Raw genomic sequence first — 144179 nt, 5'->3', positions numbered from 1 at the left:
TATGAACTAACGAAGTATGTAGTTAAAAATGTGAAAAATAGGTTTTTCACACTTAGTGTAAAAATAAGATTTTGGAACATAAGGTAAAAAGTAAAATTTTGCTTATTTCAAGATATAAATTGGTAAGTCTTGAAATCATATTTTCACTAAAATTACCCCTTTGAGTTTAAGTGAATTATTTTTATTAAAGAGTTTTTATTCTTTCTAAAAATAAGAGATTTAATTTATTAATAGTTAATAAATTAAAAGAGAGTTTAAAACCCTATATTTTGATAAAATAATTAAATGAATTATTTTTCTAGTAAGTAAAAATTGATTAATTTCATTTGGAAAATTAATTAGTCAAGATGAGAAATTTATAACGGTTTTCCTAATTAAGACAAATTAGGCAATTTTCTTAAAACGGTTTTTAGATATTAAAACCTTAAGAAAAATAAAAGGAAAATTTAAAGAGTTTATTTTCTTTAAAAATAATTAAGGAATTTATTTGTATTTTCTGGATATAATACCGGCTAAAATCTTACATATTTTAACCGACTAGTCAAAAGTGCGGGTTAATAGCGATACCTTGAAAGAATAAGATTTTTAGCAAGTTGTGGGGAAATACCATTGTGATACCCGAGCCTAGGTATCGAGACCTTAGGATAGGTCTCCCCGAGACTTAGGGTTTAGTCTCGAATATTTTGTATGACTTTCCTTAATAGGTTTAAAACCAAATAAGAATTATAAATCCTTACAAATGACTTTTATTAAAATGACCAAACTGCCCAAAATAATAATAATGAATTATGAGTGCCATAATTAATCTGAGTATATTGTATGGATAACTACAGTATTGGCTAAGCGTAACTGGACTGAACGTTGGAGGGTGAAAACTTGCTGAGCGCTAAGGACTCCAAGTAAGTCAACTTATATTGTATGGCTGCAACATGAAATGATTATTGTCTTGTATGTTAGTATAGGGATACATGCACATATATAGGCTATCATAGAAAGTTGCTTAGAGACGTTAGTCTAGTGAGTGCTGATTTAGAAAATATGAACAGTAGAAGTCCGTCATATCCTAGACGGTTGATCCCCATCACACTGCTTGATTTTATTTATGTCCGGTTCATTACCGCGACGGGTGGCCATGAGATGAGGATAAGCTGGTTAAACCTAAGGGCGCCAAGATAAATGGGACCTAGGGGCCCTCATGCTTACTTAATCATTGGACGGTTAGAATCCGAGCAAGTGCTCTGATAAGTTATTCCCGGATAGCAGCCGTGAATATTGGCCATTCAGTGAGAGTGCCTAGAGATACTAGGGGTTGCCAAGATTGAGTGAGGCTGAACACCCTAGGGGCAACTGCTCACCAGCACCACTGATTAACATAGAAGTCTCCGTAAAACCGTGTAAATTGGATTACACTCTTGAATAAGTAGCGATGCCCTAGGTAACACGATAGTTACCGTTGATGAGAATATTTATTGGCTAGATCTTAGTGTGGAGACTCGGTTCTCTTTTACAGATTAGCAATTATGTTGGAGGGCGCGTTACGCCTGAATTGTTGGAAATTTTCGAGCGTTGGTCTCGAATTATATGGTGATATAATATATCTGCTTGCTCTGGGATTTTCTGAGTGTAGGGATATAATTGTTGATAAGATATAGTTGTGATATAATATATCTGCTTGCTCTGGGATTTTCTGAGTGCAGGGATATAATTGTTGATAAGAATTAGCTGTGATATAATATATCTGCTTATTCTGGGATTTTTCTGAGTGCAGGATTTTTATCTAGTTATGAATTAATTTATCAATGGTTATTAGGCATGACCATAAGTTTGCCCGAATGCTTTAGCGTTCTTGAAATTGATTGTGTAGGGTCCCGGATGGGTCCGGAACCCTAATTCTCTATATGCTTGTTTGAAAGTTGATCTTACTAAGCGTTTTCGCTTACCTAGTTGTTTCATGTTGTAAGTAAGAGCAAAGGCAAGGCAGAGCAGTGAGCGCTGGAGTCTTCCTTGCAAATATACATGTGGACCGACCTTTTGGGAAGCCTTTTTATTTTTGGAAATGTTGTGTAATTTTCCTAAACTAGGCTCACTCTAATCTTTATAAAACATGTTTGTAACTAAATGTTAAGTATGGCCATACGACTTTTTTTAAAAGTTTTTTTTTCTATGGGTTTTTGAGACATTTTGTTAAATGAAAACATTTATATTTCCGCATTATTGAGTCTTGAAAATCCGGGACGTTACAGTAAATGCCAAACAACTTTGCCATACGAGAAAAATATCAAAGCTGCTAAGCAACAATTGTCATCACAAAAGCATAAAAAAGTAAACTACTGGCAGGTATAAAGTTTTACTGGTCTGGTAGGAAGTTCACTGGTCAGGCACACTTGTCCCTGGCTGGTCAACTCCATCGTCAACATCTGGGACCTCCTCTGGTCGGAATGATAAAGCAAGAGAGGAAGGCACAGTTCCAGCTGGAAGAGATGCCTCCTCAGCGACCTTGGCTTCACTTTTGGCAAGCTCTTCGGCCTTTGCCTCTTCAGATTGAAAGTCAAGGCTGAGAGGCTTGTTTAGCTTCCATATCTGATAGAGTAGTTGAAGCAGATCTCTTCATAACGAGCCAGATGAGCTTCCTTGTCTTGTTTCAACTTTTCATTCTCTTGAGTCTTTTTCTCCAGTTGGTCGGTCAATGTCTTGTTGGCCTGAATCTGCTTGCTATTTTCATCAGCCATCTCCTTCAAAGATCTATCTCGGTCGGCAACTATTTTCTCTGCCTGCTCGGACTTTTCTTGGAGATCATTTTCTGATTTAGCTAGGCTTTCAATCTTTGCCTGGGCTTCCACCAATTGATCATTCAAGACCTTGACCAGCTCCTTATATTCAACTGCTAGAACATGACTAATAATGATGAGTCCTTGAAATAAATAACAGAAAATTACTTAGAATAAGATCATATGATAAGATACTTACACTCGTTACTTTTGCGAGGCCTTTGTGGAGGACAACTTCAACGCTCTGCTGGGGTAGAGTCTCAAAGGTCTGAGTTTTCTTTTCATGGTAAAGAGTCTGGTCTAATAACTCTTTTCCATACTCATCAGCAACACGAAGAGGCTCACTTAAGACAGTTGGTCAGGTTGTTTTCTTTAGGAAAGAAGGTGGAATATACGAAGGAGTCAAGCATGGGACAGTAGCCAGCTGGTCGGATGGTCTCCCCTGTTCAGGCGGGACAGTCCTTCCAACCTTGCTTGGAGGATTCACGCTGCTACCTTCATCAGTTTTCCTCTTCTAGGGCAGAGGGAGTGTTGAATTGCTTGAACATGTCTGGATCTGCAAAAAAGTAAAGCAAAAACCCAGTCAGTGAAAATGAGAAATAGGTAAACGAAAAAGTGCTATTGTGACCACATGACTTTACAAAATCCTATCTCAATCATTCTCAAAGTTATCTAGAACAAGATAAACTATGGTTATTGTTAGTATAAAAACCTAAGTTTAGAATTTCATCAAAAATGTCATCCTCGTCCTCCGACGACGAGTTGTCTTCTCTAAGGATTTCAATGATTTTTCCTTTCTCACGCCTGGTAGGGAAGCCAGGTCAACGAGGGTCCTCAAGAAGAGGTTCTCTAATGATAAGATCACTCGATTGGTGTGGCTGGGGAGATGGTTCAGGAGAAAACTAGTCAGTTACTACTTCGGTATCTGTATTTGACTGGTCAATCGTGTTTGCTTCATCAGTATTACTGCCCACAACAATGTCTTGGTTGCTCTATAACAACCATGCCAATCGAAGGTTATCCAAGTTGACCACCTGCTCAACATCCTTCTCCTCAATTGGCATGTTATCGAGAAGCTTTGCCTAGTCATGCATCTCCTCGGTCGGGAGAGGTCGGTAAAAAGGTCTTGCATGCATAAAATCCAAGTTGTTGGCTTTAATATCTGAAGTAAGAAAGTATTCTATATAATACTTTCCAGGATTCGATTTATGGGCAATGCCATGAAGGTACTTAATCCCTGGTTGCCTGTGAAAGAGGTGGAAACAACTTGTGTTCATGGGGAGTAGTGTACCTAAAATCAAACAAGTAGTGTACCTCATGGGGAGTAGGTGGATTCCAGCTCTGGAAGTGATAAGGAATGTACAAAGCAGACAAGGCTCGTATCCCATTTGGAGCTATCTGGAATGGAGAAACATTAAAGTAATCTGCCACTGACCAAAAGAAATAATGCAAAGGGATAGTGGCCCCTGCATAGATGTGATATCTAGAACTGGCGCAATAGGCTCCCTCAGGATTATTGGCTCTTTGGTAAGGGTGCGGGCATATCACACCCACTACTTCAAGGCCCAAAGTCTAAGTGTACCTATCGAGAATTTTGGAGTTCAGCATGGAAGCTTTAGCTTCAAACCAAGACGGCAGACGATCTTCCTCTTTCCTTGGTTTGAGTACAATAGTTCTTTGGATCTCTGTTGCAAAAGTCTGGGCAGCCTTTGTCTTGGGTTTGCTAACTTCTCAGACTTGGCGGGGAGGCCTTGAAGAGGCTTCAGTCTCAGCTTCTTTTGATAAATGTTCTCCCACAAAAGGTTCTCATTCCACTACCTTTTGTGTCGCTCTATGAGCTACTTGGGGATCTTGTTCCTGAGGAAGTCGATTGGACTTTTTCACCCTCATTGGTTGGTGCTGACGCTATTGCCTAAGGAACTGCTCTTCATGAAGGAAATATAGAGACGACCGGGGAAGGATTTTCTTGAGATGACAAAGATGGTACTCGAGAGTACGTTTGCTAGGAGATCTGGATGAAGAATCGCTGCTCTGATGAGTGTCACTTGACTCGGGAGATGAAGAATCGAAGTCTATTTGGTTGTCACCTCCCATGTAGTCGAAACGATTCATTTGCAAAAAATATGGGGAGGTGAGTAAACCAAACAGAAAATGAATGCAAAGTGAAAACATTTTACTGCCTAGATAAAAAAAAACATATCTGAGCAATGATTACAATTTTGAGCAGTTCACAAGAAAAAAAAAATTGGTATCACATGACACATTTCAAGATGCCATGTATTCGGGTGCATAAGGCCTAGCCGATCGGGTGTCCTGTTTTTGTGCTCGGGTACCCAAGAACGTGCACAAACCTGAGCGGCTAAGTGTGTGACTCGAACAACAATGTGTGACCCAAGCGGCTAAGTGAGTTTCAAGCAGCCAAGGCGAACCTGACTGGTATTGAACAAATCTGAGCGGCACATTATCAATCCAAGCATGCAGTACGGCAAACCCAATCGCTGCCAACGTGAATAAGGGATACTCAAAGGTATCCGAGGAGTTCTGTTGTAAAAAAAAAATCATTGCTCGAAAAGAGCATAAATGGATTTTCCTATTCGTGGGGCATACAAATAAGATCAATAAGGGAATTTCAAGGGTTTAAAAAAAATTTCATGGAAGCTTCAAAGTTCTTCAACAACCCATGAACCCGAAAGTGTAAAGGAAGATGGGAAATCAATTTTTCTTCAAACTTTCATGAAATTTGAGGCAAAATTGGCTAACCTAACCTAAAGCCTAAAATACATCAAAACAGCCATAAAAGCACTATTCCTACACATATTCATCACCAAAATTCCAAAGGATGCACAAAAAGAGGGTTTCGGGCTCTATGCATTCTAACAAAGCGTTGTGCAGAATTTTAAAGCTAAAAAAATGCTTGAAAGTGAAGCTAAGGAAGAAGGAACTTACCCAAAAAGATGGAAGAACTCTTGATTTGTTGGAGGATGCTTCCAATTGTCTTAACGAAAATGGGGCACTTCCTAAGTGGGAGAAGAATCGTCAAAGAGAGAAAATGAAACTTGTGTTCGAGAATAACATGAGAAAAAGAGAGAAATCTTGAGGCCTATTTATAAGCCCAAAGTGGGAACTCTCTATTACCCCAAAAAAATTTCAGTATTTTCTCTCTCCCATTATCCCACGATTTGGGAAATGGATAACTTCCATTTTTATGGCCTGGAAAAATTCAATCGTGGGTTTATTTGAAAAGGTTGGAGAATACAGAAGGTCATTTTTTGGAATTTGGGATACAGTAAATACTAAGGTAAATGGTGAACAGCCACGTGGAGGCATCTGCTAGGATATTCACTAAATCTCTGGTCGGTTATTCAAAAAATTTGGACGCGCCTGGTCAGACTATTATTATTCGTGAAAGTTATTAACCAGACGTACGTTTTTGGATGACCTGAGTAACTACCAGCTAGAGAAAAAGTTTATCATATGAGTAAATCATATAATAAACTTGGAGGGCAAATGTTATCCCCAAAATTTCAATTCGTTGACGTGGCAATCAAAAGTGACAGGTGACCATGCATGACTATCAAGTGGCGCATTAATGGTCAATACATGTGTCAACCAAGGGAAGTGCAAAGGTTAGAAAATGACCTACAGAGTCGTCACATCACTGGTCGGGAAGAACATTGACCGCAAGGATGGTTTGATCTGGTCAGGCAAAAAAAGTATGAATTTACCTGTTTAGGAAGTGATATACCCAACCAGGTATGACAAGCAAAGAGACATACCCAACCAGCTATGTCACGGAAATGACGTAGCCAGCCAGCTACGTCAAGAAGGAGACATACCCGACCAGCTACGTCAAAAAGGAGACATAGCCGGCCAGCTACATCAAGAAGAAGACCTAGTCGACCAGCTATGTCAGATTAAGGAGTGTAGCCCACCGAATATGTCAGAATCTCAGGAGTTAACTGTTGAGGTTTTATGCCCTAATTAAAACCCAATTTCTTTGTAATCTTATTTATTATCAATAAAATAATATAAATCATTTTTTGACTTGGTCAATCACTTTTCTCACATATTTTATTTTCATGATTATTTGTTTAATATAAACTTTTATTAAATCCTGAGCATATAGCTAATCGTATTTATAGTGACATAATCACAATGGAATATAAATATGATTATATGTTCAAATATAAGTTAGTCCTAAGACTAATCAGTGCACAAGATTTACACTGACATGCCAATCTACAATATGATCTACTTACACATTGCAGTGTTATGTTCTTTCTAGAACATTAGCAAAGTAGATAAGAGCAGATGTCTTTGTTATATCGGACTGGACCGATATTGACAATATATAGGATAAGTAAACATACCGTTATTATCTATTCTAGTCATATCATATAGTTGACCATAGGTCAATTCAATCTCAATTCTGAGTGGTTAGTATTCTAACTGATTGTATTATTTGAGTTCTTTGACTTGTTCGTTGCTAGCTTACCCTACGGACTAGCCCATACTTACATCTTGGGAACTCGATAGTATAATTGAGTGGGAGTGTTAATCATAGATATGACCATCTATATATTCTGATGAAGAAGTGAAGCGATGGTTTCCTTTTAGTTTGGTTCAAGGTGCTAAATGATAGAGATCTCATTTCAGTAATTAATATTAGTTTACTGAAATATCATTAACAAGGAACTAAGTGTTTTAAGGATAAAATACAATGAGGGGTAAAACGGTATTTACTCCCATCTCATTATAGACCATCTATAGAGGATTGAGTGACAATTATGGTAGTAACAATGGATAATTAATAACATATCTATATTGTTTATAGAGCATTCTATGAATTCAAGAGTGCAATTCCGAGTCTTTAGTGGAGTCACGAGGAATTAATAAGTTAGTAAATTTATTTGTTAGATTTATGATAACTTATTGGAGCTTGATTTCATAGGCCCATGGTCCCCATTGTACATTGGATAAAATCATATAGATAGTCTCAATTAATTGATTTAATTATCAATTAGACTTATCAAAGTTGATCAGGTTAATTTTGGATAGTTTCACAGAGTTATACAATTTTGAGAAGAAAAGAAAAATTATGGCTGATTTATTAATGAAGATAAATTAGTATCTAAATTAATAAATAAATTTAAATCAAGGTTCAAATTATAAATAATTAATTTGATAAAGGATTTGAATAATTTTTTAATTAATTAAATCAATAGAAAATAATACATGCCTTTATTTTAAGTCCAGTGGGCTTATAATTAAATGGGAAATATCACGGGCCTAAAGCCCATGATAATTTTGACCTAGGGCTGATTATTGGCTATTATTTTATCGATTTTTTAATTAAATAAGTGACCTAATTGAGTGTATGAAAGGAATGCTAAGAGAGAGTTGAAAACACAAGTTGAATCACAAGTTTCTAAGAGGTTTTAGATTCTCTCTATTGCATAAGTCTTTTTTTAAGACTCATTGTTCTTTTCTCTTCTTCTCTCTGTGTCTATCTCATGTGTTGAGAATTGCCCACCCTAGTCTAGGTGATTCTAATGATACTTTGGAAGATTGTGAAGAAAATTGAAGAACAGTTTAGTTTCTTGGTAATACTCTGCGACATAAATGATACAATGGTTAGAGAAACTGAAGGAATGACTCAATTATTTTGTTGCTAAATAATGTAAGTGTTCTTATAATTATCTCTGTATGAATTCAATTTTAGAAATATGTTTTAGGTTTTCTTATATTAATTCGTTTAATATAAGGTCTACATGAAAATAAAAAAGATCATGTATAAGTTTTCCCAACAACTGGCCTCAGAGCCATTAGTAATCTTTATTTTCATGCATGAACATGTTAAAAATTGAATTATTTGATATGTTTGAGTAATGGGATGGATTTCATGATTCTATGAAGCATATTGAATTCTATGTGATTATTAGCAATTTTTAAGTTATTTTGTTGTGTTTTCTATGACATTAATTTTTATATATTTTTATTTTGTGTAAAACATGGTAAAAATTAATTAGAAAATGGTTTTGATTTGAAAAATTGTACAAAAAAAATTTCGAAACTTTTTACTCTGGCTGCGAGTTGCACTCGCGCATGCGCGCACATCCCCTCCCTACGTCCGCACTAGTGCGCGTATCACCTTGCCACCACGCGCACACCCTTCGGCCAAGCACCTCTGCCCGCGCACATCCCTTGGCGCAGCAACCCTACGCATACGCATACCATCTGCAGCCACGGTGAACAGTCCCTGTTACGGGTATTGTTCATCACAATTTTTTTATATATAAAAAAATATGAAATTGATTATTTATAGCAAAGCCAAACATATCAGATTTATTTTATCATTTAATTTTTTTTTTTAAATAATATATTTTTGATGTTTGAGATTTGAGATTTAAATAATTAGATATTTTTACAAAGATTCAAATTTAAATTTAAAAATAGACTAACAACTTAATTTTAAATCTTTTAATAAATTAAAATATTAGAATTAAGATATCAGATATTTAAGATATTTTCTTTTAAATACTTGTTATTTTTATTAAATCTTTATCTGAAAATATAAATATTTGTTTATTCTATAGTTTTTAATATTTAAATTATTTTAAATTTGTTAGTTAGATATTTGAATTTGTTTAATTGTTTTGAAATATTTTAGGGTTTTTATAACTATTAATATATATTTTTTTAATGGTTAAAATATTAGCTTATAGTTGTAATAACACAATATATTTTTTGAAAAATAGTTAAGATATTAATTTTAAAATTTAAAATTGGTTAGATTTTTTAAAATATCACTTTTTTCAAACAAATTATCAAAATATTTTTTTAATAGGATTTAAATTAACTTTGGTTAATTGTTGATAAATCATATTTAAATTAAATTAATATTTTTCAAATTAACCTAAACCATGTTGATTGTTGATAAATGAAATTAAAATTAACTATTGTTAATTTTTGATAAATTTCATTTAAATTGATTTTTTTTTTTTTTGTAAAAATTTAATTAATTCGAATTTTTGATCAATTCTAGATAATTAATTGTGATATTTTTGCAAATGAAATAAATTGTGGTATTTTTGCATAAATTCATAAACTTGCTCATATAGTAACATGATTAGGCTCATCCAATTATAACATGCTTGTTTGCACTATATGTGGTATTTTTTCAATTGGGCTTAGATGCATATAGTGGTCCATATGTTTGCTAGATATATGGATTTTACCAAATAAAATATTCATAAAATGATAGGTTTTATTTGGGTCCATTAGAAAATGTAAAGTTTAAATTCCTCTCTTGTGAGTGATTCTACTTGTGAAGACTCATTTACTTTGCATGACTATAGTGGGCATAATCAATTAATAAAAATTAATAAAACGAAGGTTTAAATTCCTGTCTTTTGGACCTTGTATGGAAGTATGTGGGCCTTTGTAGTGTGAACAACATATTGGACCCAGCCCTTCTCCATACAAGCCCAATTCTTAAGGTTTATTTGCCTAAGTTGAACTTAATTGTATAGGTTCATTATAATAGGTAAACCTAAATATTGATTAGCAACAAATTAATTCTAAATTAATTGAATTTGTTTCAATGTGACACTTTAGAATTAATAGGAAATTATAGGACTTTGGTTTTAAAAATTTAATCTTACAATTTTTCGAATAACCATAGTCATTAATTTTCGAAAATAAATAATAAAAAATGCTATTTTTAATTTTATAATGAGCTTATTTTAATAATTATATTTGATCTCCACCGTTGGTTTAACAAAGTCAATAGCTTAATGGGGCCTCGAGACGCTTTGATTTGTCCCCTTACGGAAGGTGTTCATTAGTTATTTCGACAAGGTTAGATTTCGAAAGACAGATAATTATAGGTCAAATTCTACTAGACTCACCCATACGGTGACTACTAGGACTAAATTTATTATTATCGAAACCATAGGTCTAGCTCATAAAATAAGAGATTTTGTTTTCTTATTTTGATCAAATAGTAGGTTGTTTATAATGGTGTTCTTTATTAAATAAGTTTACAACATTACTTAACTAGTGATATTTTTTACTCTCACCAACCAGGACATGGATATCATAGATTAGTTAAAAACATAAAAAAATAAAGATATGATTATTTTGGTATTTTTTTCTCTTATCTTACATATTTTTGGCATATGTTGTGATATTTCTTTAAATTAGAGTGAATAGAAGTTTTATTGAGAAAAAGTGATTGATCTCTATTTTGTTGATAATTTGTAGTATAATTATGGTTGTGTCTACTCCCATCCTTTGTAAACTTTCCATGGAGAAACTCACTGGAGAAAACTTCCTTAAATGGAAGCAAAACATCAACATTCTGTTGATTGGTGACAACTCCAAGTTCGTCATGACTGAGGAATCCCCGGAAAGCTGAAGGAGCTACCAAGTCTGTGAGGGATAAGAATGAGCATTGGCAGGCGGCTAACAACAAGGCGCGGTACTACATGTTGACTAGAATGGTTGACACTCTCAAGACAAAGAAGGAGAATGTCGAGACGGCCTACGAAATCATGGAGCAGCTCCAAGACATATTTGGTGCCAGGTCAGCGCAGACTCATTTTGAGGCCACTAAGAAATACGTCAATGCTCAGAAGGCACCATCTCAACATGTTCGTGATCACCTAGTCAAGATGACAAACTACTTTCAGGAAGATGAACTTCATGGAGCAACAATAGATCAGGAAACTCAAGTCGGCTTAATCCTCAACAATCTCTCTCCAGCTTTCCTATCGTTCACCACCAACTATGTGTTGAATAAACTCAACTATGGTCTGACACAGCTCATGAACGAGTTTCAGACTTTTGAGTCTATCATGGGTGGACCAAGTAAGGGAGGAGAAAACAAGACAACTACTACTACTGCTACTGATCCAGCTAAGGCTGAAGTGTTGGATTAGCTTATACAGGATCTTTATTTATTTTCATGTATATCTAATATTAAACAAATTAATACGAGATAGCCTAAAACATGTTTCTAAAATTGAATTCAAAGAGAAACAAATAATATAATACTTACAGTATACGCAGCGGAATTAAGAGTCCTTCCTTCAGTTTCTCTAACTCTTGTATCCTTTCTGTCGCAGAGTATTATCAAGAAACTGAACCGATCTTCTATTTTCTTCATAATCTTCCAATGTATCCTTAGAACCACCTAGACTAGTGTGGGAAATTCTCAACACATGAGATAGATATACAGAGAAGAAGAGAAAATAACAAAGTAGCTTAGAAAAGGACTTGTGTTTAGAGAGAATATAAAACTATCAGAAAATCTGACTTGTGACTTATCAAACTTCTTGTTTTGACTTCTCTCTAAGCACTCATTTTATAGACTCAATTAGGCCATTTAATTTAATTAAAAAATCAATAAAATAATAGCCATTTTGAAGCCCTAGGTCGAAATTATCATGGGCTATAGTCCCGTGAAATTTCCCATTTGATTATAAGCCCATTGGACTTAAAATCAAGGCCTGTATTATTTTCTATTGATTTAATTAATTAAATAATTATTTAAATCCTTTATCAAATTAATTATTTATAATTTGAACCTTGATTTAAATTTATTTATTAATTTAGATACCAATTTATCTTAATCAATAAATCTGCCATAAATTCTCTTTTCTTCTCAAAATTACACAACTCTGTGAAACTATCCAAAATTAACCTGGTCAACTTTAATAATTCTAATTGATGATTAAATCAATTAATTGAGACTGTCTAGATGATTTTATCCAAGGTACAATGGGGACCATGGGCCTATGAAATCAAGCTCCAATAAGTTATCATAAATCTAACAAATAAATTTACTAACTTATTAATTCCTCGTAACTCCACTATAGACTCGGAATTGCACTCTTGAATTCATAGAACGCTCTATAACAAATATAGATACGCTATTAGTTATCCATTGTTACAACCATAATTGTCACTCAATCCTCTATAGACGGTCTACAATGAGATAGGACTAAAATACCGTTTTACCCCTCATTGTATTTTATCCTTAAAACACTTAGTTCCTTGTAAATGATATTTCAGTAAACTAATTTAATTACTGAAATGAGATCTCTATCATTTAACACCTTGAACCAAACTAAAAGGAAACCATCGTTTCACTTCTTCATCAGAAGCTATAGATGTTCATATCTATGATTAACACTCCCACTCAATTATACTACCGAGTTCCCAAGATGTAAGTATGGGCTAGTCCGTAGGGTAAGCTGGTAACGAACAAGTCAAAGAACTCAAATAATACAATCAGTTAGAATACTAACCACTCAGAATTGAGATTGAATTGACCTATGGTCAACTATATGATATGACTAGAATAGATAATAACTGTATGTTTACTTATCTTATCAACTGTCAATATCGGTCCTGTCCGATGTAACAAATACATCCGATCTTATCTACTTTGCTAATGTTCTGGAAAGAACATAACACTGTAATGTGTAAGTAGATCATATCGTAGATTGGCAAATCAGTGTAAATCCGGTGCACTGACTAATCTTAGGACTAACTTATTTTGAACATATAATCATATTTATATTCCACTGTGATTACGTCACTATAAATAAGATTAGCTATATGCTCGGGATTTAATAGAAGTTTATATTAAACAAATAATCATGAAAATAAAACATGTGAGCAAAGTGATTGACCAAGTCAAAAAATGATTTCTATTCTTTTATTGATAATAAAATGAGATTACAAATAATTTGGGTTTTAATTAGGGCATAAAACCCCAACAAACTCCCACTTGCACTAATTGAAACTAATGCCTTAATTCTACTAATCCCATTTCCTCGATATGCTTATCAAATGTAGCTTCTGGTAGTGTCTTTGTAAATGGATCCGCAAGATTGTCTTCAGTTGCAATCTTCATAACCTTCACATCTCCCCTGACCACATATTCTCGAATAATGTGATACTTCCTTTCTATATGCTTACTCCTCTTGTGACTTCGAGGTTCTTTCGAGTTGGCTATCGCTCCTGTATTGTCACAAAACAACACAAGCGGTTTATCCATTTCTGGAATAACACCAATATCCGAATAGAACTACTTTAGTCAGACTATTTCCTTAGCTGCTTCTGACGCGGCTATGTACTCAGCCTCCATGGTGGAATCTGAGATTGCAGACTGCTTTACGCTTCTCCAAATCACAGCTCCACCCCCAAGAGTAAACACCATTCCAGAAGTAGACTTTCTGTCATCGACATCAGTCTAAAAATCTGAATCAGTGTAGCCTACAGGGTTCAAAACACCACCCTTGTAGACTAACATATAATCCATAGTCCGTCTCAAATACTTCAGGATATGCTTAACTGCGATCCAATGTTCCAGTCCTGGGTTTGACTGATACCTGCTCACTACTCCCACTGCATAGCAGATGTCTGGTCTAGTACACAACATGGCATACATCAGACTTCCAACTGCAGATGCGTAAGGAACTTTTCTCATTGCATCTTCCTCTTCAGGAGTCTGGGGAGACTACTTCTTTGAAAGATGAATTCCATGGCGGGACAGTAGACGTCCTTTCTTTGAATTTGTCATTGAGAAACGTTCAAGCACTTTATCAATGTAAGTTGCTTAAGATAGAGCTAAAAGTTTGTTCTTTCTATCCCTGATGATCTGGATACCTAGAACATAACTTGCTTCACCCAAATCCTTCATCTGGAAATGAGTGCTTAGCCAAGTCTTCACATCTGATAATTTCTTAACATTGTTTCCAATGAGTAAGATATCATCTACATAAAGAACCAGGAATACCACTATTTGGTTTGCCTTCAGTTGGTAAACACAGGGCTCATCAATATTTTGTTCAAAGCCATAGGTTTTGATTATTTCATCAAACCTAAGATTCCAGGAACGAGAAGCTTGCTTAAGTCCATAGATAGACCTATTTAACTTACAAACTTTTCCTTCTTGTCCAGATACTTTAAATGACTTCGTCAAGCTTTCCATTAAGAAAATCTGTCTTGATGTCCATTTGCCAGATCTCATAGTCGAGAGCAGCTGCTATGGATAGGAGGATGCGAATGGATTTGAGCATGACTACCGGACTAAAACTTTCCTCATAGTCCACGCCTTCTCTTTGGGTATAACCCTTTGCCACTAATCGAGCTTTATAAGTCTCGATATTTCCATCAACACCTCGTTTCTTCTTGTAGATCCACTTGCACCCAATGGCCCTAAAGTCACTAGGTGCTTCCACAAGATCCCGTACGGAATTTGAGTACATGGACTCCATTTCTTGTTTCATGGCTTCGAGCCATAGTTCCTTTTCAGGGCTTGCCATTGCCTGTTTGAAAGACAACAGATCATCATCACTAGTGTCACCAACAACCATATTGGTTTCACCATCCAAACCATAGCGAACTGGGTTCCTAGAAACCCTCCCACTACGACAAGGCTTCGTGACTGTTTGCTCAGGAACAGTGGTACTTTCTTCATTTAAATCGACTTGCGTTGGTTGTACATGAAGAAAGGGAATTTCATCATCAACTTGCGTTGATGACTATGGAACATTGGTTGGAGTCAATTCTTTAACCATCTCCTCTAAAACTACTTTGCTGTGAGGTTTAAAGTTTTGGACATAGTCATTTTCCAGAAAAGTAGCATTTGTAGAAGTAAACACTTTCTTTTCTGAATGACTATAGAAAAGGCCACCCCGAGTACCTTTAGGATAGCCAACAAACATGCAAACTTCAGTTCGCGGTTCTAGCTTTCCCTCCTTTTTCCTCAGGATGTGAGCGGAACACCCCCAGATTCTATAATGGCGTAAACTAGGTTCACGACCATTCCAGCGTTCTAAAGGTGTTTTGGGGATTGATTTTGATGGCACGACATTGAGAATGTCATTTGCGGTTTCAATTGCATGTCCCCAGAACGAAGTTGGTAGAGTTGAGTAACTAAGCATGCATCTAACCATTTCCAATAAAGTTCTGTTTCGGCGTTCCGCTACACCATTTTGTTGCGGAGTACCTGGGGCAATAAGTTGTGATAAAATCCCAAGTTCAGTTAAATGATCTTGGAACTGCATATCCAAATATTCTCTACCCCTATCAGATCGCAAGATCTTTAACTTTTTACCTGATTGGTTCTGAGCCATTGCTAGGAATTCCTGAAACTTTGAAAATGTTTTTGATTTCCTATGCATTAGGTAAAGACATGAGTATCTAGAGTAATCGTCAATGAAAGTGACGAAATACTCAAAACCATCCCTGGCTTGTACATTCAAAGGTCCACAAACATCTGAATGCACAAGACCAAGTGGTTCTTTGGCCCTATCACCCTTTGCAGAGAATGGACGCTTGGTCAGTTTGCCTTCTAGACAAGATTCACAGACAGGTAATTCACCTAAGGTGAGTTCCCTCAAAGGTCCGTCCTTTGTAAGTCTTTGAATCCTATCATAGCCAATGTGACCTAGTCTCAAGTGCCATAAATACGTCATATTTTTGTTATCGGTCTTTTGACGTTTATTGGTCCTAGGTTTAGCTACTTTGAATAAATCATTGTTTAGAGCGAGGGGTTCGTTAGGTCGCAGAATATAAAGTCCGTTTTCCAAACATGCAATACACAATTGTGATCCATTGAAAGAAATAGATATATTAAAACTTGTACAAGTCATAACAAATCGTTCTAATTGCAACATGGAAACTGAAATTAAATTTCTACTAAAATCCAGAATAAAAATTACATCTTTTAAAATTAAGTATTTATTTCCGAACTTCAGATGAGCTATTCCTCGAGCTTGGACCTTAACGAACGCTCCATTCCCAACTCTAAGCTTTAAGCCGCCTTCGTTCACTTCCTCCCACTATTCAAGAAGCTGTAAAGAGTTACAAACATGGTTAGTAGTTCCATAATCATTAATCCAAACGGATTTATCTCACTTCTCAGATTTTGACTTAAAAACATATGTATTTGACTATAGATGGCCAATCAATAATCAATCTATAAAAACAGGCTATATGGAATTGAAGAAGATTGAAGAAGAAGAAAATTGAAATTGCATTAGTTCATAACAGAGATTCAAGTGATTCAATTAAACATCCTAAACAGAAAATTAGTTCATAATCATAATGCTAATCACAACAAAAATTAAAGATAACATCAGGAAGAAGAAGAAAAACATGTAAAAATACTCTAGGTCTTCAGCCTTCAAAACCAGCATTCATCCACAATCCGTACGTCCCTCTTCTCTCCTCTTTTTCGCCATATTAAAACCTAGGAATCAAATTTTAAGAGAGGTGGGCCGCGGCTCTACATACACTATGCCGCGGCCCGTGTCAAAAATTCTGGGCAATTTGGTCTCTTCATGTCGCGGCCCTGATCAGCCATGCCGCGGCCCGTGTTGCCGAATTCTGGGTTGATGCCCATCTATGCCGCGACCCTCTCTAGCCATGCCGCAGCCCGAGGATTTCCTTCAAAACATTGGTTCTGTTTCCCACCTAGCAGCGGCTCTACTTTGCTCATGCCGTGGCTCTTAAGGGATTTCTCAATTTTTCAAGTTTTCAACCCAAAAATTCACCAACACTTCCAAATTATGTTGAGAACCATTCTTTCTCGAAATATGATGAAAAACTTGGTTATTTCTTCCCTTTCTTTGACAATTTCTTCCAAGTGCTCAATTCTTCCTGATATTCACAAAGACAGACAAACAAAGCATAAACCCGCACTAAATGAAAGAAAAACAAAATAAAAGACTACTAAAAACATCACCTAAACATGACAAAAACTAGACTCAACAAACTCCCCCAAACTTAACCTTTACTCGCCCTCGAGTAAAGACCAAGTTAAACTAACAAAAAGAAACAAACACAAAACGAACAAGCTAAACCATCATTACCATCTACACTGCTTTGCCAAAACTCATGAAATCTCAATTGCAATATTAATAACCAGAATTTCAGCTCAATTGCCTTAAAGTCCAATTTGTAAAGTTCAATTAGGGAAATCAATAATATATCACGAAAATGACTACAACACTTGGACTTTATCATATGTGCTCAACTCATTCCAGACAATTCCACAAATCAATTTTTCAATATGCTTGCATTACTTGACCTTCTCCACTAATGTCAATAACACGTGTTTTGAAATCAAAGGGGCTTTCACAGGTTATAACGTTAGGCTTAGGCAAGGGTAGACGAAATTGTCATTTAGGCTCAATCATTACCATAAGCATAAAAACCTTTAAACCAGCCAAATTTCTCTACACCACACCAAAAATCACCCTTTTATAGACTTAGAGAGATATATTACAACACTTTCATCATTTTCTTCTTTTCTTTTGATATCATTTTTTTTTTCTTTCAAATCACACCCCCCCCCCCCCCCCCCCAAACTTCATATTTTCTATATAAATAAAATTAAGGAGTGTGACAAATTGATTTGTTTTTTTTTTCATAATCTAAAATCTTCTCTCTCTCTTCTTTTTGTACAATCATACTACATTCAAATCATACCAATACCTCACTATTTTTCATTCTTCTTTCCCACAAATTATATGCTTATGATAACAAAGTTAAAGGAAAAAAAAATAATGAAGTTAGGAAATTTAGGCTCAAATAGTATAATCAAGAACAAAAACCAAGTTTAAGGCTCAAAAAGGGTAACTAAGGATAATTAAATCAAGGTTGGCTTGAAAGGCACAATCGATCCAATAAAATTGCCTAAATCACTTTTCTAAACACATGTCATCAAAGATTTCGCCTCAAAGGCCAAATAATGCAAGTTCTATCAAATTCAAATTGTCATTCCACCAACCCTAGTCAAACACATATAATAAAATCCAAAATGTTGCATTTTCAAAACATATTAAAAATTTCCCACAAAACTTTTAAATTAAACTCTAAAACAATTGAACCAAGCACACAGTTGAATTCAATTTCCTTTTCACGAGCAAAGACAAAGCAACAACAGACACGAATGATGGTTTAACAGTTACACTAAACAACACAGAAAATAACACAACAGACTAAAAACTAAACAAAATAAGCTCCCCCCCCCCCCCCCCCCCAAACTTAAGATGCACATTGTCCTCAATGTGATAAAGAAAAGAACAAGGGAAGAGAACTTACCTGACGCCACATCAGTATGGCAGAGGAGGTGGTGGAGGCGGCCACTGGTATGGAGAGTACTGTGGCGGAGGAGTGAAGTAATTCTCATCAGCAGAGCTCATAGTCCACCTCGTTACTAAAGCATTCAACTCCTCAATGTGAACCCGCCCATACTCATTTTGTTGCACCATGAAGTCATTATAATGCTGATTTTGCGCATGATGCGATTGGATTAAGTATTGATTTTGCCCATACTCATTTTGTTGCACCAACAAGCAGCGCTCTCTATCAACAGAAGACATATGAGAAGTCGGCAATAAACGTGAACTTACAAAATAAACCCATGCCTTCGTAATTGGATTGAGCTACCACCTGTACATGTCCTTGGGCTTTCCATTATGATAGTTGAACCGTGCACCTTCCACACTCAGAACTGCAGCCACAGCGTCATAGTCTGGCTCATCAAAATGGGCCAACTGCCAATGTTCGTCCTCTTGTGCAGATAATGAAGGGAGACCCAGTAATTGGTTAAATGAATAAGATGTCGTAGGCACCAATTTACCCCTGACAAAATTTTTCTATTCTGCATCAAGATATGGGAAGTTGGCAAAAAATTCATACATCTGAGAGTAGTTGGCTGGTCCCACATAGGTAGAGTCGCAAAAGAAACCCTAATTACGTCGCAATATTTCAGCTCTGATGATATCATAGGCAGGGTTTTTTACCACAATTTCCTCATGAAGCTCAAATCCCCTTTCCCTTACCACATATTTCTTATGAATCTTTTTAAACAAGTCAGCTGCTTCCTTATTGACAAATAATTGCGTGTCATAATCAGCCAGGGGAGGTGGTGTTGGTGGTGGTTGAGTGCGAGATGAGGAGGCTTTCTTTGAGGAGGTACCTCTCGGAGGATTTCTCTTAGGACCCATTGTGTTTTTCAAAACAAGAACAAGCTAAACCCCCAAATTGGTTTTCAAGAACTTGAGTACAACTTCCCCTTCGTTTCACTCCCCCAAAACTTTCTGATTAACAAAATCAACAGCCCAACAACTAATTCCCAGAAAAACAATTGACAAACCCCTTAAATGTCTCACAAGAAAAGCATAGGACAATCCACAATACCACAATGTAATCTATTCTCTAATCAAAAGCACTAGAATAGATATGAGACACTTACTTGAATGGCACAAAACTTCTTCTTTTTGTCTCTTTGGCTGATGGAAGTCTCAAGAATTGAGAGAGAAAAGGAGGATTGAGTAGGAGGGAAAATTCTGAAAGTGAAAGTGACTGAGAATGTGGCCAATTTAGGGCTTTTTACCCTAAATTTCGGACTCGGGCCGCGGCATTACTTTGACCATGCCGCGGCCCGCATCAAATTTCCAGCCTAGAATGCCGCGGCATCATGGTACCTATGCCGCGGCCCACCTCTATTTTCTGGGGAAAACTGGGTTGCAATGCCGCGGCCCTCCTCATCCATGCCGCGGCCCGCCCCTAGACTTCAAAATTCGTGGGCCTCTGGAACCCCCAATGCCGCGGCATCATATGGCTATGCCGCGGCCCTTAAGGATTTTCCATTTTTTTTTATTTTTTAAATTTTTTTTGATTTTTCACGTTCTTCACAATTCTAAAAGTCTAAAAATAAACCAAATATCCATTGTTTACAAATACAAAAGTAAAATAAATAACAAGTAAAACATAGGGTGCCTCCTACAAGCGCTGTCGTTAACGTCATTTAGCCGGACGCTGAACCCCTCTTCAGAGAGGCTTCAGAAGGAGGATAGACTTCGCTTGATCAAAACTACCACCCAAGTAGGGCTTCAATCTCTGACCATTGACTTTAAAGGAATCACCTGAGTTGCCCCGAACTTCTACAGAACCATATGGAAAAACTTGAACAACAGTGAATGGCCCTGACCATCTTGACTTCAATTTGCCAGGAAACAATCGCAGTCTTGAATTAAAAAGAAGTACCTGCTGCCCTGGTTGGAACTCTTTCCTGATTAAGTTCTTGTCATGCCAAGCCTTTGTTCTCTCTTTATAAATCTTGGCGTTCTCATAAGCCTCATTTCTGAACTCGTCAAGTTCATTCAGTTGCAACAGCCTTCGTTCACTAGCGGCACTCCAATCAAAATTCAACTTTTTCATAGCCCAGAATGCCCTATGTTCCAATTCAACTGGTAGATGACATGCTTTACCAAACACCAACCTGTAAGGAGACATGCCTATTGGTGTTTTGAATGCAGTTCTGTAAGCCCAAAACGCATCATCTAACTTTTTCGACCAATTTTTCCTCGAACTGTCAACGGTCTTCTCAAGGATGCTTTTGATTTCTCTGTTTGAAACTTCAGCTTGCCCATTTGATTGAGGATGGTAAGGCAAAGCTTTTCGATGATATAATCCATAACGAGCCAGCAATGCATCAAGTTTTTTATTCACAAAGTGTTTCCCTTCATCGCTAATCAGAGCTCGGGGAGTGCCAAATCTAGTAAAAATATGTTTATGCAGAAAATTAAGCACAGTTTTACCGTCATTGGTTCTAGTTGCTGCAGCCTCCACCCATTTGGATACATAATCTACTGCCAATAGAATATATTCATTGTTGTAAGATGGGGGAAAAGGCCCCATGAAATCGATGCCCCATACATCAAACAGTTCCACTTCAAGAATCCCCTGTAAAGGCATTTCATTTCTCCTCGAAATATTACCAATTCGCTGACATCTATCACAAGCCTTGACAAAAACATTGGCATCCTTGAATAATGAAGGCCAATAGAAACCACTTTGTAATACCTTGGCCGCCGTTCTTGATGCTCCAAAGTGCCCTCCGCATTGTTGAGTATGACAGTGATTAAGAATGGACTGCATCTCTTCTTCAGGAACACACCTTCTGATAATCTGATCAACACAGTGTCTATAGAGAATAGGTTCCTCCCAATAGTAGTGTTTCACCTCAGAAAAGAATTTCTTTAATTGCTGGTTTGACATTTCAGGAGGCACAATCTTGGCAACCAAGAAGTTCACTATGTCAGCAAACCAAGGGACAACTAAAGTCTCACTTACCCCAAACAACTGCTCATCAGGAAAGTGATCATTGATTTGCACTGCTTTCTTATTTTCAGTCTCCTCCACCTCAAGTCTAGAGAGATGATCAGCGACCACATTCTCGCTGCCCTTCTTGTCACGAATCTCCATGTCAAATTCTTGAAGCAAAATAATCCATCTAATATGGCGGGGCTTGGCATCTTTCTTTGACATCAAGTATTTAATGGCAGAGTGATCAGTGTAGACAATCACTTTGTTACCAATCAGATACGGTCTAAATTTATCACAAGCAAACACAATAGCTAGCAACTCTTTTTCTGTAGTAGCATAATTCAGCTGAGCATCATTTAGAGTCTGACTAGCATAATAAATAGACCTGAATACCTTGTCAATCCGTGGTCCTAAAAATGCCCCCACTGCGTAGTCACTTGCATCACACATCAACTCAAAAGGTAATTCCCAATTCGGAGCTATCACAATTGGAGCAGAAATAAGCTTTTCTTTCAAGAAATTGAAAGCCCTCAAACATTCATCATTAAAATCAAAGACAACTCCGTTCATAAGCAGATTTGAGAGGGGCTTGGACACTTTAGAGAAATCTTTTATGAATCTTCAATAGAACCCAGCGTGACCAAGAAAACTTCTAACACCTTTGACTGAAACTGGTGGAGGCAGCTTTTCAATGGTAGAAATTTTTTCTCTATCTACCTCAATTCCCTCACTCGAAATTTTATGGCCAAGAACAATCCCCTCTTTCACCATAAAATGGCATTTCTCCCAATTCAGCACCAGATTTGCCTTCTCACAACGACGCAGCACGTTCTCCAAGTTACCCAAACAGAGGTCAAATGATGAGCCAAAAACAGAAAAATCATCCATGAATATCTCAATACACCGGTCTACCATGTCTGAAAATATGGCCATCATGCACCGTTGAAATGTTGCAGGGGCATTGCATAGTCCAAATGGCATTCTCCTGAAAGCAAATGTGCCATAAGGACATGTAAAGGTTGTTTTCTCTTGATCCTCTGGTGCAATAGCGATCTGATGATACCCAGAATACCCATCCAAGAAACAGTAGTAGCTATGGCCTGCCAATCTGTCAAGCATCTGATCAAGGAAAGGCAAAGGAAAATGATCCTTATAGAGCTTGCGGTAATCTATACAAATCCGCCACCCCGTTACAGTTCTTGTTGGAATGAGTTCATTGTTCTCATTTTTCACAACAGTCATTCCACCCTTTTTAGGTACCACTTGCACAGGGCACACCCATGCGCTATCAGAAATTGGGTAGATCACCCCAACATCCAACCATTTAAGAATTTGCTCCAATGCTACTTCCTTCATGGCTGGATTGAGTCTTCTCTAGGCCTCTATGGATGGCTTGCTATTCTCCTCCAATAATATTTTATGCATCACTGTGGATGGGCTTATTCCTCAAATATCTGCCAAGGTCCACCCAATGGCCAATTTATGCTCCCTTAGAACCCTCAATAGTTTCTCCAATTCTATCTTTGACAGGTCAGTTGACACAATGACAGGTAAAGTTTCATTCTCTCCCAAATAAGCATATCGCAAGTGATCTGGGAGGACCTTTAATTCCAACTACGGTGGCTGCTGAATGGATGTTAGCGGTTTATCAGTCGCATCTGCTACTTCTTGAAACTTCTTCCAATATGGCAAGAAAGAGTTGATGCAATTTACACAATCTCTGATCTCAGCATCATCATCATCATCATCGACCTCATCACCCAATAATACTGCCTCTAAGTCATCACTGCTCATCCTTCTCTTGGAAACTGCCTTCTCTATCACATCCACACTAAAGCAACTGTCACTAGCCATCGGATACTTCATAGACTTGAAGACATTAAAGACCACCTCATCTCCTTGAACTCTAAGCTTAAGCTCTCCTTTGTGAACATCAATAAGAGCTTGGCCTGTGGCTAGAAATGGCCTACCGAGAATAATTGGTACATCTATATCCTCCTCCATGTCCAAAACGATAAAGTCAGCTGGAAATATGAACTTATCCACCTTCACAAGAACATCCTCAATAATACCTCGTGGATGTGTCAACGATTGGTCTGCGAGCTGTAAAGTGACAGTTGTTGGTTTTGCCTCCCCCAAACCAAGTCTTCTAAACACAGATAAGGGCATCAGGTTGATACTCGCCCCCAGATCACATAAAGCATGTTTGCATTTAAATTTTCCAATGGTGCACGGTATGGTGAAGCTCCCCGGATCTCTCAGCTTTTGGGGTAGCTTTCTCTGTAATATCGCATTGCACTCTTCAGTGAGTGCTACAGTCTCATAGTCCTCCATCCTCCTTTTCTTTGACAGAATCTCCTTCATGAATTTAACATAGCTGGGCATCTGCTCCAAGGCCTCAGCAAAAGGAATGTTTATGTGCAGCTTTTTAAACACCTCTAGAGTAATTGCTTGAACTTGCTCCTTGGGGTTGACTTCAGTATTACTGGGCAAATTTCCCTGCAGTCTGTTATTGAGCATACTGGCCAACTGCCCAACTTGTGTCTCAAGGTTTCGAATAAAGGATCTGGTCTCAGTCATAAATTGAGTCTGAGTATTAGTGAGGGTCAACAAGGCTGCTTGCAGTTCATTAGGCCTTTCAGGTTGAGCTTGATTCATTGATTGTTGCGACCTAGGCTGTTGTTATGATGAAGCTTGATACATGGGTGGCTGAGGCATGTTATTCTGAAATTGACCCTGAAACTGAGGTTGTTGGCCTTGATTATTCTTCCAAGAAAAATTGGGATGATTTTGCCACCCAGGATTGTAAGTATTGGAGAATGGATTATTGAGTGGCCTTTGAAAGTTTCCCATCGCTTGAATTTGAGCATGATCCATAGGAGTGTTATTATTCATACTGATAGGACACTGATTGACAGAATGAGCACCACCACACATTTCACACCTCACTGCCATCTGAACCGCATTAGCAGATACACTGCTCTGTTGTAACTGCTTTGTCAGAGAGGCTACTTGCGCTGTTTGAGCAGTGATTGCATCCAGCTCATGCACCCCAGCTACCTTTCTGACTCCTGATGATCTTTCCTCAGACCACTGATGATTATTTGTGGCCATGTCCTCCAGCAGCTCATAAGCACCAGTTGCACTCTTACTCATAAACGTACCACCAGCTGCAGCATCAATAATGGTTCTGGTTGTAGGACATAAACCATTGTAGAAATTCTGTACTAGCATCCACTGTTCAATGCCATGATGAGGACATCTTCTCAGGAGTTCCTTAAACCGTTCCCAAGCTTCATACAAAGACTCTCCATCATTCTGGCAAAAATTTTTGATCTCTCCCCTCAATTTAGCAGCTTTGGACAGGGGAAAGAATTTAGACAAAAATTTCTGAGCTAGATCTTGCCAGGTGACAATAGAATTTGGTTGCAGCGAGTTTAGCCAACTTTTGGCTCTGTCCCTTAGAGAAAATGGGAAAAGCCTCAGCTTAATTGCATCGTCACTCACCCCATTATATCTGAAGGTTCCACACAACTCCAGAAAATTAGAAAAATGGGTGTGAGGATCTTCAAAAGGCAACCCATTAAATTGCACAGAGGATTGCACCATTTGTAGAACAGCTGGCGGGCGTATACTATTTTGTACTCCCGTCAGAGTGGGCAGTACATAATCTCTCAGGCTCCTCTCAGCATTGTTCTAAGCCTGACCCCCTTGTTCAACACCAGGAATTAGAACATTCCTGCCATCCCCTTCATTCTGTGCCATCTTCACAGATTTTTGGACCTCCCTCTTGTTCTTTCTGATTTTCTTGCAAGACTTTTCAATCTCAGGATTCAGAGGAACAAGTGTGTCTTTTCCTCTTCTGCCACGCATATACCAAAATTCACCTGAGATAGACAAATTAAGCAACTAAACAGATTAGAAACAAGAGAAATTAAAATCAAATTAGATTAAAAATTAATTAGACTGATATTGATAATTATTTTCAATCCCCGGCAATGGCGCCAAAAACTTGTTGTGATATTTTTGCTATGCAAGTGCACACAGTCGCAATTCGTAATAAAATGGTAAAACCAAGTATCGTCCTCAAGGACTAATTTATCAATTACCCGTCAATTAATTTCTTGTTCTATTTGATGAATTGAAATTCTTGATTTTTGTAAACACAGCAAAAGAAACTATAAAGTGCAGAAACAATAATTGAAAATTAAATGGAATAACAACTAATAGTAAAAATTTTAATTTAATCACTGAAGAAACAATTAGGATATTTAATCTCATCAACTATCCTCCCTATTATTCCATAATGCAAAGTGTGAATTCTTCTTATTTTTACCTAATTCAATTAACAAGTTGACACAGCAACCTATAATCATACTATGAATTATAAACTCAACCTAGGTGACAATTTCCTATATTTCTATGGTAAATTGAACCACACAGGTAGCATTAATCTCGACAACTTAATAAACAGTTACACAATTAATTCAGATACTTTCGTTCTAAATTAGAATTATGTCCAATATAACCACAACAGATTTAAATCTCACTTCTCAGATTTTGACTTAAAAACATATGTATTTGACTATAGATGGCCAATCAATAATCAATCTATAAAAACAGGTTATATGGAATTGAAGAAGAAGAAAATTGAAATTGCATTAGTTCATAACAGGGATTCAAGTGATTCAATTAAACATCCTAAACAGAAAATTAGTTCATAATCATAATGCTAATCACAACAAAAATTAAAGATAACATCAGGAAGAAGAAGAAAAACATGTAAAAATACTCTAGGTCTTCAGCCTTCAAAACCAGCATTCATCCACAATCCGTACGTCCCTCTTCTCTCCTCTTTTTTTCCATATTAAAACCTAGGAATCACATTTTAAGAGAGGCAGGCCGTGGCTCTACATACACTATGCCGCGGCCCGTGTCAAAAATTCTGGGCAATTTGGTCTCTTCATGCCGCGGCCCTGATCAGCCATGCCGCGGCCCGTGTTGCCGAATTCTGGGTTGATGCCCATCTATGTCGCGACCCTCTCTAGCCATGCCGCGGCCCGAGGATTTCCTTCAAAACATTGGTTCTGTTTCCCACCTAGCCGCGGCTCTACTTTGCTCATGCCGTGGCTCTTAAGGGATTTCTCAATTTTTCAAGTTTTCAACCCAAAAATTCACCAACACTTCCAAATTATGTTGAGAACCATTCTTTCTCGAAATATGATGAAAAACTTGGTTATTTCTTCCCTTTCTTTGACATTTTCTCCGAAGTGCTCAATTCTTCCTGATATTCACAAAGACAGACAAACAAAGCATAAAACCGCACTAAATGAAAGAAAAACAAAATAAAAGACTACTAAAAACATCACCTAAACATGAAAAAAACTAGACTCAACAGAGTTCATCAACCTGACTCAGAACCGATTGACAGTGACAGAGTATGCTTTGAAATTTGATCGATTAGTGAAGTTTGCGCCAAATTTAGTGCTGACAGATGCGGCAAGGAGAGACAGGTTTGTGCGAGGATTGAACGTTATGATCGCCCGTGATGTGAATATTACTTTGGATCTAGAGACCACTACTTATGCTTAGGTAGTGGACAAGGCCCTTACAGCTGAGAGGGTCGAAGATCAGATATGGAGGGAGAGCGTTGTTAGGCGCAATGCCAGGAGGATAGTGCCTCCTTTTATTGGATCCAGTCAGGGTGGTAGCTCTAGTGAGTAGAAGAGGAAGGCCCCAGATTCCTTTGCTCCTCCTAGTTCAGATAGGAGGGCACGGGGTATTTCTACTGGTCGTCAGGGTGGAAGTGACTACTGGAGGAGTTTCCCAGTGTGTCCGTGGTGCAGACATCGACATCAGGGTGAGTGCAGGATCAGAGCCTGCTTTGTCTGTGGGATTGCCCTCAAGTCAAGAAATAGGAGTTGAAGCAGAGTGACAGACCTGCTACTGTCAGGGTATTTGCTTTGACTCAGACTGAGGCGGAGGCTAGTCCCTCAGTTGTGACAGGTTAGATCTCTAGTGCTAGTTCTTTGTACACTGCATTGTTTGATTCGGGGGCTACCCATTCATTTGTATATGCTAGAGTGATAAACCAGCTTTGTAGACCTAGTGGTGTGTATGCTCGGGGATTTCAGACTTTGTTGCCAACAGGAGAACTGGTAGTCTCTAGGAAATGGATTAGAGCATTGTCAGTAGAGATAGATGGTAGGGAATTGTCTATTGATTTGATTGAGTTAGAGATGGATAACTTTGATATGATTCTAGGGATGGATTGGTTTATCGAAGTATGGGGCAACGATTGACTGCAAGCGCAGAGTGGTGACTTTTGAACTGGAAGAGGAGGTACCCTTTGTGTTTGTGGGGATAGTTAGTAGACCGCGAGTACCAATGATTTAAGCATTGAAGGCTATAGACCTTATGCAGGAAGGTTGCATGGGATTTCTTGCGAGCTTTGTAGATACCTCTAGGGTGGTGTCGGTTGGACCGAGTGAGACTAGATTGGTGTGTGAGTTTCCAGATTTGTTTCCGGTAGATTTTCCAGAGTTGCCACCACAGCGGGAGATTGACTTTGTTATAGAGTTGGTACCAGGAGCGGAGCCAGTATCTAGGACACCTTACAGAATGGCTCCAGTGAAGTTAAAGGAGTTGAAGATTTAGTTGCAAGAGTTACTTGATTTGGGGTTCATCAGACCAATTTCTCGCCATTGGGTGCTCCAGTGTTGTTTGTAAAGAAGAAATATGGATCTCTTAGGATGTGTATTGATTACAGGGAGTTGAATAAGTTAACCATTAAGAACAAGTATCCATTGCCTAGGATCGATGATTTATTTGATCAGTTACAGGGAAGAACAGTGTTTTCCAAGACAGATCTCCGATCAGGTTACCATAAATTAAGGATTAAAGAGGAGGACATACCAAAGACTGCTTTCCGAACGAGGTATGGAAACTATGAATTCCTGGTTATGTCCTTTGGATTAACCAATGCCCCATCAGCCTTTATGAAAATGGTGAATAGGGTTTTCAAGGATTATTTGGATAAGTTTGTGATTGTGTTCATCGAAGACATCTTGGTGTATTCTCAGTCAGAGACAGAGCACGAGCAACATCTGCGGTTGGTTGTACATCGGTTGAGGGAGCATAAGTTATATGCTAATTTCAGTAAGTGTGAGTTTTGGCTACCACAAGTTACATTTCTGGGCAATATTGTCAGTAAGGAGGGGATTCTGGTTGACCCAAGTAAGATTGAGGCAGTCAGAGATTGGCCTAGATCGAGCAATGTTCCTGAAGTGAGAAGTTATTTGGGTTTAGCAGGGTATTATCGGCGGTTCGTTGAGGGGTTCTCCAGAATAGCTACGCCATTGATAGAACTGACAAAGAAAAAGACAAGGTATGTCTAGATGGACAGATGTGAGAACAGTTTCAAGGAGTTGAAGCGGCGACTTATCACCGCGCCAATGCTAAGTTTGCCGATGGATAATGAAAAGTTTCTAGTTTATTGTGATGCATCCAGATAGGGTTTGGGGTGCGTGTTGATGCAAGTTGGTAAGGTGATAGCCTATGCATCGAGACAGTTAAAGGAGTATGAGAAGAGATATCCCACGCATGATTTGGAGTTGGCAGCGGTGGTGTTTGCACTTAAGATTTGGAGACATTATCTCTATGGTGAGAAGTGCGAGATATACACTGATCATAAGAGCCTGAAGTATTTCTTTACCCAGAAGGACCTGAATATGCGCCAGAGGTGGTGGCTGGAGTTGGATAAGGATTACAATTGTGATATCCTATACCATCCTGGGAAGGCTAATGTGGTGGCTGATGCATTGAGTCGGAAAGGCCCATGACAGTTGTTTAGTTCGAGACAGATATCTGATAAGCTAGCTGAGGAGATGACCAGAGCAGGTATAGAGTTGGTGGTTGGTCAGTTGGCCAACATCACTCTTCATTCTACACTCCTTGAGAAGATCAAAAAGGTGCAGAGGAGAGATTCTCAGTTGAGAGGTCACAGAGAGAATGTCTTAGTCGGAGCGACTAAGGACTTTTCTATTTCAGAGATGGAATTACTGAAGTATAAGGGTCGGATCTGCGTTCCGATGGATTTTGATATCCGGCGGGAGATCTTAGATGAATCGCATACCACACCCTATTCTTTGCACCTGGTTACAACAAAGATGTACCAGGATTTGAGAGTTTTGTATTGGTGTTCAGGCATGAAGAGGGATGTGGTGGATTATGTGGCCAAGTGCTTAACTTGTCAGTAGGTCAAGGCTGAGCATCAGAGGCCAGCGGGGTTGCTGCAGCCTTTGGGGATTCCAGAATGGAAGTGGGAAGATATCACCATGGACTTCGTGGTTGGTTTGCCGAGGACCATGGGACAGCATGAATCGATGTGGGTGATTGTGGATAGGTATACTAAGTATGCCCACTTTTTTCCTGTTAGGACGACTTATACTGTGGAGCAGTATGCTGAGTTATATGTGAAGGAGATTGTCCAACTTCATGGGGCTCCGAGGTCGATTGTATCCGACAGGGACCCCACCTTCACTTCCAAGTTTTGGGAGAGTCTGCAGAAGGCTATGGGCACGTAGTTACGGTTTAGTACCGCTTATCATCCTCAGACAGATGGATAGTTTGAGAGGACGATTCAGATATTGGAGGACATGCTACGAGCCTATGTGCTAGATTTTGGGGGATCATGGAGTAAGTATCTCCCTTTGATCGAGTTCTCGTACAACAACATTTATCAGGCGACCATTGGAGTGGCTCCGTATGAGATGCTTTATGGAAGGAAGTGTAGATCACCTATCCATTGGGATGAGACAGGTGAGAGGAGATATTTGCGTCCAGAGATGGTTCATAGGACCAATGAGGTGATTGAGAAGATTAGAGCGTGAATGCTCGCCTCCCAGAGTCGTCAGAAGAGTTATTCAGACATGAAACGCTGGAGCGTGGAATTTCAGGTTGGTGATCATGTGTTTCTTAGGGTTTCACCTTTGAGGGGAGTGAAATGGTTTGGTGTTTGGGGCAAGCTGAGCCCTAGGTTTGTTGGCCCCTTTGAGGTTCTGGAACGGGTTGAAGAGGTAGCTTACAGACTAGCGATGCCTCCAGCTTTATCAGGGGTTCATGATGTTTTTCATGTATCCATGCTCCGAAAGTATGTGTCAGATTCGACGCACGTTCTAAGTTATGAGAATCTGGAGCTAGATCAGGATTTTTCCTATGAGGAGAAGCCGGTTCAGATTCTTGACCGGAAGGATAAAGTCTTGTGGAGCAAGACCATCACCTTGGTGAAGGTGCTGTGGAGGAACAACAAAGTTGGGGAGGCGGTGTGGGAACTTGAATCAGAGATGAGGGAGCGGTATCCCGAATTGTTCAGGGAATTTCGAGGAAGAAATTTCTATAAGGAGGGGATAGTTGTAACGACCCAAATTTTCTAATAGGGCTTAGGGCCTTGATTAGCATGCCTGGAGGGCAATAAATGATTTAATATGCTAATATGTGAATTTATGTGAATATGTGATAGAGATGCATGTTTAGTTGAATTAAATATGCATGTGGGCCCCGTTTGGATATTAGGGGTATGTATGTGATTTTAGCCCGTTGAGGGTATAAATGTGATAAATGCGATATGTATGTGATTTATATGTGCAACACGATCCGAGACAGTCCTGGGGAGCGTTTAGCCAGAAAGTCACAACGGGGTTGAGAATCCGACTCTGGGCGAGTCGAGGGGTATTTTGGGTATTTGATGTATTATGGGGTTATCAAGTTATGAAAATAAATATTTGGGGATATATTTGAGGTTAGAATGTCTAGGAGGGAATGTTGCAATATTTTTGCTATGCAAGTGCACACAGTCGCAAACTCGTAATAAAATGGTAAAACCAAGTATCGTCCTCAAGGACTGATTTATCAATTACCAGTCAATATATTTCTTGTTCTATTTGATGAATTGAAATTCTTGATTTTTGTAAATACACCAAAAGAAACTATAAATTGCAGAAACAATAATTAAAAATTAAATGGAATAACAACTAATAGAAAAACTTTTAATTTAATCACTGAGAAACAATTAGGATATTCAATCTCATCAACTATCCTCCCTATTATTCTCTAATGCAAAGTGTGAATTCTTCTTCTTTTGACCTAATTAAATTAACAAGTTGATACAGCAGCCTATAATCATACTATGAATTATAAACTCAACCTAGGTGACAATTTCCTATATTTATATGGTAAATTGAACCACACAGGTAGCATTAATCTCAACAACTTAATAACAGTTATACAATTAATTCAGATACTTTCATTCTAAATTAGAATTATGTCTAATATAACCACAGCAGAATTAAATCTCACTTCTCAGATTTTGACTTAAAAACATATGTAAATGACTAAAGATGGCCAACCAATAATCAATCTATAAGAACAGGTTATATGGAATTGAAGAAGATTGAAGAAGAAGAATATTAAAATTACATTAGTTCATAATAGAGATTCAAGTGATTCAATTAAACATCCTAAACAGAAAATTAGTTCATAGCCATAGTGCCAATCATAACAGAAATTAAGAATAACATCAGGAAGAAGAAAAACATGTAAAAATACTCTAAGCTTGAGTCTTCAAAACCAGCCCTTTTCTCCTTCGTCCGTACGTCCTCATTTGCTTCTCCTTTTCGCCATATTAAAACCTAGGATTTCAAATTTTAAAGAGGCGGGCCGCGGCTCTACATACACTATGTCATGGCCCGTGTCCAAATTCCTGGGCGAAAAGCCTTTCCATGCCGCGGCCCTCTGAAGCCATGCCGCTGCCCGCATTGACGAGTTCTGGGCAAAATGCCCATCTATGCCGCGGCTCTCTATAGCCATGCCGCGGCCCGAGGACTTCCTTAAAAAACAATGCTTCTGTTTCCCCCCTAGCCACGGCTCCACTTTGCTAATGTCGTGGCTCTTAAGGGATTTCTCAATTCTTCAAGTTTTCATCCCAAAATTTCACCAACACTTCCAAATTGTGTTGAGAACCATTCTTTATCAAAATATGATGAAAAACTTGGTTATTTCTTCCCTTTCTTTGGCATTTTCTTCCACGTGCTCAATTCTTCCTGATATTCACAAAGACAAACAAACAAAGCATAAACCCGCACTAAATGAAAGAAAAACGAAATAAAAGACTACTAAAAACATCACCAAAACATAACAAAAACTAGACTCAACAGGGAATATTCGGGAAATTTACCTTTTTGCCCTTGGGGACGTTTTGGTACCCCGAGCCTTGAGGTAACCTTTAAGCTTAAGTTAAATAAAACAAAACCTAGGAAGTCTTTAGAAAAATTCAGAAACCAACTCTTTCTTTCCCTCTCTCTTGAAGTTGTCTTCTCTTCTTTCTCTCCATTTGAAGCTTTGGAGAATTCTTGGTGAAATCAAGCTAAGGATTAAGTAGTGAAGCTAGGAAATCTTTGGAGCTAGAAGCTTGAGGCTTAAGGACCGAATTCAGAGACTAAGTTCAACAAGGGTAAGCTTTAAATTACAAGGATTTAGCTTGAAGTTTTCGTTGGTTTTTAGAATATGCATGTAGTTGGGTGAAGGATTGATTTTGGGTTGAATAAATAGCATTTTCGCCCCCCGAACTATGACCACTGTATGATTGTGCCCCTCAAATGATTTACGATGTTAAAAATTCCCCCCGAACTATGCACGTTACTGAAATATGGGACTTCTGTTAGATTTCATCCTAGGTGGCTAACAGATTGATGATGTAGCATTTTGTCTCTTGATGTGGCAGTGCCATGTGTAGAATAATTAGAAATTTTTCCCCCCGAACTTTGACCACTACCAAATTGTGCCCTTTTTATTAAGACTAATTTTTTTAAAAAAAATTGATAATTAAATCCTTAAAAATTAAAAAAAATCATTTTGAAAGATTAAGAAAATAATCAATACTAAAAGTTTCAAATTAATTAAATAAAATTCAAATACTCAGAAAATAAAAATCTAATTAATAGCAAATAATTTTTTTTTTACTTTTTCTTTTCTTTTACAATATATATGTTAATATAAAAATTAAAAAATAAATCATAAAACAAAGTTTTTTCCCCTTTGTCCTCCTCTTAAATAAAAATTTGTATTTATTTATTTAAGTCTTTTGTCCACCTCTTTAATTAAAAGTTTTTTCTTTGTTTTAGTATTTATTTTAAATGTTCATTCTAAAATATTTTTAATTAATATTTTTTAAGAAAAAGTAAAAAAGAATTATTTGTTGACAATTAAAAAAATTTATTTATTAAGGATTTAATTATTATTTTTATGAAAAAACATATATATATTTTTTTATAAAAGGGGTATAATTTGGTAATGGGCAAAGTTCGGGGGGCAAAATTGATAATTATTCTACACATGGTACTGCCACATCAACAGATAATATGCTATGTCATCAATCTGTTAGCTACATAGGACGAAATCTAACAGACGTCCCATATTTTAGTAACGTGCATAGTTCGGGGGGAATTTTTAACATCGCGAATTATTCAGAGGGCACGTTCATACAATGGTCATAGTTCAGGGGCAAAAATGCTATTTATTCTTTTGGGTTTGATGAGGTTTTTGGCTTAAGTTCTTGTTAGTTTTTGCTGCTGAAATTGCTTTAAGATTTATGTGATTAATGTTTGGATTGTTAGGTTAATTTTTATGGATGATTGGCTAGGTTTTAGAAGAGAAAATGGAGGATTTTTCTGGGATCGAAGGGTCGGCCTGCGACATTGTTCTTTCTGAGCCGCGGCCCTCCGAAGGATTTGGGTGGCCTGGAAGAAGGGCGGGCCACAGCATGCCCTAGCTAGGGCCGCGGCGCGCTTGCCCTATTTTGGGTGTGCTCTCGGGTTTGGGGGCGGGTCGTGGCATGGCCTCATAGGGTCATGGCTCTAAGTGCCATTTTATGCTTTTAAGTGTGTTTAGGCTTGGAAACTCAAAGGTTAAGGCTCGGGATGGATTTTATCACCCAGATTGATAGAATTCAAGGTCCTGGATATTAGAGTTATGGCTCAAAGTTATGTAATGGATTAGAAATTGATGGATAAATATTTTTAATGCGTTGTGACTAGGGTTTCGGCGAGGCTCAAGTTAGTGGACTGTGCTCGGGATATCGGTGCTCGAAAACCTCGGGACACAGGTAAGAAAACCCCTATTCCCATAGAGCTTATATGCAAGGCTGAGCCCAATATGTTTGAATTGCAGGGCGTAGCCCTTTGATTGAATTTGTTAATGTTCAGTATATGTTTTATTGTGCTATGAATGCAATTATGTAAATGTTCGGCAAGAGCCGGGAACGACAGAGGCCAAGGTCAGTAGGGGTCGGGAACGGCGTTAGGCACGTTGAGTGCAAGGGCCAAGTGTGGCAAGGGGATGGGAGTAGCGTTGAGCACGTGAAGTGCGAGTTGCTAGGGCGAGACCCTATAGGATACCTGGGATATCCTCACGATGTGGACCGCAAACCCAGAGCCAGGTAAAGCGCCTGGGACGGCATGGCCGTATGTGTTTAGCCTATTGATGGCCTGTTTATATGCTAAGTGTTTGTTATGCATATGTTTTCTGCTTGTGAGGGTTTTCTTGCTGGGTTTCGACTCACGGGTTCTCTGTGGTGCAGGTAAGGGCAAGGGAAAAATCGGCCAACCATGAGTACAGAGAGCGTGATGCGGCGCGTACATGTTTGGCCAGCGAGTGGACTTTGGGAGATGGTTGTAAGTGGACTTTGGGAGATGGTTGTACTGAAACTTAGATTTTGTCGTCTAGTCGACTTGGTTTGTACTTATATGTTGTAAATGTTTCTAAACAATATTTTGGAATCCCAAGTGTCAAATACTTTATGATTTTCAGTAAATGGAATTATTTTCAAAGTTTATAACTTTGTTTATGACTTAATTACATTTTTGACTTTAAACCTCATTTAGCGAGTTGAATGCACATTTTTAAACTCACTTAGTAACGACTCTAAGGAAGTAGGGCGTTACACTTGCCCTCAAAGAAAGTGTGGCATCTCTTTTAATCCCATGCTGCATACGTGACCCATAAAAGACTTTGCAGGAAATGTCTTGGTAAACAGTTCTACCAGGTTCTGTTCCTATGCTATCTTCACAACAATCACATCACCTCGGTGCACAGTCTCTCTAACCAGATGGTATTTCCCTTCTATATGCTTTCCTCTATTGTGGCTTCTAGGTTCTTTGGTGTTAGCTACTACTCCACTATTGTCACAATACAAGATTAGTGCCTTATCCATATTTGGAATTACTTCAAGATTAGTTGAGAACTTCATCAACCAAGCTGCTTCCTTCGCTGCTTCACAAGCAGCTATATACTCGACTTCTATGGTTGAATCTTCAATAATGGATTTTTTAATACTTCTCTAGACTACAGCTCCTCCACCAAGAGTGAATATTGACCCAGACGTTGACTTACAACTATCTTTCTCTGATTGAAAATCAGAATCAGTGTATCCAGTTGGGTTCAATTCACCCCTGAATATGCAAGCATATAATGAAAGGAATATATCCTTATTGCAATCCATTTTTTAAACAAGGATTTGATTGATAACGACTCACAATCCCTACTGCATAGCATATGTCAGGCCTAGTACACAACATAGCATACATGAGACTCCCAATTGATGAAGCATAGTGATACTTTCTCATGTCCTCTTCCTCTTGAGGTGTCTTCGGACATTGCTCTTTGGAAAGAGTAATTCCATGTCTGGTCGGTAACTGACATTTCTTGGAATTCTCCATAGAGAAGCTTTCAAGCACCTTATCTATATAATTAGCTTGAGAAAGTGCCAAGAGCTTGTTCTTCCTATCCCTTAGGATTTGGATTCTCAGATTATAGCTCACCTCGTGCGAATCTTTCATTTGGAACTTTTCAGCTAACCACTTCTTTTGGTTTGACAGTGTCACTACTTTGTTTCTATTATGTCTTTCATGTCATTACTCAATATCAACATATAGACACACTAAGATGACAAAATCATCACAAGTCTTAGAGTATAAGCACTTGTCCGCACTATTGTGTCTAAACCCACCCGAAATAATGGCGTCATCGAACTTCTCATGCCATTGTGTTGGTGCTTTCTTCAAACTATATAATGATTTAACAAGCTTACACACCTTATGTTCATTTCCCATTACAACAAACCCTTCCGATTGTTCCATGTACACCTCCTCATTGAGTTTACCATTTAGAAGTTTTGAGATCCATTTGATGAACATATAGGTTGTGTATTGATGATAAGGCAAACAAAAATCTTATAGATGTTGTCCTTGCTACCAGTGCATAGGTATCAAAATATTCTTTTCATTCCTCTTGTCTAATCACTTTGGTCACCAATCTTGCCTTATAATCTTGAATGGTCCCATTAGTATTGTATTTCTTTCGAAATACCCACTTGTAATCAATTGGCTTTTATCTTTGTGGTAGATCAACAATCTCCCAAGTGTGGTTAGACATAATTGAATCAATCTCATCATTTATTACCTCTTTCCAAAACTTAGAGTCCCTTGAGGACATAGCTTCTTGGAAAGTTTTATGATCATCCTCCACTTGAAGTACCATAGGATACTTCCAAGTAACTCCCTTATGGTCTCCCTCTACTAGGTAAAGAGTCTCTACTTGAGAGGTTTTATTTGTGATCCACTCTCTTTAAGCCTTTGGCTTCTTCTAGGCAATATCGGTTACTCTACAACCCTCGAAGGTAACTCCTCTTGAGTTCCTTCTAATGAGATCGGTTCTTGAGGCTTGTTGTCACTATACAAAAAACTCTCAAAGAAATCCACTTCTCTTTATTCAATTATTACATTAGACTCCAAGTCTAATAGCTTATAGGCCTTGTTATTTGAGGCATGGCCTACAAACACACATTTCATGGCCCTTGGACCTAACTTGGTCCTTTTAGGCTTCGTGCTCTTCCAATAAGCAAGGCACCCCCACACTTTGAGATACCCTAGGTTGGGCCTCTTTCCTTTCCATATCTCATATGCTGAAATTTGATTCATCTATAGAGGAATCCAGTTTAGAATATGACAAGCAGAAAGCAAGGCTTCTCCCCATAACGAAAAACTAAAATTTGCATGTAATAGCATAACATTAATCATTTCAACAATGTCCTATTCTTTCTTTCCGCTATACCATTTTCTTGGGGAGTATAATAGGTTGTACATTCATGTATTATACCATGCATCTCACTAAACACATTAAAGTCATTGGAAAAGTATTCACCTCCCCTATCACTTCTACTCACTTTTATTTTCTTTTACAATTGATTTTCAACTTCGGCTTTATAGATTTTAAACAGCTAAAGTCCTCCTCCTTATTCTTAAGTATACATATTTTATTCTAGAACACTCATCAATAAAGGTAACAAAATACCTATTGTAATGCCCAAAATTTCCTAATAAGGTTTAGGACCTTGATTAGGAGGCCGGGAGGGCCATAATTGATTTATTATGATATTTAATGATTATATGCATGTTTATGTGAATTATATTATTATATGATGGTAAATGCATGCATATGGGTTCATTTTTAATTATAAGGGCATTTTGGTAATTTGACCCGTTGAGAGCGTGATTGTGTATTTTCGTGCATGTGGGTGAATTATAAATAATACCACATTATATGTGGATTGATTCGAGCCATTCGACATGAGACGATCATGGAATGCAAGTTTTCGGTCTAATCATAACGGGATTAAGTTCGGGGCTCGGAGTGAGTCTCGGGGTAATTTGGTGGGAATTAAAGGGATATGAATTATTGGTATTTGAGAATATTGAGAATAATGGGAATTGGAGGGTGTTAATTGTAATTAACGAGATAGGCGGGAAAGGACAATTTTACCCTTGGGAGTCTTTAGAAGCCTTTATTGGACCTAGGGGCAAAATGGTCTTTTCACCCCTAAGATATATATCAGCCTTTGTGTTTAGAAAGCTGTAGAAAATGTTAGAGAAAACAGAGCATCCTCATCTTCATTTCTTCTCTCCTTCCCGTACACCATTTCTCCTCTTCCATCCTTTGGAATTTTTGAAGCCAACTTGAAGAACCCAGCTAGGAGATCAAAGCTGGGAGCTTAGGAACTTAGTTCAATCATTGAAGAGGACTCAAATCCAACTTGAGGTAAGGTTTCATCCAAGAACTTAAGCTTTACCCTGTTTTGCAAGTTAGTTTTCAGTTGGGAATTTAAGGTGTTAGTTGTGAGAATTCATGGAAGTTCTTGTGTAAGATTTCTTGGGTTTTGATGAGGGTGTGATGTAGATGATGTTTGGGATTGGTTTTGAAACTTCGTTTCAGAGGGAAATCGCAGGGGAGAAGACCAGAATTTTCTCTGGTTTGCTAATGGCGCCCCAGCACTAGGCAGAGCTGATTCTAGTGCTCTCTGACTTTGGGGCAGTGCCACTAGGCAGCGCCCTAGTGCTAGTGTATTTTCCAGCAACCTATTTTTAGGGCTCGGGAGGACTTTTAAGGCTCGGGGGTTGGTTCCTTTACCCCGTTTGGGTAGATTAAGAGTCTTGAGAGTGCGGGATGGATCCCGGGAGTGTGGTTTTAGATTATAAACCTTTTTATGATTTATTTTATTGATGGGATTCCATATTTGTTTATGACTAGGTGACCGCTAAAGGACCAAAGGATTGTTCGCTCTCAAGGGTCGTTTGTTTACTAATTCTTGGTTGAACCCGAGGTAAGAAAACTGCACCCCATATGTGACATGCATGGTTATTCTTCATGCATGTTGGATGTTTAAATGAAAACATTGATAGCATATTGAATGCTTAGCAATCTTTCTCATTTGCATATGATTATTATTGAGGCATGCTGAATGATTAAGTGTGATGCATGAGATGCACGAGAAACATGTGATTAGGGCATGCCATGAGTATTGATTGTGAGATTGATCAGAGCTTGAGTCTCTGTGTTTGTGCATGATCATAATTATGCTAGAAACTGTTAAGTAAGCATGTTGAATGCCTTACGTTTGAATATTCGACATATGACATATGTTTGGCAGCAATGCTTACTTGTGCATGGTACTGACTCATTAGTCAGAAGTGGCAAAGGTGTTAGTATCAACTGTGAAGCGGTGACTCATTAGTCAGGTTCGGCAGTGGTACTGGGCACTGGTCACACGGTGCTGACTCATAAGTCAGGACGCCTTAGCGTGTTCAACGTAAGCCTACAAAGATTAGATCTAATCGACAATCTGCATTGGATGACCCAAAGAGCATTAATGCCGGACCGACCTCAAGTTCAATGAATATTATAAGCGCTTGTGTGACTTACCTATCAATCACTCATCTGAAAGGCCAGTGGCTTACCTAGCAGCCACTCTTCTGTTTAAGGCTAGTGGCTTACCTAGCAGCCACTCTTACCTAGCAGCCACTCTTCTGTTAAGGTTAGAGACTTACCTATTTGTCTCTTGTCTGTTTAAGGCTAGTGGCTTACCTAGCAGCCACTCTTCTGTTTAAATTAGTGACTTGCTTGTCAGTCACCCAGTATGGTTTTCTAGAACCTCAAAGTGATATTCACCCATCTGTTTAAGAGCTATAAGCTCTATATGATTATAATGATAATCATTTGATAATGTTTATATGAAATGTTGAGTTTTCTTGCTGGGCTTCGGCTCATGGGTGCTTTGTGGTGCAGGTAAAGGCAAAAGAAGGCTGGATCATCCATGAGTTGGAGAGCTTAGGTGACGATGTGTACATATGCAGCTGCTTGACCGCCACGATCAAGGTTTGAAGGAAAGGAACCAGGGCTGAACCCTGTTTTGCCGCTTAGATCGACTGGTTGTAAATATCTTCTTGTAATATACCTTTAAATTATATTTTTGGGATCCCAATGTATATAGTAAACGTTCTAGTGAAACGTTATATCTTAACCGAAATTTTTAATCCCTAAACTGCTAATCATACTTAGTTACACGTTTATGGCCAAATGACTCGATTAGCGAGTTGAGCTCTGTTTGCAATGTGCACCGTAACGATCCCTGGAGTTGGGGCATTACACCTATGTCCTCCTCTAGTAATTATTCCATTCAATTCACACAAATTACTATGTATCAAATCTAACAAGTTAATTTTCCTTTCAACACTAGGAAAATGTCTCTTTACCATCTTGGATTTAACACATAATTCACATTCATCATGCTCAACATCATTGCATACAATTAAACCATATTTGATAACTCTTTCGATTGTAATATCTCCAATATAAGCAAGTCTATTATGCCACAAAGTAATAGAATCAAAACTAAGCACATAAGAGGAAGATGATCATGCATTTTATCAAAACCATTGTCTTTGGTACACAATTTAATCATCCCATCATAAACATACCCATTTCCCTCGAAGTTATTGCCCTTTTATAAAATTAGCTTACCAGCCTCAAACACTGCTTTGATGCTCGATTTTCTCAACAAATGCCCACTCACAAGGTTCCTACTCGCATCCAGAACATACAACACATTGGTGAAGAGAACCTTCTTTTCAGATGTGAAGTAAATATTTCTTCATTCTTATGAAAAATCCTATTCTTATAGCCTCTCCAAGATGGAGGTAGTTTGGATATAATCCCGCCCAAAAGGAAGGGTTCCAACAATGTTATCGTGAGAGTAAACATCTTATTCACAATAACATGAAGCTTATGTACTTGGGGAAGTAAAGGTTTAGCGTCAAATAATTTAAATTTCATGTATTAAATGATAAGGAATTTCTTGGTACCTTCTTCTTCGGTTCTGTATTTCTTCTCAAGAGTTTCCCATATCTTCTTTGTTTGTGTAGTGTTTGTGTAGAGATCATATTGGCGATTCGACAAAGCATTAAGTATGTGGCCTCTACAAATGAGTTCATCTTCGTCCCTTTTCTTCCTTTCTTTGATCACTTCTTGAGAATCACCATCCTTGGAGGCTCCAAAGTCTTTAAGTCTTTGTGAAGAATACAGTGAACTTTCAATGTTGTGAGGAGAAACTTGATCTTGTCTTGCCATCTTACAAAGTTTGAGCCATCAAACCTATCTAGTCTAACTAGATCTTGAGAAATGAACTGGTGGGCTGAGATTGATGAGATTTTTTCAATGACTTTAACTATCACAAAAACATTTAGAAATACACTAACTTTGACACAAAACAAAGGTTTAGAGAAGAGATTTTTTATTGTTGGGGATAGGCTATATATAACCTTTGGTTTATGATACAACTCAAGACAAAAGATACAAGTAAATCAACCTTTGAGAATAGTTAAACACAAGTTACATAAGCACAATGAGATAAGAGTTTAGAGTAGACCTTCCTTGAAGAACAAACCCTAGGAACATAAATCACACACTATGATTTTATGTGAAACACAAAAGTTGCAAGGTTTGACACAAATGAAGATTTGTTGTCCAAAAATCTCTATTCCTAGCCTTCTCTATGGAAATGCTTGAAGCTACAACATTGGAATGAGATTGGGATACATAAGCCTTGATTTTTCATACAAGCCAAGCTTTCTTGATGAAGATCTTGGAGAAAACTATTAATCTTGGAGTTAGAGAGAGAGAGAGAGGTGAGTGATCAATTAACCAATTGACTCATATGAACCGCTGAAATATTATAGGACCCTCATTAGACTCTACTAGTGATATTAGAGCATTTAAATTTAAGTTTTGGAGCTAAATTACATAATCGTACGGACACCCCGTAATGGCCCATGCGACGCATTTCTTGGCAATAGCCAATGCATCACTTGGTCCATTTAGTTTAGGGTTTCAAAGCTTCGAGCAACGCGATGACTCCTAGGGGGCGGTGTATCACCGATGCCTTTGTTTTGGCACTCCAATACTTGTCTAAAAAATCCTCCAAATGCTCTCACTTCTTGGGTACTCTTATATACTCCAAATAAACATTTTGGAGCCAAAAATTTTGTTTATAAATGCCTATGCCGAAAGTCAACTTTCACTTGTTGACTTTTGTGAAATCGTTATTGTTTTAGCACCTCTTGGTCGATAAAGTTAAACTTTTCATTAAAAATGGATTTGAATACATGTAAGGGATCCTAGAAGTTTTTAAAAAATACAGTTACATCAAACATTACAAAAAAGCTGACCTAAGCGGCAAAACTGAACTGACATTCTAAGTTCCTCCAAAGTATATCTCGATTGTGGTATTCGAGCCGGGCGAGTATGTATGCATCGCCACTAAAGCTCTCCAACTCATGGCTGATCTGCTTTCACTCTGCCTTTATCTGCACCATAGAGCAACTGTGAGCTAAGGTCTAGCAAGATAACTTAACAGGGCATAAAGATAATCACATTCAATATAAATGACTGTTAACATATCTTGCAGTTTATAACATAATCATTCCAAATATATAATTCATAATCACATTTCACAGCTTATAAACATACTCAATTCAAACACATAGCTCATATACACGGCCGTGCCAAGCGACCCTGTCGAGTGAGGCCTGACTCTCGGCGCCAAGCTTATGGCCTATGCCAAGCGAGTGTATATGACACTCCCATGGTGGCCCAACCATCACGGTCTACGTTCTGCATGATTATAGCCAAATAAGACCCATGCCAATCAACCATGGATAGATATATGCAAAAAGAAGCAACAAGCTCAGATATATGACAAGAGTGCATAACCCTAGATAAATTCCCAGTTATGTGGTCATAACTGATTCCATGTCAAGATTGGGGTCAATGACCTACTCTATGTGCATATGTCAATTTTCTTACATCGGGTTCTATGCTGAAGACGGAGCGACCTCGAGTGCGATCACTTTTCCCGAGCCCTGCGGAACCCTAGTCACAAAAATAAAGCATAGGTTTAGTTTCTCAATAATCCACAACCCACCATAACTTTTATATAGACCTTCCTAGGCCCCCAAATACTCCTTAATTATGTCCCAATATGTCTTAGGAACCTTATGTCGTGATTTCCTAGGGTTACACATCGAAACCCTTTGAAAATAGACCAAAAATCAAGCTGACAGCACGAACCGGTCGACCGGCTCATGTCAAAGAGAATTTCCAGTGCGTTTTCAGAACTTTGAACCTATCTCAGTCTAACCCCAACCTGAACCAAACTCAATATTTGTGTCCCAAAACATGTATACAAGATAAAATACATCCAATAACAGCATTTAAACTTCAAATTTAAAACCCCAACCTAAAGAGTCACGGTTTTAGATCAAAATCCTTATTTTAATTAAAAACTCAAGAACTCAAAAAAAGTTTTCATTCCCAACATAATTTTCAAGTTTAAATCCATTAAAAATATGTCTCTAAGTCTCATATATCCACTCAACTTAGCTATAAACCCCAGTTACGAAAATTAAACTAAACCACCAAAATTCCTCAAGAACCTAAGAAGAACAACCTGAAAATATAGAGAGAAATTCCTACCTCTTTCCAAATAAGAAATTCCCAAGCTTAAGTGATATTAGCCAGCCTCTAGTTCCTTTATGATGCTCAAATAATCTTCTAAAATCCTCAAATAGCTTCAAAAATCAAGTTCCAAGCTTTTTCCTTGTGTTAGTGCTCTAGAGTTCTCAAGAAGTTCTAAGAAAGATGTATGATAACTCCATTTTAGTGTCGTTTTGAGAATGTGTTTTTGTGGTAATCTTGAGTCTTTATGTTTTTTACAAGATTACACTTTTGTTTGTCTTTGTTGTAGGTTGGTGGTTGTTTGACTCAAATTGGTGCTAAGGATGAATAATAATAAGATCTGATGAAGCAAGGATGTCAAAAGGTTAAAATCTAAAAAAAATAGAATTAAAGTCGTGGCATGGGCTTAAGGGCCCCAACTTTAGTAAAGGTAGAAGCTGAAGTGTTGCTGAAAAGAACTAGAGTCGCGGTGCTAGTAGAAGTCAGAGGCAAAACCCAAGAGGTCCACATAGAGGTGGGCCGTGACCTGGCTATAGAGGGATGTGGCACCTTGAGGATTAATTAGACTTTGAAGGACTAAAAAAATAGACATGGGCCGCGACCTAAGAAAGGCCAAGTCGCGACCCGCCTATGAATAAAGAAGAAATCGTATTTTTCTAGTATAAATTCATACTTTAGGGTTTAATTAAGGGAAGGTAAAATTTTAATTATGAGTTTAAAGATTAATTTTAATTATGAGATTAGTTTTTCTACACTTTCATATTTTTAATTCTTCAAGTCTTTGAATTTTATATTTCTGAATTATTATTTTGTTGACTTAGTCATGTCTGCTATGAACTAAACACTTTTATCTAGGGTTTAATGTAGTCACTTGGATTTCAATTTAATCTTATTTTGATGTTCTATTGATTCTTCTTCTTTATTATAATCTATATAATGTTTGCTTAATGCTAGTAAATACATGATCAATATTTTCTTGATTTATGATTTTGAATCAAATTTCGAAAGATGAAAATTGAATATGCTATTGTTATATAGACAAAGGTTACATATTGGATGAAAGTACCTGTATGACTTGTGTAGTAATTAGGTTTCTATGCTTAACGCCTGCTATCTATTTAAGTTTATCACAGAGATGTAGAAAACCTGCATATAGGTTAAGATCTTATATCTTGAAAAAGAATAGGAATCGATTTTCGTTAACTTGCTATTAGAATACGAAGAAAAAAATTTAGAACCGATTAATAAAATTAATAGAATGAAAAGCTGTGAAGTTAACACCCTAGGTTTTTAGTTATTGAATCATCCTTATTTTTGCAAAGTTTATTTTAATTTTAAGTCTTAGTTTAAAAATCATTCTATTTTCGATAGCCAAATAGAAATTTAAAAGCATTTATTGGTAATTGGTTGATAGTCCTTGTGGGAACGATACTTTATTTACTATCTATATTACTTGAATCGATTACGAGCACTTGTGTATCATATTTTACCGATCAATGTAGAGAAGTGTTTTCTCCATACAAAGAAACATTAAGCAAATAATTTCTCTAATTTTAAGGTCTAAAGGCCATTTTACAGCTCCCTCATCGCATTTCCTTAATTAATCTCAAGGGCAACATAGTAATTTCACTTTTCATTTGCAAAAATACCACTAGTCCTCATTATTTCAATAATACTCACTAAACACCAATTTTCCAACCAATATCCATTAAGCAAAGATTTCTTATCATTAAATTTTTCCTCACCAAGAATCCCACAATATTAAAATTCCCAAAATACACTTAGGCTCGACCCGAGCCGGACATTTATTCCCGTTGTGACTTTTTCGCTAAAATCGCTCGAAAGAATCCTCTCGTGCCAAAAATCTCAAATATATCCACATAATAATGTGGTCACAAGAAAATAGCATAATAATTACAAATATACCCTCAATCGGTCAAAATTCTGAAAATGCCCATTTTCAACAAAAGCGGGTCTTTAAACACATTTAATACCCACAATCATGCATACACAATTATATACTAGTATAATCCACATAATTACCCCACGTGCCCTCCTGGCACGCTTATCAAAGTACTTTAATCACATTACGAGTTTTGGGATGTGAAACCGATCTCGTCCTTATAGAAATTTCGTCCTTCAAATTTCTTGAACATCTCAGGATACCGGTCCCGCATATCTGACTCAACTTCTGAGTCTTTTTCTCTACTTTGTTGTCTCATTATAACACTTTCTCTACGGTGAAAGTCTTGTTCCATAAGACTTTATTCTTTCTATCCATAATTTCCATTGGTTTCTCTTCACAAGACAACTCCCACTATGTAGTATTCGACACATCTTTCCTTAGCATCGATACCTGAAACACCCTATGAACCCCCGTCAGTGCTGGGGCAAGGCTAATTTGTGGGCCACTTGCTTAATTCTTTCCAGGATCTCAAAGGGACAATGAACCTAGGGCTCCATTTCCATTTCTTTCCAAGTTATTTTATCTCTTTCATCTGTGAAACTTAGTGAAACATAGGATCCCCAATCCTGGAACCCCACGTTCATATATTTGGATATGTGTAGATTTTCTGTCTTTTTTGTGAAGCGAGCATTCCTGCTCTAACATTTACCAATAACTTCATTGGTCCTCTAAATAATTCAGGACCAAGATGCTTCCTTTCCTTCGCCTATTTCATTCCAATGGATAGGTGATCTGCATTTTCTATCATATAATATCTCATATGAAGCTACTCTGATAGTTGACTGATAACCATTACTGTAGGAAAAGCTCGATCAAGGGAAGGTACCTACTCCTCGATCCCTCGAAGTCCAATACGCATAACCAAAGCATGTCCTCTAATATCTAGATCACCCTCTCAGATTAACTGTCTATTTGAGGACGATATATTGTACTAAGTTTCAACATTGTACCCTTTGCCTTCGGCAGGCTTTCCCAAAACATAGATGTAAAAAAACATATAAGATCTCAATTTGACACTATAAAATTTAATGCCCCATGGAGACGTATAATCTCTCTTCACATATGACTTAGCATACTATTCCACATTATAATTTGTTCGCACAAGCAGAAAGTGCGCTGGTTCGGTATACCGAGTCACGATCATTCATACAAACTCATATTACCCCACAATCCTAGGCAATCCAACCATAAGGTCCATCATTGCATACACCGATTTATTCTGACATGCCCAAAGGTTATAATAACCCCGCTGGCCTTTTTGGTATTCAACTTTCACTTGCTGAAAAGTTAGACATTTAGCCACATATTCAACTACGTCTTTCTTCATCCCTGGCCACTGATATAAAGATTTCAAATCTTGACATATCTTCGTGGTATTTGAATATAACGAGTATGGACAGGTATGAAACTTATATAGAATTTCTTCCTTAATACCATCATCCATCAGAACACATATGCGATCCTTATATCTCAATGTATCCATATCAGAAATAGTAAAGTCCTTAGCTACTCCAGCTAAGACCTCCTCTCTATGTTTCACCAATCTTGGATCATTCTTTTGCATTTCTTTGTAATTCTCTATACCAACATTGGTAATCTCCTCAGATAACTTTGCTGTGATCTGTTTCGATCATATACTTAGTCCGAACCTTTTCGAATTAAGGCATCAGACACCACGTTAGTCTCCATAGATATTAAAGGATTTCACCATCAGTCCTTCGCCAATTCTCACTAACGTCTCTATCTCTTATTCGAACCCCTACGGGTAACGAAACACTAATAACTATTATGTCAGTGTATGTCTCATGCTTTTCCCTACATAAGTAATGTCACCACACCTTGAGTGCAATTACCATTGCTACCAACTAGAGGTCACGTCTAGAATACCTTTCCTCATACTCTTTCTTCTGTCTCTAAGCAGCAGCTATGACTTTCCTAGTTAGCATAAGGGTACACCTAGTCCTTATTGTGACGCTTCACAATATTCTACGAGCTCCACGTTCTCAAACGACAAACTAAGCATTGGTGCAGTACACAATTTTTGTTTTAACCCTTTGAATCTTTATTCGCATATGTTAGTTCACACCCATCTCAAGTTCTTACATATTTGTTGCAACACCCTACTACTCTAGAGTCATTACGATGTGGTTTTAAAATGTGTATTTGACTCGCTAATCAAGGTGTTAGACCCAAAAGTGTAATTAAATTAAAGGAAATACTCATTTTATAAAACTTCCATGTGAAAGACTTAAACTTTCATTAAAATCATAAAAGAGTTACATTGGAATCCCAAAATGTTGTTTAAGATATATTTACAACTCAAAAGTCACAGTACAGTTGACTTAGGCGACAAAATCAGACATTACACTGTGCTCCTCAAAAGTACCCCAACTGTGGCGGCAGGTAGGCCAAACATGTACGCACCACTCCATGCCATCCAACTCATAGTTGATCGACATTTTCCTTGCCCATACTTGCACCATAAAGCACCCGTGAACCAAGGCACAACAAGAAAACTTCACCAACACAACATATAATAATTTATTTCAATAAGTGCATAACTAATCAAACAAAGCAAGCAATCCACAAGTTTCCATTAAAATTCACAACAGCGGCCTAAGTCAGTCAACGTGCATTACCAGGCACCAAGTTCACGATCCTAACCAAGCAGGTGAGTACAACACCCTTAGATGGCCCTTCCATGGTGGCCTGCATTCATCATGCCTATTGCCGATCCCGGCCCTTGCCGCTCAGTCACAAACACATATTTGACATAACAGTTACAAACATTTACATATAACACTAAGCATAATACACGAACAGATAATCAGGCCATGCCCTGCTTTACATGCACAAAAAGTTTTCTTACTTTGAGTTCTGAGCTGCAGTATAAGGTGATCCTGAGCATGATCCTTAATCCCGAGCCTTAGCGATATAACCTAGTCACAATGCAATAGTGGATAACCATCAAAACCTAAACAAATTAAAAGCTTCGGAATAACATACTAGCCTCTGGGGCCTCGAATTCTACTAAATTGGGTAGTAGAATCCTTTTCGAGCCCTAAAGTTTGAGTTCCCAAGTTAAAAAGCCTTATTTGGCAATTTCTGCCTATACCCGTCGTGGCGCCCCCTAACGGGTCGTGGCGCGCCTCAAGTCAGAGGCTCCTAGGCCCCTTCATTCCCAAGGGCACGTGTCGCGACTCAGCTCTAAAGGGTCGCGATGCACCTAGACAAAAATAAAAAACCCTAGGGCCCTGGGTTCACATGGGTCACGGTGCCCCAAGAATAGGGTTGCGGTGCGACCCTACGAACCCAGATTTTCCCCAGCTTTTCTTGCGTTTTTCCCGAACCAAATTCATCAGAATTCAACTTAAACATGCACTAAATCCATAATTGAGTCTAGGACTCTTAACAACACAACATGGGCACCATAATTACCCCAATAACCAACCACAATCCTACCCTAACTCAACAACCTAAGCTAGAAACCAAAACCCAGTCAAAGCCTAAGCTAACAAGAAAATTCACAGAGAAAATCAGATTGTAAAGCTTACGTCAGTAGTGATTCGATCCCTGAGAAAATATCCCCAATCAACTTCTGGTACAAATCCTCAACTTTCCTAAGCCAATTCCTCAAGAACTTCAATTGTTCCGGAGGCTCAAGAGAGAGAAGGAGATAAACAAGAGTGAGTGAGAGAGAGAGTAATCTGAAAGTGTGTCTTTTGTGTTTCTGGTTACTTCCTAAAGGCCTCCTAAGCTATCCCTTGGCACCAAAAGGACCAAAGTGCCCCTAGGTCAAAATTTGCTCTTCAACACCCCCAAGGGCAATACCGTCATTTTCCATGTTCCTGCTAATTCCTCAAATTGTCCCATAAATTTCCAATTAATCTTGACATACCCAAATAATCATTCAATAACTACCCATTTATCGATAAACCCTGAAAACACACTAAGTTTCCCAAAAATACCCCCAGGCTCACCCCGAGCTGGGTATTTGACCCTGTTATCCAATAAATTCGCATTAGTGACGTGGCAAGTGATCCCTGGGCACGTGGCTGACACCTAGAAATGTTCGGCTAAGAGTATCGACCAGAAGATGTGCTGAAGGTAGTAAACGACCCAGTCTTACCTGCGAACAGGCTGGTCGGTGGTTCCGCATACACGGCAACATTAATGGGAAGATCTTTGTAATCCCGAATTTATCTCACTCAATCTCCTGAGTACCCGATTATTCAAGGGAGAATATCTGTAACAATCTTTTGTAATCCCCCTTGAGCCTATAAATAGCAAGAGATAGCTCAAGGGAGGGACTTTGGCTTTTGAATCATTAGAGACTATAATTATTTTCCTAGGAATATTGTACTGTTCTTAAGAGGTTCGTGAAACTCATTGAACCCTAGTTCTTTGATCATTCCTCTGATTCTTATATCAATATCAGTCTAAGTGGACGTAGGTCATTACCAGATCCTGGGGCCAAACCACTATAAAAATTCTTGTGTGAATTACTGTTTTTGCCATACGTTCTTCTCTATACATTCATTCATATCAATCACATTTTGACTCCGTGTCAGTTGGCCAAATCTTGGGTCAACATTCTTGTGCTTTCATTGAGAGATTGATTTATTGCTGTTAAGAAAACTAATGGCGAAAGCAGGAAAGAAAACTGGGCAGGCGACCGCCGCTACACCGTCGAACCCTCCTCCTCCTCCTGCAAGCATAGCGGAGGATGAGCCGCAACTAGATTTTGAAGAGGAGGAAATGGATGATGCAACGTTGAAGAGAACCCTGGGCGCGCTGCAGGAAGAGCTGGCTAGCCTGAAGGCCAGTCAGGAGACTGCCGCTGAAGTTATGGCGCGGCAACAACAGGAGATTGAACGGCAGCGCGCGGAATTGAACGAAAGGCAGGCGGAGGTGGACCGCCGCCAGAACGAAGCCATGGCTGCCCTTGAAGCAGCCTTGCTATTGGCCAGAAGCCAGACTGCACCTGCCTGGCTGCCTGGCCAACCGGTGAATGGGCCACCCCAGAGGGGTCCTAATCCGATCCCACCGATTCAGCCTTCGAGTCTGCAAAGGCCCGAGCAGCCTCAGATGCCCCATGACGATATCTCACAGGATCCTGAGGCGCAGCCACCATCCCATGCTGCTCGGGGTAATCCCCCGCAACAGAGGCAGAATAGGGCCGAGCATCAGCCTCGCAGCCCTAGACGCCGTAGGGATGATGGGCCGAACCTACCGAACAGAGGTCAGTACCCTCCTGGCAACAGGAAAGACTCAGAGTTAGGCTCTGCGGTCCAAGGCCCCCCACCGCACGATGATGCACAAGGACACCACGACCAGCGCAGACCACCCTCTAACGCTCGGGATGGTTCAGCCAGGAATGGGCATCGAGGGAACAGTCGATCTCACCATAGCCAGTCAAGGTTCAGAGATGGCCACGGATACAATGAGGCTGACTCAGGCAAGGGAAATTCCGGTGGGAGGAATGGGGAAAGAGGTAAAAGTAGGAGCCAAGTACCTCAAGATGACCAACCAAATAGACAGGATGCTGGGGGGCAGCCCAGACAAAATAATGTCTTCAACCGGCTCGGGGGTAGCGAGCAGTGGAGAAGAGAGGAGGACTTGAGAGATATACTCAACGATCGCCGCGAGCGGCACGGTGAGAACGTCCCCCCAACAACAGAGGCCACAGTGATTCCTGCCGCTGTACAGGCCCAGATAGACGCCCTCAACCAAGCAGTACAACAGCTGGTCGGGGGAAGGACATCCTACATCGACCACGACAGGAGGAAAGGCACTCCTTTCGTCCAAAGGATAGCTAACGCCGAAACTCCCAGAAAATTCAAGATGCCTACGCTCCCAAACTTTGATGGATATGGGGACCCAGTCTCGCATGTGAATAAGTTTGAGATTCAGATGGACATTCAGAAAGTGTCCGAAGATGCTCGGTGCAGGATCTTCCCTGCAACACTTTCTGAAGCAGCGCAGGAGTGGTTCTTTAAGTTCCCACCTGCAAGCATAATTTCCTGGGAAATGTTCGTGAGGGAGTTCTACGGACAGTTCTATGCGGGTCGTGTGCACCCAACCGAAGCAAACCAGCTAGTCAAAATTCGCCAGCAGGACGGGGAGTCAGTGAAGGATTACGTCCAGTGCTTTATGCGAGCAGCAGCTGGAGCAAAAACAGTTGGAGACAAAGGCAAGATGATGGCCATTAGAACCACCCAGGAAAAGTCTCCGAAAGGAAGGAGTTAGAACCACCCAGGAGTTCTTGGACCGAGCTGATCGTTACATCAAGCTCGAAGAGGCCATTGCCGATGATGGAAAGCCTTCAAGCAAGGACAAAAAAGCTGCCGAACCCGCCAAAGCCGCCAATGGGTCCAAACCCAATGGCAATGGCAAAGGCAACGAGAACGGTAACGGCAATGGTTAAAATGGTGGAAAACGGCCGCACAATGAGCCTTCCACCTCCGACAATAAACGAGCCAAGGGTAAGCGTTATGAACCTAGGTTCACTAACTACACTGCCCTCGTTGAGTCTCGGGGGGAGGTTTACCAGGCCACAAGCTCTAGTGTGCCTTACAAGAAACTTGGACCCATTCGAAAGGACATTTCGAAAAGAGAAACTACCAAGTTCTGTCGTTACCATAACGACTATGGACATGACACTAATGAATGCAACCAGTTAAAAGACGAAATCGAGTTCCTTATTAGACAAGGACACTTGAGAAGGTACGTACGGGCCTTGGGAAATTCCCAGCGAGAAGCTCCAGGTGGCAACGAGCAGGCGTCCACACGCCAACGCTCGCCACCATTACAGCCTACCCCCGTGGCTGGAACACTCTTAACCATCTGTGGAGGCCTGCACCTCGCGGGAAACAGCGGAAAGGCCAGAGAACGATATGCTCGGACTCTGCGCCATGACCAGGACATCGAGATGATGACTATGGAGGACCGTGCACCAAAAAAGGCTCGGTCAGAGGAAGGTGAGATAACTTTCTCTGATGGCGATGCCCAGCACGTCCGGTTCCCACATTCCGATCCGCTGGTCGTAGACATCCAGATGGCCAATATGATGGTGAAGAGGGTACTAGTCGATACAGGAAGTTCAGTGAACATCCTGTATAAGTCAACATTGGAACGCGTGAAATTTTCCGTAAAGGACTTGGAGCCCTACAATCAAACGATATACAGCTTCTCTGGAGAAGGACTCGCCCCAGCCGGAATGATCAAACTTCCAGTAACGACGGGTAAAGCGCCTGCAACAAGGACATTACTCGCCACTTTTGTAGTGGTCGATTGTCCTTCGGCGTACAACGCCATTATCGGAAGGCCCATACTGGTTGAACTACGGGCCGTCATCTCTATGTGGCACCTAGCCATGAAGTTCCCAACAGACACGGGGGTAGGACGCGTTTTAGGAAACCAAAGGGAAGCCAGGGAGTGCTACAACGCCTCGATCACAAAGGCGAAAAGTGGAACGCCGAGGAGCACTACCCCAGACCGATTGCAGATGGCAGTAGATACGCAAGCCCAATTAGGTGGTGAAGTCACCGAATAGGGTGTTGCCCAAAGTGAGGATGGAGATTTGGATCCTCGCTTTGGGGATTTTGAAGAGAATGTTGGACCCGTCGAGGATCTGGAGGAGGTCCAACTCGACAAAAAAGACCCGACCAGAGTCGTGAAGGTTGGGAAAAACTTAGAGCCTACCACGAAGCATGCACTGGTGGAATTCTTGCGAAAGAACCAGGAAGTTTTCGCCTGGTCGCACAAAGACATGGTTGGGATAGATCCTGCGGTAATCAGCCACGTCTTGAACATAGATAAAACTTTTCCACCCGTGCAACAAAAGAGAAGGCTGCTCGATAAAGATAGATCAAGAGCCTTGAAAGAAGAAGTCGAAAGACTTAAGGAGAATGGGTTTATCAGGGTGGCGTTTTATCCCCAAGCCTAACGGCAAGTGACGGACCTGTGTGGATTTTACAGACCTCAATAAAGCCTGCCCAAAAGACTGCTTCCCACTCCCAAGGATCGACCAGCTGGTCGATGCGACTGCAGGGCATGAGATCCTCTCGTTCATGGATGCATATTCAGGCTACAACCAGATTAGCATGCATCCCCCTGACGAGGATCACACCAGCTTTCGGATCGATACGGGCTTATACTGTTATAAAGTCATGCCCTTCGGACTGAAAAACGCAGGTGCGACTTACCAATGGCTAGTCAACCACATGTTTAAGGAGCTGATTGGTGCAAACATGGAGGTATATGTGGATGACATGCTGGTAAAGTCTAAGAAGGCAGAAGGACATGTGAGGGATCTACAAGAGTGCTTTGATGTGTTAAACAAGTACCAGATGAAGTTGAATCCCCTCAAATGTTCCTTTGGAGTCAGATCAGGGAAGTTTTTGGGGTTTATAGTAAATTCAAGAGGAATCGAGGCCAACCCTGACAAGATAAAAGCCCTGATCGACATGAAGTCGCCGGAGAGGATCAAGGATGTGCAAAGTTTGACCGGAAGGATCGCTGCCCTAAGTAGATTCATCTCGAAATCAACTAACAAATGTGTCCCTTTCTTCAATCTACTTAGGGGCAATAAGAAGTTTGAATGGACGGGAGACTGCGAGCAAGCATTCCAGGCCTTGAAATCTCATATGGCGCAACCTCCCATCTTGTCAAAACCGATCGAAGGAGAAACTTTGTTTATTTATCTGGCGATTACTGAAGTTGCTGCTAGTGCGGTACTTGTACGGGAGGAAGAAGGCGTACAGAAAGCAGTCTACTATGTCATCAAGAGGCTGATCGGTGCAGAATTAAGATATCCGCCAATCGAAAGGTTAGCATATTGCTTAATACTAGCCTCTAGGAAGTTGCGTCCTTACTTCCAAGCCCATCCAATCACAGTTCTAACCGACCAGCCCCTTCGGCAAGTCCTCCAAAAACCTGAGGCGGCTGGGCGATTGTTAAAATGGGCGGTTGAACTAGGGCAGTTCGATATAACTTATTCACCGCGAGCAGCAATAAAGGGACAAGTCTTGGCCGATCTTGTTGCGGAGTTCACCGAACTCCCAGACAGTGAGCAGTGCGAACGGCCTGAAGCGCCCATGCCTCAAGAAAAAACTCCTTCGTGGAAGCTATTCACGGATGGTTCATCCAACGAATCCCACGCTGGAGCGGGAGTGATATTGATAACGCCGGAAGGGCATCGATTTCACTGCGCAATCAGGTTCGACTTCACCGCGTCAAATAATGAAGTAGAATACGAAGCACTCCTCGCTAAATTAAGAATGGCCAAACATATGAGCATAAAGACGCTTGATATTTACAGTGACTCACAGCTAGTCGTGAATCAAGTCCTGGGAGAATATCAAGCACGAGGCTTAAAGATGATGGCCTACCTGAATAAGAAGGATTTGCTAGCCCAGTTTACAAAGTACACCCTCCAGCAAATTTCGCGAGACCAGAATTCGAATGCAGACGCCTTGGCTAAACTCGCGAGCGCAAAGGATGTAGACACCTTGAACATAGTTCCAGTAGAAAGACTGAATAAGCCGAGCATAGAAGCGGCCGAAGCCAATATGGAGATTCACCTAGAAGATACATGGATGGCGCCTTACTTAGAGTATCTGACGAATGGTACACTTCCAGCAGATAGAAACAAATCCAGAACTCTGCAAAGGCGAGCTGCTAGGTACATACTGGTCGATAGTGTTATGTACCGAAGAGGATATTCAATGCCACTACTCAGGTGCGTTACACCAGAAAAAGCTAAAGAACTCATGAAGGAGGTGCATGAAGGCTTCTGCGGGGATCACGCTGGGGGGAAAAGTTTGGCAAAAAAGATTCTAAGGCAAGGCTACTTCTGGCCAACAATGAACGGGGATTCGATGGAGTATGTACGAAGATGTGACAAATGTCAAAGGTTCTCCAAGATTCCGCGAGCAACTCCAAATGAACTAAAACAGATGCAACGCCCGTGGCCTTTTGCAGTATGGGGGATAGATTTGATTGGATCCCTGCCCACAGGGAAAGGAGGAGTAAAGTACGCAGTTGTGGTAGTTGATTACTTCACCAAATGGGCCGAAGCTGAACCACTCGCAACCATCACGACCAAGAAAGTTCTTGACTTCATCATCAGGAACACTGTATGCCGGTATGGTCTGCCCAGGAAGATAGTTTCAGACAACGGGACCCAATTTGACAGCGACTTATTCACCGATTTCTGCGAAAGGCATGGAGTTATTAAAAGCTTTTCTTCAGTTGCACACCCCCAGGCGAATGGGCAAGTCGAAGCCGTGAACAAAACTCTTAAAGACACCCTGAAGAAAAGACTTGAAGAAGCTAAAGAAGCATGGCCAGAGCAGCTGCCTGAAGTCCTATGGTCGTATAGAACATCCCACCGAACAGCAACAGGCCATACCCCATTTTCCTTAGCCTATGGATATGAGGCCATGTTGCCTATCGAGTTAGATCCCCCCTCACATCGGCGCTTAACTTACGACCAGGATCAGAACAGCCAGCTAATGATGGACTCCCTAGACTCAATCGACGAGATGCGAGAGAAATCTCAACTCCGAGTTGCTGCTTACTAGCAAAAAGTCGCTCGGTACTTTAACTCCAAAGTTAAAGAAAGAAAATTCAATGTCGGTGACTTAGTGCTACGACGAGTTTTCTTAAATACCCGCGACCCCACTGCTGGAGTGCTCGGACCTAATTGGGAGGGATCCTACCAGATTGAAGAAGTCCTTCACCCAGGCACCTACAAACTTGCACGCTTAAACAGAGATCTCGTTCCATGCTATTGGAATGGAGAACACCTGCACAAGTATTATCAATGAACAGTCCTTTTTAAAGAACTGGCTTGTGTAAAGATTTTCAATTTTTTACAAGTTTTGCAAAGAGGATTAGCCGCTTTATATGGCTGATTGCTTGTATATGTAAGGTTCTATTATAGAATCACTCGTAAAGACATGTTTAGTCCATTTTTAATACGAGATTATAAGGGACTGTGCGCAGCCAACCATTCTTGCCAACCATTGTGAATTTACATTTGCAAGTATTTGTTCATTACGTGTGTTGTTTTGCTGTATTACAAGTATAATTTTTTACACGAACAGGAATGTTCGAACAGGCCATGGTCAAGGCAAGTGACCAAGGACCTAAAGCTCCTCGATCACTTGGGGGGCATATAAGGCACATCGATAGCAAAGCATACTCTCAAGTTATGTAAACACATGAACAAAATGAGTGAAAGCATGCTACAGTACTTAGAATATTTTTCAAAATTTATGTTTTGTTAAATCATGCCAAAGTACTATGCTAAGTTCGGTCATACAGACAAATGTTATAAAAATATTATAGCATCAAGATTTAAGCTTTTACACCGCAAGCATCGCTGCTTGGATGTAACTGTTCAAGTAAAAGAAAAAAGATTTACTGCCCGTGCAGCAAAGTTTAAAAAAGAAACTATTGTCTTTACATCACGACCCGTGGGTCGTATATCCAAAAAGAAAGGAAAAATATAAGAGAAAATTTTAAGAGGCATTCAGGGCCGGAGGGTCCTGGGCAGCATCCTGGTTGGTCGCGTCCTCGACAACTTCTTCTTCTTCACCAGCGACGCTTGGAGAGGTGGGGATTGCAGCTCTTGCCTCCTCTTCGGCCAATTGGGCAGCGCATCGGGCCAACTCAGCAGTTCTGACTTCCTCTGAAAGGTAACTAAACTCAGCACCCTGATTATGTTTCCAGAAATTGTAGAAACATCGGAGTGTCGTCCTCTTGTACTTTTCCAGATTCTTGGAGTTGTCAAGCTCCAACTGCTTCACCTTGCCCCCGAGAGTGACAATAGCCTCATCCTTAGACTTGAGTGTCTCTCCCAAACGCTTGATTTCACGAAGATGGGCTTGGTTGAAATCTCGATACTCCTGCCTCAACTTGACTGCTGCATTCTTCGCAGCTTCAGCCTCTGACAGCTTAGTCATCGCCGCATCCCTCTCTCGGACCATTGCCTCCAACTCCTTGGCATGCCTGGCCTCAGCAGCCGAAAGCTCCTCGGCCGCCTTCACCTGGTGCCTCTTGATGGCCTTTGCCTTAGCCTGCTCGAGGTAAGCCTGGGCGCGGGTACGAGCAGTAGTGGCAGACAACAAGGCCTGTAAATAAAGGAAAAAGGAGTTAGAACTTATCATGAGGACTAAAAGACTAAAGCTTGAAATACAAAGAAGTACTTACGCTGGAGATTTCATTCAGAGTCCTGTTCAAGATCTGGTCTGTTGGCATGTCTTCAGCTTCGACCATTGCAGCTCTGACACGGTCGCTTTTTCCAATGCGATCGAGATGATCCCTGACAGATCGAATGGCACGGCTCATGAGTTTGGCCCCAAGAGCTTCTTCACGAGTAGGCTGCTCTCTGGCAGGCGCGGCTGGAGGATTCGACGGGGCAGGGGTAGTCTGCTGCTCAGAAGGAACTGGAGGAGGGGTAGAAGTTTGCCCTATTGGCGCGGGACTTTTCCCAGTGGGCGCGTCTTGAGGAAGGTCTTCTGATCGACCCTTCTTGGCTGGAGGGCCTCGGCTGGATTCACCAGTTCTCTTCTTAGGCTTCCGTTGGAATTGAGGAACCTCCTCTTCATCCTCGTCCTGGTACATGTCGAAGATGTTGGGAGTAGACATACCTGCATGTAGGTAAACACATCAAGTTAATAAGAAAGGAGGCAGGTAATAGTATGTTATACAACTGAAAGGAGGTAACAAAGTAAATACCCGAGCTACAACTACTGGTCGCTACACTATTGAATCTATTAGTCATATACTCATTATCTGGCATGAAGAAGTCTGGCCCTAGATTTGGAGCATATGTAAAGTTACCATCCCCGTCAAACAAGTGACAGGGAATTGGCAAACCATTTAAAAGCGAAATAACTTTACCATTATCGTCAGAGGATTCTTCCAAGTCAACAATAGGCTCTTTGGCCTTTTGTTTCCCCTTGCCTTGAGGAGCAGAAGGCCTTTCTGCGGAAGGGCTACCCGTGGGTTCCCTGATTGTAACCCCCGTTCGCCTCCTCCTCCGAGGAGGCACAGGAGGTTGCTGCTCGGGAACCCCCTCGGCAGTAGCTTCGTCCACCACGGACCCTCTAGTTTCATGGCGAGGAGCCAGGAGGCCAGACAGCCTCAAGTTTGTTTCAGTTATCAGGGTCTTGACTCTTTTTGCTGCGTCAGACATCCTGGCCAGAGTGTTGGACCTCAACACCATGTCTGGTGTTGGGGTCGGACGTAACCAAGGGCCTTAAAAATAGATTACAGTTTGAGAAAAATGAAAGGAGACACCTCAGGTTAAAGTATCGACCAGTCAAAGACAAGCTCCTACCTCCTCGTGCAAAGGCCAAGTTGTTGCTGGTTATGTCTGGAGTAAGGAAATACTCCTTATTGTAGTGCCCCACGTTTGATATATGGGCAGTGCCACTCAAGAACGTACGGCCGGTCTCCTGGTGGCAGAAGTGGAAGAAGCCCGTCCCGTTGTGCTGTGGGTTAGATTTAAGGTCAAAAAGATAGTTGACCTCGTGGGGCGAAGGTTATGGCCATTTGTTAAGTTTATACAAGATATAGAGTGCGGCCAGCATCCTATATCCATTCGGAGTTATTTGGAAGGGGGCAACACCAAAATAATTGGCCACCCCCACAGAAAAGGGATGAAGAGGGAGGTAAGCTCCCGCCTCAATGTGATACCGGGACCAAGCGCTGTTTGCACCCCCTGGGAGGTTAGCCCTCTAGTCTGCGGTAGGACGTATAATAGTAACCCCCATGAGAGGGAATTTCCTGAAGCAGTTAGCGACCATTCGAGGGGTCACTAGAGTGGCTGGGGAAGTGTACCACTTGACATTAGGCGGATTCCGATGGCGAGGGCGAGCCCTAGTTTGGATATTAGGGTCAGGAGCGAGATTTTCTCGACCACTGGTCGAGGGAACCCTAGCCTGCAGATCAGGCTGGGCAGGAGAATTTGGGTTGCTTTCGGACTCAGGTCTTTTCTTGCAAGAAGACTTGGAGCGGGCCATTGGAGAGGAAGGATGGGGTCTGGAAGAGGATCGCGAGAAAGGAATCTCGTGGACACGGTCAGCTGGTTGTTCTTCTCCCTTGAGCAGCTGGGCGAGAAGGTCGTCGTCGATGGGTCTTTCACCTCCCCACAAATCTGGCATTAAATTCTACAAACAGAAGAATGGGGAGGTGAGGATATAGAATTTTAAAAGGCTTTTTAGAATAACGCTGGTCGAGTATAAAAGTTAGGCTTTTATACAACAGCATTCTAACAAAAAGCTAAATCTTTCTACACGAACAGTTTGAAAAACGGATCAAAGGGTGAAAGTAAAAAGTTTTTCTAGAAAAGCTTTTTCAACCCCCCTTAGGGCGGGAAAAATTTATTTTTCAACTAGCCTAAAGATCGAATTTTTACTTCGATTTTACGTCCAAAAAAGCATGATCCTGAATTTTAAACTAACTCGTAACTTTATTTTGCCTACAAAATATTCTGTCTACAAGCATCGCAAACCAGAAACAGAAAAACTCAAACAGTCCACATTCAGAAGCATGCACCACGAAATATTCGAAGCATGGGAATTCGAAAACTTACCAAGAAAGTGATCGTGAAGCTGGAAAAAAGGGGTCTTCGGAGGTCAAAGAACTCTCGGACGAGGTCCTGGAAGTGCAGAAGGATTGTCTCCGGAGAAGCTTAAAGCTCTGGTTTTTAGGGTTTTTTGCAAAGACAATGGCGTGTGTAAAGAGAAAAGGAAAACTTCGAAGGTCTTATGTAAGTTTATCTCTGGCATTAAAAAGTATAATCATTAGTTTCCCTTTTTCGAAGTATGGGGAAGCGGGATGGCCGTCAAAATCATTTCTGGGGAACCGAAAAGACATGATTAGATAGAAGTGGGTTACATTTTTCAAGAACACACGAAGGGTTCTGACACGTCAGGTAGGGTTACCGAAGAGTCATTCATTCAAAAGTTTATTTACTGTTCGTAGTAAATAAACTTTGGGGGGCAAATGTTATCCAATAAATTCGCATTAGTGACGTGGCAAGTGATCCTTGGACACGTGGCTGACACCTGGAAATGTTCGGCTAAGAGTATCGACCAGAAGATGTACTGAAGGTAGTAAACGGCCCAGTCTTACCTGCGACCAGGTTGGTCGGTGGTTCCGCATACACGGCAACATTAATGGGAAGATCTTTGTAATCCCGAATTTATCTCACTCAATCTCCTGAGTACCCGATTATTCAGGGGAGAATATCTGTAACAATCTTTTGTAACCCCCCTTGAGCCTATAAATAGCAAGAGATAGCTCAAGGGAGGGATTTTGGCTTTTGAATCATTAGAGACTATAATTATTTTCCTAGGAATATTGTACTGTTCTTAAGAGGTTAGTGAAACTCATTGAACCCTAGTTCTTTGATCACTCTTCTGATTCTTATATCAATATCAGTCTAAGTGGACGTAGGTCATTACCAGATCCTGGGGCCGAACCACTATAAAAATTCTTGTGTGAATTACTGTTTTTGCCATACGTTCTTCTCTATACATTCATTCATATCAATCACATTTTGACTCTGTGTCAGTTGGCCAAATCTTGGGTCAACAGACCCCGTTGTGACTTTTTCGCTAATCCGCTCACTAGGATCATCTTGAGCCAAATATCGCAAATATATCCACATAATAATGTGGTCTGAATTATTACACACACATAATTACATTTATACCCTCAACGTGTCAAAATTATAAATATGCCCTTATTAACAAGAACGGACCTACATGAATACTTAATACACATAAACATGCATATATATATATATTCATATCACCATATAAATTATGTATACAACACAATCACACATATGTTTAATTAATTTCACATATAAATCCAATATGCCCTTCTGGCACACTAATCAAGGCACTAAGCCTTATTAGCAAATTTGGGACATTACATTTGTTAAATCAAAGGTGTTGCAATCCTCAAGGATCCTTCAATGAAACGTTGATAGTGTTATGCAAATCCAAGAAAATTTCTAACTTTTGAAGCGTTCCCAGGCCTTGGCAAATATTTTACTGCTTCTGTCTTAATTGATTCAACCTGATTCGTTCATCAACTCATTCTTTCTCACAATGTAAGCCAGAAGTATTACTTGAAGAAGGCATTTCCCACACTGCTTGAACCTTGCGTGAAATTTATGTCCCCTCTAGCTTCTATAGCACTAACTGGGGATGTTCTTCATATTCTTCCCATGAATCGTGCAGAAGGAAGTTTTTGGAATATCTTCTTCCTTGATCCTCAACTGGTGATAACCAGATCGAAGATCAATCTTTATGATTAATGTTTTGTCTTACAACTGATCACACAAGCCATTAGTCCTTGGTAGTGGATAGTTATTCTTGATAATCAATTTATTCAACTCTCAGTAGCCATTACCCATCTGCAATAGTTCCCTTTTTCTTGTTCCCAACTAATACTGGTGCATTCCACGATGAAAACTCAGTTCGATAAACCCCAAATCCAGTAGCTCTTGTAGCTGAACCTCCAATCCCTTTAACTCTGTCAATACCATTCAGTAAAGTTCCTTAGATATCATTCCATTCCAAATGCCAATTCTATTGCCAACTCGGTCTCTCAATGCTGTAATAATTCAAATAATACTTTTGGAAACACATTCAGAACTCTCAAACCAATTGGTCTCCCCCCAATTCAACAATTCCTGTAATAGGTCTCTAGTCTTTAATATTAAGGTCGTCAGAATGCGGGTTCCATCTATAGCACCCATAATCACAAAGGGATCTTCTCCCACATGCTCAAAATTACCAACTCCCCTTTTTATAATCTATAGCTACCCCGTACTTGGCTAACCAAGGCATAGCTCTTACTATGTCAAAATCCTCATTTTCTAACTCAATCAAATTTGCAAGTAATTCCTTACTATCTAACTCCGCGAGCATGATTTAATCCATCTACTAGAAATTACTAACTCTCTAATTAATCACAGGGTACCAAATCTCACACCATTCCCATCACAAGGTCTTCAAAATTTGCTCATCACCATTCTTGATATAAACAGACAAGTTGCACTAGGTTGTCACTTATCTGATGTGCCCTCAAAATAGGTTCTTCAATTCTCTTTTCCACCCTAACGATTGCCTTGAGTACCCAAAAATCGCTTGTCTGACCTGGTGGTACCAGAATAATTTACATCATTTCTTTTAAATAAATGGTGTCAATTCCCCTACTAGATCCTGTAAACATAGGAGTCGTCCTCCAAGCATCACGCCTTATGACACCCTCTCCAAATTCCTTGTTCCTTGTCTCCTTAACAAATATTACTTTCATTACGACGTCTGTTGGCACTAAGTCATCGTTAATCCTTTCCAACCTATCAATCTTCAAGGTACGTTCAGTCACAATATTGTTGCCTTAAACTGACTAGCAAACTTTTCAACCTTCGCAGTCCAAATTCGTCAATATGATACATTTCATTTAATATCCACCAGATTTCTTACCAACTCATTATAGCGATATTCATAGTCTAGGTTATAACTTTCCAACATATCCAAGCACCTTCTTGTAGCATATACTTGGCAAAATCCATTCTATCATCACCTACCATCCTTGTAAAATCTAGGATAAAACTATTCATGGTTGTTCATTGTTCAGTCATGCTCTAACTGAATCTAAGCCTCCCTCAAAATGGAAGGGTGTTACTTTAAGAACATTTCTCACAATGGTTCCAAGCAATTTCCTTACTTTGGGTTGCACCACCATATCGGTGTAAGAATCACATGCTGAGCAACATTCTCTGACATAATCTATTGTCTAAACTATCCCATCTCTCCTCCTATCTCTATAATTTAGCTTACAGAACAATTAACATTTTCTCCCACTCCATGAGGACTAATCTGAAGTTCCACAATAACATACCATGCCTCCACACTCTTGCCGCAAAGTCTAATTAATCGCCTTAGAAGCACTACTCCCAATACTTCTATTGTAACACCGTACTAATCCAGGGTCATTACACTGTGTGTTTAAAATAGTGCTAGACTCATAAAGCGAGTCATTTGGACTTAAACATGTAATTAAAATTAACTAGTGGCCCAGGCATTAGAAAATTTAATTTAAGAGGAAATCATTTTAAATAAAAAAAAAGTTTAATTTTGTACATGGGATCCCAAAATATTTTAACAGCTAATTACAACTCAAAAGAAAACAAAAGAGAGGCCGGCCTAAGCGACAAAATAAGGCTCAACCCTAGTTCCTCAACAGAAATCACAGTCGTGGCGGTCGAGCAGACATCATATGTACACATCGCCCCTGAAGCTCTCCAACTCATGGCTGGTCTTACTTCTCTTTACCCTTACCTAGACCATATGGCACCCGTGAGCCAAGACTTCGCAAGAACACTTAAATAAGCAGATACAAATAATTAACATATCATAAATAGCATGCTTAGCAATAATAAACTGTTAGAAAACCATTCAGAGCACACAACAAAAACTCATGCGTGGTTGGCCCATTGTTGTTTATTAACAACAGAACAACAACAATAAAAAAAATTCATTAATAATATAAACAATTTATATGAACAAGAAAATAATCTAGAAATATTATCATACAATACTATTAATCATGCAACAAATATGTATATAAATATACAATATATTTATATAAAATATATAAACGCAAAAGATCAAGAACAAAAAACTTTTACCTGTTGAAGCCTATCAAGTGTCCTTGAGTCTTTTCGTATTTTTTAACAATTTTCCTATCCAAAGCTTTGAGCTCTCAAACCATGATCTTCTGGAGTGTTCTCTACACCTCAAGATGTGTGTAGGTACATAGAGAACATAGGTTTGTATTTTAGGAATCACAAGTATTTCTCAACACATGAGAACTTGGATTATGGTCTGAGAATGGCTAGAATAAAGAAGAGGAAGGAAAAACTTTTTGTCTGACAAAAAAGCTCTAAATGATTTGTGTTATGTGTATTGTCTTGTATATTTCTCTTCTTCTTCTTCTTCTTCTATATCATATATATAGAGATTTATATTACCTTATTATTGCTAATAAGAATAGTAATATAATATAATATAATAATGATGATTGGATTTGATTTACGTAAATATCTAACTTACCAAATTTAAAAAAATAATTTTCAAATTATTAAATAATTAAATCAATAAAATAAACACTACACAGATAAAATACATAAAGCCCTGGATAGCCAAAACTGTTACACTGTGTGTTTATAAAGGTGCAAGACTTGCTAATCAAGTCATTTAGTTAGAAATGTGTTACTGAGTCTATAGTTGAACTAGCGTTAAAAGTTTTCAGTCACAAAAGTTACATTTCACATATTCAAACATACTTTTACATGGGATCCCAAAAGTAATAACATTTAAAAGGACAGTTTACAAAACTTCAGGTTAAAAGTACAGTTACTAGCCACTCTAAGGCAAAACAGACATTTAGGCTTTCCCGTCCTATACCACTCCTCGGTCGTGGCGGCCGATCAGCCGACCATGTACATTCAGCCCCAAAGCTCTTCAACTCAAGGCTGGTCCACTTTGCTCTTGCCTTTACCTGCACCACGTAGCACCCACGAGCCAAGGCCCAACAAGAAAACACAATAACAGAGCATAATCATCAATCAAACAATCAGATAACTAATACAGTGTAATCATACACTCAATAGTCCAAGACGTTCATGTAATCAGGCATTCAGCATATCAAACTTATCAATTATCATTATCAATTAATACACATATAACAATCAGGGTTGACGCCCTTAGGTTGCACCCCCTATTTATCCCACTGACTCCAGCCCGCTTAAACCGAGCTTAGTGAATATCAAGCTGTCCTCAGCTACCAGTGGCCGAGCCGCGCCCTGTGCGCAAATATTGATTACGACACTCTTAGGTTGTTTATCACATGTCCTATGGCATAACACCATCTATGACAACATACAAATATAGGGAGCTCTTAGTCACAATACAATCACATAACTGGGTGCATTTTTCTTACCTTTAAATCTCAGTAGCTTTGATCAATAATGACAACCCTCAAGCGCGATCCCTTCAGAGCCCTAGCGTACACCTAGTCACAGTCATAAGTTATAACCACTACCAAAATTCAATCCCAAAACCTAACCTTGAGACCAATCCTGAGCCCTCGGGAAGCCCTAATTCCACCAAACGGGGTGGTGGAATCAAACCCCGAGCCCCCGGGCAAAAACCCTAAGAAATAACCCAAAAATCCCCTTCTGGAAATAGGGTAGCACTACAGCGCCATAAAGAGGGCGATATAGCGCTACAAGCAGAGCCAGTAGGCACCCAGACCACAAGGCCTAGTGCTGTAGTGCCCAAAGGCTAGCGCTACAGCGCTAGTCACAGCACAGCCAAACCCTATTTTTCTTCCTTCGATTTTCCCCGAGCCAAACCTCTCCAAAACTCATCCAAACTTCAACCAAACATCAATACAAGCCTACCATCATCTATAACTCACCCCATAAGACCCAACCATACAAAACTCAACCACATGCACCCCAAAATAAAGAAACTACCATGATTGAGCTTGAAGCTCAAAAACTCAACAGAAAACAACAGAAACTTCAGAATCCAAGTGACCAAGTTCAGAGTTTCTTACCTTCAATGGATAAATTTGACCTTAGGCTATCCTACACACTTCCTTAGCTTTCTCTCCTCGAAACCTCAGCCTTAATTCCGTAGAATTCCCATTAAAACTCAGCTTAGAAATCCATTTCAACACCAAAACCAAAACTGAAGAAAACCTTGAAAACTTACCTTAATTGGGTGAGTAACCTCTGGTATTCTTCAAGCTTTATCAAGAACCCAGTTACTAAGCTTTGACCTAGCCCTCCTCTGAACCACAGCTCCAAAAGGCCCCAAGGATTGGAGAAGAAATCCCAAACCAAGAGAGAGAAGAGACTTCTACTTTTTCTTCATTCCTTTTCCCTTTCTTTCTTCTTTTCTTTTCTCTAACTTCTAAGTCTTTCTACAACTTCCACTAAAGCCATAAAGCAATAATACTTATCTCTGATTTTTAAACAAAATGACCAATTTGCCCTCCCATAATTCCTAAGCCTTTAAATCTATCTAGGGGCATTTTGGTCATTTACTCCCAATTCCCGCTAATTCCTCGAATGTCTCTAATATTTACCGCTTACTTCCCAACACTTAACTAATCACCAATTATATTCCTTAATATCAAATAGAATCTAATATATTTCCTAAATTCCCAGAAATACCCCCAAGCTCGCCCCGAGCCGGGTATAAATTCCCACCGGGACTTTTCCGCTAAACCGCTCACTAGGATCACCTTGAATCACAAGCTACAAATATATCCACATAATAATGTGGTCTCAACAATTAACACAAATATTTACATTTATGCCCTCAACGGGCCAAAATTATGAATATGCCCTTCTAACCTAATCAGGGCCTACATGCATTCTAGTACACGTAGTCATGCATCACATATATCCAAATAATCATATAAACACGCTTTTAATCATTTAAATCACATATAATCCAGTTATGCCCTCCCAGCACACTAATCAAGGCCCTTAAGCCTTATTAGTAAATTTGGGTCGTTACACAATATCTGTATAGTGGTACACGCATGGCATAGTCCTTGGATTGTATTAGGTGTGACTGCTATTCCCTTTTTCAGGGATTTTATATTTTTCTTTTATTTAATTATTTAATCAATCTCCCACAAAATAAGGTGTTAATCTTTTTAAGGAAAATATGACAACCATATTTCAAAATTTAAATTCCAAATTAAAATTGATGATTATCATTATCATCATCTTTGAAAATTCAATAAATCAAAAACTATTTTTGACTTACCAATTTTATTTTCACCCACTCAAATAAAATAATTAATTTATTTATATATATAATTCGAAATTTTATATATTTCAATTAATAAATATATTTTCGAAAATTAATAATTAATTCCAAATTAATTATTCAACCTCAATTATAATATAATTGCATACTTGACCCGAAGAATAAAATTCTTCTCAAATTCACAAATTACAGTTATACCCTTGTATCAACTCTTACCTTGATATGGTGTTGATAGAGCCACCCAGGGGACCTATGGACATATTATATCAAGCTCCAATAAATATTACATTATTAATCAAAGCTCTTTGATTGAATAATCATATTTATTAATCTCATGATTACTCCACTAAAAATATGAAATTGAACTCTTGATAATTATAGACATATATTTACTGAGTATTTTATTACATACAGCGTTAAGCCTCTATTAATGGTTCATAATTAAAAGGGAATAAAATTATCGTTTTACCTTTTAGCTATATCTTGCTCCTAGAGTTCCATTGATTTTACTAATGAAGGTTGTGTCACAACAAATTTGCGACGTCAACGCTCATAACATTTTCAGTTCCAAAAGTCAACCCAATAGCGAACCATTATTCAATCTATAAGAAGGTATAGAGTCCATATCTGTTAAACTACGTCCCCAGCCATATACATCAATGAGTCCTCAAAACAATTCTTCATAGTCTGATTATTCTAACAAACCTTAACGCATGAATCAAAGGATTAGATGACATATATAGGAGTTCATAGTAACCTCAGGATTAAGATCGTCGTGTATATGATCATCGTTTGATGTGTTTGATTAATACTATGAAATGTTTTTTAAACAAGTATTAACAAATCATATCAGGTCCAGTTCTACATACTCTCAACATGCAAAGTACCTCAACTAAAGTGTCCTACCACACTAGTAACTTGGTTCTAGGTCACATGTATTCATAATACTAGTGGACCGTACATGCAGTACTTAATCTAAAGATTTCATAACTTTATTTTACTACGAACTATTTAAGTTTATTATCTTAATCTCGATCCTCCCATACCAATATGAGATTAAGACCACATAGATAAACTTTGGAATTTTCTGATATTCACTTAATATTATCATATAATATCTGACATAGTCTATATATATAATAATTCAATTCAATTACTTATTTCATTTAAAACATTTGTCAACTACAATTGCTTTAAGGCACTATTCCCAACAATCTCCCACTTGCTCTAAAGAAAATAGAGGAATCTCTTTTAATATGTCTATCATATTCTCCTGACTGATTTTGTTTAACAAAGTCTTTGTAACGATTTTGTAAGAAATTATTATGAAGTTATCTTCAAGATTATTACATCAATTATGTAAAATTGTCTTGTATTCAGTGATACTTCATTTCATGTGCTTTATCCTCTCATGATTTCTAATTCTTCTAGAATAGTAGTATCTCCATTGCTTTCGCAATGAGATACTAGTTTTTTATTCTAGTCTGAAAGCTTTTCCAGAATGTCAAAGGACTTAACTAAATCAAATAGCCTATTTAATTGCTCGTAGTTGTTATATATCGGCTTTTGTGGTGAAACATATAAATTTGAAATATCTAACACATTTATAGATTAATGTGTTTCCTCCACAGTTATGGAATATGATTCTTATATCAACCTTTTAAGATTTAATATCAGATCATCCATTGGTATTTTAGGTCTCAGCCTAAATGCACATACATATAATCTCTATTATATTTAAGATACTCAAAACTAAGTCCTTAAAATTATTCAATGACTCAATCCATCATTGGATTGACAACTGCTGACTATCTCCACCGTTTAACAAATGTCTATTCGAAAATATAACATTCGATACATTAAACAATCTATCACTGAGTTGTAGGAATGCTGTCTCATGTCCTCTTTTCTAGTAAAAGAATAAATGGACATTTATTATTTAGATTATACATCCTCCTTACCGTGAAGGCAAAAAGCCTTTCTTGGATTTTGTAAGCTAAAGTATTTAAGCTTCTTATCTATATAATTTGCTTGAGACAAGGCCTAAGGATTGTTCTTTCAATCTCTATAGAATTGAATGTACAGAATATTCTTGGCTGTTTAAAATCCAATATTAAGAAATTTTTAGCTAACCATTTCTTTTCTATTGAATATTTCTCTACATCATTCCTAATGATTAGAACATTGCCACTATTAAGAATAAGAATCACAACATAATCTTTCTGGTCGAGATCTTCAAATGATTTTGTCATGCCAACCATTTCGGTAAAGACTATTTAGACATTCATTTAAATTAATCTCACATTCATTTCATAAAGCAGTGGATAAGAGTATGTAAACAGATTCAAGTTTGGTTACAGTAGAAGACATTTATTCAAGTAGTAAATTCTTTTTTCTATTCATTGCCTTTGGCTATTAACCTAACTTTGAAAAGTTTGTACTTTCCTCTGTTCTCCTCTTCATCTTGAATATCCTATTTCAAACTGAAGTTCAATGAACTTTAGTTAGATGTTCAAGAATCCAGATATCATAGAATTCTAAATTCTATTTCTTGATTTATGGTGTTTCAACAATTGTTTTGTGTAAAACATTTTCATTTCATATACTAGTATGTGAATGAAGTATAGTTAGATTGTGCATATATGCACAATTTAACTATCTTTACATTTGTACTGGAGTAGTTACTAACTAACGCTCCCACTACAAAAATGTTTTACAAAATTTGTGATATTCTTTGGTTTTATAATTGTTAATTATCAGTGTTGACCCAGATCTTGGTCAACTGACACAGAGTCAGAATATGCTTGATGTGAATGAATGTGTTGAAAAGAATCGAATGACAAAAATAATAAGAATACGATATTTTATAGTGGTTCGGCCCCAAGATCTGGTAATGACCTACGTCCACTTAGATTGTTATTGATGTGTGAATCAAAGGAGTGATCAAAGAACTGGGGTTCAATGAGTTTCACTAACCTCTGAAGAACAATACAATATTTCAAGTAGAATTACTCTAGTATCAAATAATTCGAAAGCCAAAAAGTCCCTTCCTTGAGCTATATTTCTCTATTTATAGGCTCAAGGGGAATTACACGAGATTGTTACAAATATTCTCTCCTGAATAATCGGATACTCAGGAGATTGTGTGAGTTAATTTTGGGATTTACAAAGATCTTTATTGGAACACGATGCTGTATGCAGAACCATCGACAAGACTGGTCTCAGGAAAGACTGGGCTGCCTCCTGCTTATAATGTACCTTCTGGTCGATACACTAGCAGAGTTCCTCCAGATGTCAGCCACGTGTCTAGGGATCACTTGCCACGTCATCAATGCCAATTTTTTGGATAACAATCAGTAACTCGCTTACTAGACTTGCAGTCATTATTTCTAGTACAACTTAACTAGCAAATATAGTGATTATAATAATCATGTTTCATTAAACTAGCATTTAAAGAGATACAAACTCTTTTGTAAACTTTTATGATTATTAAATTGTTTCACTAAATGACTTCATGGAAAATTTTCAATTTTTCATTCACACAACCGCTTGTGAATCCCAACTTCTAAGTCTTTGATGTTGTACAATCAAACATGTATGGAGTATAACAAGTGTTAAAATTATAGAAATAATAAAGAAGATAATGAACTCATTATCTATTTAGTCTTATCCAATATGATTATATTCTATTTCCAAAATACTAATTATGCTTAGCATTCTAGTTGTCTGTGAGTTGGGTTTGAATTCCAAGTTCACATGCAAATCACTTGAATTCCAAATTCGAGTTTAGACTTCCTTTTGATCAGATAAAACAAGTCTCTAAGTTACTTTACTTTGAATGTTGCATGAAAATTTCTAGAAGTTTTCTTTGCATTTGATCAAAGTTAAACATATCATAAATAGATGTCAATCAATATTGATTTACTATTTATTATTTCTTTTAGCTTTGAACATTAAAAGGTTCAATATACATCTCTATGTATTATCTAAAGGATTATGTGATTTTTGAACCTTTATTAGAGAAATGTCTTTTTGGTTAACTCTAATTAATAGACTACATACACAGGGAGAGAACCATTGAATGGTTGTAATAAAAGAATGTATTTTATTTGTTCTATGTGTCTATATAATTACAAGTCAATCTCAAAAATGATTCACATATATGTTTCACTTAATTGGGGTTGGAATAAAATGTCTTATTAAATCTATGATTTGTACAATAATAAATAATTCACATTTATCATTTATACTCATTGATGAAATAGATGGAACAAGTATATTTAAAAAAACAACAACTGAATTTATTATTCAAAAGAAATATTAAACTTGTTCATTCATCAAATAAAGGAATCTAAAAACATAGTTTCTAGAAAAAGAACTTATTAATTTCTTTCATAATGAAAATCAACTGTTTCAAAATGAAAATATTTAAATTGTTTTAAACTAAAAAAAAAAAGTCTAAACTAATCTTTTCTTTATTCAATTGTCTTCATCATTTCTTCTTCGCTTTGGTTTCAATGTAACTACTCTTTTTCTTAAAAGATTTATGCATCCCTGAAAACAAGAACATATGAAAAATATTATTAGTGGCATAATTTTGAATCAAGCATTCAAAAATATTAAAGAAGAATTTTTAAGTAAATCGAGTTTACCCCGTATTTAAAAAAATTAGCATGTACTATAGCATCATCCTTTATCAGGGCACACATCTCATATGCAGTTTCAATAACCATATATCTTTCTTTAATGTAATCACGCATGGTCGATAACATGCATTGACGTGCCAGGTGATTCGTTCTCATCCATTCACCATATTTTTCATGTTCATCAAAGCTAGATGAAAAACTTGGTTCCTCTGGTGGTTGATCATAGATCGCTCCATACAATTTTTGTGTTCTGAAGGCAATATGAATCACATTGTACCAACTTCTCATGTGGTTAAGATTTAATGGAATCATTTCCAAGAGTTTGTAAATGAGGTAGGTTTGATTTCCCAAGTTTTCAAGTACAAGATACGAATTAAGAGGATTAACCATTGTTGCTGGAAATAAATAAAAACAATATAATGAATTAAAATATATAATAAATATCAGATTTTATTTGGAAAAGTAAATATGATGCATGAATGCAACATATAAAAACACAAAAATATACTAATCCACGATGTTATCCCCAAAATTTTAGTTCGATGACGTGGCAATCAGAAGTGACAAGTGGCAATGCATGGTCAGTAAATGGCACATTAATAGTCAATAAATGTGTTGGCTCTTTCGGAGTTGTGATAAAGTGATCTGACCGATCTGATAGAATTTATGTCCGACCGGTGAAGATTTTTGACTGACCAGAGATGTTTCATGCTAGACCAGAGATGTGCCATGTTAGACCAGAGATGTGTCATGTTAGACCAGAGAAGTATCATGCTAGACCAGAGATGTGCCATGTTACACCAGAGATGTGCCATGTTAGACCGATGGAGTGCATGGCCTACCGGTGAGGTGTTTCGCTGACTGGTGGAGTGTATGGTCGATCGGTGAAGTATTTGGCCGACCGGTGGAGTGCATGGCCGACCAGTTAGGTGTTTGGCCGACCGGTGGAGTGCATGGTCGACTAGTGAGGTGTTTGGTCGACCAGTGGATTGCATGGCCGACCAGTGAAGTATTTGGCCGACCGGTGGAGTTCATGGCTGATCGGTGGAGTGCATGGCCGACCAGTCAGATCATCATTATGCAAGCGAAGTTCCAGTAATGGCTTCGGCTAGAATTAGCCGTACCTACACGGGAATATCTCAGTTTATGCCAAAGAAGTTGCATATTGTTGTATTTTAAATGTTATTATTAATTAAATATTGTGAGAGTAAGAGAAATGACCTCGTCAAAGGAAATATCTGATGTACGATCCATGAGCCTATAAATAAATGGCTCATGGCATCATTTTGGGGGATCTGATCTTTTTGGACTGAAAAAAACTCTCTAGTTTTGAGACTTTGGGACTGTTACTTGGGGCATTCTTGGGGCATTTTCTGAAAGAGTTTAGAGAGAGAAACTATGTATTCTTCTACTTGCACTTAAGAAACTCAGTTGACTCAAGCTCATCTGATCTTAAGTGTAGGATATATATATCATAACTCTAAGTGGATTAGGCTATTACCAATAAATTGGGGCTGAACCACTATAAAATTATCTGGGTCGTATTTTTCTCTTGAAGGTTCATTGTAGTTTTGACGTCTACTCGTCGTTGGCCAAAATCGTGGTCAACATTTTGGTGCTTTCATTGAGAGCCTGAAGAGAAGAAACACACAAATACCATATCAAGATGGCGCCCAAGAATACCAATGTGGCATCCAAAAAGTCAGACACGTCAAAAGAGCCTGCTAGATCAGAAGGTCCTGGACCACAGAACCCAGAGACTGAGCCCAAGGTCTTTCTCGAGGAGACCACTCCTGAAGTTGAACAACTCCATAAAGCAATAGGTGCTTTCCAAGAGGAGATAATGCAATTCAATGCTCGGCAGGAGTCTTTCGCTGAAGAAATGGCCAGGCAAAGAGCTGTGTTAGAGCAGCAAAGGCACGATATGGAGGCCAGAAGCAAAGAGCTCAGACAGCGACAGGAGAAGGCCGACCGAAGACATCGCGAAGCAGCACTTGCTCTAGAAGCGGCTACCTAATTGGCCTAAGCCAATGCTCAAGCCGCGACACAAGTAGCCACCCAGGGAGCAAGAAATAATAATGCTAGTCGGAGGACCACTGACAGAGCCAATTCTCGGGGACCAGACAAAAGCAGGAGTAACCCCCCTGGTTGGGAAGATGATGGGAACCGATCTAGAACTGTCTCGACGCAAAGGGAGCACTCTAGAACCCCCTCAAGGAGCCACCGATCAGAAAGTTCTAGATCAGGGAGTCACCGATCGGGCAGTAAAAAGACTCCTCCCAGGCAGGATCAAGCCAGAACTCCTTGAGATAAGAGGACTTCACAATTCGAAGATGGGCATGGTCGTGATGAGGCTGATAGTCATCACATCGACCAGTCAAAGGAAAAGGAGGGAAACGACCAACAAGAAGGAAAAGACTGCCTGGGACGTACTGAAAAGCCTCCACTGCACCCCGGCCAGCAGCGTAGTAGGAGAGAGCAAGTCCCGCGTAGTAAGCCCTCTAGAAAATCGAAGAGTACAGTGTTCGATCGGGCAGGAGAGCATGCTTCTCGGAAGGATCTGAGGGACGTTATCACCAACAAGAGGAGGACTGTCCCAGTCGAAGGGCAAAATCTGAACCGCCCTACCAGTCAAGTAGAAATACTTGACGACAGTGCACCAGATGATAATGCCCGACTAGGTGGTCAAGCTCTTTGAACTTTGTCAGTTGCACCAGCCATCCAAGCCCAACTTGACATGCTAACGGCTGCAGTGCAAGGTTTGTCAAAACGACCTTCCTGGATGGATGCGATAGACCACTGGAGTGGCAGCCCATTTTGTGCCCGGATTAGAGCAGCCTAGCCTCCTGAAAAATATAAAGCACTGGTTCTGCCAGTATATACAGAAAGGCAGATCCTATCAGACATGTTGGGAAATTTGAGGACCAGATGGAATTGCTCGGAGTAAGTGACGATTATTGGTGTAGACTTTTCCCGACTACTTTGTCATATACCACCCAGGAATGGTATTGGAAGTTTAAGCCGAATTCCATTACCTCTTGGGAAGCATTCAGGAAGGAGTTTTGTAGACAATTCAACACTGCCCGGACTCCATCAGTTTATGCCAACCACTTGGCAGATATCAAACAAGGAAAAGATGAGTCCTTAAAGAATTATATACAGAAATTCATGAGAGAAGCCAATAGAGTAACTGATGTAGGAGACAAGGGGAAGATGGTTGCCATATCCGCTGGGATAACTTATCGAAGCCCTTCGTGGGATAGTAAACATATAAATCCAATTTCGACACTTCAACAATTTCTTGACCAAGCAGACAAGTATGTGAAATTGGATGATGCAATCGAGAAAGAGCAGAATGGCATAAACAATCCGGGCGGATCAACTGACCCTCCTAAGAATGGTGGAAATAGTCAGAATGGTGGAAAGAAATTTGGGAATAATGGGTCTGACCACCATGAAGAAAAGAGAACAAATTTGAGTTCAAACAAAAATCCAACCAAGTATGAGCCTCATTTCACTAATTACACCACTCTCTCGGTCAGCCGAGCGGAAATATATCTTGCTAGTCATGAAGAGGTTCCCTACAAGAAACCTCCACCCATCAGGAAAAAGATGAGGAAGAGAGACATGAATAAGTTTTGTCGTTTCCATGGAGATTATGGTCACGACACGAATGAATGCAATCACCTCAAGGATGAGATAGAGTTTCTTCTCTAGTCGGGCAAGTTGAGAAAGTACCGGGCAGAGACACCCCAAGGAGAAGAAGGTAGCAAAAATCTTGGGTTCAGAGGACAAAGCTCTCCACCCTTGCAGCCCGGGCTTGTGGACTTTACCTTAGACACTATATGTGGAGGTCCACACTTGGCTGAGGATAGCAACAAAGCAAGGGAGAGGTATGCCGAGACACTTCAACATGAGCGGGAGTGCTAGGATCAGGAGCCACTGGAACGGCGAGCGTCTGTGAATATATTATTTCTAAATACTTCTTTTAGAGTGGTAGTTTAATTTCAAGTTGTTTAACTTGTTATTTAAATTTGGTTAATGAGCTGGTTATTTGCTAACCAGTCATCTATTTTTGAACAATTTTTGTTGTTTAAGACTTGTTATTAGACACGTTTTGTCCTTTTTAATTTACGAGTAATAAAAGAGACTACGCGCAGCGTGGTCGATTCTTGCTACAAATGTGCATGTGTGTTAATTATTCGAACAGTGTTCAACTGGTCGGTAAAATCAGACAGTGTTCTACTGGTCGATACGTTCAAGCAGTGGTCAACTGCTCGAATATTTTCAATATATTCTATGTGTTTCACGAGCAATAAACTGCTCGAACAGATTCGGTCAAGTAGCAAGTGACCCAGGATCTTTCAACCCTCGATCGATTGGGGGGCACATGGGGTATGCTGGTATATAATTTAACACAGGCAATAAGAGCACGAGTAAACATATTTGTTTTTAGGCTGACTTGTAAAATTTTGAGGTCAAAAAAGGCCATTAAGCTAACTTGTTTGACAAAGCTTAAGCAACTTGGAATTTTTCAAAATTTCAAGTTAGAAGCAAATATTCGTGTGACAATAAACATTATTCTCATAAAATGTTAGAGCAATAAGAGTGTGAGAAAGTATACTTAGTATGGACTTATGAAATGTCTAGAATTTCTAAGTTAGAAAACTAAGTACTCATGCGAAAATATAAGGCATACATCAGAGTGACTTTACTATTCACAAAAAACTTATAACTTTTTATGTCTAAAAAGACTTAGAATGTTTCAAGTTAACAAAGAAAAGTAAAGTATAAATGCATGAACCATAAAAATTTTGTGCAAACCCGAGGACATAAGGGCATGCATCCAAGCGGTTAGGCAGGAGTGTCCGAGTAGCCAAGCGCGCAGCAAAGCGGCTTTGCATGTCCGAGTGGCTAGGGGCATGTCCGAGTGGTGAGGGGGCGTGTCCGAGTGGCTGTGTTGTGTGTCCGAGGATCTAGGCGTCAGAGGAGCTGCGTCCAAGGCTGCATGTATCCGAGCGGATGGTGCTGCATCCGAGCGGATGCTGGGGCATGTCCATGTAGACTGTGTGACATCCGAGCAGATGTGGAGTGGTGCCGATCGGATGGCGTGCGCATGTCTGGGCATCTAGCGTATCATCCGAGCGGATGTGTGAAGTCACCCAAGCGGCTAGGTGCGTATCCGAGGAGATGTTGCAGGTGCGTCCGAGGAGCTGCTGCCGTGCATCCGAGGAGCTTGCAGGTACGCATCCAAGCGGCTGTACCGCGCGTCTGAGAAGCCAGGTGCACCAAGGGAGGCGCGCATCCGAGGGGCTCTGACCTAGTGCCGAGGAGCCAGCATGCCAAGGGCTGGTATCCGAGGAGGTTATGTGCCCCAAACGGAGAGGGCATTCCCAACCCACAAGGTGGGCGTCCAAGTAGCAGGAAATAAAGCACCCAAGGGTCAGCAGTTAAGAAATTATTTGGGTCCCCGAGGACCAAATAGGCATTTCCAATCAGCTAAGCAAGCACGAGTTTACTCAAAACCGTGGAGCAAACATGTTTTCCTACTCATGGGGTACTACACAAGATCAAAAATTGGAATTTGAATAATACAAAAGTGAAAGTTACTGACCGGATGGAAGCTTTTGGATGACCACAAAAACATTTTTCTAGAGAAAAAGTTTATCATACAAGTAAATCATATAATAAACTTGGGGGGCAAATGTTATCCCCAAAATTTCAGTTTGATGACGTGGCAATCAGAAGTGACAAGTGGCAATTCACGATCAGTAAATGGCACATTAATGGTCAATAAATGTGTTGGCTCTTCGGAATTGTGATAAAGTGATCTGATCAGTCTGATAGAATTTCTGTCCGATCAGTGAAGATTTTTGACTGACCAGAGATGTGTCATGCTAGACCAGAGATGTGCCATGTTAGACCAGAGATGTGTCATGTTAGACCAGAGAAGTGTCATGCTAGACCAGAGATGTGCCATGTTAGACCAGAGATGTGCCATGTTAGACCGGTGGAGTGCATGGCCGACCGGTGGAGTGCATGGTCGACTGGTGGAGTGCATGGCCGACCAGTTAGGTGTTTGGCCGACCGGTGGAGTGCATGGTCGACCAGTAAGGTTTTTGGCCGACCGGTGGAGTGCATGGCCGACCAGTGAAGTATTTGGCCGACCGGTCAGATCATCATTATGCAAGTGAAGTTCCAGTAACGGTTTCGACTAGAATTAGTCGTACCTACACGGGAATCTCTCAGTTTATCCCAAAGAAGTCGCATATTGTTGTATTTTAAATGTTATTATTAATTAAATGTTGTGAGAGTAACAGAAATGACCTGGTCAAAGGAAATATCTGATGTACGATCTATGAGCCTATAGATAAATGGCTCATGGCATCATTTTGGGGGATCTGATCTTTTTGGACTAAAAAAAACTCTCTAGTTTTGAGACTTTGGGACTGTTACTTGGGGCATTCTTGGGGCATTTTCTGAGAGAGTTTAGAGAGAGAAACTATGTATTCTTCTACTTGCATCTAAGAAACTCAGTTGACTCAAGCTCATCTGATCTTAAGTGTAGGATATATATATCACAACTCCAAGTGGATTAGGCTATTACCAATAAATTGGGGCTGAACCACTATAAAATTATCTGTGTCGTATTTTTCTCTTGATGGTTAATTGGAGTTTTGACGTCTACTCTCCGTTGGCCAAAATCATGATCAACACACGATAAATAATTTGAAAAGTTAATGGACCTCCTTAGGGTAGGTCAGACTAACCCCAAATTAATTTTGAGACAAATCTAAATTTCATAAGTGAAAACTTAAAAACATCTTTTTCTCTTTTGACTTATGAACTACTGCTAGTTTGATCAAGATGTACTAGTCGTGCTCGAAAGCCTAAATACACCTTTGGAGTGTAACCCATTATTTTCAATCAATGACTTAACTCAAGAGTGTGCCTTAGAGTAAGTCAAACTTGAAATACATCACTAATTATATTCTCATAAGATAAGTCAGCCTTGAGCTAAAATAAACATATTCGGAAGCCTTTCCTTAGGGAGGCCGCAAACGAAGGCAACACGAGACCCTTCCTATGCCTCTCGATGTTCAACCAATAATGGAGACCATGAGACTTATTGTCATGACTCCCTCTCCCTCTCCCACTCACTATTTTTGAAAAGTGTGTTTTTCACAAAATCAATATTTTTAATTTAGTTGTAAGAATAAATTTAATCATTTTTACCAAATGATATTATATTAATTACTAATCTAATTAAGCAAAACCAAAAACAAAATTGTGCCCTTAATTGTAATTCTATTTTTTTTAACTAAGAGAATATCATTTTTATTTTAATAAAATATTTTTATTAAAACAACAAATTAAACAACTTTAATTTTGATTTACCATCATAACTAATTAAGACTAAATTTATTATTATATGAATTATCAAATATAGACATATAACAAAAATTTAATGGATGTTCTTAATAACATGTTTCTACACGAATGCAATGCATGCTAGTTGCATACTGTATAGGTATATGAATTGCATGTTATAATGCATGACAAAATATTAAACAATTTAATCACATTCAAACATTTATATAAATAAATAAAATAAAAGCGAGTATGGTAACTTTTGGGTATTTCTAGAACAAATCACAACACTTGCAAAAATATACATGAAAAATGTAACCTAGACTAACTAAGGCTTGATAAAGAAAACTGTGATCTTCAACCTTGAGATGTAGTCTTGTTGAGCCAATGCCACCATTTTTCCATATCCATTTTCAATTATACAACTTTTTAATTATTTTAAACAAATTTGAATTTGGGTGATTTAATTCAAAAGATAAAATTAAACAATTTAATTTTAATAAATTAAAATTCAAGATAATTTTAATTTTGGATATTTTTAATTAAAACAATTCTAATTATGGAAGATAAAAATTAAAACATTTATAATTGAGGTAAATAATCACCATTATTTCAATTATAGAATTTACCGAATTAAAACCATTTTAATCAAATTTCAAATTTTTATTTAAATGAATAATTAAAAAAATATTTATGGTAACAACACCCTATGTGTTGTAACAAGGGGCAGCAGCAAAGGGTGGTCCGGCATTGGGGCTCGGGTGAGTGCAGGAGGCTCACGGCAGGGGCGCGGTGGCTGGGTGTAGGGGCGTGGGGGCTAGGCGCAGGGGCGCAACTGCCGGGTGCGCAGGGGCATGTTGGCTGGCAGCACGCACGCGACTGGCTGGGTAGTACCTTAGGCTCAGGCTCGGAGCACGGGCTCGGGGTCACAATAGAATTTTATACCCAGAATTTTTAAAAAAAAAATTATAAAATTCCTATGCCCCAAATTGGCTTACATATTTCATCTAGAAATTTTAAGAAAAATTCCTAAACCCAAAAGCACCATAATAAACAACTCTTAAGAAGCTATCATCATGAAAATAAACATGCATCCATTCAAACATATATCGCATATAATATAAATATGCATACTATTCAACACAATAATTAATAATATGTATAGATTAATGATCTGCTCTGGTACCAATTGTTGGAAAACCATTTAGAGCACGCAACAAAAACTCATGCATGGTAGGCCCATTATTGTTTATTAACAATAGAACAACAACAATAAAAAAAAATCATTAATCATATAAACAATTTATATGACCAAGAAAACAATCTAGAAACATTATCATACAATACTATTAATCATGCAACAAATATGTATATAAATATACAATATATTTATATAAAATATATAAATGCAAAAGATCAAGAACAAAACACTTTTACCTCTTCAATCCTATCAAGTGTCCTTGAGTCTTTCGTATATTTTAATGATCTTCCTATCCAAAGCTTTGAGCACTCAAACCACAATCTTCCGGAGTGTTCTCTACACCTCAAGATGTGTGTGGGCACATAGAGAACATGAGTTTGTATTTTAGGAATCACAAGTATTTCTCAACACATGAGAACTTGAATTATGGTCTGAGAATGGCTAGAATAAAGAAGAAGAAGAAGAAGGAAAAACTTTTTGTCTATCAAAAAGCTCTGAATGATTTGTATTATGTGTATTGTCTTGTGTATTTCTCTTCTTCTTCTATATCATATATATATAGACATTTATATTACCTTATTATTCCTAATAACAATAGTAATATAATATAATATAATATAATAATGATGATTAGATTTGATTTAGGTAAATATCTAACTTACCAAATTTAAAAATACTATTTTCAAATTATTAAATAATTAAATAAATAAAATAAAAACTACACAGATACATTATCCGTATAGTGGTACATGCATGGCACAGTCTTTGGTCTGTGTCATGTAATGCCCCAATTAATTCTAGACATTGGACCATTAAAAACTACTAAACATAACTACTATTTTGGAATACATACATACATAAAATATTAGAACTTTATTAAAAATCCAAAATACGGTTGATGGACCCCAAACGGCTATGTTTTAAAAATTTATACTCGCAAGCGCATGAATTGTATATGAAATATAGTGTTTGTGTAAGCACGAGATTGAACCCAAAGGAGTTGTCTAAAATAAAAAAAGAAAACTATTTTAAATCAAAATTAATAAATTCTAACCTAGCTCTAAAGATTGATGAGAATTTGTATAATGAAAATAAAATAAAAGATAATAATAAAGACAATATATAAAAATAAATTAATAGTAGAAATCAAGATGGTAAAAGAAGATTATTAAGGTATTAGAATCCACAAAATATAAGTTCAATAATATTTATAAGTATATTGATTCCCAAGTTTTAGTGATAGTTAAAATAAATCAAGCTATCATTTTCCAAATAGAATTATAATTTTAAGCACAAATTACTTATAAAAATATAGGATTTTTCTTCGCTTTTCAAAAAAGTATAATTTCAAAGTATTTAATGTGAATCAACCTAATGAAACAACAAAAAATCAAATAACATTATTTATAAGGCAAAACATAATATTTTTGCTCTAAGCATTGGATGTATACAATTTAATGACACATCTTACACAAAGAATATTATGTTTTTGCACTAATGAAGAACAAAGCGTAAATATGTTCTAACAATAAAAAATACAAGATATTTAAGATGAAAGAAAATCCATAAACTTTATTGCACAAAATGGGAAATCAACATACAACATAAATACTATCTAGTTACATATTGTTTCATCATCACCTTAATAATCTTAAAAAGATTAGAAACTCATAACTAGAATAGAAATTACAAACCAAAAAATTACAAACATAAATAGGAAAATTTAGAGGAGAAACCTCCAAAAATTTTCCTCTAGAAACTCATAGAAAAAATGACCGAAAAGAACAAAAAGATGAAGAGAATGGAGTGGTCTTCCAAGTGTAGGAATTTTGTGGTATGACCTCTCCCAAAAAATAAGCACTCCCAAATGGTCTTGAAAATTCCCTATTTATAGCCAAAATGAGAGTATTAAAATAATCAATTTAAATTAATAATAATATGGCAAATATGGGTAAATTATAGGGTGTAATTATGATGATATAGGGTGAAATGTATAGAAAAGTTTGGGTAAAAAATAGCATTTTTGGGCATTGTGGGACAAGGGAACATTGGTGCCTTTGTTGGGCTCAAGGGAGAAAAAATGGCAGGCAAGGGGGTTGGTGACTGCTGGCTGTTAGCTAGGCCTTGGGGAGCTTCGGTGGTGGCTGGGCCAGGGAACCGTGGGCTGAACTGTGCCGAAGGGGGGAGCTGGCTGTGTGGCAGGCATTGGGCCTGGATGTATGGCCCGTGTGGTTTGGCTGAATGGCTGGAGGCTGCAGGTAGTTGGCACAGGAGCTTCGGGCTGGAGGGGCGCGAGCCTGGTGGACTGGGCTTCAGGAGGCTTGCTGATGCGTGGTGGGCCTGGGCTGAAGGCAGGTGACTGTTGAGCCTTTTTTAGTTTTGCCATTTTTTCTTCTTTCTTTTCCTTACTTTTTCAAAGCCAAATAATTACAACAATTTCCTACCAAATAAACATAAATTAAGTCAAAACTAAATATTTCCAATAATAAAATATTCAACATAAGTTTCATGAAAATACTAATTAAAACTTAATTTACTTAAACATTTAAGCTCAAAAGTGCATGTTTTTACTTCTAACTTATCAACACTAATTTCAAATAATTAAACTACAACAAAATAACTATAATAACACACAAAAATGTATAAAATCAAAATAAACCCAAGAAATTCAAAATTACTTTAAAACTTAATAAATCAATTAAAAACTCAAGAATTAAGCAACAATTAGCATATAAAAAATGTTAAAATAACTTTATTTTGTAGAGTTATCAATGGTACGCGATACCAAATAAGGTATGTGTACCCATTGTTTAGTACATAAAACATAAACTTTAATCAATCGTTTAAATACTAAGTGTGTAAATACATAAAACATAAATTAAAAGACTTGAAACAATGTCATCCTCGATCATCCCGCAGTCCATTCAATCCATTCATCCCCAATACACATGCCAAGCTGCCACGAATCTTTCCTGCCTTCCAAGTTAATTTTCCTGCACCATCTAAAATAAAAGGAATGAGTCTAATGCCCAGCTAGGAAAACCTACTAAAAACATATATCATAAATCATAAGACTATATCATAAAACATATACTATAAAACATATGACGTAAAAACGTATATCATATAGGACTACTATATTAATGACCATTAACTCATTACCGTAGCATGTGATAAAACCATCTAGGTCCTCAGTCTACTAATCGAGGTAGGTTAGATCACAAGGTAGTATATGATAGCCCATCTAGGTCCTCATTCTACTAATCGAGGTAGGGTAAATCATAACTCTAAACCACGATAATGATAAAAATCTTGAGGTTTGCTATCTAAGCAACTATAAGCCCCAAGTGACTACAAAACATATTCATACATATATACATAACACATAACATATCATAGCATATAAACATATCATAACACATATAATCTAACTTATTTTTCTTACCAAAAACTGGGTTATTGGAGACAAGAACGGGATCGGAACACTCCTAAAACAGTAAAACCATGAGTTTCTGAAAGAAAAGATGAAAAAAAAGAACTAAACCATTAAGATAGAAATTTACCGAAAAACCTTAAGTTTCAAGGAACTTAAACACCTAACCAAAAGCCATTATAATGAGTTAGGATCTAAAAGAAAAATGGAAGAAAAGAAAAGAACTATGATGGATTAAATCTGAGGATAAGAATACATTGGATGATCTAGAACTCCGATCTACACCTCGATACTGAAATAACACTCTATCTTACTTCCCAAGTGTTTATAAAGCTTAGATTGGAAAGCTTTTAAATCCCAAACCCAAGTGTTTTCTCTCTAGAGTAACCTTTGCAACTTGGATGCTCTGAAGAATGCTTGAATGAAGAGTGAAATGGCTGACTACTAAGTCCTATTTATAGAGTTCAAGGAGTGAAACTAACCCCTTTTAAAATGAATAAATAAATGAATAATAATTGAAAAGATTTGAATTTTCATTTCAAACGATGCCCAGAATTCGGTAAAAAAACGTTCAAGAGGAAGTCCAAGTGGTTGGGGGCTGTTTCAAATTTTAAATCCACAATGATTTAAAATGGCTCTAGGAGTCGATATATTGCCTACCCTAGGCGATATATTTCCCCTACCTATGTCCCGTGCTTTCGTTCGTGCAAAGTTGGCGTGTTTTCTGTATCTTCCGTAGGTGATATATTGGCCCCTATAGCTGTGATATATCAGCATATGTTGATACATCAAACACGTTTTTGTACTCGTTCAACATATTTTGAATTTGTTTAAACAACTTTGACTAAGTAAAACGTGATCATAACAATTGCTGGAAGGTTCTAGAGATTCTAGATTTATCCTTTATTAAATTATTCTTCCAAAAGGCTTAAATCCTTAATAAACATGCTTGTGACAAGTGTTACGCTCTTATTAATTCTATCTAAACCTTAGGTTAAAATAAATAATATTTCTAGGACCAACTATATTAATCAAACCTTATGTTATAATTAATATTTCTAAGCTATAGGTTAAAATTATTGTAACGCCCTGGATAGCCAAAACCGTTACACTGTGTGTTTATAAAGTGTCAGACTTGCTAATCAAGTCAATTAATAGAAAGTGTGTCATCGAAACTGTAAAGGAACTAGGGTTTAAAATGTTTTGGTCTCAAAAACCACATTTTCATTAAGAAACATTATTTGTTTACACGGGATCCCAAAAATACAAGTTCAAAGACCGTTTACAAAAGTTATAAGGTTCAGATACAATAATCAGCCATACTAAGGCAAAACTAGCAGTTAGACAATCCCTGTCCTGATCCACTCCTCGACCATGGCGATCGAACAGCTAGCTATGTACATTCAGCCCCGCAGCCCTCCAACTCAGGATTGGTTCATCTTGCCTTTGGCTTTACCTGCAGCACGTAGCACCCGTGAGCCAAGGCCCAGCAAGAGAACACAACAACAGAGCATAAACAATCAACAGACAAATCAATATCTCATATTGCATCACATAATCTCAACCACATAACCATTTAGTATAGCCTAGTATACAACATGCCAAACATATCAATTCATAGCATACATCACTGCACAAATGATAACTAGGGCTAGCGCTCTCAGGCTGCTCCCTCCGTTATCCCACTGACTCCGGCCCGCTTAAACCGAGCTCAGTGAATGTTAAGCTGTCCTTGGCTACCAGTGGCCAAGCCGCACCCTGTGCGCAAATATAATGTACGGCACTCTTAGGCCGCTTTTACATGTCCCATGGCGTAATACCATCATTGACACGATACAGGTATCGGGAGCACTTAGTCCCATCACAAACATATAATCAGGTGCAGTTTTCTTACCTTTCAATGCGCTAGTTTTGATCCCTCGACTCCTTGAGCACGATCCCCCTCGAGCCCTAGCGCTCACCTAAACACAATCATGGGCCAAAGTTATCATCAACCCTCAAGTCCAAAACCCAGCCCCGGGGCCAATCCCGAGCCCCCGGGAAGTCCTAGTTCCACCAAACAAGGTGGTGGAATCAAACCCCAAACCCTTGGTCAAAAACCCTTGCAAATAACCCTAAAATCCCCTTCAGAAGGCAGAGTAGCGCTACAGCTCTCATGGGAGGGCGCTATAGCGCTACAAACAGAAACAAAATCCCTCAGCAAACTTGGCCTAGCGCTACAGCGCCCAAAGGCTAGGGCTGTAGCGCTAGTCACAGGCAGGCCAACACCAGTTTTTCCCTCCTGCGATTTTCTCGAGCCAAACTCAACCAAAACTTCCCCAAACCTTTGCCAACCTCAAAAACAACCTTATGACCATATTCCACTCATCCCAAGCACCCTAAATACCTAAAACTCAAGCACATGCATCTCCAATTCCAAAATTCACCATAGCTGACCCTAAGCTCAGAAACTCAACAAAACCAGTCAAAACATCAGAGTTAGAGGCTCAGAATTCATACCTTTAATGGAGCTTCGACCTCAAGACAACCTTTACACCTCCTTAGCTTTCTCTTCCTTAACCTTTGCCCTGAATTTCCCAAAGTCCCCATCAAACCCAGCTTACACACCACAGTTCAAAAACCAAAACCAGCAACTAAAGAATTTACAGAACCTTACCTCAAGTGATGGCCTAACTTTGCTAAACCCTTGCCAAAACCTCAAGCTTAGCTCAGAAAACTTGTAGCTTAATTGACCTAGCTCTCCTCTGAATTTTACTCCAAAAAGAATGAAGAACAGTGGTGATAAAAGCACAAACCGACTCAGGGAAAACTACTCTGTTTTTCCTTCCTTTTCTCCTTTCTTTGTTTTTTCCTTCTTTTCTCTCTTTTAGACTTCAATAACATTCTACAATTCCCACTAACATAAAGCCTTGGTAAAACTTAACTCCTATAAGCCAAATGACTATTATGCCCTCCCTATTAAGTCTAAACCCTTTAATCCACTTAGGGGCATTTTAGTCATTTTACCCAATTCCCGCTAACTCCTCGAGTGTCTCTAATATTTCCCGCTTAATTCCCGATACCCAATTAATCACCAATAGTATTCCTCAATGTCAAGATAGACTCTAGTATATTCCCTAAATTCCCATTTATACCCCTAAGCTCACCCTGAGCCGGGTATAAATCCCCGCCATGACTTTTTCGCTACTTTGCTCACTAGGATCGTCTCGAGTCACAGATCACATATATATCCACATAATAATGTGGTCTCGACAATTATCACATATATCAAAGCAGTTATGCCTATAATGGCCAAAATTACAATTATGCCCTTTTAACCTAATCAGGGCCTACATGCATACTAATACACATAGTCATGCATCTCAGATACTCAAATAGTCATATAACATGCTTTAAATCATAATCATGCATCTTAATCATTAAAATCACACATAATTCCCATTATGCCGTCCAGTCACACTAATCAAGGCCCTTAAGCCTTATTAGTGAATTTGGGTCGTTACAACTATCCCCTCCTAATGAGAATTTCGTCCTCGAAATTTACCTGAACAACTCGGGATACTGATCCCGCATCGCTGCCTCAAGCTCCCAGGTCGCCTCCTCGACCTTACTATTCCTCCACAGCACTTTAACCAGAGGAATCGTTTTATTCCACAATACTTTATATTTTCGATCCAAGATCTGAATTGGTTGTTCCTCATAAGCCAAATCTGCTTGTAACTCCAAATCTTCATATCTCAACACATGAGTCACATCTGAGACATACTTCCGAAGCATGGAAACATGAAACACATCATGAACTCCAGACAACGATGGCGGTAAAGCTAACCTGTAAGCCACCTGACCAATCCTTTCCAGGATCTCGAATGGTCCAATGAATCTAGGGCTTAGCTTGCCCTTCTTTCCAAACCTCCTCACCCCTCTCAATGGTGAAACTCGGAGAAAGACGTGGTCCCCAACCTGGAACTCCACATCCCTACGCTTAGGATCAGCGTAGCTTTTCTGTCTACTCTGAGATGCGAGCATCCTAGCCCGGATCTTCTCTATGGCCTCACTTGTCTTCTGAACCATATCTGGGCCCAAATATCTCCTCTCACCCATCTCATCCCAATGAATGGGCGATCTACACTTCCTCCCATATAACATCTCATAGGGAGCCACTCCAATCGTTGACTGATAACTATTGTTATATGAGAATTCAATCAACGGAAGGTACTTACTCCATGAACCCTCAAAACTAATCACACATGCTCTGAGCATATCCTCCAATACCTGGATTGTCCTCTCAGACTGTCCATCAGTCTAAGGATGAAAGGCTGTACTGAACTTCAACTGAGTCCCCAAAGCTTTCTGCAAAACCACCCCAAAACTTGGAAGTGAAGATAAGATCCCGGTCTGACATTATAGACTTAGGAACCCCATGGAGACGTACGATCTCCCTCACATACAACTCAGCATACTGATCTATAGTATATGTTGATCTCACTGGAAGGAAATGGGCTGACTTGGTGTATCTATCCACTATCACCCACACCAAGTCATGAAGTCCCACTGTCCTGGGTAAGCCTCCCACAAAATCCATGGTAATGTCCACCCATTTCCATTCAGGAATACCCAAAGGCTGAAGCAACCCTGCTGGTCGCTGGTGCTTAGCTTTCACCTGCTGACAGGTTAAGCATCTGGCAATGTACTCTACCACATCCTTCTTCATCCCGGGCCACCAATACAAAGTTCGCAGATCCTGATACATCTTCGTGGTACCCGGATGAAGTGAGTACGGCGTCGTATGAGACTCATCTAGTATCTCTCGTGTGATCCCCTTATTAGCTGGAACACAAATCCGTCCCTGATACCAAAGTAATCCAACCTCAGAAACTGAATAGTCCTTAGCTACTCCCGCTAAGACATCCTCTCTAACCCTCTGTAACTTAGCGCCTGCCAACTGCCCTTCTCTGATCCACTCTAGCAGAGTCGACTGCAGAATAATATTAGCCAACCAGCCCACCACCAACTCTATCCCTGCTCTGACCATCTCATCAGCTAACTCTCTTGAGATTTGAACAGAACCATACAATTGACCTGGACCTCTGCGACTCAATGTACCCGCCACCACATTGGCTTTCCCCGGATGGTAAAGAATATCACAGTCATAATCCTTTACCAGCTCAAGCCAACGCCTCTGTCTCATATTCAGGTCCTTCTGTGTAAAGAAATACTTCAGGGTCTTATGGTCAGTATATACCTCGCACTTCTCGCCATATAGATAATGTCGTCAAATCTTCAGTGCAAAAACCACTGCTGCCAGCTCCAAATCATGGGTAGGATACCGCTGCTCATACTCCTTCAGCTGCCGTGATGCATAAGCTATAACCTTCTCATTCTGCATCAACACACAGCCTAAGCCCAAATAGACAACAAACTTCCCTTCCCCTGAAGGAAGACTCAACACTGGCATTGTAATAAGTCGTCGTTTCAATTCCTGGAAACTGTCTTCACACTTATCTGACTAGATAAACTTCAGATTCTTCCGTGTCAATTCTGTCATCGGTGCTGCTATCTTCGAGAAGCCTTCTACAAACCGTCTGTAGTAACCTGCTAACCCCAGGAAACTCCGCACCTCCGAGGCGTTCCTTGGCCTCGGCCAATCCCTAACTGCCTCTATCTTAGATGGATCCACCTTAATCCCATCTGCACCAGCAATATGTCCAAGGAATGTCACTTCAGGTAACCAGAACTCACACTTCTTAAACTTAGCATACAACTGATGCTCCCTCAACCTCTGAAGAACCTGTCGAAGATGAAACACGTGCTCTGCCTCTGAACTAGAATACACCAAGATGTCGTCGATGAAGAGAATAACGAACTGATCCAGAAAATCCTTGAACACCCTGTTCATTAGATCCATAAAGGCTGCTGGGGCGTTGGTCAAACCAAAAGACATGACCAAGAACTCATAATGCCCATACCGTGTTCGGAAGGCCGTCTTAGGTATGTCCTCATCCTTGATCCTCAACTGATGATAACTAGATCGGAGATCAATCTTTGAGAACATCTTCTTACCCTGCAGCTGATCGAACAAGTCATCAATCCTTGGTAGGGGGGTACTTATTCTTAATGGTTAACTTGTTCAATTCTCGATAATCAATACACATCCTCAACGTCCCGTCCTTCTACTTAACAAACAAAACTGGAGCACCCCATGGCGAGAAGCTAGGTCTGATGAACCCAAAATCCAGAAGCTCCTGCAGCTATATCTTTAATTCTTTCAGTTCTGCCGGTGCCATCCTATATGGTGCCCTCGACACTGGCTCTGTCCCTGGTGCCAACTAAATAACAAACTGAATCTCCCTACGCGGCGGCAACCCCGGCAAATCCTCAGGGAACACATTTAAGAATTCGCAAACTAATTTGGTGTCCTCCGGTCTTACTGATGAAACTCTGGTGGTATCCACCACACTAGGCAAAAAGCCCATACATCCACCCTGTAACAAATCTCTGGCTCTCAATGCAGATATCTTGGGTACGCGGGGTCCTTGCACCGCTCACACAAAAACAAAGGGATCCTCGCCTTCTGGCTCAAAAGTTACCATCTTCTTCCTACAATCGATGGTAGCTCCATATCTAACCAGCCAATCCATTCCTAAAATCATATCAAAGTCCTCCATACTCAACTCAATTAGGTCTACTGACAACTCCCTACCATCAACTATCACTGGCAGTGCTCTAATCCACCTCCTAGATACTACCAGTTCTCCTGTAGGCAATATAGTCCGAAACCCTGAAGCACTATACTCACTAGGTCTACACAGTCTATCAATCACCTTATCAGATACAAATGAATGCGTAGCACCAGAATCGATCAACACAGTAAAAGAATTGCCAGCACTAGAAAGCTGACCTGTCACTGCCGAGGGACTAGCCTCGGCCTCCGCCTGCGTCAGGGTGAACACTCGAGCTGGAGTCAAGTTGTCCACCTTTCCTGTCTCTCCCTTCTTCACTGTCGGGCAATCCTTCCTGAGGTGTCCCACCACCCCGCACACATAGCAGGCCTTAGCCCGACACTCGACCGGATGGCGTCTCTTGCACCTCGTGCACTCTGGATAAGTCCTCCATGAATCTCCACCTCCCTGACGGCCACCCTGAGTACCCCGACCTCTCCTATCAGACCCAGGAGCCATCGGAGCATTAGGAGTCTTTCTTTTCAAGTCATTGGGGCCCCTGCCCCTACCAGAACCAGAACCATGATATGGAGGCACCACCCTGCGGCCCTCCCTTCTCATAACACTCTCCCTCCATATCTTATTCTCTGCTTCCTCAGCGGTAAGAGCCTTCTCCACAGCCTGGGCATAAGTAGTCCCTCCAGGAACTGTGGTAATCCTTACATCTCGAGCTATCATAGCATTCATCCCTCTGGTAAATCTGTCCTACCTAGCTGCATCAGTAGGCACAAGATATGGTGCGAACTTCGCGAGTCTATCAAACTTCAAGGCATATTCTGTAACTGTCATACTGCCCTGAACCAACCCCACGAACTCATTCACTTTCGCTGCCCGAATGGCAACATTATAATACTTCTGATTAAACAGGTCCTTAACCCCTTCCCAAGTCAATGCAGCAACATCCCTAGTCTGTGATGCCACCTCCCACCAGATTCGGGCATCCTCCCTCAACATATAAGTGGCACAGGCCACCCTGTCATGTCCTTCCACTCTCATAAAATCAAGTATAGTAGTGATCATAGTCATCCACTGCTCAGCCTTCAGTGGATCTGGTCCACCCTCAAAGATCGGGGGCTGTTGCTTTCTGAACCGCTCATACAACGGTTCCCACTTGTTCCCAATATCAACTGGCTGTACCACAGGTACCATTGCCGGTGGCACAGCAGGGGCAACACTCCCAGATGGAGCCTGCTGCAGAATTTGAATCTATTCATCTTGGCTCTGAAGTCGGGCCTGCATGTCGGCCATTAACTACTGCCAGTTCTCGGGGACAAGCGGAGGGGTCTGACCCCGATCATCATCTCTAGCCCCAGACTTCCCGGCTAGTCGTGTGGATTTCCTTGAACGCATAACTATTCAAGTCAATCTACAATCAACGACTCGGCCATTAGGCTATGATGACAGGGTAATAATCCTTTCATAATCCATCACTGGAACTCCAATCATTCACAAGCAATCAAAGTACAGCAATTTATCCAGATATTCATTCACATGCACAAAAATGCTAATAAGCATGCCTTAATAACATCATGCAATAGTCAAGGGCCAGGCCCCATCAGTATCTCATGCTCCCTATTTATTAAACAGATATCAACAATCATATCTCACTCAAATCATTTAAGCACATAATCATTTACACACAATTACCAAACCCTGAGTTGAGCTTTTCTCTCACGGCGAATGTACATATCCAGCCAGTCTTCAGGACCCATAAACCTAGGACGCTCTGATACCAAGTTGTAACGCCCTGGATAGCTAAGACCGTTACACTGTGTGTTTATAAAGTGCCAAACTTGTTAATCAAGTCAATTAATTGAAAGTGTGTCATCGAAACTATAAAGGAACTAGGGCTTAAAATGTTTTGGTCTCAAAACCCGCATTTTCATTAAGAAACATTATTTGTTTACACGGGATCCCAAAAATACAAGTTCAAAAACCGTTTACAAAAGTTATAAGGTTCAGATACAATAATCAGCCATACTAAGGCAAAACTAGCAGTTAGATAATCCCTGCCCTGATCCAATCCTCGACCATGGCAATCGAACAGCAGGCTATGTACATTGAGCCCCGCAGCCCTCCAACTCAGGATTGGTCCAGCTTGCCTTTGCCTTTACCTGCACCACGTAGCACCCGTGAGCCAAGGCCCAACAAGAAAACACAACAACAGAGCATAAACAATCAACAGACAAATCAATATCTCATATTGCATCACATAATCTCAACCACATAACCATTTAGTATAGCCTAGTATACAACATGCCAAACATATCAATTCATAGCATACATCACTGCACAAATGATAACTAGGGCTAGCGCTCTCAGGCTGCTCCCTCCGTTATCCCACTGACTCCCGCCTGCTTAAACCGAGCTCAGTGAATGTTAAGATGTCCTTGGCTACCAGTGGCTAAGCCGCGCCCTGTGCACAAATATAATGTACGGCACTCTTAGGCCGCTTTTACATGGCGTAATACCATCATTGACACGATATAGGTATCGGGAGCACTTAGTCCCATCACAAACATATAATCGGGTGCAGTTTTCTTACCTTTCAATGCGCTAGTTTTGATCCCTCGACTCATTGAGCACGATCCCCCTCGAGCCCTAGCGCTCACCTAAACACAATCATGGGAAAAAGTCATCATCAACCCTCAAGTTCAAAACCTAGCCCCAGGGCCAATCCCGAGCCCCCGGGAAGTCCTAGTTCCACCAAACAAGGTGGTGGAATCAAACCCCAAACCCTTGGTCAAAAACCCTTGCAAATAACAAAGGCAGAGTAGCGCTACAGCTCTCATGGGAGGGCGCTACAGCACTACAAACAGAAACAAAATCCCTCAGCAAACTTGGCCTAGCGCTACAGCACCCAAAGGCTAGCGCTGTAGCGCTAGTCACAGGCAGGCCAACACCAGTTTTTCCCTTCTGCGATTTTCTCGAGCCAAACTCAACCAAAACTTCCCCAAACCTTTGCCAACCTCAAAAACAACCTTATGACCATATTCCACTCATCCCAAGCACCCCAAATACCTAAAACTCAAGCACATGCATCTCCAATCCCAAAATTCACCATAGCTGACCCTAAGCTCAGAAACTCAACAAAACCAGTCAAAACATCAGAGTTAGAGGCTCAGAATTCATACCTTTAATAGAGCTTCGACCTCAAGACAACCTTTACACCTCCTTAGCTTTCTCTTCCTTAACCTTTGCCCTGAATTTCCCAAAGTCCCCATCAAACCCAGCTTACACACCACAGTTCAAAAACCAAAACCAGCAACTAAAGAATTTACAGAACCTTACCTCAAGTGTTGGCCTAACCTTGCTAAACCCTTGCCAAAACCTCAAGCTTAGCTCAGAAAACTTGTAGCTTAATTGACCTAGCTCTCCTCTGAATTTTACTCGAAAAAGAATGAAGAGCAGTGGTGATAAAAGCACAAACCGACTCAGGGAAAACTACTCTGTTTTTCTTTCCTTTTCTCCTTTCTTTCTTTTTTCCTTCTTTTCTCTCTTTCAGACTTCTATAACTTTCTACAATTCCCACTAACATAAAGCCTTGGTAAAACTTAACTCCTGTAAGCCAAATGACTATTATGCCCTCCCTATTAAGTCTAAACCCTTTAATCCACTTAGGGGCATTTTAGTCATTTTACCCAATTCCCGCTAACTCCTCGAGTGTCTCTAATATTTCCCGCTTAATTCCCGATACCCAATTAATCACCAATAGTATTCCTCAATGTCAAGATAGACTCCAGTATATTCCCTTAATTCCCATATATACCCCTAAGCTCACCCCGAGCCGGGTATAAATCCTCGCCATGACTTTTTCGCTACTTTGCTCACTAGGATCGTCTCGAGTCACAGATCACAGATATATCCACATAATAATGTGGTCTCGAAAATTATCACATATATCAAAGCAGTTATGCCCATAATGGCCAAAATTACAATTATGCCCTTTTAACCTAATCAGGGCCTACATGCATACTAATACACATAGTCATGAATCTCAGATACTCAAATAGTCATATAACATGCTTTAAATCATAATCTTGAATCTTCATCATTAAAATCACACATAATTCCCATTATGCCCTCCAGGCACACTAATCAAGGCCCTTAATCCTTATTAGTGAATTTGGGTCGTTACAATTATAAAATATATATAACTGTTTCTATGAGTTTCCAACTAAATCCAGCTTGAACCAATATCCATGAAAACTAAAATACTACAAGCTATTACTATACTACTACTACTATCTAGCCATGTAAAATTCTGAGACATTACATGTCAGGCGTGTACTACTTGTAACGACCCAAATTTGCTAATAAGGCTTAAGGGCCTTGATTAGTGTGTCGGGAGGGCATAATTGGATTATTTGTGATTTAATGACTAAAATCATGTTATATGATTATTTGAATATCTGAGATGCATGACTATGTGTATTAGTATGCATGTGCGCCCTGATTAGGTTAGAATGGCATAATCATAATTTTGGCCCGTTGAGGGCATAACTGTATATATATGTGTGATAAATTGTTGATACCCCATTATTATGTGGATATATTTGTAATCTGTGATTCGAGGCGATCCTAGTGAGCGTTTTAGCGAAAAAGTCTTGGCGGGGATTTATACCCGGCTCAGGTCGGGCCTGGGGGTATTTATGGGAATTTAGAGAATATATTGGAGTCTATTTTGATATTGAGGAATATAGTTGGTGATTAGTTAGGTGTCAGGAAGTAAGCGATAAATATTAGAGACACTCGAGGAATTAGCGGGAATGGGGAATAAATGACCAGAATACCCTTGGATGGGTTAAGGGATTAAATTTTAATGGGAGGGTATTGTGGTCATTTGGTTTATAAGGGATAAGTATTATTAAGTTTTATACAATAGTGGATTGTGTAGAAAGAGCTGGAAGTCTGAAGGAAAGAAAGGAAAGAAAAGAAGGAAAAGGAAATAAAGGAAAAACAGGGCAAATTCTAAGAACGGTTTGAGTCTTCTCCACCAATTTCTTCTGGAGATTTGAGGCTAGAATCCAAAGGAGCTTAAGGCTGAGATTGTATACTTGAGGTCTTGATCAAGTTGGGGAAACTAGCTAAGGTTGTTCATCAGTTGAGGAAAGACTTTGAGGTTAATATTTCAGTTCTTGGTATTGGTGTTGAATTGGTTTTCTTAGCAGAATTCTGTGGGAATTCTACGGAGTTGAGGCTGAAGCTTCGAGGAGGTGAAGGCTAAGCTAGTGTGGAGAATAACCTAAGTTGAGCTCATCCATCAAAGGTAAGAAACTCTAATTTCAAGCTTTGTGATTTCTGTGGTTTTGCTTAGATTTTGAGCTTTAGGTTCAGCCATGGTAAATTTTGAGATTTGGAGTGCATGTGATTGAGTTTTGTGTGGTTGGGACTTATGGGATGAGTGGAGGATGTTGGGAGGCTTGCTTTAAAGTTTGGTTGAGGTTTGGTTGAGTTTTGAGTAGGTTTGGCTCGGGAAAATTCGAAGGAAAAGCAGGGCTGTGCTGTGACTAGCGCTACAACGCTAGTCACTGGGCTCTGTAGCGCTAGGCTATGTGGTCTGGGGCATTTTAGGCTCTGTTTGTAGCATTGTAGCGCTCTCCTTAGAGCGCTGTAGCGCTACCCCGTTTCCAGAAAGGGGCTTTTGGGTTACTTTCAAGGGTTTTTGCCCGGGGGTTCGGGGTTTGATTCCACCACCCCGTTTGGTGGAATTAGGGCTTCCCGAGGGCTCGGGATTGGTCCCGAGGCTAGGTTTTGGACTTGAGGTTTAGTGATGATTTTTATCTATGGCTGTGACTAGGTGTACGCTAGGGCTCGGACGGGATCATGCTTGAGGATCAAATTGAACAAAGCTAGCCAATCTAAAGGTAAGAAAACTGCACTCGGTTATGTGTTTGTGATGGGACTAAGAGCTCCCTATATCTGTATGATGTCATAGAGGGTATTATGCCATGGGACATGTGATATATGGCCTAAGGGTGCCGTAAATACTAATTGTAATGCCCCGAATTCTCCGTTGTGTTTAACAGCGTGAACAGTAGGCCGGGAGGGCCGTACTTGCTTAATTATGTTATTAATTGATAAAATGCATGTATACGTTGATTATATTATGATATGATGTGAAATGCATGCATTCATGTGAGTCCATATTTGTTATTACAGGGGTGTGATGGTAATTTGGCCCGTTGAGGGTAAATTGATTATTTATTCGCATGTTGGTGATATAATTTGAGACCACATTATGATGTGGGTTTGTTCGAGCCATTTGGCATGAGACGATCAAGGAATGTTTAATATCGGTTTGGTCATAACAGGCTTAAGCTCGGGGTGAGTCTCGGGGTGTTTTAATGATTAGAGTGTTACCGGGTATTAAAGGGGTAACGGAATGTGAAATATTGGAGTTTGAGAATATTGAGATTAGCGGGAAAAGGGAAGCGTTAATTATGATTAACGGTGTAGGTGGAAAATGTCAAAATTGCCCTTAGGTTGGTTTTAGAGTCTTAAATGACCTAGGGGCATTTAGGTCATTTGGTTAGGATATATGTGGTTTTAGAAGGCTGTGGAAACCATTCAAAACAGAGCAAAAACAGAGAGTCTTCTTCACCTTCCCGTACATCATTTCCTCTCTATCATTCTTTGAGGTTTTTTGTAACGCCCCAAACTCCAGGGACCGTTACGATGTGCCTTGTAAACAGTGCTAAACTCGCTAATCGAGTCATTTGGCCAAAACATGTAACTAAGTATGATTAGCGGTTTAGGATTTAAACATTTTGGTTAAGATGTAACGTTTCACTAGAACGTTTAATAAATACATTGGGATCCCGAAAATAAAGTTTCAGAGTTTATTACAGAAAATATTTACAACAGGTCGTACTAAGCGGAAAAACAGGGTTCAACCCTAGTTCCACTTTAAACCTCGGCCGTGGCGGTCGAGCAGCTGCATATGTACACATCATCACCTAAGCTCTCCAACTCAAGGATGGTCCAGCTTCCTCTTGCCTTTACCTGTACCACGTAGCACCCGTGAGCCGAAGCCCAGCAAGAAAACCCAATAAAGTATGCTATAATGTCAACAACGATCATAATAACCATTCAGGACTATCAGTCCAAAAGAGTAGGTGACAATAGCCAAAAGTCACAATAATGAGCATCGCTCCTTCCAGCCATGTGACGATAGGTTCACCAGGGATTAACTGATAAGTGATCCTTTCATAAGTTTGATTAGGATAGGTGCATGGTGAATGGTCACCAACACAACCTTCCTCCCGACTCTAGAGTCGTGCAATGGACAGCGTCCCTTGGCCATGTGACAACAGTCACCGGGGTCATATACCTTGGCCATAAACATCTGGTCATAGACCAGGCAAGCGCTTATAAGTTCTTCAACCTTAGGGTCGGTCTGGCATTAATGCCATAGAGCCATTCAATGCATAACCATCGACCTTAGGGTCGGTCTAGCATTAATGCCATAGAGCCATTCAATGCATAATCATCGACCTTAGAGTCGGTCCCTGACTAGCCAGTGTCGTTCACGAGTAAGACATGCCACCAATCATATATCACATGTTCAATATCCATAAACAAGGTATTTAGCATGCTTACTAACAGATACCAGTACAACTAGGACCATGCACAACCACAGAGGCTCAAGCTCTGAACAATATCATACCCAGTATACAGAGCATGTCCTGAACACATGTTTCTCATGCATCGTATGCAATATATCCAGCAGTCCATCATGCACCAATAATAGCCATGCATGTCACGTTTAATAGTCAACCAACACGCATCAAGATTAGCCATGCATGTCATACATAATAATCAATCGACATGCATCAATGATAACCACACATGTCATACTCATTAATCAACTAACATGCATCATAATAGCCATGCATGTCACATATACACAGGGTGCAGTTTTCTTACCTCAAGTTCAAGTGAGAAATATGATAAAGACGACCCCTGAGAACGATCGGTCTTTAGTTCCTTAGCGGTTACCTATTCACAACCAATTATAACCTCCATTAAAGAGAATCCACAATAATAGGGTCTTAACCTAAGCACCATCCTCGGGACCTCGAAAACATGCCCACACGGTGTGTAGAATCGATCCCGGGCCTTAAGGATTGAAACCCCAAGTCAAAAACCCCTAAAAACACTCAAAAAGGGGTTTGGAAGGAACAGGGTAGCGCTACAGCGCTATACACAGAACTGCCCAAGTGCCAGAAACCCTCCTGAGGAGCGCTATAGCGCCCTAGGGTGGGCGCTGTAGCGCTACCTCCAGCCCAAAACATCCCTGAACCGACCTTCTTCATCTTCTTCGATTCTAACTCGATTTCCAAGCTTCCAAAGCCTATTCTTGATGCCAAATAAACCCAAAAACCATCCCAACACACTCCAAACATCACAAGCATGGGAACCCTAGCCAAAACTCCCAACAAAAAACCATGAATTCACCCTAAACATTTCAGCTGCAAAACAAAACCAAAACAGAGCAAACCAGAGAAACTATGGTTAGAAACTTACCCAAATCTTGGCTTATGATTGTCTTCAATAGTGGAACACACTCCCAAACTCCCAAGGCTTGCTTCCCAAGCTAGAATCCTCAAAATTGGTTCAAAAACCACAAAGAACAGTGAAAAGAACAAGGTACGGGAGAACTCTAACATATACTCTGTTTTCCAACATTTTCTTCAGCCAACAAAGGTTATATCTATCCTAGGGGTGAAATGTCCATCTTACCCCTAGGTCAATTAATGGTTTCTAAAGACTCCCAAGGGCATTTTTTGTACTTCCCTCCTAACTCGTTAATCATAATTAACGCTCTCCAATTCCCGCTATTCTCAAAAATCATAAACACCAATAATTCACAACCCGTTACCCTTTATCTCCCGGTAACGCTCTAATCATTAAAATCACCCCGAGACTCAACCCAAGTCCCGGCACTTAAACCTGTTGTGACTAAACCACTAATCAATAATCTACGATCGTCTCATGTCGAACAGCTCGAACAAACCCACATCATAATGTGGTCTCAACATATATCATCGACATGCATACAATTAACATTATATCATAATATAATTCTCATAAACATGCATAAACACGTTTAACAGCATAATTAAACAATTATTGCCCTCCCGGCCTACTAATCCAGCCGTTAAACCTCATTAGGGAATTCGGGGCATTACATTTTTGGTCCCAAGTTGAGGTGGCAAGTTAGGGAATCAAAGCTTGGAGGTTGTGGTCTTAGTTCATCATCTTAAGAGGGTTCAAAACCAGTTGGAGGTAAGGAATTGTCTTTGAATTTCAGGTTATACTCTGTTTTTGTTTATAGTTTTCAATTCATGTTTTTGATGTGGGAAGCATGAATCAAAGGAGGTTTTTGTGTTAGCTTGATTGGGGTTTGATGAGAGTGAGTTAAGGGTGTTGATAGGGGGTTGAATTATGTGTTTGGAGGAGGTTTTATGATGGTTTGAGAGGCTGGATTGAGAGGAAAACGCACAGGGGGAAAATCTGGTTTGTGCGTGGGATTGTTGCTGATCAGGGCTGGGTGCCGCGACACAGCTTTTACGTGCCGCGGCCCATGCGCGTCTGGCAGATGGGGCTTAGAGGCGTGCCGCGGCACAGCTTTTGGGGGCCGCGGCCCATAAGGCCAAATTTTGCTAAAAGTGGTTTTTAGCTTAGGGATTCAAACCATAGGCCTCGGGGTTGGACCTAGTACCCGGTTGGGTAGTATTTGAGGTCTCGGGGGCTGGGATTTGGTTTGGGAATCCTCAGTTATCCTTTTTATTGATGAATCCTACATTTTTGTTATGACCAGGTAACCGCTAAAGGACCAAAAAGTCGATCGTTCTCAGGGTTGTTCTTTTATTCGTTCTTGCTCGAACCAGAGGTAAGAAAACTGCACCCCAAGTGTAACATGCATGGATATTCCTGAGGCATGTTGAATGTGAGAATGTGGACATGGATTGTATATGGAATGCTTAGCATATGTTGCTCATTTGTGCATGGCACTGACTTATTAGTCAGGTTTGGCAAGGGTGCTAGTATCACTGTGAAGCTGTGACTTATTAGTCAGGTTCGGCAGTGGTATTGGGCATTGATCATGATGAACTGACTTATTAGTCAGGACGGCCTTGGCGTGTGTCATGCAAGCCAGTAAGATTGGATCTAATCGATTATTAGCATTGAATTACTCGAAGAGCATTAATGCCAGACCGACCCCGAGGGTCGATGAATGAAATAAGCGCTTGGAGGCTAGTGGCTTACTCAGCAGCCACTCTCCCATTTGAATTAGTGACATGCATGGAAGTCACTCAGTGCGGTTTACCAGGACCCGTTGAAGGCTAGTGGCTTACCCATCAGCCACTCTTCCATTTGATTTAGTGACTTGCTCGTCAGTCACTCAGTATGGTTTATCAGAACCTCATGTGGTGTTCACTCATTTGTTTGAAGCTTTAAGCTCAGTGTGGTTATAATGATAATCATTTGATAATGTTTATATAAAGTATTATGTTTTCTTGCTGGGCCTTGGCTCATGGGTGCTATGTGGTGCAGGTAAAGGGAAAGAAAAGCTCACCTAGCCTTGAGTGGAGAGCTGATGTGGTGGTGTGTACATATGCAACCGCTTGTCCACCACGGTCAAGGTGTTCTCGGAGGAACTAGGGGGTTTACCCTATTTTTGCCGCTTAGGTCGGCGGGATTGTAACTTTACAACAGTAGTGACCATTTTGTACTGAGAACAGCTTGTAAACGTTTTGTTTAGCTCTGCAGAGCAGTTTGTAATAAAAATCTCCATTTCCTTTTTATTGGTTTTATGCCTTAACCTGTTAATTACACTTAGAGCACGTTTTTGACCAAAGGACTCAAGTAGTGAGTCAAATTTCCGGTCCACCGTTCACCGTAACTGTTCTGGGGTAGCCAGGGCGTTACACTAATTGTGCACAAGGCGCGGCTCGGCCACTGGTAGCTGAGGACAGCTTAACATTCACTAAGTTCGGTTTAAGCGGGCCGGAGTCATTGGGATAAATAGAGGGTGCGGCCTAAGGGCGTTAACCCTAGTTATCATATGTGAATTGATTACTGATATGAGATGATATATTTGGTATGTTGAATACTTGATTAACATGAATGCTTAGACTGTTCAGTACATGCTTATGCGGTATGAGTTATCTGATTGTTTGTTGAATGATTGTGCTCTGTTATTGTGTTTTCTTGCTGGGCCTTGGCTCACAGGTGCTACGTGGTGCAGGTAAAGGCAAAGGCAAGTTGGAACAACCTTGAGGTGGAGAGTTGCAGGGCTGAATGTACATAGTCAGCTGTTCGGCCGCCACGACCAAGGAGTAGAACAGGACGAGAAAAGCCTATTTGTCTGTTTTTCCTTAGAATGGCTAGTATCTGTATTTAAATCTTAATTCTTTTGTAAACAATATTAAACTTATTACTTTTGGGATCCCATGTAAAGAGAATGTTTATTTAAAAGAAATGAAGCTCTTGAGACCAAAATCTTTTAACCCTAGTTCAACTATAGTTTTGATAACACATTTTGAATTAAATGACTTGATTAGCGAGTCTTGCACCTTTATAAACACACAGTGTAACGGTCTTGGCTATCCAGGGCGTTACACTACTATTCCCTTTTCAGGGATTTTGCATTTTTTTTATTTAATTACTTAATTAATCTCCCACAAAATAAGGTGTTAATCTTTTTAAGGAAAAGATGACAACCATATTTCAAATTTTAAATTCCAAATTCAAAATTCAATTTGATGATCATCATCTTTTAAAATTCAATAACTCAAAAATTATTTTTGACTTACCAATTTTATTTTCTCCCATTCAAATAAAATAATTAATTTTAAAAAAAAATATTTATTTATATTTATAAAATTCAAAATTTTATATATTTAAATTAATAAATATATTTTCAAAAATTAATAATTAACTCCAAATTAATTATTCAACCTCAATTATCATATAATTGAATACTTGACCCGAAGAACAAAATTCTTCTCAAATTCCCAAATTACAGTTATACCTTTGTATCGGCTCTTATCTTGATATGGTGTTGATAGAGCCACCCATGGGACCTATGGACATATAATATCAAGCTCCAATAAATATTACATTATTACTCAAAGTACTTTTATTAAATAATCATATTTATTAATCTCGTGATTACTCCACTAAAAATATGTGATTGAACTCTTGATAATTATAGACATATATTTACTAAGTACTTTATTAAGAATAAAGTGTCCATTGATATAATCATTACATACAACGTTAATCCATTGTTAATGGTTCATAATTAAAAGGGAATAAAATATCATTTTACCCTTTTAGCTATATCTTGTTCCTAGAGTACCATTGACTTTACTAGTGAAGGTTGTGTCACAACAAGTTTGCGACATGAACGCTCATAACCTTTTCAGTTTCAAAAGTCAACCAAATAGGGAACCATTATTCAATCTATAAGAAGGTATAGATTCCATAACCGTTAAACTACGTCCCCAGCCATATACATCATTGAGTCTCTATGACATTTGTTCTTAGCCTGATCATTCTAACAAACCTTAATGCATGAATCAAAGGATTAGATGACATATATAGGAGTTCATAGTAACCTCAAGATTAAGATCATCGTGTATATGATCATCAATTGATGTGTTTGATTAATACAAAGAAAGAGTTTTTAAACAAGTATTAACAAATGACATCTGGTCCAGTTCTACGTACTCTCAGCATGCAAAGTACCTCCACTAAAGTGTCCTACTACACTAGTAACCCAGATCTAGGTCACATGCATTCATAATACTAGTGGACCGAAATAGCAGTAATTAATCTAAAGATTCCATAACTTTATTTTTCTGCGAACTATTTATGTTTATTATCCTAATCTCGATCCTCCCATACCAATATGAGATTAAGGCCACATAGATAAACTTTAGAATTTTCTGATATTCACCTAGTATTATCATATAATATCGGACATTGTCTATATATCTAATAATTCAATTAAATTATTTATTTCATTTAAAACATTTGTCAACTACAGTTGCTTTAAGGGCACTATTCCCAACATAAGCATACTCAAGCAGGCATTTAACTTAATTATGCGACCATAGAGTCACACGAGTGCATACCGCACTTCATTTACTCAAGCGACTTTAGAGCCAGACAAGTGCATATCTCCCTTCCAAAGTGGCCCAACCATAACAGCTTGCATTCCACATGCTTATGTCGACCACGGCTTATAAGCCGAGCCTTTCAATCAGATTCGCTCATGTATTAAGAAAAAACACAACCACTCATTTTTAAACATATATTTAAAGGCATGATTATAATCTTATTAGGAATTTTGGGACATTACATCTACCATCAACGCCTCCTGTTTGGCATGCAATGACAACAAACTCTAGACCATTCCATGATCAAATTCGAACAATTAAAGCATTCACATGAAACAAAAATGCTAAAATCATTTCAATAGCTTCCACATGCAGCAACAATGCTAACAAGCATGTATTTTCCTATTCACATAGTAGTCAAGGCCAAGCCCTATCAATATATATCATGCTCCCTAGTCTAGCATGCAAATAAGGCATATCATTATGTTACGTAGTTAAACACATATTCAAGATATTAACTACCAAACCGTGAGTTGAGCTTGTCTTTAACAGTGAGCATATATGTTCGATCAATCTTTAGGAACCATAAACCTTGGCAGCTCTGATACCTAGTTGTAACACCTAACTAATCAAGGATCGTTACACCATGTGTGTTAAAACAGTGCTTAACTTGTTAAGTGAGTCATTTGGAGTCAAAAGTGTGATTATGATTAAGTAATGGTATAGGTACTAAAAAATTTGGTCAAGAAAGTTAAACTTTTCATTAAAAAAGGGTTTGAATACATATAGAGGACCCCAAACGTTTTAAACAAAATACAATTACATCAAACATTACAAAACTAGCCAACCAAAGTGGCAAAACCAAACTAATATTCTAAGTTCCTCCAAAGTATATATTGACCAAGGTAGTTGAGCAGGCCGAATATGTACGCGTCACCCTTAGAGCTCTCCAACTCATACCTGATCTGCTTTCATTGTCCCTTACCTGCACCATAGAGCATTCGTGAGTCAAGGTCCAATAACAAGGCATAAAGGTAATCACTTTCAATGTAAACGAATGTTAACATATATCGCAGTTATAACATATTCATTCCAAATATATAATTCATAACCACTTTTCATAACTTACAACCATATTCAATTCAAACACATAGCTTGTATACATGGTCGTACTGAGCAACCCTGCTGAACGAAGCCCAACTCTCGGCACCAAGCTTACGGTCTATGCCAAGCGAGTGAATACGACACTCCCATGGTGGCCCAACAATCACGACCTACGTTATGCACGATTATAGCCGAATATGGCCCATGCTGATCAACCACGGATAGATATATGCAAATAGATGCAACAAGGTCAGATATATGACAAGAGTGCATAACCCTAGATAAATTCCCAGATATGTGGTCATAACCGATTCAATGTCAATGTTGGGGCCAATGCCCTACTCTAAGTGCATATGCTAGTTTTTTTTACCTCGGGTTATGTGCTGAAGATGGAGCAACCTCGAGTGCGATCCCTTTTACCAAGCTCTGCGGATCCTTAGTCACAACAATAAATCGTAGGTTTAATTTCCCAATAAACCACAACCCACAATAACTTTTCAATAGACCTTCCTAGGAACCAAATAATCTGTAATTATGTCCCAATATGTCTTAGGAACCTTATGTCACGATTTCCTAGGGTTACACATCGAAACCCTTTGAAAACAGACAAAAAACTCAGGCTGACAGCACGAACCGGTTGACCGCTTGCCCCAAATTGGTTGACCGGTTGGCCTATTCCCAATGGCTGCCCAATCACAGGCCGCTTGACTAGTTCATTTCAGAGAGCGATTCCTTTGCATTTTTAGAACTTTGAACCTATCTCAATCCTACCCCAACCTTAACCAAACTCAATATTTGTGTCCCAAAACTTGTATACAAGATAATATACATCCAACAACAGCATTTAAACTTCAAATTTAAAACCCAACCTAAAGATTCAATGTTTTAGATCGAAATCCTTATTTTCATTAAAAGCTCAAGAACTCAAACAATGTCTCGATTCCCAGCTTAATTTTCAAGTTTAAATCCTTTAGAAAACCTGCTTCTAAGTCCCATATGTCCACTCAACTCAGCTATAAACCCCAGTTATGAAAATTAAACTAAATCCACCAAAATTCCTCAAGAACCTAAGAAGAACAAGCTGAAAATATAGAGAGAAATTCTTACCTCTTTCTAAATTCAATTTTTCCAAGCTTGAGTGATGATTAGCCGGCCTCTAGTTCCTTTTTGATGCTCAAATCCTCTTCTAAAATTCTCAAATAGCTTCAAAAATCAAGTTCCAAGCTTTTTCCTTGTGTTAGTGCTCTAGAGTTCTCAAGATGTTGTAAGAAAGATGTAGAGAAGTGTATTGTCCATACGAAGAAACCTTCAGCAAAGGTTTTCTCTAATTTTAAGGTCTAACGACCATTTTACCCCTCCCTCATCACATTTCCTTAATTAACCACAAGGGCAACATAGTAATTCCACTTTTCATTTGCAAAAATACCTCTAGTCCTCACTATTTCCATAATACTCACTAAACACCAATTGTCCAACCAATATCCATTAAGAAAAGATTTCTTATCAATAAATTTTGTCTCACTTAGAATCCCAAAATATTAAAATTCCCAAAATACCCCTAGGCTCGACCCGACCTGAGCATTTATCCCTGTTGTAACTTTTCCGCTAAAACTGCTTGAAAGAATCCACTCGTGCCGAAAACTTCAAATATATCCACATAATAATGTGGTCACAAGCACATATCATAATAATTACAAATATACCCTCACTGGGTCAAAATTATGAAAAATGCCCCCTTTTAGCAAAAGCGGTTCTTTAAACACATTTAATACCCATAATTCTGCATACACAATTATATACTAGTATAATCCACATAATTACCTCAGATGCCCTCCTGGCACGCTTATCAAAGTACTTTGAATACATTTCGAGTTTTGGGACGTTCCACAAACACTTTCTTGCCAACTAGACTATAAAAGAGACCACCTCGAGTACTTTTAGGGTAGCCTACGAACAAGCAAACCTCAGTTCATGATTCTAGCTTTCCTTCCTTTTTCCTCAGGACATGAGCAGGACATCCCCAAATTCTATAATGACGTAAACTAGGTTCACATCCATTCCATAGTTCTAGAGGCGTTTTGGACATAGCCTTAGACAGTACAACATTTAAAATGTCATTAGCAGTCTGAATGGCATACCCCCAGAAATATGGTGGTAGAGTTGAATAATTAATAATTGACCTAAATATTTCTAACAACATTCGTTTCCAACACTCAACAACACCATTTTGTTGCGGAGTCCTTGGGGCAGTGAGTTGAGACATAATCCCGCACTCAGTAAGATGATCTTGGAACTGATTATCCAAATATACTCCACCCCTATTAGATCTCAAGATCTTTAAAGTTTGGCCATTGCTAAGAATTCTTTAAACTTGTAAAAAGTTTCAGATTTTCTTTGCATTACGTAAAGACATGAATATCGAGAATAATCACAATGAAAGTGACGAAATATTCATTACCACCTCTTGTCTGAACATTAATCAATCTATAGACGCCAGTATGAATGAGCCCTAGGGGTACTTCGGCCCTTTCTTCTTTTGTAGAGAATGGACGCTTAGTCATTTTACCTTCCAAACAAGATTCGCAGATAGGTAAGTCACCCATTGTGAGTTCCTTCAAAGGCCCAACCTTTGTAAGTCTTTTAATCATATCATAGTTAATATGACCAAGGAAAAGATGCCAAAGGTATGTCATGTGATCATTATCGATCTTTTGTCGTTTGGCGGTCCTAAGATTAGCTACCTTAAATAATTTGTTGTTAAGCGCGAGGGATTCGTTTGGTCACAAAATATACAAGGTATTTTTTCATACATCCAACACACAATTCACATCCATTAAATGAAATAGATATATTAAAACTTGTGAAAGTAACAGCAAATCGTTGTTGATGTAATAAAGAAACTGAAACTAAATTCCTTCTAAAGTTTGGAATAAAATAAACATCATCCAATAACATAAATTTATTTCCAAAATTTCAACCGGGCTTATCCTTTCACTTTGACCTCCATGAATTCACCATTGTCAACTCTAAGCTTTAACTCACCCTCCTCCACCGCTTTTCAGTTGCTAAGTAGTTGTAAAGAAGTACACACATGGTTAGTAGATCTTGAATCATCTATCCAAATAGAAGAATCATCCTCTAAAACACATACATCCAAGACAAATAGAATATTACTACCTTGGGTTCTAGTTGCCTTGAGGGTAGGGCAATTACACTTCCAATGCCCCTCTTTCCTTGCAGTGGAAACACTATCCTTTAGCCTTCTTGCTAGTTGGCTTTGCTCCAATAGGCTTTTCAGTTGTCGGTGCCTTTCGTACTGCTTGCTTCTTAGCCTTCTTCTTCTCCTTCCTTTCTTTTCTATTCTTGCTCTTCGAGGAAGAGGCTAGGTTAGCCTCACCTTGAGCACCCCCGGTAGTGTCAGTCTTCTTCTCAAGTCCTTTACTTGGTCCATCGTTTATTTCTTCATACATCTTGAGCTATTCAGTAGTTTAGTCATTCCATAGTCCATCTTGTTAAGGAAATAGTTCGTGCTGAATGTAAGGAAACTGGGTCGAAGGCTGTTGAGAATTATTCCAACTTGAGTCTTCTCATCTATTGTTGCTCCATGCAGCTTAGCTTCTTGGAAATAGTTCATCATCTTAATGAAATGTTCACGAACATGTTGGGCAGGTGCCATCCTACAACTCACATACTTCTTGGTAGCCTCGAAACTAGCTTGCGCTGACTTGTGCAAAAACATTTCTTGGAGTTTCTCCATAATATTGTAAGCAATTTTGACATCCTTCATCTTAGTCCCTAGCATTTCTGACATGTTGGCAAGCATGTATGCATTGGCCTTGTTGTTGGCAATAGTCCCTAGCATTTCTTGAAGAGAATGCGTTGAAGTCAGTAATCATCGTGAATTTTGAGTTGTCGCCGATCAACACTATGTTGATATTAGATTTCCATTCCATGAAGTTCTCACCAATTAGTAACTCCTTAGATAGAGGAGAGATAATAGGGTTGGAGGCGATAATGACCCAACTTATTCTAGACTTTGGACAATTAATAACTACTATACATAAATACAAATCTTAAGGAAACATACATATGAAATAGTCATAACTTCATTAAAACTGTAAAACAAAGGATAAAAGAAAATTTAGAGTAGGATATGGGATCCCATTGTTTTGAAAATAAAATAGAACATGACTTAAATCTTAAAATTCGTTACAAAACAAAGTACGGAAAATACATTTAACGCATAATTTTAAATGACTAGAAAACCACTTCATCCTCGAATCGTTCACGCAGTCCACCGATTCCATTCTCCCTCAATACACATTCCCAAACTGCCAAGAACCTTCCTGCCGCCATAACTATTTTCCTGCACATATAAAACATAAAGGAATGAGCCTAATGCCCAGCAAGGAAAATCTACTACAAGCATGAAACATAATCATACACATAAACTATGAACATATATCATATACTATATCACGTATATCATAATTCTAACCCATGTACATGGTGACTATTGGGGTTTGCTAACAAGCAACTATAAGCCTCGTACTATAATGAGGTTTGCTAGTTGAGCAACTATAAGCCCCAAAAACATAAAAGTGTTGGGATTTGCTATATAGCATCTATAAGCCCCAAAACATAAAAGTGATAGGGTTTGCTATATAACAACTATAAGCCCCAAACATACATATATCATAACACATAAAGTCATACTATAGCATAATCATAACACTTTTATATAACATAGCACATATCACATAAGAACTATCCTATTTTCCTTACCAAAATACCGGGATGATGAGAACAAGGTCTAGATTTTGGAACACTCCTAAAAACCATTAATAGAGAGGTGAATATTCTAAAAGAAAAGAGATGAAAAGAACTACACCATCGAAAAGATACATACCAACAAGAACCTCAAGTTCAAAGAACTTAGGTGCCTAACCAAGAATAAAGAATACTGAGTTAGGATTTGAGTAGAGAAAAATTATAAAAACTAATGAAACAATACTGAAAGGAAGTAAGAATAGGAATACCTTTGAATGCTTCTATCACCAAACTACACCTCGAAACCGAAATACACTATAAATCTTACTTCCCAAGTGTTTGATAAGCTTATAATGTTAAAGCTTATAACCCAAACCCAAGTGTTTAACACTCCAAAGTAAACCTAGCAGCTTGTAAACTCTGAACTTAACTTGATGAATGAATAAATGGTTGGGTACTAGGTCCTATTTATAGAGTTCAAGAATGAAAAGATCTTCATTTAGCTTGAATAAAATAATGGCTTTTTAATTGAAAAACATTTGAATAATCGTTTAGCAGAGGCTGAAGACTCGGTCAAAAAGATTCTGGACTTATCAAGAGGTTAAGGATTAAAATGAGCTCGGTTTCAAAATTATTCAAAAATCATGCACTACAACCGATATATCGCCCCTGCTAGGCGATATATTGCCTAGACTGATATTCTCGAGGCTCGTCCAAGTTGTCGTGCGAAGTTACGTGTTTTTCGTATCCCTGTGTGGCGATATATTGCCCCTAGAGCTGTGATATATCGGCATACGCTGAAATATTATACACGTAATTACACTTTTTCAGCCTAATTTGAATTGAGTAAACAGCCTTGACTAAGTCCTTTAACGATTTCAAAGCTGCAGGCAGACTCTAGGATTTTCAAATATTACTCTTAATAAACTTATTCCTCAAAAATACTTAATTTCTCATTAAACATACACATGACAAGTGTTAATATCTTATTGGGTCTATCTAAACCTTATAGTATAATAATTATCATCTTCATAATCAGTCATATTAATCAAACCTTAGGTTATAATTAATATTATTAAAATATAGGTTAAACTTATAAAATCTACAAGTGTTGCTACGAGTGTCCAACTAAGTCCCTCAGTCATAAACATACTACAACTACTACTAGCTATTACTATTACTACTATCTAACTAGCTAAGTAAAGTTCTTGGACTCTATAATTCTCCCCTACTAAAAAGAATTTTGTCCTCGAAATTTACTTACCAAATATTTTCGGATACTGACCTCGCATGTCTTCCTCCAACTCCCACGTTGCCTCCTGTTCATTACTATTACTCCATAGGACTTGGACTATTGGAATACTCTTGGACCGTAACTGCTTCATCCCTCTATCTAGGATGCTAACCGGTCGTTCCTCATAACTCAAGTCTTTCTGGAGTGCTATCGTATCGTACTTGAGGACGTGAGATGGGTCTGACACATACTTGTGTAGCATTGAGATATGGAACACGTTGTGGCTATCTGCTAGGGCTGGCGGTAGGGCTAATCTATACGCAACTGCTCCCACTTTGTCCAATATCTCAAAAGGACCTATAAAACGAGGACTAAGCTTGCCTTTCTTCCCAAACTGCTTTACGCCTTTCATAGGAGATATCTTCAGGAAGACTTGATCTCCGACCTTGAATTCCACATCGCGTCGCTTGGCATCCGCATAGCTTTTTTGACGGCAGCAAGCATACGCTGTCTAATTAGCGCTACTACTTCTTGAGCTTTTTTAACAGCTTCGGGACCGAGAAGCTGCCTTTCTCCTACTTCGTCCCAATGCAACGGTGATCGACACCTTCTTCCATAAAGCAACTCATAAGGTGCCATGCCGATCGTTGACTGGTAGCTATTGTTGTAAGAAAATCTATCAGCGGTAAGTACTTATTCCATGATCCTCCGAAATCAAGTACACAAGCGCGTATCATATCTTCTAAAATCTGTATCGTATGCTCGGACTGACCGTCTGTCTGAGGATGAAAAGCTATACTAAGACTTAACTTAGTACCCATGGCTTGCTATAAACTTCCCCAAAATCTCAATGTAAACATCGATCCTCTTTCAGACACTATTGTCTTAGGGATTCCATGCAACCTTACTATCTCTTGGACATAGATGTCTGCATATTGGTCTGATGTGTATGAAGTCTTAACAGGCAGAAAATGAGCGGACTTGGTTAGTCTATCTATTACTACCCAAGCCGAATCATGCTGCTTACTTGTTCGTGGCAAACCTGTCATGAAATCCATAGCTATATAGTCCCACTTCCATTATGGTACGCTAAGCGGTTGCAATAAGCCTACAGGTCGCTGATGTTCTGCTTTCACTTGCTAGCATACTAGACACTTAGACACAAATTATGCTATGTCCTTCTTCATCCCTGGCCAACAATAGATTGCCTTGATGTCGTGAGTCATCTTGGTCGACCCTGGGTGAACTGAGTACGGGGTACTGTGCGCTTGTTCTAGAATCGCCATCTTAATCCCTTGATTATCTGGCACGCATACTTGATCCTTATATCTCAATAATCCGTGACCTGATATTTAGAAATCTGTGGCCTTGCCTTCTCTGACTGCATCCATATGTGCTGCTAGTGTGTCGTCATGTCCTTGCCCAATCTGTATATCTTCTAGCAGATTTGACTGGATAGACAAATTAGCCAGCTTACCGACAACTATTTCTATTCCGACATTGATCAGCTCCTGCTATAGCGGCTTTCCCATTTCGGCTAGTGCTGCTAAACTTCCATAACTCTTCCCACTTAGCGCATCGGCAACTACATTTGCCTTTCCCGGGTGGTATAGGATTTCGCAGTCGTAATACTTCACTAGCTCTAACCACCTGCGCTGCCTCATGTTGAGCTCCTTCTGAGTAAAGAAGTACTTTAAAAGTTTGTGGTCCGTATAAATCTCGCACCGTTCTCTGTAAAGATAATGGCGCCAGATTTTCAACACAAAGACCACCACTGCCAACTCCATATCGTGTGTTGGATAGCGTTGCTTATACTCCTTCAGCTACTGTGAGGCATAGGCTATCACCTTGTCATTCTGCATCAGCACATAACCCAACCCTTGCTTCGACGCATCACAGTAGACTACGAACTTATCTTTGGGTGTCGGTACACAGAGTACTGATGCTGAGCACAGCTTGTCCTTAAGCAACCAGAAGCTTTCTTCACATCTATCATTCCAGTTGAATCTTTGCTGTTTCCAGGTCAGGTTGGAAAAGCCCTCTACGAACCTCCTATAATAACCTGCTAATCCCAAAAAGCTTCTTAGTTCAGATGCGTTCTTCGGTCTTGGCCAATCCTTCACGGCCTCTACCTATGATGGGTCTCCTGCAACTCCTTCTTTGGATATAATGTGCCGAGGAACGCCACTTGCAAAAGCCAAAACTCGCATTTCTTGAACTTGGGTAGAGTTGATGCTCCTTTAGTTCTGACAAAATCAACCTCAAATGTTCCTCGTGCTCGAATTCGTCCTTGGAGTATACTAAGATGTCGTCAATGAACACTATGACGAATTTATCTAAGTAGTCCTTGAAGACCCTATTCATCAAGTCCATAAATGCGGCAGGTGCGTTGGTAAGACCGAAAGACATAACTAAGAACTTGTAATGCCCATAACGAGTTCTAAAAGCTGTCTTAGGAATATCTTCTCCCCGCACCATGAGCTGATGGTACCCGGACCGTAAATCAATCTTTGAAAATACGGTCGCACCGCGGAGTTGATCAAACAAGTCATCGATCCGAGGTAGCGGGTACTTATTCTTAATCATTACTTTATTCAGCTCGTGGTAGTCTATGCACATCCGTATGCTTCCGTCCTTCTTCTTCACAAATAGAACCGGTGCTCCCCATGGCGAATGGCTCGGTCTAATGAAGCCCAAGTCTAGGAGTTCTTGTAGTTGCGTCTTTAACTCATTGAGTTCCGTAGGTGCCATCCGGTATGGTGCCTTGGAGATAGGCTCGGTGCTTGGTACTAATTCTATTGTGAAGTCAATTTCTCGAGTCCGCGGCAATCCTGGTAAATCATCGGGAAATACTTCTGGGAATTCTCTTACAATACGAACGTCTCCAACCTTAAGCGGTGTTTCCTTTACCACATCTGTGATGCTTGCTAAGAACGCTTGACATCCTTTTTCCATCATCCTTTGAGCTTTTAGAGATGATATTAGTGATGCACGTAGTTCTGAAACTTGTCCCATGAAACATAATCTTTGGCCGTCAGGAGTCTCGAACATCACCTTCTTGCGTTTGCAGTCAATGGCCGTGCCATGCCGTGCTAGCCAGTCCATGCCCAGTATCACGTCGAAGTCCTTGATCTTCAGTTCTATCAGGTCTCCTTCTAGTTCTACGTCCTCAATCTTGATCGGTATGCCTCATACTATCCGAGATGATAAAACTACTTTGCCCGAAGGAAACTCAGTTACAAACCTAGCTCTAAATCTTTCACAAGGTTTGTCTAGTTTTTCTATCATTCCTAACGAGATATACAAATGAGTGGCTCACGAATCAAATAATACAGAACATATATTATTGAGGATGATAAACCTAACCTGTGACCACCCTATTGCTAGCATCAGCCTCTCCTTGGGTTAAGGCAAAAACCCTGGCAGGAACCATCTTATCTTCCTTTTTCCCTTCTAACTTGAGCTGAGGACATTCTTTCTTTCGGTGCCCCTCTTGACCACAGTTGTAACATCCTTTGGTGTTTGCCCGACATTCCCCCGGATGTTTCCTTTGGCATTTAGCACATGGTTGGTATTCTACATAACCCGACCTACTACCTCCATTATTTGTCCGTGCCCTTTTATCGCTGTCAGACTGTTTATTGTTAGGATGCCTTCTTTTCTGACCGTTGTTGTTGTTGGACTGGTTGCTGTTGTTGTTCTGACTTGTCTAAGATTGACCCTGCTATCTAGGCTCAGGCTTACTGGCTTCTTCTTTACTAATGTTAGCCTGCAACCTTTCTACTTCTATTGTCGTCTCTAGAACGCTGGCATAAGTAGTATTTCTTAGGTTTGCTAACTTAATCCCTAGCTCGATCTTCGGTCAAAGTCCTCTAACGAACTTAGACACCCTCAGATAGTTAGTTGGAACCATTTTCTGTGAGCACTTAGCCAAACAGTCGAACTGCTGAGCATACTCTGCCACTGATAAACTCCCTTGCTTCAGGCTAGCAAACTCCTCAACTCTTAAAGAGTATACAACTGAATTATAGTACTTTTTGTGGAATAGCTCCAAAAATCGAGTCCAAGTCATGGTGGCAACATCATGCATTTTTTGTACTAAGTCCCACCATATCCTGGCATCTTTCTTGAGCAAAGAAGAAATGCAGGAGATGCGGTCCGCGTTGCTGAGGTTCATGTGCATCAGGATTGGCTCCACATTTCTTAGCCACTCTTCTGCCTCAAAGGGGTCTGTAGTCCCTTCAAAGTTTGGAGTGTGTTGCTTACAAAACTGCTCATAAACTGGCTTCATGTGCTATACTAGATATGGCGCATGATTCGCCACTGGCCATCCCCCATTTGGACCAACTTGTTGGGGTGCTGAGGCCATTTATTGTGGCTGTGGCTGTGATGGAGGTGGAGGCTGAGTCTGGGCTGAGCCTGTTGTCGTTGTTGCTGTAATAGATCCTTGACTTATTGTCACAGTCTGGCAATCTCCGCAGTGTTGTCAACTGGCAGTGTCGGCAGCGCATTGCGGCTGGCAGCAGCACGCACTCCCCTTCTACGAACTGGAGGGGCTTCATTGTTCACCAGAGCAGCGTTGGAGGCGTTTCCGTTGGTGCGAGCAGATCTTCGGAGTGACATCGCAGCAGAGTTCTAACAGTTGAGAGAATATGTCAGAACTTTACCCTAATAGGCTCTAAGGCAAAAACTTAATCTAAACAAACATAACTCGAACCTATTAATTATGACTTCTTATGAAAATTATATAAGTCTTCTTTATTATTAGAGTGGGTTTCTATACTTAGAAAAACAAGCCATCTTTATTATTTTCTAAGTCTGTTTCTAATCACCCTATATGACTTAATTCTCAGGCTCGAAACTTATCTTTGTTCCAAAGTTAACCATATTGAGGGAGGGCTGGGATCAATAAAATCGTTCCCACTACTATGGCCCCCTAACTCTCAATATAGAAACTTGGTTCATTGATTTGTACCCACCCTCACCGAACTTAGTCATTATTTATTTTATTTATTATTTATTATGATTGCAAAAGAAAATCAAACTCATACATGATAACAAAATAACCATGATATTAATTTGGAAAATAAAGTTTTCACTATTTACAACCATAAAAGAAAACAAATAATAAATTATAACAAACAATGAAACTAATTATTCTAAAAATCGGAATCTTTTATATCCGATCCTTCATCTAGCATATCATCATTTAACTCCTCATAGTCCTCATTATCATGTGCCTCAAAATACAATCGAGGAAGGTTCGTAAAAATTCTATGCTTTTGCTCATTTGTAAACTGAAATTCCATTTTTGAAGTGAACCTAATTAAGAGAAAATAATATCTCATTGCTACCGGCAATTCATCTTCATCATCCACTGTTTCTTATATTTCCTCTAAGGCTACAATTACAGTAATAATCTCTAAATAATCTGATTACTAAAACGTATTGCTCCGTTGCTCTCATCATGATCTGCTTAGATTCTTGGAGGTGACCTAATTCTCTGTGGAACAAAAGCAGCCTCCGAGTGATTCTTTTTAACACTCCTATGGTGTTTCTCGGTTCTCTAATTATTTTTAAGGCCTTAAATGCTCAGATATCCTCATAAGTTAATGCTCTGTTCATTCTTAACTGAAATATAAAGGCTAAAAACCGTTGGCTATACATATAAACATAATACCTATAACTTAAACACTTACTTGGCGGTCAGATTCAGAGCTTTGAGTGTGTGTATCGAGGAGAACTTCATGCGAATTAATCGTTGCTCTGATACCAACTGTAATGACCCAACTTATTCTAGACTTTGGACCATTAATAACTACTATACATAAATACTAATCTTAAGGAAACATACATATGAAATAGTCATAACTTTATTAAAACTGTAAAACAAAGGTTAACATAAAATTTAGAGTAGGATATGGGATCCCATTGTTTTGAAAATAAAATAGAACATGACTTAAATCTTAAAATTCGTTACAAAACAAAGTACGAAAAATACATATAAGGCATCATTTCAAATGACTAGAAAACCACTTCATCCTCAAATCATTCACGCAGTCCACCAATTCCATTCTCCCTCAATACACATGCCCAAACTGCCAAGAACCTTCCCGTCGCCATACCTATTTTCCTGCACATATAAAACATAAAGGAATGGGCCTAATGCCCAGCAAGGAAAATCTACTACAAGCATGAAACATAATCATACACATAAACTATGAACATATATCATATACAATAACACATATATCATAATTCTAACCCATGTACATGGTGACTATTGGGGTTTGCTAACTAAGCAACTATAAGCCTCATACTATAATGATGTTTGCTAGTTAAGCAACTATAAGCCCCAAAAACATAAAAGTGTTGGGGTTTGCTATATAGCATCTATAAGCCCCAAAACATAAAAGTGATAGGGTTTGCTATATAACAACTATAGGCCCCAAACATACATATATCATAACACATAAAGTCATACTATAGCATAATCATAACACTTTTATATAAACATAGCACATATCACATAAGAACTATCCTATTTTCCTTACCAAAATACCAGGATGATGAGAACAAGGTCTAGATTTTGGAACACTCCTAAAAACCATTAATAGAGAGGTGAATATTCTAAAAGAAAAGAGATGAAAAGAACTACACCATCGAAAAGATACTTACCAACAAGAACCTCAAGTTCAAAGAACTTAGGTGCCTAACCAAGAATAAAGAATACTGAGTTAGGATTTGAGTAGAGAAAAACTATAAAAACTAATGAAACAATACTGAAAGGAAGTAAGAATAGGAATACCTTTGAATGCTTCTATCACCGAACTACACCTCGAAACAAAAATACACTATAAATCTTACTTCCCAAGTGTTTGATAAGCTTATAATGATAAAGTTTATAACCCCAACCCAAGTGTTTAACACTCCAAAGTAAACCTAGTATCTTGTAGACTCTGAACTTAGCTTGATGAATGAATAAATGGCTGGGTACTAGGTCTTATTTATAGAGTTCAAGAATTAAAAGATCTTCATTTAGCTTGAATAAAATAATGTCTTTTTAATTGAAAAACATTTGAATAATCGTTCAGCAGAGGCTGAAGACTCGGTCAAAAAGATTCTGGACTTATCAAGAGGTTAAGGATAAAAATGAGCTCAGTTTCAAAATTATTCAAAAATCATGCACTGCAGCCGATATATCGCCCATGCTAGGAGATATACCGCCCGGACTGATATTCTCAAGGCTCGTCGAAGTTGTCGTGCGAAGTTACATGTTTTTTGTATCCCCGTGTGGCGATATATCGCCCCCTAGAGCTGCGATATATCGGCATACGCTGAAATATTATACACGTAATTACACTTTTATAGCCTAATTTGAATTGAGTAAACAACCTTGACTAAGTCCTTTAACGATTTCAAAGCTGCTAGCAGACTCTAGGATTTTCAAATTATTACTCTTAATAAACTTATTCCTCAAAAATACTTAATTTCTCATTAAACATACACATGACAAGGGTTAATATCTTATTGGGTCTATCAAAACCTTATAGTATAATAATTATCATCTTCATAATCAATCATATTAATCAAACCTTAGGTTATAATTAATATTCTTGAACTATAGGTTAAACATATAAAATATACAAGTGTTGCTACGAGTATCCAACTAAGTCCCGACTTGAACCAAAATCCACAGTCGTAAACATACTACAAGCTATTACTATTACTACTATCTAACTAGCTAAGTAAAGTTTTTGGACTCTACAGAGGCCATAGAGCTACAATTATCAATAAAGTATAAATCAATGCATTGTTCGACAAACATATATTCATACAATTTTTAGAAATAGCACAACATATAGACAATGTGCAAAGATAAGTGAGTACTAAAAACACTTATCCTTTTATTTCTCAGGTATTTAAACTAGCCATGAACCTATGTGTCTCGATAGGCGAGAGTCACAAATATTCACTTAGTCAAATAGAGAAACATCTCAATTAATAAAACGTCCTGAAATTTTATTAATTACCTATCAATTCGTTCGAAGTAACGAAAATAAATTATATCTTACTTTATAGGTTTGACCCATGACTTTGATTATCGCTGACTTAATTCCTATAGTTACTGTAAGGATGAGTCTATGGAAGGTACATCTATAACAATCTATCCTAAGAAATTCAACCATGTTAACAGCCCAGTGAATACCTTTCATAGGGAGACGAAATCTAAGCGTCCTTAAGCCCCACTAAACCCTAACATCATTAAATCAACGGTGGAGATCGAATTTAGATTTTAAAAACTCATTATTAAATATTTAGTATTTTATTCTTTTGAAAATTACCAACTTTGGTTTGCCAAATTATTAAAATAATCAATAAATCATAGTTTATAATTTTCCTATTAATTCTAAAATTAGCAATGAAAATTAATCCAAAAATTTAGAATTAATTTGTTTCCAATCAATCATTAAGTCCAACTAAAAATATTAACCTAATACAATTAATTTCAACTTATGTAAATGGGCCTTAACAATTCGAGTTTGCATGGAGGATAGTTGAGTTCAGTATGTCGTACCCATTACTAAGGCTCCCTAACTTCCACACAAAAACCAAAAAATACACGAATTTGAACATTCGTTTTATTAATTGTTATTCAACTGATTAGGCCCAGTTTAATAATACAAAGAAAATGGGCGTTTACAAGTGAAACCACCCACAAGAGAGGAATTTAAACTTTATACTTTCAATTGGGCTCAAATAAAACCTAACAATTTATGAATAGTGTTATTTGAAATGTTCCCACATTTATCAAACAAAATCAAGCCATCATTATTACTAATATTCAAGCCTAAGTACAAATAGAACTTATATAATGATGCATGACATGTTATTAATTGGATGGGCCTAGCATATTTCTATATGAAGCATGTTGCTTATTTATACCATTTGTTTCTAAAATAAACAACATTTTGCAAACATACCACAAATCCTAATTAACAAAAATAATTAGGCATTTATCTATTTAAATTAATTAATAAAGAATTTATCATGCAAAATTCAAATAATTAATTAAATTTAAAATTCTTGTTGTTTTTAGTTTAGGAAAGATCTAGATATTTAAATATCTAACCAACTTTAAAATATTTAAATATATATAAGAAATTGTAATCCCATGACAATTTAAATTTGAAATTTTAAAGATAAATTTTTTAAATAAAAGATAAAAGATATCAATAATTTTAAATAATAAATCTATAAAATATATTATGGGATATTTTGTTAATAAACAAAATTGATTTGTTTTTACTATTCATGTCGTATAAACGGGTAGGGTGCCCATCACACGTTTCCAAGCTTCACGCGCACACCGTGCACATGCACCGTGCCTGGCAGCCAAAAAAAAAAAAATCAATCCTAATCATGCTTCTAATTAATTTTAAAGGCTTTATACAAAAATAAACACACTGTAAAATCAGTAACCATAGAGACATACAAAAACAACCATATTTGAGAAAAAAAAATCATAAAACTTAAACATGCACAAAAATATGCTTCCATCCAATTAAATCCTAACATATAAAAATTTACATATAATCATGCATTCAAAAACATCTAGATCTAGGCAACCTAGACTCTGATACTAATTGTAGGATCTATGAAACTAAATCTAGATGCATGCTCCCTATTATTTTTTCAAAAAGAAAATAGAAACATAGAATAGCATGACATATATATGAACATCAGATTCATAAATTAAAACAAACACAAAAATGTAGAAACTTACGAATATGCAGCAGAACAATGACTCCTTCCTTTAGATTTTCTAACATTTGATTCCTGGTGGTAGCAAGGTATTGTCAAGAATCTAAACCGCTTAGATTGTGCCAAATTCTTCCAAGCCTATCTCTAAATCAAGTCTAACAATGAGTGGGCAAGTTCTCAACACATGAGATAAAATTAGAGAGAGAAGAACAAGATAATGAGTGGCCAAGAAAGGATTAGATTGTCTACGTTTTCACTTACCCAATGAATCAACTGAGACTAACTTATGAAAATCCTAGATATCACATTCTTTATATAGGCAACTTAATGGGCTTTATTTAAATTTAAATTAATCAAAATAATAAACAAAAAATCAAAGCATTGGACTCCCACAATTGGACTTGGGTCCAATCTTTTTATTTTGAATTTAAATCCCAATTGGGCGTAAATTCAAAACCTTTTTTTTTATTTATTTATCTTTTAATTAATTAATTAAATCTTTATTAAAATTAACTAATTATAATTTAAAACTTGATTTAATATTATTTATTTATATTGACACAAAATTTTCAATATTAATAAATTTGCCCAAATATTCTCTTTTATTCCCAAATTCTTATTACATGTAAATATCACTAAATTGACCTAGTCAATTTGATATTTTTAATCAATGATTAAATCAATTGTTTGAGACTATTAAACTTGATTTGATAAGTGAGAACATGGAGACCATGGATCCATGAATCCAAGCTACAATAAATTCCCATGAGTTTATTTATTAAATAAATTATCTCGCAATTAATTAATTTCTCATGACTCTACTATAGTTTCGGAATGGAACTCTTGAATTCATAGAACATATTTTCCAAACCACAAATATGCTATCCATTGTTATAACCATTACAGCCAGTCAATCCTCTATCAATGATTTACTAACGAGCCAGGTGCAAATTACTGTTTTACCCCTCATCAGTTCTTTATCCTTAACTTCCTGTAAGTTTCTTATCAATGATATTTTCTTGAACTTAATCACAAAACAGAGATCTCAATCATTTAACCTTTTAAACAAAGAAATTAAGGAATCATATTTTCACTTCTTATACAGAAGATATAGATTTCATATCTATGAATAATACTCTCACTCAATTACACTACTAAATCTCCAAGATGTAAGAATGGGCTAAACTGTAGGGTAAGCTAGTAACGAACAAGTCAAAAGATTTAAATCATATAATTAGTAGAATATTATCACCCATAATTAAGATCGACTTGAACTATGGTCAACGTTGTGTCATTGATTAGATTTGATAACAACGACACTTATTTATCTATCAATAATAAATATCAGTCCTAGTCCAATGTAATCAGATACATCTGATCTTTTCTACTTGGTCAATGCCTTGGACGAGACATCACACCCTGAATGTGTAAGTAGATCATATTGTAGATTACAGGATCAGTGAAAATCCAATGCACTAATGTAATCTTAGGACTCGTTATTTTGAACATATAATTACAACTATAATCCACTGTGTCTTAGTCACTATAATTGTAACTATCTATATGTTTGGGATTTTATGAATGTTTGTATTAATTGAATAAGCATGTAATAAAACAGACAAACAATGCAATTGAATAAAAAAAATGATTTCTACTCCTTTTATTGATAATAAAAATGTGTTACATAAGAAATATGGTTTTATTAAGGGCATAAAACCGGATATCACGTGGTCGGGAGCTATTTTGGATTTCACTAGCATGTCGTCCACGTACACCTCTGTTGACCCTCGATTTGGTCAACGACACGGAGTCAATCAAAATGATAGAAATATGATCAATTGAATTCAAGAAGATAAACAACACCAAATTTCATAGTGGTTCAACCCCAGATATTGGTAATAACCTACTTCCACTTAGTGTTTATATTGAAGTATTATGAAAACTGCGATCAGCAAACAAGGGTTTACTGAGTTTCACAAGCTCCAAAAAAGTACAAAAGTTTGTGTTTACTGAGTTTTTCGGAAACGAATACAAACAGGATAATAAAAAGATAAGAACTGCAAAAGTGCTTAAATGTAACTAAACAAACAGCGTTTTTACGTGGTTCAGGCGTTAACGAGCCCTAGTCCACGAGTCGATATTATTATACTTGGAAAGGATTACAGTAAGATGGCTGGTGTACAAGAACTTCACACACTCACAATGTTTCTCTCGGGTTCTCTTGAAGAAGAAGAAGCTAGAGAGATTTTAGCAGAGTTCTTGCTATGTGATTTGTTGGCCGTCCCTCTTCTTGTAAAATGAAGGGGTCTTTATAGCTAGGGTTTCGGATTAGGGTTTTTCTCTACGTACATGAGTCTTAATTACACCAGCCATAAATAGGGGATACAATTACTGTAGTAGCATGGCTACAAGACTCTATGTGGGTATATTTACGTGAAAGTATGGGGAACACACAAAGTCAGCCGTCTTCTCCAAGTTGTCAGCGGAACAGTAGGCGAAAAGGTACCCTTAGGCGTGCTGGGATGTGTGCGGCTTTGACCTGACGGGCGTGTCAGGCGGGATCCTGTGTCAAGCGGATATCATTCCAAATATGCCTCCTCCAGGACTCGACCGTTTGGTTTTGTTCCGTGCGAGGCACGGAACTGTTTCCGCGGAGACCACTCGAAGAGCTTCTCCTAGAAGGGGCTTCCCCGAAGGATACCCCTTCGGGAGTCCGGGAGAGTTGACGAGTTTCCGTGTTGTGTTTGCTTGGAAGAGTAATCCGGACACTAAACGGGAGAGGCGAAGCCTTTCTGTCCATCCGCGAGCTCTGGTCACCTACCGTGAAAGACATCGACAATTCTTCTTCCCCGAGGACATCAATCTAAACGCTATCCGAACATCTGGATAACATTTACCCCCCAAGGCCACGGAGCTTTGAGAGATCCGGGGGCTTGTACAGTCTTCCGGGTATTTCGGTCTCTTAGATTAGGCGAGGGGCCACCTTTGGTGTTCCCGGAAGGATTCCTTTTTCCTGTCTGAGTGTTAGTATGAAAAAGAAAGGGAATTTCTTCTATTTGAACTCAGGTATTCAAGTGCGGCAAGGACCACGTGTCATGCTGGGAATGGTTCTGCGACCAAGACGTGTGCGTGAGGCGACTGGTTGAGTATGCGTGCGTCAGTCATCTGAGTAATGATTTGACGGTTTTTAATGGTACTCCGGGCCCGAGGTGGTGTAATGATGGGAAATAAATACTTTATTCCCATCCGAGGAGTCATAAATAGGATCGTCGCTTCATCTCCAGCCGTTGAATCTGATGCACACGGAATGGGAAGATCGGGACCGTCCATTTGAGGAATTCGAAACGACTTCCTCCCTGCTATAAAAACGAGGGAAAGGACCTTTCTTCCTCTTTACGCTTTCAAATTCTCTATCTTTCGGATTTTCAGATTTCCAAACCTTTGAACTCTCAGGCTTCCCAGCTTCCGTTCCTCCGAACTTGCCATTTCTCTTGGTAAGGATCTGGAAACTTTTCTGTTGATTTGGCAGTGGGTTTATTCGCCGAAGTTCCTGGTTTGAATCGCCGTTCGTCTTGGCAGCTTTTACTTCTCGCGATCGTGCTGTGCAGTGATCCAGTTACTCCTTCAACCTCCAACTACCCGAATATCAGTAAGTATTTCTACTTTGCTCTTTACTCCCAAACCTTAGGCTGTTGGTAGTTGTTAGAGTAGAGGTTTCTGCCATTATCGCTTATGTGCATGCGTGAATAGGGCTTTGGTAGGCATGTGATTGATGTGAGTCGATAAGTAGCCTTTTTTGCATGCTTTGGCGATTTGCGTTTGGAAAGTCGTTCCTTGTTTTGCTGTTTTAGGGCATAAGCATGAATGCCTTTAGGGTGTCTTTCTCTGGAAAAACACTTCTTTTGGTGGGCTTAGGCTCGGAGTCTGAGTCCGGTTCCTTGCTGCCCTTCGGGTGGCATGGTGCCAATCCCTCGGTAAGCTCGGTGGGAGCCTCTCCAAGCAGTTTTCGGGGAGGGTCTCCCCGACGCCTTTGATACCACTAGGGTATGACAAGGGTGCTGACTGCTTAGAGTGTTTTCTTCTTTCTTTCTTTTGTCCAGTGACGAACATCTCAAAGGAACAACTCCTTGCTGTGGGGGAGGCTGATTCTGCCCAAGAGAAGGGCTCTCCTATCGCTGGTGCAAAGGGGAAAGGAAAGGCGAAAGTGGTCGCGGCTAGCCCACCGACCTCCAATAGTTCCATCTGGGAGATGGACCAAAAGCCGAACCTTTTCAGGAATTATGGCATGCTGGAGCTGTATTCCTCCAAGGCAGGCCTGAAGAACATCCCAGGTCTGATGTGGCACCGTCTATCGGTGCTGGGCGAGTCAGCTAGCCAGAGTCACGAGGGCTTTAGTGCCTGGAGCTGGGCACCATAGTGTGTGGGGCGCACTTTCCCCTAAGGAGTTACTTCGCCAATTTCTGTGTGAAGGCGGGGATTTCCCCCTTCCAGTTGATTCCTCCCAGCTACAAGCTCCTAGCGGGGTGGTTCATCTTTTGCAAGTCCCGGAAACTGGAAGCTCCTACCCCGGAGGAGGTGCTGTACTTCTACGGGTTGAAGTCTCAGCCTATGAGGGGTCATTCAGACAAGGTGGGGTTTTACAGGCTGGAAAGGCACCCGGACGTGATGTGCCCCACTTGCCATACCGCGAGGGTTCCAGACCTCCGGGAATACTGGTTCCTGACGACTGGCTTCCCGCAGAAGAGGGTGCCAGCCCTATCTTTGGACTTCAAAATCCCTGGTAAGTGCTTCTTCCTCTCCTTTTCAACTTTGTTTCTTTGCGTTTGATTTGCCTTTTGGGAGGATCTCTAACGCTTGTATTTGATTTTTGCAGAAGTCGTTCCGCGGACACCTCGCTGCGCGGAGATGATAAGGAGGTCCAAGTTCTACGAAGGGCTTTCTGAGGAAGAGTTGAAAGTGGAGGGACTTGTGACCTCCGAATCGTTGAGGGAGTATGGGCTACTCGCCTCTTTCCAAAACATCCAGCCAGTGAGTGGCAGGGGGAAAAGTCAGGTGTCAGCCGACATCCGGGAGCAGATTGCCCTGGAGCTGTCCAAGGTGATCACCCAAGCAGCCCGGGATGAAAATACTTTATCTCCTAGTTGGGCGGAGAGATTCCCCGACCCCCAGCCGGAGGAAGAGGAGATAGAGGCTCGCCACGCCGCGGCTTACCCTAACGAAGGGGCTCCGGGGGCTAGTACCTCCGGGAGAGGTAAGACTAGTTTTCGATTGATCCACACCCCCAGCCTGTCTGAGGTTTCCCGGACCTCTCAGATGGGGTTTGATCCCCGTTTCCTTAGGCTAGATCCGCATAGGATACCCTTCGACATATATTGCAATAGGGTAGATGAGCTCCTCGGGTGTCTGAGTGATGGTAGTCTGCCAGAAGGTGTCATCATGGTTGACCCTTCTTCCCTCAGCATGTCATTCCCGGACTTCAAGGAGTACGGGAGCTTCCTGGAGCAGGAAGCGGTGTTTTTTTTTGCTCGGGGAAGGCCATCCACGTTTCTCGTGCATGGTCGTCCCTTTCAAACTTTTCTTTTTCTTGTTTCTTGTTCCCTGCTGGCGGGCTTGCTTGTGCTTTTATGTTGTTGATTGTCTTGTCTTCCGCTTATCTTCTTTCTCATTGCTTGTTGGTTCGTTAACCTTGCTTTGTACGTTTCTTGCAGAGTATCCAGAAGCCAAGATGTTGGGGAGGGTTACTTTGCTCATTAAGAAGGCTGCCACCAGCCAAGACCCGTCCACGGGGAAAGGACGGAAGACCAAGGCTGGTAGGGGAGGTAAAGCTGCCTCCCCCAAGAAGACAAGTGGCGAGGCGCAAGCGTCTCCGAGGGTAGAGAAGTCTCCTGCTGACGGGCCTTCCGAGACTATGATGGTCTCGAGTAGCAGCAGCGACGGGGAAGGGCTTGTGTTCCCCGTGAGGACAACTGGGGTGAGCAAGCGTCCCGGAGAAGATGCTGAGGGCGCTAAGAACAAACGCCTTAGACACTCTTCTCCTGGTCGAAGGCAACAACAACAGCAACGACAGCAACCACAACTACAACAACAGCAGCAACAAGAACAACAGAGACAATCACCAACGTCACAGCAGCAGCAACAACAACATCCAAACCAGCAACAGCAACAAGGGCAATTACTTCTGCTGCCGCAGCAGCAAAAGCAACAGACCGGGGCCTTAATACCCCGTCTGCCTCCTCCTCCAGCCCAAAGGGGGTCCACCCTTCCGGGGTCTCCTTCTTCTCAGACAACCAACCTTCCTCTGCCTGGCCTGAAGTTCCACTTCCCGCGGAAGCCAACCAGTTTCCCCGCTGCCCTCCTGGAGGGTGTAAGACGGGCCGATAGTTTTTTGAAGAGGCGGTTAGAGGCGGAGAAGGCTGTTACTCAGGGAAGGGCAGATAACTTGTCTGCCGTGAAGAGAGCTGAGCTGGCCGAGGGGGTGAGATCCCTTCACCCGGCCGGAGCGGTTTTGGATGGTCCAGCCTTGGAGAAGAGGCTGGTGCCTAGGCTCGGACGTGCATTGGCGCCGTTCGGAGCTGAGATGATGGAGGACATGGCCCTGAGCTTGTGCGAGCTCAATTCTGAGAAATGGGCCATCAGTAGCAGTAAGGATCCGCTGTTGCTGACACACGCTGTGAAGCAGCAACTGTCCGGGGTAAGCCGTCAGTTGTTGTTTTTTGGGATCATCTGTCTTTTGGTCCGGCTTTAGCTCATTCTGTTGTCTTTCCTTGCAGGCCTCTATGATCGCGGAACGCTCGTTCCGGGAGGTTGGTGCAGTTCTGGTTCAACTGGAGGAGAGCCAGCTGGCTCGCCAGGCCTTGGAGGCGGAGAAGCAGAAACTGACCCAACAGGCCTTGGAGGCTTCGGAGAAGATTGATCAGGCCCGGCGCACGGCTGAGGAAGAGGCGGACAAGAAATATCTTGCCAAATACCAAGAGTACCGGGCCAAGGCAGAGAATGAGTTTAAACAGCGGTCGGATAGGATGAAGGCCGAAAACTCCAAGCTCCGGGAAGAGCTGTCCCAAGCCAGGGTGGAGAAGGATACCTTGGAAGCTCGCTTGCAATCAAAAAATGATCTCCTCCTTAAGCAGCAAGAGGAATATTCCACTCTTCAGAGTAAGCTGCACGAGGAGGAGCAACTCCATAAGAGGAGCAGGGATCTCGTGTCTATGCTGCAGTTGGGGCTCGCCGAGAAGGATAAAGAGATCGGGGCCTTGCAATTCACTGCCAGGGGGCATGTGACCGAGAAGCAATCCGTGCTGAGCCAAAATAGGGAGCAGCGCAAGGAGATTGATTCTCTTAAGGGGGAGCGTGATGCCTCCAAGGCCGAAATGGAAAAATTGAGGGCTCAACTAACTGTCGCGGAGGCACAGCTGGCAACCTCCGAGGCGGAGCGCTTGAAGGAGAAGGAGGATGCTGAGGTGATACTGAACAGGACGATTAATATATCGCATGTGGTTCTCATGCATCAACTCTGGAAAGTGAACCCGGAGGTATTAGGCTATCTGGGAGATGATGCCGAAGCCATGAGGGAGAAGCTACTCGTGTGGGATCAAGGCCCAGAGGCGTACGTCCAAACTTACAACATTGACGAACGTGCTGGAGCTCCTGAGGTGGGAGATCCCGGAGAGGCGGGGACCTCTGAACCTTCTCATGACAAAGTTCCGCCTTCCAATGAGCCGACTCCGCCAGCCTCAGTTGAAGCCAATGCCCCCGAAGCCGCGGTCGTGGAAGCTGCAGTTACCCCCAATGCTTGAAGGGGTTTTATCTTTAATTTATTTTTCATTTTGAGTTTTTCATTGCGGACATATTTGCCATAATTATAGCATTCTCCTTTCTTTTCTGCCGAGTTCTTTATTTATCTTTGCGCTTAGGGTAGACTTTTATACGGTAGAAACTGTTGTAGGGGCGTATGAGGTTTTGGTTCCAACGGCCAAAACCTATGCACTTCCCACTTGAAGCTCTAACGGATGACGTCTTTTCCCACGTAGTTTCTAGGTTACGAAGGTTTCCTGGTTCCAACGGCCAGGCTCCTTTCGCCGTATTTTAGCTTTCCTAAGGCAAATAGCCAATCCCGGGACTTGTAGTTATACTGTTCACTGGGATTGCTAAGGTGAGCCGTTCCATGGTTTGGAACGGGAGTTCTTTTGGTGAGCGTCGCTAGACTTAAGGTTAGATCTTTGCGAAGCAAAACTAACTGTTGTTGCGAACCTCATGGTGGCTGACTTCAGGGATCTGGCATGGAGCCCTGCGAGGCAAGGCTCGTTGCTGTCGGGGAAATCGCCACGCCCACTAGGTGTGATCCCGGACCAGGGGCTTTGCGAAGCAAGGCCTGCTGTGAGTGGGGGATCGACCATGTCTGCTCCTGGAGCTGAGACTTGCAATGGTCGAGGAGCTCGCCATGCATTATTTTGTGAGATCCGGAGCTGGAGCCTGCGATGCAAGGCTTACAATGGTCGCGGATCTTGTCATCTTTCGCCTTGCGGGACCCGGAGCTGGAGCTTGCGAAGCAGAGCTCTACAGTGATCACGGATCTTGCCATCTTTCGCCTTGCGGGACCCGGAGCTGGAGCTTGCGAAGCAGAGCTCTACAGTGATCACGGATCTTGCCATCTTTCCCCTTGCGGGATCCGGAGCTGGAGCTTGCGAAGCAAAGTTCTACAGCGATCGCGGATCCTGCCATCTTTCGCCTTGCGGGACCCGGAGCTGGAGCTTGCGAAGCAAAGCTCTACAGCGATCGCGGAGTATTCTGCAAAGGACTTGTCAGGGAGTTGGGGGTGTTTTGGCGTAGCTCTATGAACGTGCCTCAACCCCCAGTCCTGTCCATCGCTGGGCTACACAGGAGATAATTTTCATGATACATACTGGCAGGGATTTCCATGGCAATTTTCACATAAGCACATAATGCACATATGACACGTAATGCAAGCATGTTCATGGCAACAAATAAACCTAAGCTTAACAATTTAAACATTTCAAACAATTTAAAAATTTCAAACACAATGCTAGCACATAAGTGGTGTTCTGGGTACGTTTTGTTCAAGGGGCGTATGGCTATGCCTTAGCCATGTATACCCCCCCAAGTGAGCGTGGGGTCCGGACGTCTCCGGACCGCGTGGTCACTTGTTTAAACGCAGCTTTGAACACAGGGATAAAAAGTGCAGTAAAAGCGGAGTGAATCTCTCCGTGTTTCATTAAATTAGCCTGCTAGGCGTGAGTTTTACAACAGGGAGGATTATTTCCACATTTTTCACTTTTGCTAATTTCACCAAGGACTTCCGACTGGATGGTCCGGGGCCTACTGGTAGTAACGGCGGAGGTGCTCCGCGTTCCAGGCGCGCGGGACTTTAGATCCGTCGAGTCTCTTTAAGTGATACGTCCCATGGCCCACTTTTTCTTGGACTTCGTAGGGGCCTTCCCAGTTGGGTCCGAGGACTCCTACTCCCAGATCCTGCGTAGCAGGAAATACTCTCCGTAGGACAAGATCCCCAACTTCGAATGTACGGCTCTTGACTCTCGTGTTAAAGTGTCGGGCTATCTTGCCTTGGTACATGTTTAGTTGGACCTGCGACTGCTCCCGGAGCTCTTCGATCATGTCCAAGGACTCCTGGAGAAGGGCATGGTTCTGGGTAGGGTCGTAGGTATCTTGCCTGTGAGAGGGGATCATAGTTTCTACTGGGATGACGGCCTCGCAACCAAAGGTCATGGAATAAGGCGTGTGCCCCGTCGAAGTTCTCTCTGTTGTGCGATAGGCCCATAGTACTCGCGGAAGTTCTTCCGGCCAGTGAGCCTTGCAGGCTTGGAGTTTTTTCTTCAACGTGGTCTTTAATATTTTGTTTACAGCTTCCACTTGCCCATTAGCCTGGGGTCTGGCGACTGCGGAAAAGCTTTTGATAATTCCATGCGAAGCACAGAAGTTCGTGAAGTGTTCACTGTCAAATTGCTTTCCGTTGTCGGACACAATTTTTCGTGGAAGTCCAAAACGACACACTATATTCCTGATGACAAAGTCCAGTGCTTTTTTAGATGTGACCGTGTTCATAGGTTCAGCTTCAGCCCATTTGGTGAAGTAGTCTACCGCGACTATGGCATACTTCACTCCACCCTTTCCAGTTGGGAGGGAACCTACTAGGTCAATGCCCCAAACGGGGAACGGCCAGGGGCTGGTCATTAGGGTAATTTCTGTAGGTGGCGCTCGCGGAACCTTGGCGTACCTCTGGCACTGCTCACATTTCCTGACATAATCCACACAATCCTTCTTCATGGTGGGCTAGAAGTATCCTTGTCGAAGGATCTTTTTGGAGAGGCTCAGCCCGGAGGTATGATCGCCACAGAAGCCTCCGTGAACCTCATGGATGATGGTGCTGACTTCGGTTCCGGCAACACACCTAAGGAAGGGTATGGACAACCCCCTGCGGTAAAGCTTTCCATCCATAACCACGTATCGGGGAGCTTGATATTGGAGCTTCCTTGCGTCAGCTTTATCAGTGGGGAGCTCTCCGGTGGTGAGAAATCTGAGGATGGGTCCTATCCAGGAGTGGGAATGGTTGATGATGGCGTTTATCCTTCGTGTCTCAGTACTGGGGGCTTCTAAGTGCCCGATGGGGACTAAGCCATACTGTTCAATCTCTGGGTCCGTTGCAAGCTTGGCCAGCGTGTCCGCGAGTGAGTTCTGGTCCCGGGGGACCTGGCGGATTTGGTAGCCTTTGAAATGCTGCAGTAGGTCGCGGGAAAGAGACACGTAGGCAGCCATCCTTTCGCCTTTCGTCTGGTATTCCCCGGATATTTGATTTACCACAAGTAGGGAGTCGTTGTATACTTCGATTTTTTGGGCTCCAACTTCTCTGGCCAGTCGTAATCCAGCTAACATGGCTTCGTGTTCTGCCTCGTTGTTGGATGCTGGGAACGCGAAACGGATGGCGCTCTGGAGCTGATGCCCTTGGGGAGATATTAGGATGACCCCCACTCCAGCTCCTTTTTCATTCGAGGCTCCGTCTACATAGACCTTCCATGTGGGAAGTTCCGGGACAGGATCTTCCGGGAGGTCATTCATTCCCGAGCATTCCACAATAAAGTTCGCAAGAGCTTGACCTTTTATGGAAACACGTGGTTGGTAGTGGACGTCGAACTGGCTCAGTTCCATGGCCCACTTAAGCAATCTGCCAGAAGACTCGGGCTTCTGCAAGACTTGTCGGAGAGGGTGGTTGGTGAGTACTTTGATGGTGTGCGCCTGGAAATATGGCCTCAGCTTCCGTGAAGCAATTAGCAAGCAGAGGGAGAGTTTCTCGATCATTGAATATCTGGACTCGGCGTCCAATAACCTCTTGCTTACGTAATACACAGGGAGCTGGATACGGCCATCTTCCCGGACGAGAGCGGCACTCACTGCGTGCTCAGTCACAGCTAAGTATAAGAACAACGCCTCTCCTTCGACAGGTTTGGACAGAATGGGAGATCGGGTTAAATGTTCTTTGAGGTGTTGGAAAGCTGCTTCGCATTCGGGGGTCCACTCGAACTTCTTGTTTCCTCGCAACACATTGAAGAAGGGGATACACTTGTCAGTGGCCTTGGATACGAAGCGGCTGAGAGCAGCTATCCTTCCGGTAACGCTCTGGACATCCTTATGTTTTCGGGGGGAAGGCATATCTATGAACGCCTTTATTTTCTCAGGGTTGGCTTCCACTCCGCGGGAGCTGACAATGAAACCGAGGAACTTCCCAGACGAGACCCCGAAAGTACATTTCTTTGGATTCAGTTTCATCCCGTACTTTCGGATCACGGCGAAAGCTTCCTCAAGGTCGTCACTGTGGTCCCCGGAGGTCTTGGAATTTACCAACATGTCGTCCACGTACACCTCCATGTTCCTCCCCAGTTGGTCCTTGAACATTCTGTTTACTAGACGCTGGTACGTCGCCCCAGCATTCTTCAAACCGAAAGGCATGACCACGTAACAGTAGACACCCTTGTCCGTGAGGAAGCTGGTGTGTTCCTGGTCCGCGACATGCATCTTGATCTGGTTGTATCCAGAGTACGCATCCATGAAGGATAAGAGTTCGTACCCGGAAGTAGCGTCTACCATCTGATCGATTCGCGGAAGAGGGAAACAATCTTTCGGGCAGGCCTTGTTTAGGTCCGTGAAGTCAATGCACATTCTCCAGGACCCATCGGGTTTCGGGACCAGAACTGGGTTGGCCAACCACACGGAATAGTGCGACTCCTGGAGAAAGCCTATGGACATCAACTTGTCCACTTCAGCTTTGACGGCTTCGGCCCTCACTGGGTCCAACGGCCTCCTCTTTTGGCGAATTGGAGTTGCAGATGGGTCTATGTTGAGTGCGTGGCACGCAACATTGGGATTAATCCCCGTCATATCAGCGTGGCACCATGCCAGGATATCCTGATTATCCTTCACAGTGGCCACGATCTTATCTCGAATGGCCGACGGCAGGTTTTTCCCCACCTGAATGACTTTGGTGGGTTCTCCCGGGTTGAGGATCACCTCTTCGACTTCCTCCATCGGCTCTATTGCTTTCTCGATTCCCACTCTTGGGTCGAGTTCGTCAAAGTATGCCTCCTGAGCACCCCCAATTTCTGGTAATTCTTCCGCCAAAGGAATGGCAACAAACGTCTCTTGGACCGTGTAAACGGATCGGACGGAGACGTTATAACAGCTCCGCGCACTTCGTTGGTCTCCTCGGAGGGTGCCAATACGCCCATCGTCGCATGGAAAATTCAAACATAAGTGGCATATCGAGGTTATGGCCCCACAATCGATTAGGACCGGTCGGCCTAAGATGGCATTATACGCCGTGGGGCAGTCGACCACCACGAATGTGCTATGCTTGAAGGCATAAGCGTCGCTTTCTCCTCTGAGGGTGACTGGAAGTTGAATTTTTCCTACTGGCATGAGTGTGTCCCCATTGAACCCTTGAAGCTGGATGGGGCATGGGGCCAGGTCTGTCTCGGTTAATCCGATCGCGTGGAAGGCCGCTTTGAAGAGGATGTTTACGGAGCTTCCGTTATCGACCAAGATCCGTGAGACCTTCTTATTGGAAATCTGGGCTTCCACCACGAGGGGATCGTTGTGGGGGAAGTGCACATGTCGAGCATCGTCCTCCGTGAAGGTGATGGGAAGATCCATCATTCGGGGACGTTGAGCAGGTGATTGAACCAAGGCGCACATCTCCTCGGTGTGTTCTAACTCCCTCAAGTACCTCTTCTGGGAGTTGCGGGTGCTTCCGGCAAGGTGCGGTCCTCCGGAAATGGTGGCTACGTGTCCATCAACGGGTGGCGGAGCAAGGCCGGGCGGGTATGGGTTGCCAGGCCCTGGAGCCAACAAGGCAATGGGTGCCGGAGCGGCTGGAGCAGGAAGCGCTGGGAACTGAGACCCGGGAGCTTGGGGGTGACCGGCTCCAGGAGCGCTAGCGGTCCCCCTCTGTCCCGGGGAATATGCAGCTCCGTGAACTACCCCCTGTCCGGGATAGATAATGGGTATCCTCACCCACTGACCGAGGTGTCCCGCTCTTGCCAGGGACTCGATCTCATCCTTCAGCTGAAGGCACTCGTTCGTGGTGTGCCCCACGTCTCCGTGGAACTCACACCTTTTATTGGAGTCTCGCGGACGCCTTCCTCCGTGAGACACTTTCGGGGGCTTCCTGTAGTTGACCATATTACAGGTCGCCCGATAGACATTCTCTCGCGAGTCTATCAAACTGGTATATTCCGTGAACTTGGGCTCATAGTCCTTCCGGGGCTTCTTTGAATGGTCTCCCCGGTTGGAGTTTCTTCCGCTTCGTTTGCTCCGCGATTGGCTCAAATTTTGTTCTGGGGCTTCCGCTTGCGGCTGCGGCATGCCAGGACCGATACTACATCCAGTTTGTACAGCTCCGTACCCAGAGAAATGGGTTTGACTCGGCGTCTGAGCAGACGCGGAAGGCCCATACACACTTGGAGTGAATTGGGCTCCTGGAAGCGTGAGGGCTGGTGCGGGAGCTTGCGAAGCAAAGCTCGGCGCAGTCACGGAAGGCGTTGGAGCTGGGGGAACTCCAAAGGCCTGCTGGTAGGCATCCTCAAGGTTGATGATTCCCTGAGCCTTTGACATGAATTCGGACAGCGTTTCTGCCCGTCTCCTCTGCATTTCCCCCCATAGCAGGGAGCCGACAGTAAGGCCCGATTGAAGGGCGATTAGCTTCATGTCATCGCTGACCTTGGTCTTTGCAGCAACTTCCATCATTCTCTGAATGAAAGCTTTGAGGTTCTCAGTGGGTTGCTTCTTGATGTTGGTTAAGGAACCAACCACCATGTCGTGGTCGCGGGCAGCAATAAACTGCCTCCTGAACGCGGACTGTTGCTCCTTCCAACTGTGGATTGATCCGGGAGCTAATCTTTTCCACCAGTCCTCCACGGACTTGGTAAGGGTGAGTGAGAAGCACATGCATTTGGCGTCCTCACTGACACGCGCCACTTGCATCATTTTGTTGTATTTAGCTAGGTGGGTACGCGGGTCTGTCCTCCCATCATATAATTCTATGTGGGGCATTTTGAAGTTATCCGGGAGGGACGTTTCCGCGATCCTCCGAATACATGGTTCCGGGTCTTCCTCCTCAGAGTCTGACAGGGCCCCACTTTGCTTTCGGACCAGCTTGGTCAAGGCAGCAATCTGTTCCTCGAGCCTCTTCGTATCACTCTCTGGGAGGTCACGTCCCCGGAGCTTGTCATTAATATGATTTCGGAGGTCATCTCCGCGAGGCCGGGCCTTTTCTCCTTTGGCCTTTTCATACTTGGCCTCCAACCTTCTTCTTAGGTCCACCGTGGACCAGCTATCGTCGGAGTGCGAGTTCGCAGCCCGACCGTCCTGGTTGACGGAATCACTGGGGCGGTTGTTCCTTCCCCTAGGCCTGGGTGCCTTAGCACCGGGCCCTTTAGGCACGGAGTGCCCCCTTGGGGCTGAAGGACGTCTGGGCTTAGGAGCGCCAGAGACCTTCTGCGCGCGGGGGGTCAGTCAGCCTTGTGATTCACGCCTTTAGGAGGTGCAGGGGCGTCAGCGCGTACAGGCTCTCCAACTTTTTCTTTGCCCTTGTTAGGGGCGGCTTTGGATGGTCCAGCAGCGGCTGGATCCGGCATAGCGGCATCTGCACCACCTAAAACAGAGGCGTCCTCGTCCGAGTCGCCTAGGTCTCCGAACTTGCTTTGGAGGCGCTCCATCATGCGCTGCATTTTTTCAGAGAGGCGCTCCTGCTCAGCAAGCTTGGCTTTGGTGACCTCCAGTTCTTCGGCTACTTGGACCAGTTCTGGGTCCTTCTCATAGTAGCAACCGTCCTTGTAATAACCGTCTTGGACATACTCTTCTTCATCTTCTAAGTATGTTGTATCTTCGGTACTGACCCGATCGTGGCAGGATGTCGGGTCTTCACCTTGGTAGTCCAAGGGTTCGCTTTGCACCACATCTTCCATCGCAGTATCGGGGTTGACCGTAGCATTTTTGTCAACAGCGGATTTTCTCGTAGTCACCATCTCTTTAGCACGAAGTGAATACAAAAAACGTACACAGAAAAAGAGCTGACTAACAACTTCCTACAGCTCTCAATGAAAGCACCAAAATGTTTACCGAGTTTTTCGGAAACGAATACAAACAGGATAATAAAAAGATAAGAACTGCAAAAGTGCTGAAATGTAACTAAACAAACAGCGTTTTTACGTGGTTCAGGCGTTAACGAGCCCTAGTCCACGAGTCGATATTATTATACTTGGAAAGGATTACAGTAAGATGGCTGGTGTACAAGAACTTCACACACTCACAATGTTTCTCTCGGGTTCTCTTGAAGAAGAAGAAGCTAGAGAGATTTTAGCAGAGTTCTTGCTATGTGATTTGTTGGCCGTCCCTCTTCTTGTAAAATGAAGGGGTCTTTATAGCTAGGGTTTCGGATTAGGGTTTTTCTCTATGTACATGAGTCTTAATTACACCAGCCATAAATAGGGGATACAATTACTGTAGTAGCATGGCTACAAGACTCTATGTGGGTATATTTACGTGAAAGTATGGGGAACACACAAAGTCAGCCGTCTTCTCCAAGTTGTCAGCGGAACAGTAGGCGAAAAGGAACCCTTAGGCGTGCTGGGATGTGTGCGGCTTTGACCTGACGGGCGTGTCAGGCGGGATCCTGTGTCAGGCGGATATCATTCCAAATATGCCTCCTCCAGGACTCGACCGTTTGGTTTTGTTCCGTGCGAGGCACGGAACTGTTTCCGCGGAGACCACTCGAAGAGCCTCTCCTGGAAGGGGCTTCCCCGAAGGATACCCCTTCGGGAGTCCGGGAGAGTTGACGAGTTTCCGTGTTGTGTTTGCTTGGAAGAGTAATCCGGACACTAAACGGGAGAGGCGAAGCCTTTCTGTCCATCCGCGAGCTCTGGTCACCTACCGTGAAAGACATCGACAATTCTTCTTCCCCGAGGACATCAATCTAAACGCTATCCGGACATCTGGATAACAGTTTGTATATCAATAACACTGATTCTCTCCAAAATTGATCTCCCTTTTCTTCTAAGCTCCTTGAGTCCTATTTATAGGCTCCAGGATATACATATGGGCCAATGGGCTTTACATACATGTTGATTTAAGCATGTCTAAAAATAATAGAAAACATCATCTTTACATATAAATAGGATCAAATATCTTTAGGAATATCTTATATGTAACTGTATTTGAAATATGGCTTTTTTACCACGACCAGACTTGGTCGTACATGTCAGCACAGCCTCTGTCGTATGGTCGACCTGAATGTAGTCACTAAGTAGTCACGTGCAACCCACGTGTACAAAAATCTTGCCACATCAGTGAGTAGTATTTTTTAGGATATACATTTGCCCCCAAGTTTATTTTACTACAATCAGCATTTAATGAACTTACTCGACCAGCAATCCGTCTGACTTGTCATGTCTGTCAGCACCTTTTCGAAAAAGCAAGCAATTATGATTTTTACAGTTTCCCAAAAATATTTTGATGGTTATTGTAATTCCCCATACATCGAAATCCCATCCCCATCATTACTCTTCAATAATGCCCCGAGAAGTATAAATACATTACTCTTCAGCCTTTTCATTTTTTATGGAAACTTTCTCTTTCCTCAAGAACTCAGAAAAAACCTCCAAGAAAATCCAGAAAACCTCTGTGATCTGAGACATCTTCGACAAACTCTAAGCAAAAATCTTCGTAATTTCTCCTAAAACTCATATTCCACATAAGTTTCGAACCCACTTTCTCTTTTAAGTAATCCAGTCTTGCTTTCATGAATTTTTGTTATTGCGTCTCCACTTTTCTTGAGAAAAAGATTTTGGGTAATCTAGTTTAGACAAAGATACATATAAAAAGTATGCTAGAATAGGGATTTAAGGTAGTACAAAATACTAGGCAATGCTTAGAAAGCAATGTGGGATATAGGAGTACTGATTTTGGGTCCAAAATCGAAGTAAAAATTTGATTTTAAGTTTTTCTGAAAAAAAAATTTACTTTCACTTTTTGATCTGTTTTTTCAAACTGCTCGCAAATTTATTGTATTTTTTATTAGGATGCTACTAGTCGTATACGAGCAGCGTTATTTTTGCTTTTCTCTTTCTTCTAACTATTGGTCATAGATTCTCATTTCCCCTTTGCTCTTCTCAGATATTCATGCATGATCCCTGGGGAGGTGAGAGACCAATAGACGATGATATTCTCGTGTTGCTATTCGAGGATCAAGAACAACCTTCTTTGTCCTTTCCTGAGCCTTTATCTTCACAACAAAATCCTACTACCAGTCCTTCAGCCAGTCAACCAAACATGGGTCGTGTCAAATACACTACTCGTAAGAAAAAGAAAACGATCAATTCACCTTTTAACTAGCCTGCAACCAATACCAAGGGTCCTTCAAACAACCCTCAACCTCTAAATTTTACACCACCAGACATTCAGCCAAAACCTTGTCCTCGCGATGGCCCTCGAGCAGAAGTAGACTGGTACATCGCCCCGCCTAGTGCCATATCGGCCAGGATGGTGGCAAAATATCCCAAGAAGTACGGGTTTCCTAGGATTACCCTATACAAACCCACACCTGACTAGAGGGAAAATGTGCCTGGAGGCGCCCACAATGCCTGGTCGAGGTATCATATAGAGGCAGTGGCAATATTTCCCTTGCATAACTTTTTCCAAGGGGTGGCCAATTATTTCAAGGTCGCCCCCTTCCAAATAAGACCCAATGGATATAGAGTACCATCAACCATCTATATCCTCTATAACCACAAAAAATGGTCTGTGCCTACCCCACACGAGATCAAATATCTGTTCGATCTTAATTCCAACCCTAACTAAAACAACACGGGGTTTTTCCACTTCTGCCACCAGGAATCTGCTCGCATATTCCTGAGTGATGTTGCCCATAAGTCCAATGTAGGAAAATACTTCCAAGAGTACTTCCTCACTACAGACCTAGTTGCTGAAAACTTGGCCTTCACACAAGGAGGTAAACTTTTCAATCTCTAGTCACAACTTCTACTCGTTCACTTTTTTTCTTGTCCTTCAGTAATTTGGTGGTGCACTTAGGTCCATGGCATCGACCAGACCCCACTCTAGAGATGGAGATAAGGGCCAGCGCCCTAGGCAGCATGACGAACATAGAAAAGAGTGTCAAGGACTTGGTCACGGAGAGCAACTTAAGGTTGGTCGGCCTTTTGGAACCTCATCAAGAAGTGAGGCACTCCACTGCGGGGAGTGCCACTGGAGAGGGCACCGAACAAGAGATCCCCGAGCAACAGCAAGATGTGTCACAACCCCAGAGGCGATGACCAATGGGAGTGACCATCCGAGAACCATCCAGCAACCCTCGAACTGCCGCTATCCATACCCACCATGGGAGGGGAAAACAAAAACTACAGGAATATGCCAGTCCTATACTTGAGTCCTCAGATGAGAACGATATAGACTTCTCACTTCTATCATTTATTTGATAGGGATTTCAATTTTAAACTTACGAGCCTGGACCTCTTCGAGACGAATATTGAGTATAGTTGTAGTTCTTTAGATAATATATCGACCAGTAATAATAGATCGGGTATACTACTTAGTATTTATCTTTACATTAATCCATTATCGCTCCAAACCACTTCTTAACATATTTGCTCGTTTGTTTCCGTTTTGTAGTCATGCAATATGAAGACGCTTTTGATATGTATGCCTCTGCTGAAGCTCCTTCGAGCAAGAAGAAGTTGAGCAGAAAGCATCTTGGGTAGATTAGCAGTGAGCCTTCAAAGAAAAAGGCTCGACCAGAAGACCCTCCGGCTCCTACTTCGTCCAGAACTACAACGCCTCCTCCTCCTCCTCGCAGTGTCCCTTCCTCCGAGCAGGCAGGGAGATCCTTGGTTGCTGACTTACTGAACAATGCTTTTAACTGTACCTACGAGAAGCTGCTAAAATTTTCCAAGCACCATCGTAGCCAGGAAGCCTTTGCCCATATTCCCCCACTGATGCATTGCCAGGTCCTTCGTCATGGGATTACTGAAGTCCTCAGTGTATGTGTTTTTTCTACAATGTTTTAGTCGAGCAACATTTTCTCTAACTGTCACTTTTTCTCTATTCGCAAGGTATCCTGACCATGGGCAATGGTAGGCGTCGTGCTGAGGAGATCGAGGCCATACACGCCAAGGAAATTAAGGCGGTTGAAGGAAAAGTTGCCAGTTTAACTGAGGAGCTGAAGATAACCCAAGAAGAGCTGGCCAAAGCCATTGCTGCCAAGGTGAAGTTCAAGGAAGCGTCGGAGAACAACTTCAAAGAAGCAGCCAAACTATAGGAGGATTTGGTGGCTAGCATGAAGTAGACTACTGGGCTAGAGGAGCGGGTCCAGCTACTTGAGGAAACAAATTCCCAAAACCTGGAGAGGTTCAGAGGACCAACTTTTAACTACTTCTACCAATTCTAGAAGAACAACCCAGGGGAGAATTTCGACTATCTTCCCGAGCAGATGAGGCAAGTTGAACTCAAGAAGTTCACTGCTCTCCTAGAAGAGGAAAGGAATGCTCAGGAGTCTCCTAAAATTTCCCTGGCGACAGGCATCGATGGTGTTGAAGAAGATGCTGGAACAACAGTCAACCAGCAGTCCCAGCAAGATCCTCCTCCAGCTGTACAATAATTTTTTTTATTTTTTGTTTATGTAATTAAAACACTCGAACAACTATTCGTGATGTTGAAACAATTTTGCTGCATAACGCAGCTTTTCCTTTTAATATTTTAATTACATCCGAGCAGCAATTGCTCACGGTGTAAAGACAATTCGTTGTGATATTATAATATACTTATTGCTATTATAGCATATGCTCATATGACCAAACTTAGCATAACACTTTATTAATATTTCACAAAATTAACTAAAATTCTGCAAAATGTTCTAAGTGTCATAATATGCTTTCCCTTATTTTGCTCGTGTGTTTACATATGCATGTTGATATGCTTTGCTCGCGTACTTATAGACAATTAATTATAATATAGAAAAACAACACACGTAATGAGCAAATAATTGTAATAAATACAATAATTGGCAAGAATAACTGGCTGCACACAGTTCGTTTTATTTCTCATAATAAAATGGACAAAATCGTGTATGTACGAGTGATCATAGATTGATCTTACACTTATAAGTGACCAGTCATTTCACTGACTAGCCCTTGTTCATAAACTTGTAAAAAGTAAACTTAATACAAGCCAATTATTTAAAAAGAATTGTTCATTGATAATACATGTGCATGTGTTCTCCATTCCAATAGCGAGGAACGAGATCTCCATTTAAGCGAGCAAGTTTATAGTGCCTGGGTGAAGGATTTCTTCAATTTGATAGGGACCTTCCCAGTTTGGTCCGAGTACTCCAGCATTCTGGTCGTGAGTGTTAAGAAATACTCTTCTAAGCACCAATTCTCCCACGTCAAACTTTCTTTCGCATACTTTAGAGTTAAAATATCAAGCGACCTTTTGTTTGTAAGCTGCTACTCAAAGTTGAGCCTGCTCACGCCTTTCATTGACTAAGTCCAAAGACTCCATCAATAATTGGTTATTTGTATTTTGGTCGTATGTTAGCCTTCTATGCGATAGTGGATTTAGCTCATCAGGAAACATGGCTTCATACCCGTAGGCTAAAGAAAATGGTGTAATGCCTGTTGTTGTTCGGTGAGTTGTTCTATACGACCAGGGTACTTCTAGCAATTGCTCTGGCCACGCCCACTTTGCTTCTTCTAGCCTTTTCTCCAGCGTGTCCTTTAGAGTCTTGTTAATGGCTTCAACTTTTCTATTGGCCTATGGATGAGAAACTGATGAAAAACATTTATAATACCATGCCTTTCGCAGAAATCAGTGAAAAGATCGCTGCCAAATTGTGTGCCATTATCTAAGACAATTTTTCTCGGTAACCCATACCAACAAATAATATTTTTGATGGCGAAATTTAATACTTTCTTGGTCGTGATCGTGTGAGTGGCTCAGCTTCAGCCCACTTAGTAAAGTAGTCGAAAACAATTACTGCATACTTGACACTCCATTTACCAGTAGGTAATGTTCCAATCAGATCAATACCCCAAACTATGAACGGCCACGAGCTTTGCATTTGCTTGAGCTCATTGGGGTATCTTGGAGAATCTTTGACACTTGTCACACTTTTTAACAAATTCCCTATTTTCCTCGATCATGGTAGGTGAGAAATATCCATTCCGGGGAATCTTTTTTGACAAACTTTGCCCCCCCAGCGTGATCTCCACAGAAACCTTCATTTAATTCTTGCATTAATTCCTTAGCCTTCTCCTTAGAAACACACCGTAATAAAGGTATTGAGTATCGTCATCTATCCAAGATTTTGTCGACCAAAATATATCGGGCTGATTGTCTTTGAAGCATCCTCGCCTTGTTTCTTTCTGTTGGTAATACTCCTTGTTCGAGATATTTGATGATGGGTGTCATCCACGTGCCTGATGCTTGTATCACTAGTGAGGATTCTTCCACTTTAATGCTTGGTTCCAACAAATGTTCAACTGGTACTATGCTCAAGGCATCAGCATTTGAATTCTGGTCGCGAGGTACTTGCTGGAGAGTATATTTCTCAAACTGTGCCAGTAAGTCCTTTGCTTTGTTCAAATATGCCACCATCTTGAGCCCCTAGCCTGATATTCTCCCATAATTTGATTAACTACTAGCTGAGAATCACTATATACTTCTAGTGATCTTATATCCATATCCTTGGCTAGTCTTAATCCTGCGAGCAGAGCCTCGTACTCAGCTTCATTGTTGGAATTTATAAAGTCGAATCTAATCACATAGTGAAACCGATTTCCCTCGAGTGTGATTAAAATCAATCCTGCCCCTGCGTTGTGCTCATTGGATGAGCCATCTACGAACAACTTCTAGGTAGGGGATTGATTTTGACCATCGGTCTCTGCCATCGGTTCGCTAGCAGGGAGTCTGGTGAATTCCGCAACGAAGTCCGCTAGGGCCCTTTATAACTGCTCGTGGTGCATAGGAAATTTCGAACTGCCCTAATTCGATTGCCCATTTTAATAATCGACCAGCGGCTTCTGGTTTTTGTAAGAGTTGCCGTAGGGG

At 40.2% G+C, this 144179-nt stretch overlaps 1 non-coding gene across 1 annotated transcript; it reads left to right on the top strand.

The window, feature by feature from the left end:
- Positions 1-25149: 25149 nt before the first annotated feature.
- Positions 25150-25256, top strand: LOC133833419 (small nucleolar RNA R71). The gene has a single exon (XR_009892800.1). It is a non-coding gene; the product is annotated as a small nucleolar RNA R71 (small nucleolar RNA).
- The last annotated feature ends 118923 nt before the right edge of the window (positions 25257-144179 follow it).

This window comes from Humulus lupulus, chromosome 4, assembly GCF_963169125.1.
Source record: "Humulus lupulus chromosome 4, drHumLupu1.1, whole genome shotgun sequence".
Classification (NCBI taxonomy): Eukaryota; Viridiplantae; Streptophyta; class Magnoliopsida; order Rosales; family Cannabaceae; genus Humulus; species Humulus lupulus.
This window is presented reverse-complemented; position numbering and strand designations above follow the sequence as displayed.